Here is a 117,786-nt window from a genome sequence, read left to right as displayed (position 1 = left end):
GGGGCCGCCGATGAGCAAACCCAGCTAGCACGAAGGAACAAATGACACTTGATGACATTGGGCATTTGCAAACAACAAAGAACCCTCTAGGGAAAACGCATATTGGTTTTCTCAACCAAAATAATAGAAAAAAATATTACATTATGTATTACATATTAAATTTTGATACATTAAAAATACATTAAATGTACGTTAAGTTTTTACTTTAGGTGGGAACTAAAGTCGAGAGCTTTGACAAAATGTCCCAAATAGAAGATTTAATGACTGGAATTTTTGAGTTCTTCGACGCCAAGAGACATCCAATTTCTTGGCCATTTGAGTCTTGTGTTCTCGTCATAGTGCGCAGGCTCTGATCGCATGATTTATAGATCCTTTTATGCCAAGTCGAAGAAACGGCCTTGATGTACAGAAAATACACCGTGTTCAGTGGGTACTTGGTTAAGATAAAAATCGCCCTCAATTCGGCCAACAGAAACGTTTTTAAAATGTTGATTGGTTGTTCACCCCTTGATGGAATTATTCCATCTCTCCCGCCAGTCCTTATCCAATCCTGTAAACATGTGAATAAAGCCTCAGTGGGAAATGAAGGGAAAATTTTCATTTGATTATTGTTTGATAAATTTGAATCAGCTTTTTTAATATGCAAAAATACTGGATTCTAAATTTATAATACAGAAATTCGTAATTTTCTGTGCTTAGTAACGGTTGGTATGTGATAAAAATTCATTTATGCGAAAGAAGTAATGCATTTTTTTTTTTTTTTTTTTTTTTAATTTTTAGGATCATTCTGGATTATTTATCTTTCCCAAAAATGAACAATTTTTGAAACTAAATTGTTAGGTAAATTTTTTTGAAAAATGTTCTGTATCCTACGTTTGAAAGATCTATTAAATTTTGTATTATGATTTTAAAAAAAGTTTCACCAGCATTGTGCGATGTAAATGCAGCTCATCTGCTTTTGTTTATCAGCGTTTTTGATGCCAAACGCTTTAGTTAAACTTCTGTTACATTGATACCAAACATATTTCATAACATAATATCCATTGCGTTTATTCTCAAAAAGTTAAACGCCTCTACCAACCAAATTATTATCTTGCCTGAAAACCCAACGGATAATTCTAATCACGTTGAAATTTTTCTAATGGTTTTTAAATTTCAAAATAAAAATCTACCTTTGATTGAAATTAATAACTACTTTAATGAATTTTTTTTTCATTCGGAATTTTTTCCCTGATTATTTTATTATTGCTATTGATGCATCCAAAACTCTCCAGCACACTTCAATTGCTGGTTTTTCTTCTATCCAAAAATTCACGTTTCGAGTCCATCCTGTCAATTCCATTTTTACTGCAGAAAGTTAGCCATTGCTCAAGCACTAGATCAGGGGTGTTTGTGCTCCGGGGAAACCCCGGAATTCCGGGGATTTTGAACTTCGATACCCGGAAATTCCGGGGATCGTCGTTCAAAAGGAAGTAGGAATAATAATGAATTATTTATTTTGATCTGGGTAATTTTGTTTGCTTTGAAAGCAGAAAACGCAAGGTCAGTGTGTGTGGCGAAAACTTTTCCTTTCTTTCTCCAAAGGCAGTGATAATGCGTGAAAAGGGGGAAAAAACTTCTTTTTTGTTCTTTCCTTATTGCGAGTTATGACTCATTCCCCCGGTTCTCGGACATTCTCTTCTGGATTCTTTCCGGCAAGTAGGCGCGGTAGAAAAAAAAGGGAGAGACTTCGTTCGACCAGATGTGCGATCACGTGACCTTGTTTCAAAGGTCTTAATTTTGCAAAATTAATGGTTATTAATTTTGCAAAAAAAGTAATTAATTGAACTTTTATAATTAGGTCATTCAATACTTCATAATCGTAATTTTTCATTTCTACCCCCCCCCCCTTCTCGAAACTCCAAAATGTCGGTAGTAAGTCCGTAAAAGTTTCAGGGGATTTTTTGGGGTCCCACAAACACCCCTGCTAGATGCTCTCGTCGTTCCTGGAAAAGATTGTTTGATTCTTACAGATAGCTACTCTGCACTGACATCGTTGAAGAATATCTCCATCCAGTCGCCCAAAATTATTCAACGTATAACCAAGTTGAAACTTTAACCAAACTAAATCAAAAAAATATCCTTCCCGTACCTGGTCATTCGAATATAATCTGGAACGAGCTTGCAGATCGCTTAGCCAAAGAAGTTACAGAAAATACACCTTGGATTGAATGGATCTCTCCTGAAGATATTATTTCAAGTCTCAAGAAAGAGACACATCAGATCACAACCAATAATTATAGAAACAGTAAATATTTCATTTCCTTAGGCGGTATCCCTAGCATTGAAGCGCTGTCTTCCTTCATAATGATCTTCTTTGTCACGAATATAATAGCATTAATGATATTGAACAAATAATTCTCTCGTGCAAAAAAGTATACATATTATAGAGACAAATTGTGGACTTTTCTACAGTTAGATAAACAAGATATATCCTTCAGAAATGATCTGGATAAAATAACTGCAAACAAGACCAATCTGCAAGTTTATCTTCAAGCGATGAAGCATTTCAGTATCTACTAACTTTATTGTCCACATTCTGTTGATACTTTTTTTTTAGACTCTTTTATCACCATTCTGTGTTGCGAGAACTGTCCGTCTTATTGTACCTCTTCTTTTGACTGGAACTTTAGAATCTCAAATATGGACTAAATCACATTATCGGAACTGCTTTGTTACTGTTAACTGACTGAAACTTCATTTGGAAACAGGGGATAACAGCCATTGATGCTATAAATCCCAACCTCCTACTTCTTTCAAGTACGAAACATATTTGAAGCTATATGTCTAAATTAAGTGAATTATCTAAATAGATAGACAAGTTATATGTATCTAATCAAGTTAGATAATAGGGTTTTGATAGTGATATGAGCAGTGGATATGTAAAAAATTAATGCTCATAATACACAATTTTTTTTCATTTCTTCCCCTCGTTTTATATTAAACTTTGAAAAGTGATAAATGCACCATTATTTCTTATCTTAGTCTAATGCTTCTTCAGATACAGGCGCCCAACTGGACATCCAGCTGACACACCCAGTCTTAGAAGTCAAGAGTTTCCATGTAGGATCACAAAGAGTTTCTTAGATAATCAGATTGGCTACAAATTTACTGTTTTTCGAACCAAATGCCTATTCTTCGAAAATGCTAAGCTGAAAAGAAAAGTTCCAGAAGCTCCTTTCATGTTTTATCTGTATCTATATAATTGAATGACTGTCTGTTTGGGCCTTCCAGAAAATATCAGAGCTTTTGCTGAAATCGAACAAAATTTGACATACATATTCTTTAGCAACAAGAAGTAAAAAGACCAGAATATGTGTATGAGATTGTAATCATCCAAAAAACCGAAGTGCTTTTGACGAATCTCCACGTTTCAAACCACCCTGAATTCAAAAAACACATTTTTCGCAATATCTCTGTATGTATGTACAACTGTCTGTGAAGGTAATTCAAAAATGCTTTGAGTTAGTTGGATAAAATTTGGTATATGTCTTTAACCTAAAATTAACAGATTTCTGCCAAATTTTGAGCAAAATCCATTCAGAGGAAGTCCGCCTATCCGGGTTTACGAATATAAGTTAACGCAATAAACACAAAACGAAGGAAGTTAGATGGATAAGTTTCACAGATCTATAGTGTAAATGCCTATCAAATTTTGAGCCAAATCCGACAAGGGGTTGACGCTTTTCAGGCATGCAAATGCGATAACTCGAAAAAACCAATGACTTAAATATATCAAATTTAGTATAAGATTTTGTGACTGCAAGTATAGCTCTGTGTCAACTTTTTTGTTTCAATCAGTTGGTAAAAACGCGTCTAAAACACAAATTCGATTTTCGGATGCTATTAACTAAATTCTAGGAATCAATCGCCAAAAAATTCGCCAAGAATCACACTTTAGAGTCATTGAAAATGTTAAAAACACACCAAAGTTTAATATTTCGTAGCTATTATATGCCAGTGGTATGCAAGACGTTCTCAAGTATGGCAAGTTTATTATAGAGTACGCGAGAAAGTTTTTAGGAGGCCACTTCCACTCGGTGGTTTGTTTGTTTTTTCCCCGAACTTTATTATTTTTTTTTCAGGTATATATATCGAACACGAAAAAGTAGAAAGAATATAAAGTGAGCTAAAATTGCGCAATAGAAAATAGAAAAATCGAAACCAGTGGAAATGTCCACCTTGAAACCTTTTCATATATCTAATAAATGTACTGTATATAATAAGTAGGCTAATTGTATGCCATTGGCGAATAATCGTTATGAAAGAGCCTTTTAGAGTTAATTAATCGTTGGGATGCTGATAATTGATTAATCATTGGAATGTTGTTAATACAGAAGCACCATAATATCGTATGTGTATTTTGGGCACCTTTTGTCCGATTGATTGAAACCAAAATTAATGGATTGTGACATTTAATTTGTTTCAATATTTAAATATAATCTTGAGCAAGTCTCAGCATCTCCAGGAGAAAATCGCAGTTTATATTAAAGAGAATGTCTTTAAAAAGTGCGATGATAAATCTCTGTCGGCTGAATACGTAACATTAGCATGATTCGAAATATGGGATGTCAAAAATAGGTGTAGTGACAGCGCGGCAGAGAAACATCTGATGAGAAATTCCTAAGAAAGAGGCAAGAAACATAATAATGACAAATTAATTTTCTTTCTGAAAAGCCAAATGTACTGGAAACGGCATAAAAACAATATTTTGCCTTTGATATCTCTTTAATTGCTATTTCACCGAAACTCAGATGTGGTGTTACCCTTATGACAACACTGAAAAAGCCTGATAGCAAAGGTTTGATTTACAAACTCGCATCTGCCAGAAAGTATATAGGAAAGAAAAGGGACAACGGGGGAAAAAATCATCTTATCAGCTATCGATAAAATAAATTGTCGAAGGGAATTGCAAAAGTGCACTCAAATAATAATAATAATGAAAGAACAGAAATTTTCAAAACCGAACCCTTTGCTATCAAAAATTTCTTTCTTCTGTGTTAAAATTCTATCCAAAATCAACTCTTAACCTAACAATCATTTTTAGGAATCTTCCAACAAAATAATTAAAAATTCTTAATGGGTGACAAAAGTGATATGTCAGAAACACACAGCTTTGATTTTTCATCATTAAAAATTTTAATTCGTTTTTAATTGAAAAACTAATTAAATTTTGAAAAAAAAACCCTAACTCTTTCTTAATAAGCATTTACACCTCAAGAAGAAATTACGTGCCATATTTGGTACATAGCTCAAGTCAGGACAGTCTTCACTACAATGCTGCTAATACGTAAATACCGAGCAATATTTACGATTTCTTCTTGGCGCAATACAACCGAACTGGCCCTATTCCGTGACGCCCTGCTCTTGGCAAAGGTTTTCCAATTTGCCACCTTAATAGTGTTCAAGTCTTTTTCCAGGCAGTCAATTCACTTATACTTTGGTTTTTCTAACTTACCAGCACCAGATAGTTGACCAAACAAATATTTTATTGGGTCGATTGTCATCCAGTCTTATTCATTGCTTTGTCCACTTCATTTTCTGCATTGCTATAAATTTAATAATATCTGGCAATTTAGATGGTTTGTAAATTTCTGAGTTGGTTCTTCTTCATATTTTATAAATATATTCAGAAAATATCACGCAATATTGTTTTTAAAAACAATAGTGCGTAGTGCGTTAAATAGTATTGCTTATTTTTTAAAATAATATTGCGTATTGCTTATGTAAATATAAAAAGAAACGAGCAGGGGGAATCTCCCCAAACCTTTCTCGCTTACTTTCTAATAAACGTGTTATCCCAGTGAACGCCTTGCATGTCATTGGCGTGCAATAGTTAACGACATATTTACCTTGGATGCGTATTCAGTAATTTTCCTAAATCTATCGCGTGATCCTTGGCGAATTATTTGGCGATTCATCCCTGGCATGCTGTTAAATAGTATCCGAAAATCGAATTGTGTTTCAGACGCGGATTTCCCAACCGATTGAAACAAAAGCTTCACATAAAGCTACTCTTGTAGTGACAAAATTCCATACCAAATTTGAGATACATGTGATTTTGTTTATGAGTTATTACTTTTACATGTTTCTGAAAAGTAAAGACCAACAGACGGTCCACCCCTTGTTGGCTTCAAATTTGATAGGCAGGTAGGTATGGTGAGGTTTATTGGCACAAGGTCCAATTTAGGACAAGCTGCGCCATCCACAAGGATATTTAAACAGTTCCATTATAAAAGTGTAAAAGGTGTAAATAAAACAAGGATACATTGTAAAACGTCAAAAGTTGTGAAAGTCTGGCAAAGTTTTGGCACAAGAATAAAAATAAATCTCAAATTTTAAATGCTATGAAAGAAATCGATGGCTTTTAAAAAGTCAAACAGTTTTGAGTGAGGTTTCTCACCCACCAGGTCCTGTAAATTTAAAATAGGCGAGTGAAAGTGAGTTAAACGATCTGAAGTGAAATTAGGACATTGAGTAAGAATATGTGCAATGGAATTGATCACTCCACAATTTGTACAATGAGGAGCTCCTTCACCAAACAGCAAATGTCTATGCGTATATCTTGTGTGTCCGATTCGTAGACGAATTAATTTTACATCTGCGCATCGGTTTGGTAAAACTGACCACATATTTATTTTTGGTTGAATAGCATGTAGTTTGTTATCAGCTTGCCTGTCCCAAACTTCTTGCCACTTTTCATAGATATACCGTTTGATATAACTCGATAACATCAGAAAAGGGAACACGGAAATTGAAAGGTTCTGAAGCTAATTTTGCAGCTTGATCTGCAAGCTCATTGCCATGGATTCCAACATGACTCGGTACCCAACAGAAAATTACGTCGAAATCTCGGTTGACCAGCATTGATAGTTGTTCCATGATTTGTGCAACAATCGGATGACAAGGGTAATCAAAATTTTGTAATTGTTGTAAAACACTCATGTTGTCGGTGTATATACAAAATTTACGAGTGTCAAATGAAGAAATACTTTGTAGAGCATATAAAATAGCAGTTGCTTCTGCTGTGTATACTGAACAATATTTGGGGGAGAGTATAATTGTAAGAAGTGTTATCTAAAATAACGCCAAAACCAACATGATTTATCATTTTTGAACCATCCGTAAAGATTGTTTTATAATTGTTGAAGTGAGCGCGATGCTCAAGGAATAGTCACTGAAGCGACTGTGCATCAATACAAGATTTTTTGAAGCCAATGAATGGGTTTATGTGAGAAATCGATGGTGTATTCCAGGGAGGAAAGTAGAAATGGTCAGCAGACAAAATTCTCACGTCAGAGAGTTGTGTGTTAGAAATGAAAGATTTCATACGTTCATAAAATGGACGGGTTGGACGAGCATTATAAATTCGCTCAAAGAATTGATTCAGAGTGGTGTAATTTAAAGGATGTTTCGGTATAGATAAAACCTTAAAATAATATTGCAATGGTAATTTCTGCCGACGCAGAGAAAGTGGAAGTTGATGGCACGTCACATATAAACTTTGCACTGTGGATGTGCGGAAAGCTCCAGAGCAAATCCTCAGAGCAGAATGATGGATTGTATCAAGTTTTTTCAAAGCAGAAATGTTCGTAGAACCATATGCTATACAATCGTAGTCTATCCGAGATAAAATTAAAGCTTCATAAACTCGGATTAATGATGTCCTATCAGCCCCCCAAGATGTGTTGGAGAGAACCTTTAGGATTTTTTCGCATTTTTTTCGTAGAAATGAGATGGGAGGGTGAAAAGAGAGTTTTCGGTCGAAAATTACTCCTAGAAAACGAAATTCTGGGACCACGGGAAGAACTCTGTTGTGTATATAAATTTCAGGTTCATGGTGAATACTGCGTTTTCTACAAAAATGGACGCAACAACTTTTACTTGATGAAACTATGTATCCGTTCTGATCGCACCATTTGACAAGACTATTCACAGCAGTTTGCAACTGCCTTTCAATTAGTCTCATGTTTGATCCCTGGCAAGAAATTTGTAAATCATCAACATATAATGTGCTTGAAACTGATGAAGGAAGTATTAAAAGAATTTTAGAAATATGAATGATAAAAAGGGTAACGCTTAATACGCTACCTTGAGGAACACCTTCCATTTGAATAAAAGAGTCAGAGAAAATTGTTCCAATACGGATTTTAAAAATCCGACGAGACAAAATTTTTTTAATAAAAAGTGGTAATTGACCACGAAACCCAAACTCATAGAGGGTTCGAAGTATCCCATAATGCCAAGTCTGATCATATGAATTTTCAATATCTATGAATATCGAGACCAAATGATTTCTGCGCACAAATGCATTACGGATTTCCGTCTCCAGCTGTAGAATATTGTCTAGAGTAGATCTACCTTAGCGAAATCCACTTTGATGTAATGGTATGAGTTTTTCCAATTCTAGTTGATTTATAAGCCGAAAATTAACCATTCTTTCAAATGTTTTACTTAAAAAACTGGTAAGTGCAATAGGGCGATAGTTTGAAGGATCCGTCGGATCTTTCCCTGGTTTCAAAACTAGAATGACAGTAGCTTCCTGCCATTGAGAAGGAAAAACTCCTTCCTTCCAAATTCTATTATAAAGGTGAAGTATATTGTAAAGTGAGGGAACACTCAAGTGGCGAAGCATATGGTATGAAATTTTATCAGGTCCTGGGCTAGTGTTATGAGATTTGGAAAGTGCCTTTTCCAGCTCATGCATGGTGAATTCAGAGTTATACGGGAGGGCATGTCTTACTTTAAAGTTAATTGGTTGTCGCTCAGCACAGCTCTTAATACTTAGAAACGTAGGGTAATAGCTGTCCGAGCTAGACACTTTGGAAAATGTTTCAGCAATAATATTAGCTATATCTCTGGTTGATGAGTAAATAGAGGAATTATTCTTTAAAACAGGAAATGTAAATTCTTGATAAATACCGTTAGCAGCTTTTACTTTTTTCCATAAATGCTTGCTAGAAATATTAGATTTAATACGAGACACGTATCCAATCCAATATTCCCTCTGACTGCGTCTTCGAACTTTTCGGGCAAAAGCCTTTGTACATTTGAATGCAACGAGATTTTCTGTTGTTGGACGCCTTCTAAAAATATTACATCGTTTACTTTGTGCCTTCTCTGCTTCACTGCAGGCATTATTCCACCAAGGTTTGGAAAGCTTACGAGGTCTTGTAGAACTTTTTGGAATTGCAATAGCGGCATATAATATAATTTCAGTTATTTGTGTAACAGCCTCGGAGATATCCAAACAATTAACCATTGCTTCAGTGATTGTGGCCAACTGCTGAAAGCTGTCCCAATCTGCCCGTTGGAATAAGTAGACAGATGGTCGTTGTGCCATCCTAACACCATCAGCAAGGGTAATGAAAATTGGAAAGTGGTCACTATTGAGAAGATTTCTTCCAACTGAAAAATTTAAAAGTGGAAGTAAAATTGGCGAACATATAGCAAGGTCTAATGAATGAAATGAGCGAGTGGGTTCGTGAAAATATGTCTTTTCATCACTATTTAAGAGGCTGAGATTATGATCAGAAATCAACTGTTCAATTTGCTGACCACGAGAGTTAGTGTCCTCATTTCCCCATGGGATGCTATGTCCGTTAAAATCACCGAACAGTATAAAAGGAAAAGGAAGTTGATCCACTAAAGAGTTTAAATCTTCTTGCGAAATCACCTCACGTGGAGGGAGGTATACACAGCAAACTGTTATAAGTGTCTTTATGTGGACTTGGATAGCAACAGCCTGCAAATTGGTATGAAGGATAAGAGGTGCGCTGGGAAAGGAGTTGGAAGTGAAAATGCAGACACCTCCTGAAACACTAGCGTTTAAATTTGTATTTGAATCTTTGCGTATGCAGTTGTATCCTTTAATTTTAGAAATTATTGAAGGTTTTAAATAGGTCTCTTGTAATGCAAAACAGACAGGCCTGTGTTCATTTAAAATTGATTTGATTTCGACTGTTTTGGAACGATACCCACGACAATTCCACGAAATAAAACCAAACATGGAAAGAAAAAAAAAAAGAAAAGAAAAGGAATGTTTGAACAAACTACAAATGACCACCTGGGGGCGATTTATTAGGAAGATGTTGGTCCATTTCTACATCAGATATATCAGATGTAGATGGACAAATTGATAAAATAGAATCTGAAGTATTTGGTATATCAGAAGGATCTGGAGGTTTAGGAGGGACTTCAGTGTCAGATGTTTTGGCACTTGGAGGAGATTTTGTTTTCTTTCGTTTCTTTTTGGGGAAACGAGTTACAGAAAATTTTGAATCTTTTGATTGAGAAATTTTTTTAGAAGTAAATGCTGAGTTTCGATTGTTTTCAGTTTTTTGTGAGTTATTGCTCTTTACTGATTCAAGAGCAGAATGTTTACAGGAGCAAGTTTTCAACGTATTAATATCTGTAAAGTCGGTCTGAGAACTAGTACATTTTAATGTTGAAGTTATGGCGGCACTATAAGTAAGGCCAGGTTTGGGTGTTCTATCTAAAATAATTTTTTTCGCTTCCGCGTATGAAATATTTCTTCTAACTTTCAAGCTTTGAATTTCTTTTTCCGTTTTTTATTTAGGACAGTCACGGGAATAAGCAGGATGGGGCCCAGAGCAGTTTAAACATTTGAAGGTCTGTGAGCTACAAACTGAAGTTTCATGATCATCAGCTGAGCATTTGGCGCATCGAAGGCTGCCGCGGCAAGTTCCCTGGGAATGTCCGAATCTCTGACATTTAAAGCAACGCAGAGGATTCAGTACATATGGTTTAACTTTAGATTGTATATAGCCAGCACGTATAAATTTCGGAAGTTCCGGACTACTGAAAGTTAGAATGACATGTTTTGTTGGAATGAATGAACCATTGCGTTTAATTTTTATGCGATGAGCTGCACAAACTTTTTGGGAATACAATTCCTGAATGAGTTCATTCTCCGAACAGTCTAAAAGATCTAAATCGGAGATGACTCCTCGAGAAAAATTCAGTGTCCTGTGAGGAGTTACCTCTACAGGGAAGTCACCAAGTTTTGTTAATTTCTGTATCGTAGCAATCTGTGTTTTTGATGAGGTCTCAATAAGGAGATCCCCAGATGGAAGTTTTTTAGTAGATTTGACATCACCAATAAATGAAGAAATCACTCTTTGAACGACGAAAGGTGAAACTTCATGAAAGGTCTTTGGTGTGTGTAAGTTTAGAAATCTAGTATCTTCAGTGATAGGTAAACGTGGCAAAGTGTCTGAAAAACCCATGCAAAAAGGGGAAAAAATTCGGGCCCCGACGGCACCGCCCACCACGGAGCCCAACAAAGGAAGGCAGCCACCTGCTCCAGATATTCCCAGCCTCGGCACTTACCATGGTGCTAGCCGGAACCTATACGATGAGAGTCATCCTCGGGGACAGTGACCACCCTTAACGCCAAGCCCAAGAAGTGACCCCTTCGCTTAATCCCCTTGAGCAGCCAGTCAAATGTCTGGGATACCAACCGATTGATACATTAGGGACCGAAATGTACCACCCGTCTAAAGGGTCGCCACGCACGGCAAACACGTGGGGTTTTTGACTGTCCATGAGAAGCAAGAAGCAAACAGAGCGGCTACAGCTTCTCATGGTGAGCTCCCTCGCTTACCGTCGAGGGATGGAAAAATGAAGAAAACGGAAGGGGAAGGGGGAATTTAAAGAGAGAAGGGGGGAAGAAGAGAAAGGGAGAGGGGAGAGTTGGAAGAGAGAAGAAAGAGTAAAGATCCCTGGGTACCTCGGGATTGGGACATCCGTACCCACCTAAAGAAGGTGGGCCCCTGAGGGGCCAAATTTGATAGGTGTCAACACTATAGATGTTAAAACTGTATACCGAATTTTATCCATCTAAGTCTCTTTGTTTTGTAGTGATGATAACTTATATTCGAACAGCAGGACAGACAGACTTTGAACGATTTTACTCAAAATTTGGCAGAAATCTGCGAATTTGGTGTAAAGAATGTATACCAAATTTCTTTCGTCTAGCTCAAAGTATTTTTTTAATTATCTTTATTTCAGACAGACAGACGAATGGACAGACATTTTCCAAAAATGCGTTTTTCGAATTCATAGAGTTTTGAAAAATGCAGATTTGTCAAGTGTTTTTTGACGATTAAAACACTTTCTCTGTACTACATATATGAGAAAGTGAAAAGCTAGCTGACTGTATTCTAATGGCTTTCATGACTAAGTAATTGCTGAATACATGTTTTTTTTTTTATTTCAAGAATATAAATTGCTCACTTCCTTTGTTATTATGATTAAAATGTTTTTTGAAGAGATTTAAATATTTAGGAATGCAATGTCGTACTTCGTACCCATCCCCTGATTATTACGAAATTCGCCTTAAGTGCCATTTCGAAACTGATGCCGATCTGTATTTAAATCGTCTACTTCCTCTTAGAACATTACCATAAGGTTCGTTCCCCCGAAATAATTTGCCTCGAGATACGCGTTATCAGAACTGCACTATATACGCGATAAAAAACAAATTATGGAAATATTGGAATATTTTTTACCGCTCTGTCATTTCATTAGATTTTTGCAGCCAATTCGGCAACGACCTTCCCGCCGAAAAGAAGACATCCATAAATAATCCGCGTTTGTTTCTGTTTTGGAGGAAGAAGGGGCATGGTCAGCCTTGACCTTGGGCCGCTGGAATTCAGCCACCTTAATGGGGTTGCCTGGCGACGCTCTGGCTAGCGCGCAGGAAAAGCTGTTCCTCCTGCCCATGCGCGGAGCCATCGACTGATTCCACAGCTCATTAACAAATATGATTTCATAAAGATAGCTCCCCAGACGAGCGGAAGTGAATTAAAAAAAAGGACACCCCTTTTGTTCCTCGAGATTTAATGATATGATCGACCGAAATTGTTGAAGGACGGAGAATTTGGAACTGTCTTAAGGCCAGTGTGTAACCGATTAAACAGGCACAGGTGAGCCAGAAGGTGTTATAAGTTTCATAGATTTTTGACCCCCTCCCCATCAAAAAGAAAGTAAAGAAAAGAAAAAGGAAATTATATAAACAACTGGGCTTAAGGCACGGCGCCAAATTCACAAATAGGCAAAATAGGCAATTAGCCTAGTGGCCCTGCTACTCTGGGAAATTTCAAGAAATTTTAAACACTTTGTTTCAGGGCTACCTAATTTTGTCCTTTCATTTCATTCAGAACAAAAATTTAAATGCATTTAAAGTACTAAATTGTAGTTTCGTGTCAAATTTTGGTTTCAATTAGTCGACAAAAAGGCGAACAAAATACATATTCGTAAAATGTATTCAGTGAAAATTTTAAATTCTCGTCAAAGATCTATGTTTCGTAACTGTTGTTCGCTAATGCTATACAAGGCATTCGCGAACTTACATAAGGCCCACAGATTTATGCAGGTGGGGGGGGGAGCCAAATGGAGTCTCAATCACAAACTGAATACTCCTACTCGTCGATAGGTACACGGAAAACTTGAATAAGAGGACTGCCACGATAACAGCACTGGTTGGAACTGTGATTGAGTCCTAAGAGCTATCACCGGCCACGGTACAACCCTTCCCTAAGGAAATACGTCCCGTCATCGACAGGAGAACCAGATCCCTACCTTTTCGTGTAACCACAGGAGAAGCGAGAACCAACCACCATGCCGAAAGCTTTTCGTCCTCAATTACGAGGGGCCCTCCGTGGGAATGGGGGCAAGGAAACGTCGAATGAGACTAGAAAGTTTCGGGGAGACCACTTCCGCTCCCCCCCGCCCCCTTGACACACAAGTTAACAGCTTTTGCTAACTTTGTATTAGTGCATTTCGATTGTGTTAAAAAAGCTTAATAATTATTTTAATGTTCCATTTCAAATTATAAATTTAAATTCTTTTCATGCATGAAGCTTTGGAAGGTGACTGAAATCGATGCTTTGGAAGGTGACACTTGCAATTAAAAGTTGTGTTGAAACAATTAAAATTGTAATTAAAAGTTGTTAAGTTGTTGATATTTAAAAACTGTTCACATAAGGACTGGTTTAAACTCAATACAATGTAGGTAAATTATAGGGTCTGCTGGACAAATTTATTTTAATGTTGCATGTTAAAATATTTTCTTGGAAGTTTTTGCTTTCAAGTATTGAAAATTCTGACAGCGGTGTGTATTGCTAGTAGTGCCCCTTTCTTGTCAAATGTCGTTTTATAAAGTGAAACAAACATATTAATATCATGGTTACGCGACGCCTTCCAAAAATGGCACCAGGAGTAGCTACATGTCTCCGCCGTATACGCTTGTATCTTTGTATTTTCTAGCCAGAAATTCATGCACAGATTCCAAACAGATTAAGATAACAGTTTAACACTTTGACTGCTATCTGTGGGCTGGTCTGTGGGCTCACATGTGCCTTTAGCGCAACCCACTAGTTCAGTCACTAGCAATTACTCGTGCTGGTTATACGGTACTCATACGAAGCATTTCCACTTCAACTAGAGCAGTTATGATTCAAAGTGTTAATACCTCTTGTTTAAAAAAAAATATTGAAAAAGGATTTTTCACACATACAATGACCTAGAAGCTTGGATTCTCTGTGGTGATTGAATTTCTTTCTATCCATTTAGAGATGGAGTAGTTTGATTTTGTTTAGTTATATTAAATTCCATTAGAAAGCAACAGTAGGGTTATTTTGGGACTGGCCTGCCACGCAATTATGAGCCGCGGTCAGACGACGAAGACGCAGCCTGAACTGGAACCCATTTTTCAGCTTCCGCAGCACACCAGTAGTAGGGCGTTTGACTCACGAAATCAGATTAAAGTCCCGTTCCCATGGCCCATTGTCTCCACCTCTACCACCTCCATGATCTCTAAAAAGTCAAAAACAATAGCGGATCCCTTAAAATCTCAAAAATCGTAAAATTTAAACACTTAAGAAAAAATCTGCCATTTGACCCATTGCAGGACCACTCTCGCTTGTAGACGTCGATCGGGAGTTTCCCGTAAACTGTCGGTAAGATGAACAGACATAAAAACGCGCTGGATATCCACAAATGAAGTTAAAGCGGGCAAAATGCGCCGAACTCATGATGCGCGGGCCATAGAAATGGGGCTTTAGGGTGCAAAAGGCCCGCATACACAGCAGATCTTTGGTGGAATCGTGTTTTGAACCTGGAGTAGAAACCTGGACTTGAAAATAGTTGTTTTAAAACATGACATTAATATAACTAAACTGAATTTTAGTTGACAAGTTCTGTAAAAAAATAATTCCAATAATATTTTTGTTTTAAATTCATAGTTTAGTAGAAATATTTCATAGTCAGTAAATGCTTATATTTTTGTGAGTGAGGGAATTATAAATTAATGAACTAAGGTTAATTTTTCATTAATTCTGTTACTTAAGAAATTTTTTTCCGTTATATGCATATTAATAAATGAATAAAGATACATATATTTTCACAAAATTACTAATACAAAAAAATCATTTGTATAAATGATTGTTAAAAGAGTGACTGAATATTCATTTAATTTAATTTTTGATTATTATTTAATTTAATTATTTAAAATGTCATTTAATTGTAGATTAAGTTTAAAGTGTAAAACTATATTGATCAATCGTTAAAAAAAATGTCCCATTATGTACTTTACCCTAAACCGCAAAATGCCAAAATCCACCACTACCAAAGAGCCTTGTTTGGATGAAATGCACCCACAAGAATGAGATGCAAGGGGAGGGGAATAAGAGAAAGAGAATATCGCCACGTACATTTATTTTTGAGTGTTGTGCGATTCTATTTCAATCAACCCCTTCCTCTTCTTCACCTTTCATGAATCTCAAACACGGTGAAAAGGTTGTATTACCATTTGAATGTACTGGCATTTCAAATCAAATGGTTTGTACTTGAAAATGTTTTGCAATTTTTAGGTCTGTTTTTAGCTAAATGTACTTGATAGAATTTAGGTATTATTGAACGCAGTTATCTTTTCATGGTAATGAAAAGAAAAGAAAAAAGAAAAAAAAGGTAAACATATAAAAGAAACCTTTGCCAAATTTCAAAAATGCTACATCCTATAATGAAAATAATTTTTTTATATGTAATTTAAAATTTAACCTGATTTTATCACTGTAATTTTATTACTGTAAATAAATCACTGTAAGACAGTAATACTTACATTTACTGATAAAGCATGAAACGTAAGCAGTTTTTATACTATTTTATTCGTATGTTTGTCATTTGTAATAAAAAAAATGAATTTTGGTATCGATTTTATGTTCTATTTCTGATGTGCTTGAGTTTTGAAATTTTGTGCATTTTTGTATTTTCGACAATTTACACTATTTTAACCTTTTTGGAAGTTAAATATCAGTTAATCACTAAATTCAATTAAGTTTTGATTCAATATGAACGGTAACACCTGGTAAGGACAAAAACAACTGATTTCACGATTTTGAAACATCTGCCGTCGGTGATTCCTCGGAATTATAGTTAACAAGTTTAACGGATTAATATTTAATTAAGATGTTATTAAATATTTTATGTAACGTCTTAATAGAAAACATTCTAAGATTCGTATTTTGATAGAAATACAACTGATATTATCTTAGAATCTTTACACATTCATTATGTTATTTATCTTAACGTATTGTAATGTGAAGGTATTTGGATGTAGACATTTCGGTCTATACATTCAAGTACAACATTCGATAAACTATAAAAAATGTCGCCATTCCTTGATTCTGAAGTTAAATCCTAATTGCAAGTGCAACAAAATGTTTAAAAAAATCACCTGGAATATATTTCCCAAAACTTCTCGCGCACACTTTAATAAAAGTGTTATCCCAGAGATCTCCTTGCATAACATTTGGAGAGGTTCGATAATGATGGCGGACCTTTTTTGTATTTTAAAGATTTTATTGTTTCTCCGCTTTCGGGAGTTGGATTGAGCCTTGCCTTTCGGCGTTGCTGCTACGTCGATAATGTTACAAAGACTGGTGGTTTTTTACATATACCGCTAGAGGGCGTTACAAGTGAGAGGCGGGGCAACATGCTTACGTAACAACATTGGTGTACAATAGTTACGAAATGTTAAACTTTGGTGAGAATATAGCGTTTTTACTGAATCTATTGTGTCATCCTTGGTGAGTTATTTAGCGATTAATCCCTGGCATATGCGGTTAATAATATCTGAAAGTCGAATTTGAGTTTTAGACGCGTTTTTCCCAACCGACTGAAATAAAAATTTGACACAAGACTACACTTATAGTCACAAAATGACATACCAAATTTGATATATTCAAATCATTACGTCTTTGAGCTATCGCGTTTACGTGTTTCTAAAAGCACAGACCAATAGACGGTCAATCCCTTGTTGGATTTGTCACAAAATTTGATTGGTGTCTGGACTATAGACGTTCATTTTGTGTATTGAATTTTATGCCTCTCGCTTTCCTCGTTTTTTAATTATAGTTTTAAATTATATTCGAATAGCCGGACAGACAGACCTTCCTTTGAACGGATTTTGTACAAAATTTGGGAGAAATCTGCAAAAATGGTATAAAGACAGTATACCAAAATTCATACGCCTAGCTCAAAGCATTTTTGAGTTATGTTTGTCATCGACAGACAGACAGACGGACCTTTTCCAAAAATATGTTTTTTGAACTCAGAGCGGCCTAAAATGTGGGACTTCGTCAAAATCTCGAGTTTGAATCTTTGACGATTACTATTTTTTCTCTGTACTACGTTTACGACAAATTAAAAATTATTAAAAGCGTATCTCATACTAAATTCACTCAACATGGAAAAATAAGTCAAGTCTTTTTATGTTGATCAATAAAAATCGGAAAAAAAATATCAGGATAAAATATTATTATCAGCAATGAAAATGATTTGAGTTTCATTTCAATGCTGATATATATTTTTGTAAAATAGATTTAAAATAATTTAAAAATATTTATTAAAAGTAGAAAAACCATATCGTAAAAGAATTTCTTATCATTAAAATGACATTTTTAAAAATTTTTTAAAATAATATAAAAATTGTTTTATATCGTTATCGTTATATATCGTATATCGTTTATATCGTTATCGTATATATATCGTTTTTGTGCTGCAATATTTTTGTTAGTTATCCCAGAAAAACACCAATATTTCGCTTAATTTTTATTAATCAAAATTCTAGAAATTAAAAAAATTGCTCCGAGGTACACATTCCCATCTTCCAAAGTATGTATATGCCAAAATTGGTAGCTCTAATTCAAATAGTCCGGCTTGTAGAGCTCCAACACACAGATTCAATAGACTAAAAAGTAGAAAATATTCAAAATAAATATCTATTTTTAGTATATCATTAAAAGAGTGTTTGTAAAAGTTATTTTTTATTAAATTTATGATTAGCAGGTTGTGTTAAAAACTTGAAAGCCAAAAAAGAAAGCATCTTCCATTTTTTCTGTGATTTATTAAATGCCAACATTTCTGTGATTATTTGCATTATGTTGAGCATTGGCTTAATTTGTATAAAATATACTAAGTCATTTTATCTGCACACCTGCTTAAAACATGCAAATATAATGTTATCTTTTTCACTTAGAACAAAGAAAAAGCATCGAAATGGATTAAAATATGCTTCCCTACAGAGCATCTGATCCTCTCTTGCAAGTGATAAAAATAATGTACAGCTTTTTTTTAATTTAAGATGATGTAAAAATAATTTTTTCATTCAAATCATACCATGGAAACCAAACAGTAAACGATAACACAAACGACATATAATGTAAACAGAAATTAATAACATTTACCAAAAAAACAAAAACAAAAACAAAACAAAAAAAAACACATTAAAAATACACATACAAAAGTTAAAACCATGACATGAACTGAATTCAGCGCAGTAGACAGCATCATTATCTATATTGTCTCAATTTCCACGATTTTTGGAAGAGGTTTTGGAAGCAGTTGCCAATTTAAAATAAACATAACAAATCTAAAATCGTTTGCGTCAAATTATACAGATTGTATTCTACAGTTCGACTCTAAAATCATTTGTCGCTTATTTTTGTTTTATGATTTTTGAAGAGCTTTTTCGCTGTTTTGCTTGAACAGGCATTCTTTTCTTTCTTTTTTCTCTGTCTTTTTTTTACAAGTGATATACTTAGGCAACTAACAAATGATATCCAGAAATACATGCGGCTGTCTCCAGCTTCCATCTGCAGATCCTTGAGATCATGTGACGTAATTTATTTAACTGCGGTTGATTTGCAAGCCAAATTCTCTTTTCGTCATTCCATCTCTCTCCTCGTTTAAAGAGTAAAGACTCTTTTTCGCTCTAGTTTGCAAAATAATAATCTGTTTACATCATCAATCATACTACAACTTCTTGAGGTTGCTGACGTATGTATGACAAAAATAAGAAAATGTCAGAATAACCGCATTCATTAAGCACTAATATTTTTTCTGTGACGATTTTCGAAAATTAAAAAGAAAAGTTGTCGATTCTATTAGAACCTGTTTAGTTATTTACCTTTTTGGGATTTTATCGTGGTCTCAAACTATGGTTAAATGAAATTGTGTTCTGTGTTTTTAAAACTTATTAAAGCAGCCCACATTGAGAACATTATATTATCCATACAAATACAAATTTTTTCAAATGCAAATACATGATAATATTCTATTTGTATTCTTAAATGTTTAATATTTTTGTTAGTGAATTCTTTACATTTGCAATATTAAAGCATTTCATTAATTTTTTTTTCTCCTCGGAGCGCAAATGTACTTAATTCTCATTGGCTTTATAAGATTCCTTGACTGTTAAAGGTAGAAAAATATTCAGTAAGGAGTTTGAACTAAATGTAACCAATTACAAAGTAGTAAGTTGATGAGTGCAAGAACAGATATCTTGCTTACTTTAAACGCACCCACGATCAGCTGGAAAGTCAGAACTCCTGAAGAGAAAAGTGATATATTCAACCACATTCTTTTTAATCCACCCCCTTATTGTCCATTCACTTAATATGATGGAATTCCTCAGCAATGTATAGCACTTCCTTTAAGAGTTTTCGAGAAGAAATTCGATTATATTACAAAATTATGCCTGAGAGAGCAAATTCTTTATTGAAGCATTGCTTCACTTGCTTCAATTCAGTACATACCACTGGTTAGAAGGCGAAACTAACACCTTATCAACAGCCTATATTTTGTATGAAGGCAGTTGACCTATGACAACATTTAAAAGTGCTATGACAACTATTATATCTGATTTTCAGTGCAATCGGACCTCCAGTTCGTGTTTTTACTCTTCAGGTACTCTCTACCTTTAAAAATGGTCGCCAACATATTTTGAAATGGTTGCTTTAAATGAGGTTTACTACTTTTCACTAGAAGAGCTTTTTAGAAAAAAAAAAAAAAAAAAGGAGAAACAATAAATATTTTAATAAATCGGCACTATTATTTTGCACAAGTTCACTTTCAAGATGAAACATTTTTTAGACAGATCAATTGATTTAGTCTTTTGTATGACAATTTAATACAAAACGTGGCTTTGAACAAAGCAATTATATGATAGATTCTGATGTTATTGTTATAATTTATATATTTGTATATTGTTCACATGACGTTCATAATTGTGCAGGTTATCTGGACATCGAAATGCTCTTATGTGATCTGACGTCCTTTCTTCAATTTAAAGACCCATAATGGATTCTATTATTAAATTCGAACAGTGTCATCATTTGCGTCGCAGGATCATCTGACCCCATTCGAAAACAGAATTATGGAACTTATAATAAAGAACCGGTATCTGAACCGATGATTTTCAGAATCGAAGCCCAATTTTACCAATGAAAAGCATCACATAGTTAAATGGCCTCAGGCACGTGTGGCTTGAAAGTTTGGAGAGAAGATGTCGGTTGAGGTGTTGTTTTCTTCAACGGACCATGGTTTAAAGTGATGGATTCCGTTTCAAAATAGTCATTATATATTTTCAAAATAGGATGAAATATAACTAAAAAATTAAGCAAAAAAAAAGTGTAATGCTGAAAACAAATAGATAAAAAAAATTATAGTTGATTTTATTACTGGAATCTGAAATTAATTTCATTACTTCCGGATTAGCATTCTCATTTGGTTACAGAAAAGTATCTTGAATTAATTTAAACTCATTTAAAGTATTTCAGTCATGCAATGAAATAAATTAAATTATTGACTATCAATGTTTGTATTTAATTTTTTGAACAAATTTCTTCTTTATCATAATTCGTATTAGAAAACGGTAAAATCCACCTGCCTTTTTTATTTCCTTTCTTACAAATAAGAGTGAATAATGATTTTAATTAATAATTTAATTAGGATAATTTTTAGAATAATATTCAAAAATATCTACAAATAAAAGAGGAACTTGTAACTAGTTTTGCGCTATAGAGATCCAAACCGAACGATAAGGGAACCAACTTTGGTTCCCTATCAAAATCCAAACAAGTGAACAAGTTTTCTTCAAAGTTTCATCGCAAAAATTATAAAGGTTTTTGTGAAGATTTAGTTATAATTAATTAATTAACTTTTATTAATTAAAACTATTCTAGATGAATAAAAGTTTATTTTAGCTTCAGTTGCGATTTCTATTGAATGAGTATGTCATAGATATTTTAATCCATTTTATTTATCTGCTTCCGTGTTACCACTATCAATTTTTAATTAAATTTTATATAATTTCTAACATTCTATTGATAAATTAAAACAGCTTTGGTGATTTTTAAAAATCGTTTGTATTCTGACTGTGAGCTATGAAATTTTAAAATCGTTTGATACGAATAATACTCTCATTTTAATTAAAAAATAAAATTATAAATGATAAGGGGATTGATTCTGAGTGATGTAAATGTTTTGTTTATATAAAATTATTATTATTAATATAAAATTATTTTTACTTAAAAATATTACATACATATTTAAGAAATGTGCTTGTTAAAGTAGACTTTGACATTCCGATGAATGTTATTATTGAATATATTTTTATTTTTGCATTAATAACTTTTACACTAAGTAGCAGAAGACAATTGCTTTAATGTGACAGTCATAAACCTCATTACGTTTTAGGTATTTCGTGTATATTTTTCATAAATACTGATACATAAGAGGTTTTCTTTAGTGATAATTTTTAACTTTAATTAAATATTTAATTTTGTTATTAATAATAGAACATGAAAATATTTTTTATTGTGTAATATTAGTTCATTAAATTACTAGTACATCAGCTAGTAATTTAATAAAAATGGATTTTTAGTGCAGTAAACTATGTTCTGAAACACAAAGTGTTTTTTACAGACATTTTATTCAGATAGTTTAAGCAGTTAAAAACTAATCGAAACATCGTGTTATTTTAATAGTTTCGTGCCGCTAGTACAACAAGCGCATGCGCTGTGATCAAGTCCTTACTGCTTCTGCAACCCCTTCGCAGACGCCTGGTCTCCGGGCAGAGTGCCCACAGCTCTAGGACAGGACTTTTCTCTTTTTCTTCGAACTCTAGTTCGGTAATGAATCTATTTATTGCACCGGCGGAATTTTGCTATAACGTTTCTGGACACGAATCAATTCTGCATTCTTTCATGGACATCTCTTTTCGGCATTGGCAGAATTTCGGCGTTTACAAATGCTCCGAAATATTTTATGATGTTTTCAACTTGCTACTCGGAAATAACACAATGGCCTTGAATAAAGAACCATTATAATTTATAATTAACTTTACACAATTGCAATTATCATTAAGGATAAATTAATTTTAATTTCCTTCTGTAATTTCTGTCTCGTGATTATATTTATGTATGGTTGCCATGCAAACAAAAGTAATTAAAAAGTAGAAAGAGAAGTTAAAGCAGGACTAGAAAACGGTGTGATATTCTTTATCATCATTATTATAATATCCTCTTCATCTGAAAATATCTAGTCCTTTTTTCAATTCCTACTATTAGCTCACTCTCTCTCTCTCTATATATATATAACTTGTTCAAATTTTCAATCGTTAATAAAATACTTTTTATTCTTCCACTCAAGTTCAAATACATTTTTTTAAACTTGTAATGGATGATACTTGATGTTGATACAGTTTTTTTTTTCAAATATTAATTAATAAATTAAATTTGTCCAGTAATTTCTTCCGACTTTCTATTTTTTGGCGACCAATTCCAATAATCGGTTCCAAAATCGCCAAATCCGTCACCATTTCGCCAAATGGTCGCCAAGTTTGTCAGCAATCTTGTAATTATTTAATAAAAAGCAACTAAAATAAAAAAAAAAATTGTTGACCAAAGAGGAATCGACTTAAAAAATTTTGTTTTATATAATACTTGTTCAGTCTAAGCTTATTATTTTTTTATTTAAAAGTTTGATAAAAATGTTAATATAAATAAAAATAAATAAAGTTTACAATTTAAAAAAAATCAGGAAATGACTGATTTTAGCATTGATAATGAATGTTGTCGTTTAATAAATATTTTTAAAAAATCAGAATTTAAATAAATTATTCTTAATATGCTTTAAGGATTAAGGACCGAAGGTTTCCTTATTAAATATCAGGTTCCATCAAAAATCCACAACATTTATGTCTGTTGTTCAACCTGAATTAGATGTTTAAGGCCAAATATCCTTTTGTTGGCATGTCAAGAAAATGTGAAAAAGGAAATGCTGACTCATGTATCATCGTCCTCATCTGCCCAGGACTTAAAAGGGCGAAACCGTCTCAAATGGTTCTCTGTTATTTAAAGCGGAACATTTAATATAACTAATCTTTTAATATGAAGTTGACAAACATTGTTTTTGTATCAAATAAAAAAAACAACTATATGGATAATAAAGATTTTTCAAAGTACATTTGCATTGTATTTTACGGGGATACTCTTTCCTATGAAATATAAATATTTTTTCTAAGGAACTTATGCTTTACTTTCTCGTATATGTAATATAGAGATAGTATTGTAATTGTCAAAAAATTCGAAATCGAGATATTGTCAAATTTCTACGTTCTAGACCTGCCTGAATTCGAAAAACACATTTTTAGAAAAGTCCGTCCGTCTATCTGTCTGTGACAAAGATTACTCAAAAACGCTTTGAATTAGACGGTTGAAAATTGGTGTCCGATATTTACACCAAATGTGCAGACTTTTTATCAAATTTTGAATAAAATCTGTTCGGAGGAAGTTCATCTGTCCGAATATAATTTAACGAGATGATTACAAAACGAAGGGAGCTAGATAGATAAAATTTGGTACACAGATTTAACATCTACAGTGTAGACAGATGTCAAATGTTGAACCAAATCCAACAAGAGGATTGGCAGTCGATCTGTACTGTCAGAAGTAAGTAAACGCGATCATTCAAAAGAGTAATGACTCAAATATATGAAATTTCGTATGGAATTTTGTGACTACAAGTGCAGTTTTAATCAAATTTTTGTTTTAATTGTTTGAGGAAAACGTATCTGAAACACAAATTCGATTTTTGGATGCTATTACCACATGGCTGAGAATAATCGCCAAATAACTCGTCAAGGATGACACGATAGATTCAATAAACATGGTAAATTCACGCCAAAAGTAAATATTTCGTACCCGTTGTACGCCAATGCCATGTAAGGCGTTCTCTGTCTTGACAAATTTATTAGAAAGTATGCGAGAAAGGGAGACCACTCCTGCTGATTTTACTTAGCTATCAAACAATAGGTTTTGATTCTTCGTTTTTGTAACGAATGCATTCCCAAAATATATTTTTAAATATTTAATTTCATTTAACAAAATATTATCACAGGAAAAAAAATTTCGAAATTCCTTTTGCACGTATGGTTTCCAGAATACATTATTTATTTATGACATGCAACGTACTATTTACTTCAACTGCAATATAGTAAACGTAATATATGCGTACAGGTTGAAGTTCGCCGTGCTTAAAAAAAAGAACTTATTATTACGCATGTAATACAAAATAACATTTTAAATAACTAAGTAAGAGAGTCCTATTTAAAACTTTCATAGTTAGATACTATAGAAAAATAAACGTATGATATTTTAACAAAAAATGCACAAATAGTAATTAGTTTAAAACAATTGATCATTCACAGAATGTTTAAAAAGCCAAAAACTTTAAGGAATATTAAAATATGCACGTTGAAAAATGGGCGAAGAACAGGGATCAAAATGGGTATTTAAATGAAAGATATACGCAATAAATCATCGATTTAGCGGATTTACAAGATGTTTAGAAATGGATATCCCACCTTTAAAGATATGTTAAAAGCTTTTTTCTTTTAATAGGTCGGAAGAGTTGGGATATTCCTTTATAAACACCTAGCATATCTAATGAGATTCGGATTTATAGGATAGAATTTGAACAAATGTTCTTCAGTTTTCTTTTTTATACTATTAATATTGAAGAACTTTCACGGTTTTCCGTTACACGTTTGTAAAGAATTTGTTTTTCCAAATACGAAAAATACACTGAATATTTGTATCATAGAACGCAAAATTTCAAATGTAGTAAACTAACAATTTAAGTCTTCGATTTTGTGTACAGTCTTTTTTCCCATTTAATACATTAAATCGAAGGTTTGCTTAAATTCCTTTAGCAATGAGCTGATAAGGCCAGCTTTAACAAGGAATCAGACTCGTAAGCGGACTGAACCAAAATTCTACGAATCTCATTAACCACTTAACTGTTTTGCCCGAGTGCCATACGTGCATCGATTTATCGAATTTTGATAGTTGCAAGCAAAAAAATAAGCCATTCATGATGATTATAATTCAATATTAAAATTACTTCAAATACATAGATAAGTCAAGTATGCAATGGATTTCTATTTGAATCAAAATAAGAAAATATTCCCAAAATAGAAGGTGTCATCTTATTAGATAGTAAAGAAAATGAAACAGTTAAGGGGTTAAAAACGCTTACCTTGAATTAGAGTGCTTTTTTTTACGAAGCTGTCTATTATTGACTAATGAAAGATTTTTCACATGGAATTTTATCAATGAGTTCGTAATTGATTTAACAGGTGGTGCATAATATCAATAGAAATAGGGATGAATTTATCCATTAGCTTTTTCTAATGTTGCGTGGATGGTAGTGGTAAAGATCTGGCAGAATTAGGTAAGGAATATCATGTTTTGACGATGAAGAATATCTCCATTTATCGAAATGCATTAAGGACTTGTAAACCCTGGGAATTATGGAACTATGGACTTGTAAACCCAGAACAGACTGCTGAAACAATGATGCAATACTCAGCCCCCCCCCCAGGTGGAGATATTTTATTTTACTCCGCTCAGCGTTACAAACGATGGTAGACAATTATATAAGAGAAATATGGAATATCTAAATTGAGTAAAAGGAGTTTTAAATATTTACTTTATCCACTAGTGCAGCAGAAAGTTGAAAACCAAAGGTACACAGAGGTAACCGGGGACATTCTTAGCAATGCTCAAATTTCTTTCTTAATGATGACTAAATTGTTAGCCACATTTTAAGAAACGAAACATTTTCTATACACGTATAATACTTTAGAAAACAGAATTACGTTGCGAAATGGATCACTTCTGAAAATTTATGTCCATTTACTAATTCTTATCGCCAATGAAAAATGTGCTTAAATGAACATAAAATGATAACTATGTTCCATAAATATCAGTCCCCCAGTGATTTATGCAATTTTGAGAAATAACGAACGGAACTGATAACCTCGAAATTTTCTCATGTACTCTCTAATGAAGAGGTCACTTCTCTCTCCGCACACAATTGTAGTTCTTAAGTAAGGTCGTGAACACTATGAATGCTCAGATTTTTATTTTCAGTTTACAATATATTTTTTGGAGATTAATCACTAACATGTGGCTAATACACAAATACCAGAGAGTCGAATGTTATTTTGGATTCCTTTTTTCCTTTTTTCAAATAATTAAAAAATTGACATAGTGGTACCACATACCTAATTTTATTTACTTAAGTCATCCTTATCATGTTTACATGCATACAAAAGTAAAGACAGACAGACGATCATTTCCTTGATGGATTTGGTTCCAAATTTGTACTGGATCTACATTTTAGATGCTAAACCTGTATATCAAATTTTATGCTTCTAACTCTCTTCATTTTGTAGTTTCAGCCGTACAGATAGACTTCCTGTGAATAGATTTCGTTCATAAGTTGATAAAAACATTCCACAAATTTGGTTATTAAAATAATATAGAAAATTTCATCTACCTAGCTTTAAATATTTTTGAATGATCGCGTTCACAAATAGACAAACATCAAAAAACATCAAAACATCAATAGAACATCAAAAATGTGTTCTTCAGACTCAGAGATTCGTTTCGGATTAAAACATGGAGATTCGTCAACATTTCGAATTCGAATGTTTTTGATTCGATTACAGTATTTTGTATACTTCTCATATGAGGAAGTAAAAAGGTAGGGTAAGAAAAGAAAGCAGAAGGAGAGAGAGAGAGAAAACAAAAACGATATTGACATTTTTAAGGCTTCATGAGGTTTCAACGGAGATGTGCTGACAATAGTAAATGTTTGTTAGCGAATGATAGGAAAGGGATTTTTGTAGGGGAAAATGGAAGATATAAGGAATGTATGGGTTTTTTTCTCCTAAAACTAGGTGCTTTTCATGATTGTCAAGATCATTTCGATAAGAGAAAAAGTTGAGTTTTCAGTATTGGCTCAGGATTAATATGCCAGTATGTTGAAAATAAAAATGTATAGAAATCGAAATGTGAAATAAGTTAAACATTTAAAAATAAATTAAAGAAGCAGTCGGATTGGGATCGTTAGCATTTAGATTCACTCCCATTCCATCAAATACTTGGCTCTTAAAGTAGGCAGCCTGTGTTCAAACGAAGTAAATATATGATGTTTGGAATGAGTTTTTGGATAAAGCGTTACATGACTACAGATAGAGAAGAAATATTTCTGTTTTGGTATCATCCATTGAACATTTTAAATAACCTTATCTCATTTTAAGTAAATAGCAAAATATTGTTATATCTTCAGAGAATACATTTGCTTAGTTAAGATTAGGAGATCTTTACTTTCTGGTAAACGAAAAAAAAAAACCGTATTATATTTGTAAAAAAGTGAAACTGGAACGAACTAAAGACAAATCTTCACATTCTCTGCTCCCTGATTCCGAAAAAGGCATTATTGGAATTATTTAAACTGATTTATTTATTATTTATTTTATAAAAAGTTGTTAAATTTAAATTTATTTATTTATTTGTTATTTATTTTATAAAAAGTTATTGAATTTAAATTTATTTATTATTTATTTTATAAAAGTTATTTAAATTGAACTGTTTCAAACAATAGGAATAATACCCTCGAACTAGAAGAATATTCAGATAAGGAATTTTTTCTCCAGATAACTGTTATAATCACTATTAGCCTTCATAAATTGGAACGAATAAACAGTAATGACATATTAAGGACATCAAATGTTGGTTTAAAAAAATGACAAAAAAATATCCCTATGTGATGTTGTATTATGTTTACAGAAACAAAGGAAATAAAAAAATAGCTCCATTGCTTAATATTCGATACTTGGGTTCTTACATTGTATTTAATTGGATTTTCATAATAAAAAAAAATCCCTTTTTTATTATAAAAACTTGAGTCGTATTTCAAAATTTCTAGAAAAATTTCCCGATTAAATTATGGAAAAACTACACACAGCCATCCCAAGCTGTCCTGATTTTTGAATCAAATTACCCAATATCTGTAACTCTCCGATTAAAATTCGAAAAATCGAGATATTGCCATCCAGATCTGTCCTATGTTTTGAATCCTTGTACGAATTTGACTCATATTTCCAAATATCCAGAAAAATGCAACTAAAGTTCATAAAAGCGAGATACAGGCATCCTGAGTTATCCTGATTTTTGAATCTTTGTCCGGATATCTGTACTTCCCAATATCTAGTATAGTGTTTGCTTTTGAAGTTCAGAAAATCAAGATGATGTTGGAATTTTTACTGTGCCTTGATTCCTCTAGTATCTATTATAGAGCCCCAATCAAATTGCCACCCTGAGCAGTCTTGAGGTTTGTTTTTTTTGTCCCAACTCTTTTCTTTTTCCAAATATCTAGTAGATCATCCCAGATCGAACATCCGGAACTCTATAGCTTCTCTTCTAGTGATGAGATAAAATATTGATATGTCCTGAATCAGCCAGAATAATATTAGTTTTTGAATAAATTTTCTGGAATTATTGATTTTTAAAACATGTCAATTTTTGAATCATCTAGCATATAGAATACCTCACTTCTAAGTTTCAAAATAAAATTCAAAAATTAAAATTCATGAGTGCAGAGAAGTTGGTGTGATTACTCTAAAATCAACGCGCACTTTAATTTAAAATATCTCCCTGTTTAAAATATTGTAACTGAAGATTAAAACTTTCAGCTGTTTGAAGTAAAGATTCATTACACTATTCGCTGAAGTCTGCTGAAAACTTCTTGCCAAATTTTATGACATCTATCATCATTTTTTGGACGCGCTTTGGCGGCACTTCTGGATTAATGAAACGTGTTTACGAACGATATCTTTTGGCGCGAATTCTTGTGTAATTTTAGTGGCCTAAAACTGCGCAGAGCGCTAGTTCGCTTAAATTTATAGGAACTAATTTTAACAGAGTCACGATAACCTTATTAAAAAAAAGAAAAAAAAAAAAAAAAAAGGTAAGAAACTGAAACTTACTGAGACAATGAGACACTGGTTATTTTTTGTTTTTTCATACATATAAAGAAAAAAAGTACTGCAATTGTGTCGAAAATCCGACCTCCAAATTTTGACGAATCCCACAGTTTTAGAAATCTTTGGATCCAAAGAAGACATTTTAAAAATTATATTTGTTTGTGAAAAATATGAGACGAAAATGAAACAAGATAGCAGATAAAATTTGGTATGCTGTCCTAAAACCAAAATCATCTTAGGTTTTAGTCAGACTTTGTCCAAAGGAATCCTGCATATTTGACCTTCTCAAAAATCTAAATAAATGAAATTTGGCACATACAGTCATAAATATATCAATGATTTTAGATTAAACTGGTCATCTGGCTGATACCACGTTGATCTATCTATTGGTATGTATGAGAAAACAATAATTTAAAAACGTAAAAAATTATATTCCTGATCAATTGATCTGTATCGAATGTTGGACCCAACAGGTTAAAAATAAGATGCCCACAATTCATATTCGATTTTTTAGAGGTTAACTACAAGATATGCCATATTGTGGAGATATATAAAAAACTAGAGAGCGGAATTTTTTATGCTTGATTTTACAAGTAATGTAATTATATGTTTAAAGATTTAATAATGCTATTTCGAAAAAAAGAAAGAAATTCGAACTTCCATTCCGAAACATTGTGGCCTGATTACATTTAAAGCTTAATTCGTTTATCTTATTCTTATCTGGCTTCACTGTTGCATTCTATTGCTTAACGATTTTTCTATCTGTCAATTTACAGAAAGTATTGCCAACATAAAAATAATATCGTGTTATAATGTAAATTTTTTTTTCTGCTCTTTTAGAATGATATTTCGACGCCATTTTTTAAAAAAAGTGACAAATACACAAAATTCAGGATAACACCTTTGTCACTATATCCCTCCCTGTTTATATTCGTCTATACAAAATTCTATCAAAATAATAAAATATGAGTGAAATTTCCATAATATTAAAAGAAGCAATACGTAATGCTTAGAAATTTAAATATTTTTGAAATGAGAATTTATTCATTTTTCTAATTCAAAAATTGTATTATGAAATCAAATCACGCAATTAAGCTAGGCGCTTAGTATTTCAATAGCAAATGTATTATAAAAATCTATAGCATCTGCTAATGCACAGCAAATTTGGAAAAATTCTATTAAAATCAGAAAAAAATTGCACGGAAATAAAATTCGTATCGCTGAAAAGATGTATTTTAAATTTTATTTTGGTACAGCAGTCATTTTTTGAGCAATAATATCCTCTGAAATTATTGAAGAAAAGCATAAGTATTTTAATTCATTTTTGAGTATTAAAAATCTAATTAAAATTTTGAAAAACCTTTTTTAATAAATTTCCTATTACTCAAAAAGTAACTTGTGCCAAACTTGGTAGCTATAGATCTAATGGCATCCCTGTAGAGCGTTTTGAAAAAATTTTGAATCTTGCCTCACGAGACTAAAGTACATCATTGAATCGTTTTAACCTCCAAAATGACCCCCTTTGTCACGAGTGTAATAGCATTAATAATATTGAACACATAATTCGTTCGTGCAAAATATATACTTATTATAGGGACAAGCTGTGACTTTTCTACTATTATATAAACAAGATATCTCCTTCAAAAATGTTCTGAGAAAAATAACTGCAAACAAAACAGATTTTCAAGTTTCTCTTCAAGCAATGAAGCACTTCACTATTCACTAATTCCACTGATCACATTCTGCTGTGGCCTCTGTGGGTCTTTTACCTTATCATCATTCCGTGTTGCGTGAACTCTTCGTTTTGTTTCACCTTCTTCAATTGAACTTTAGAAGCCTGAATATGGATTGAATCGCTCAGCGAAACTGCTCTGTAACTGCTAACTGACTTAAACTCCAATTTGTCTTTGAGCGCGCTCTTGTGTTTGCAAAAATTTCTTGCTTTTTAAATCTAGAATAATAGGAAATAGCAGCTTTTGTTTCTATAAATCCCTACCTCTTACTTCTTTCAAGTACATCATTATATTAAAATGCATAAAATTCTTTTTTACTTTCTTGTATAGGAAGTATACAAAGAGAAAGTATTGCAAATTCGAAATGTTGACTAATCTCCACCTTCGAGAGTCCAGAAAAGGAATAAAGTCTGTCTATGAATACTATAACTCAAAATTGCTTTGGATTATTTGGTTGAAATTAGTCTTACATATATATATATATATATATATATATATATATATATATATATATATATATATATATATATATATATATATATATATATATATATATATATATATATATATATATATATATGTGTGTGTGTGTGTGTGTGTGTGTGTGTTTCAAAATTCTATCAAATTTTGAAAAAAATTTGAACTATAAATTAAAACGGTAACTACAAATCTAAGAGATTTAGACTGATAAAATTTGGTATACAGATTTAGTATTTAAAGCATAGATATTTATAAAATTTAGATCCAAATTTGTCAAGGGATGGATTGTCTGTCGATCTGTATTTTCACAAGCATATTAATACGATGGTTCAAAAACGCAGTGACTAAAATATATGAAATTTGGTATGTGATCTTTTGACTGCAACTGTAATTCTATGTCCAATTTTTGTTTAAATTGGCACGGGAAATAAACAGTATCCAATATGAAAATTCGATGCTTTGGAGTTTATGTATTAACTATACCCCATCGATTCATCGCCAAAGATCGCAGAGTAGATACATTCGGCTTCAAAGACGAGCGGTTAATAATACACAAATACATTTATTCGAGAGTGTAGGAGAAAATGACATAGTTCTTCACTTGTTTGTATTCTATTAACATGAATTCAACGGAGAATATATATTTAGATATCACGATGTGTCTGCACTTTGGAAATTAATTTCTTATACTTTGCCTAAAATGCAATTATTATATCAGTTATAGCATCCCCAATATTAAAAAAATCATACTAAATTACAATGAAGTATTTCTTAATATTTTCTCAATGGATTTAGTTCATTTCCAATCAGTACCAAATGCTGAATTCAAATTTACACTAAAATGAAAATGGCCAAATATTTTGATATTGGAAACATTTATTTAGAATTCAACTAGTGTGAGAGAAGACAAAATAAAGAGACCAAACTTTAAAAAGAAATTTTACCCTTTATTTTCAAAATAAGGTCAAACATATACAAGATTGAAAGACACTTTCATTGCATAGTTTTATGTGCTGCCATTTTATGGAATTAATATATGTTTGTAACCCTAAACAAGGTTATTTGTTGAGATTTGATAAGCTTCTCTCTTTGATTAAAAAAATCGTTTGGCAAATTAGAAAAGAAGTTTCAACATCCAAAATGAAATTAAGTTTGTACAGTCTTAAATTAAATTAAATTAAAACTTTAATTAAATTAAGTTGAAGCTTTTAATTTGCCTTCTGTTATATTCCATTCCTCTTGCTTTTTAAAATAAACCTGAGTGATCCAAATAAAAATAAACTCATAAAGCACCTTTTGGAATGTTTGTTATATTCACCTGACTATAAATGTTTACATAATTAGTGAAAATGCTAAAATGAATGATGATTATTACTAGAAAACTGCAAGCTCATAATTAATTTTACATTATTTAGTTGAAAAGCAACTTCTATCTCGTATTTTTTATACCACTGACTACATTCATAATAATGTATGTGCAAGAAATTTTTTACAATAATTTAAATTATCTAAGAAACGCCTGAGAAACAGGTATTAATATTTATCTTAATAAAGTAATTTTAAAATTCTTTTAAACGAAACATTTTTCTATAAAAAATAATTGCGATGAATTTAAATTTTTTTTTTAAAGCGAGCATTTAATGATTAAGAAAGAATTCTAAAAAGTGAAAAGAACTTGGTTCATAATGTAATTGATCCCTGTTCATTGATTATTTTTCATTCATCGTTTAAAGAAAAAACCAGAAAGAAATTAAGAAAAAATTATTCAAAAACTTTGAGTATCGTAGTGATTGGTTTTATTATATTTGGAATTTATTTGTATGAATAAAAATTTTATTTTGAAAAACTCTCTTTCGTTTCAAAAAATATATATAGATAAAAATGATTACATCATTCATGGAAAATTGAAAATAATTGTACGGAAAGATTATATAAAAATACCAAATACTTTTATGAATCATTCTCTGAGCAGTTTTTATTCCAAAATCGTTACAGGAAAAATGACGACAAAGGTGCGCATGCGCGTAGATGACGCGTTGAATGATGAGACAAATGATTCGTTTTATGATCTAGGCTATAAAAAAACGAGGGGGAAAAAGAAATAGAACCTGCACATAAAATGTGACATCGAAAATATTGATTATAGCATTGATCTAGAAACGTCGGATTCGATTTGATTTGTTGTATTAACTAGAGTGATTTGTTGTATTTCTGATTTGGAAACTAATCTCGATTTACACTAAATAAAGCCTTTGATATTCAAGTACAATTAATTTTTTTGTTCAAGAATATTTGAAATATTACTTATGGTCATTGTATTCTTTATTTTTTTAATAATAGATGTAGTGGATGGAGAAGGAAATGGGGTAATGTTGGAAGGAAAAAAAAAATTATTTTTTCTTTTTATTCATGCTATTTTAGGGCAAATGAATCTAAAAAGCAAAGTCTGTTGCAGCTTTGACTATACCACTATTTTAAAATAATCTACTAAATTATTTCTTTTACCCGGCAAAATGTATGAGAAGCAATTAATTGAAAAAGAAAGCTCAGATAAATATGCATTTTATGAATATTATTTTCTACAGTTGTAATCATGATTTTTTTTTTCATTTGTTTAATAAATATTCATTTTGTCAAAAGAGAAAGGATATTTACATATTTTAAAATAAAACGTGATTATTTACGAATGTTCATGGGAAAACAATATATTTTAATAATTAAAATTATTATTAATCTGTAAATTTATTTTATTGAAATAGGATAATTTTATAGTCATTTTTCCTTTGATTACAGTTCTTAATTATTTACAATAAAACATTTTGTAAGTAATCAAATCTAGAGATTTCTTTTTAACTTTTGCAGTGATTTAATAATGAATAAAAGCTTGAAAAAAACCATGAATAACAGATGCCGATTTTTTGTAACTTCCTTTAATTTTTTATAGGGAAAATCATACTGAAAATGGAATTCATAAGTCAGAGAAAGTAATTTCTAAATGATTATTTTCCGTGATTAAAAATGCTTTTTAAATTATAAATTGAAATAATTTTTAATAATTTCAATTTATTATTTAAAAATAATTTTTAATAATTACATTGTTTGAAATATAAATTTATATAATAATTTTTACATTTTTTTTTTTTTTTTACAATTTTGCATATTATATAAGTAATATATTCAATTACCACTACAATTTTGTACAATAATGAACATAAAGAAAAAAATTGAATTTTGAAAAAGGTGCTAGATAACATTTTGAAAATTAAAAAAAATAATTAAATTTTAGTAATGGTTTACTGCGCTGTTTGAAAATGATAACTTTAGTAAAATCTGTTATGCAATTCTACATGTGAATTATTGAAGCAGAATTAAAGAATTATAATGTATTTTAGAATTTTAAACAACATTGGAGTACCTAATGCATTATGTGTATTTTTCTATTTTAAAAACTGACACGCTTTTTTTGTATTAATGGAATAAATATTTTTTTATTTCAATTTTTAAAAAAATAAAATACTTTTTAATATATTTACATTTCTTTTATTGTTATTTCCAACCATCTGAGTAAAAAGATGACACAGAAGGAAAATAGTTGCCGTACTGTTATTGGTGAACATTTCCAATTCTTTCAACTCATAACTACTGAGTAACCTGTAAAGTATTTATTACTTATATAGTCGGACTTTATCTGTCTTTCAAATGTCATTTATTCACTCTTTCGATTTAACTTACCAAATTGATTGCTGAACTGTTTGATTGATAGGTCGCATGTGTTTCCCTTCACTGTCAATAACATGGTGGAATCATAAAGGGTCGTTGCAATTATGAGGTAGTCAGTGGTATAAATAGCAAAAAGCAAATGATAAAAAACGTGATTTTTAATGATAGATCTAAGTATGAGATTGCTAGTCATCTAAACGATTAAAGTTTGATTTCCTAACTGGTGTACTGAGGAAGGTATGGTTTTCTTAAGTTAGAAGATGAACTCCTTTCATAGCTTGTTTCCTTGCTGCCACAAAAACGAAAAAATAACAAAGAATTAAGAATTCTATTGGATAATACAGGTACATACAATTGCATATCTTGGGTTTGTCTCTCATTTAAAAAATAATGTACTTTGTGTTTTCTCTCGAGAGGTGGAGTGTTGTGTCTTCGCAACCGTAACAGGCTCGAAGAATTTTCCCTGTCATTAGCCGCTGACAGGAAAAATTGCCAGATTGTCATTGCTATGTATGCTTCTTAAAAGGTGACGTTCTCCTGGAGTGGTTCTGATTTCATAGCCATCTTGTATTCCGGTAGTGTAGGAACAGAAAACAAGTGTTGCCAACATTTGCTGACAATATCTACTTTTGTAAAGCCGTGGATCCCACAGGAATGCTAAAACTTAAATAGTTTCTAGATCTGGAATCTGGTCGATTTCAAAGTTAAGTCTGGTAGTACAATTCAAATTACTACTGCATCAAATTGAGATTTGGCAGCAGTTTTGGAGGGGGAAAAAAGATCGAGAGGTGTAATCTGCTAGATAGACTAGAAATTATTGCCGAATAAACACGTCAATATAGTCTTAATTCTGAAACCAGATCTAGAATATTTTGGTCATTAAGAAATCTACACTAATCAAAGCTTCAGAGCTTGGAAACAGTTCACGCTGGATTTCCAACTCATGATTCCTAAAACATAGGAATCATCAGAATTATTTCACTCGTTATCATGATGTTATGCATCCACAAAGGTGTGGAAACAAACTATCATTGATCTCATTTCAATCTCTCTCATAATGCATGCGTTCGTAAAAGATGATGGAATAGAACCATGATTATGGAAATACTCTCTGGTAGTTGAAAATCTTGATCTAAATTTGAAGGATTACATTTAGCGCTATGCTGCAAATTTTAGATCTGATGTTGGCTCGTTGAATGCGTCAGAGAAATACTTCGATCAAATAGCATCTGTTCTGTGACACCTACCAGGAGAGGTTGTGCTCTGGAACAGCACACGCGCGCTCTTCTGCACAGTCCAGACACACACTGGAATGAATAGGGTGGGTGTGTGCGAAATCTCTGTGGTCACACACACTGTATATCTTTCACAATTAAAAATCTTATCACAACAGCTTCTAAGTTCGAAAAGTTTTTTTATCACAAGACAAATATCCGCTCATACGAGGGACTGTCACAGGGAAGTGGTTGTTCCCCCGAAATCCCAGTCTGGTTCGATGTGGTTGTTATTGTTGGACTTTTTCTTCTTCAAGGGCTTTGGAACCTCTCCGAAGACGCAGTTCTCTATCCCATTCATTGTGTGGTATTCGGGGCCACACGTTGAATTCAGCGTGAGCACTGAAGAGGACGCCGAAACGGGCTGGAGGATGTTCATTTGGGATTGGTTGGGAATAAGGCCCAGTACTGGGGCGTCCCTCCTCTCACTCTGCAGGCAGCAACAGACGTGTCCGATTATTCTGTCCAGAGGGTCTAATGAGTGCATCCACTCAGGTAGGAAGGACCAGTCCCGTAGTTTCAAGGGAAGCAGCGATGGTCGCTTCCGCTGCAGAACGTTTATCATCACTATAATAATGATCAGCAGTAGCAGTGGTCCTCCCACGCCAGCGAAGACTAGCGGTCCAGCCGCTGAGAGTCCAAACACAAACACGGGGAGTAAGAGGAACATGACCAAGAGGTAAAGAAGGCTGAACCATCGGTAACGGCTAGTCATCTCGCCCAACCCTTTGGCGAGAGGAATGGGCAGGCGAGTGGCTGGAATGGGATAGAAGAGGATGATCCCGGAGATGTTGAAGAACAAGTGGCAAAAGGCAATCTGCAGTGTGTCTTTTAGAGCGGCCGGTGGTGCAGCAAAAGCAGCCAGTAGTCCCGTGGCCGTGGTGCCTATGTTTGAACCCAGAGTGAGTGGATAGATGCGCTCCAAGGAGACCAGCCCCATGCCCGCGAGTGGTGTCAAGGCAGATGTGAAGACGGAACTTGACTGGACAAGGACGGTGAGGGCGCACCCGAGAGCCATTGCCACCCAGCCCGTAAACAGGTGATAAGGCCAGGGTGGTTCGACATTTATAATGCGCCGCAGCAATGCGGCAATAGGACCACCCAGAACGGAATGCAGCAGCTTGACTAGAGCCACGAGGCAGCCGCACAACAGTAGAAGAGATACGGCCAACAGGCACAGGCCCAATGTGGAATCCGACCAAGGTATACGCTCCAGGAGGTAACCACCTTTTTAAAGAAAAAGAGTTAAGAAAATAATGAATATATAAAAAGAAAACGTTTTTACATGCAATATTAGAAAGACTTTTAGGCATACTAATATTTTAAAACATGCCGAATACATCTGCGATGGAGATTTTCTCTGGTATTTCTGCGTCGATAAAATAAATGACAACCAAATTCCTTCAGAATAAAAGAGAGAGACAAGGAACATAAAATGTAGTTTTTTTTTTTTTAAGATACTTTATCTAATATAACTTTTTCTACTGAGTTTTAGAGAGAAGCTTATAAATTTGTTAATACAATATTTCTAATTATTACAGTTAATTAACTGTTTCTTTTGCGGTTAACAATTTTTTGCCAAATTGTATTTTTGGCGAAAAATTATTTATAAAAACAATATAGCTCGATAGTAATAACAATTAGTATTAATTATTAATGAGTATTAACCTAGATTGGAAACAATATAAACTATAAATTATATAGTTTCCAATCTAGAAAAATTGAAACAATATAAACAATAAATTATATAGTTTCCAATCTAGAAAATTTGAGCTATTAACTAGCAGTACTAAATAGAAATACTATAATTCTAGAGGAAATATAACTTTTTTTGGAAATATACTAAAATTTTGAATTTAGAATACTTCCAAATAATTTCTAATAATTTCCATAAATCATAAAGTTGAGAAATGATAATGTTTCTTTTTGAGCTTCTAGTAGGATTAAAAATTATTTATTTAGTTAGCTATGACATAGAATCCACCTAAAGTTTATCATAAGTATTAATTTTTTTACTAGTTAAAAGCCATTTAAGGATATCGAGAACGGAAATAGTTTATTCTCTTGCCACAAAATGTGTTTTATTCGGTAGATTTTTCCTCGTTTAATAATAAAGAATGAAATGCTCTTCCGGAATTTTCACTTGAATAATTATTACTTCTATATGACATGTTTAAATTTATAATATAGGGTGTTCATTAATTATTGTCGGGGTTTCCGTACCTCATAACTTTCGAATAAAAAATATTATGCAAAAACCGATTACGTATTCGTAAATTACAACTCAAAGAATTTTATTAATGATATTAAAGTGTAAATCTTGCACGATTTGTACTTTGTAGGCATGCAGCTCAAGGCGATTATGTATTCGTAAATTCGCTGAACAAATTTTGACTTTTGATAATCGTGCGGGTTCTCCGAGCCACATATTCTACAGTGATGTTTATTCACTTTTTCTGACACATGAAAAGTGGATTCGTCACTGAAGAACCATTTCCGAAGGTAATTTTCATCATCCTCAATTCGAGTCAAAATTTGTTCAGCGAATTTACGAATATTTAATAGCCTTCAGCTGAATGCCTACCAAGTGCAAATTGTGCAAGCTTTACACTTTAATATCATTAATAAAATTCTTTGAGTTGTAATTTACGAATACGTAATCGGTTTTTGCGTAATATTTTTTATTCGAAAGTTATGAGGTACGGAAACCCCGGCAATAATTAATGAACACCCTGTATGATTCATTTACAAAATTCAGCATCTTATGAGTAATAAAATAAGAGAAATGTGTTATTTGTTACATCACATGCAAAATCAAATGGCTTTTCTAATGGCATGCGAAAATCGAGGAAAATTTCTTGAGACTAAAGAAAAAACATTCAGCTAACTACAAAACCAAATGGTTCCAAATATTGTCAGGAAATTTAGAAAATGTTAATACTTGTTCGAATTTATATATAATTATTTTCATTTTAAATTGCAAGTAGTCTGTTAAATGCATTTTGTTTTATTTCTGTCACAAGCCACAAACTATGCATAACTATATTCACATCACATAATTGCGATATGAATATAACAAGGTAACCAATATTCACGATTTCAGTCGTAAATATAAAGATGAGAAAATTATTGCTGCAGTTTTTGGACGAATTAGGCGACATTTTGTCGTTTCTAATCAAAATTGACTCCATAAGCGATTAACTAAAACATACTGTTAAAATCCCGTTATTTCAAGGAATGTACTGAAATTCGGAAAAAAAAATGCTGGAAGTATCTCAGATTCCTATATAAACAGTGATTATTTACGATTAAAATTGCTTTCTATTCGTTCAAAGAAAGTTTTAGGCAGTGCACTATAATTATAACTCAGATGCGACAATGCAGCTCTTTTTTGATGTTTGCAAAAATATGGCGGCTGTGTACACGTTAATGTGGAAATTGTCGACAAATGTCGTTTTTTGAAGCTAGGATTGACTCTAAAGCGATAATCTAGAAGATTTAATTATCTTCTGGTTATCTCAAGCCATTATAAAATCAAAAAACTCAGAAAATACTGCAAATTTGCTGGATTGCGTTATTTTTTAAATGATATTTGATTACATAATGCTTTGTTGTGAAACAGTGCTCAGCAGAAAGAATCAGTATTTAATTCGAAACTATAGCTAATTTTTATAGTGATTTTATAATGTCCCAAAACCAACAATGATAGACTTATCGAAGATGAATTATGAAATTTTGAACCTTGAGACAAAAAGAATGACACTAAACCAGTGGCGTAGCTAATATTGACAAGGATCTGTGTCCTTTCTTAGTGAACACAGATTCTTGGATCCAAGAGTATCAGTGTTACTTCCCCTTCTTGGTAAGACTTTCAATATTTTTCTTCATAGATATCACAAAGACAAAAATATTTTTCAACATATTTCAAACCAAAATGATGAAAATTACGCGAAAAAATTTAATATCCGAGGACCATTTGTTCTCACTACGACACTGGTTGTGTTGTCATTCAACAGAGTTTGGCTGTTACTCGCCAAACTACTGCAAAAAATCATTTTCTGGTCTTTCTGAACCACGATGTCAGATTTGCCAAGCATCAGAGCTATACACATGTCGAGTCTCCAGTGGAATCGGGTCTGGAGGTCAAGATTCTCCAATCCCGAGCCACCAAGCACAGCCACCAAGCCACCCGACTCTTTTGCTGTAGGGACAATTTAAATTATCTATTCTTTCAGGAATGGGTTAAAATTGAAATTGCTTCTTGAAGTGACGTCAACACTATAAATAAAAATGTGAATTGGTTAGTGGGTCAGTATTTTAAAAATTAATTTTTGTATTAGAAGTAGTGAAATAAGATTTTTAAAAATAATCGAAATATTGTTACTCACAAGGTATTCTGGTTCCATTCTTAGAGCAAGCTTTAAGGAGAGAAACTTCCTCAGTTTCATTCAATTGTCCTGAAGCCAGCTTCTCTAAAACTTTTTTGTCCAGCTATAATAAAAGAAGATAAAGTATAAAAGGTTAATATTTTTTAGGAAAATTTTATAAATACAGTGGCTAATTCGAAGTTAAAAGTTGATTTAACCAAAAATTCAGATTTAAAAAAATGTTTGTTCTTAAAATTAATACGGCAAGAAAAAAAATAATAATTTTAAAGCTAAAAGGTAAAGATGTATTTTTAATATTCAACTTTTTGAATAAATAATTTCGATAAATAAACAATAATAAATTTAATTAAAAAGTGATAAAAATTATAATTTAACAAATTAATAATCTTTAAAAATGATAATTTGAATAAATAAGTCATTATAATTAATAAATAGCGTACAGCAAATTTGCAAAATAAAATATACAAATTACATTTATTGCATTAAAATCTTTTCGTAAAAAGCGAAAATTTTTTTTATTTTTTTCAAGCTTTTTCTTAATAAGTTAAAACTTTTTATAGCATTCTTTTATTCTCTTGTACAGAGAATGTCTTGTAATCGTCAAAATATTCGAACTCGAGATATTGATACATCTCCATACGGTAGCGTAGCATAGCAGTGGTGGCGTCAGTACATGTTGCTTAAGTTGAAGCGATTCCAATGACTTTTGTCAGTGCATTAGAATGTTATTTTTTTCTCTATGTTTCCCACTGGAAAATTCTGATAGCAGTTAAAAAGGTTCAAGAAATGTGATGGGTATAAGAAGTGATGGCATAAATATGACACGACATTATTACAAAGACATTTTGGCCACTCCGTTAAAATTGACAAAGACGAAAGCTTAAACATAAAAAAGGCGCCCAAATATATATTCGAATGATAGATTCAGAAAAAGTGCTAAAATCATGCCACGGATCTGTATTATGTAACTAATCACAAATGTCACACAAGGTTTCAACCACTAGGAGAAAACGCGTCTAAAACACATATGTGATTTTCGGGAATTATTAACACTTGGTAGGGATTATACGCCAAGAATAATCGCCAAGCATCTCATGATAGATTCAGTGAAAATGCTAAATATACTCCAAAGATCAATATTTTTTAACTATTCGCGGCTTTATCGAAGGCCCACAATTTTATGTGGGGGGGGGGAGAGAATAACACTTCTGTTATTCTCTCCCCCCCCAAGAGAGAGTTACCAAGATAATTTCGGAGAGATTTAGTTTCATTGAATGCATCAGCATGTTAAATGAAATAAACGCGGTGAATACATGGATTGACTACATTTAATAAAAAAAAAAAAACAACGAAAACAAAAAAACAGCAAATTGCAAAAATTAAAAGAATCTTTTTACACCTTTAGACTTCGAATTAATCAAAATAAATTCAAATTATTGCCAGTGTTTTAATATTATGCTAAAAGGATGTGAGAAAATTTCGAATTGCCGCTTACAGTATACTCCTGAGTATACGGTCTGATGTGGCGGAAGGGCAGGCCGGATAACAAAAAAGCCGGATTTCTATGAATTCGTTTCTTTGCCCACCCATACCAGAAGACAAAGTTTTTATACCAAAACTCACTGTTATAATGCGTATTTCCCCCCTTCTTATTTAGTACTAAGCCCTCCATTCATCTCAAGCAATGTAGAATGTGAACGCGCCCGGTGAATCACAGAAGTAGTTGCCAGTAAGGCGTCGAATTAAAATAGAAGGCTCTGTGCTGGTCGTTTATATACTGCAAGTTTCAAGAATTTACAAGAGAAAAAGTAAGTTAAAGGATATAAACTGTTCACATTTTAACTTAAATGCTGTAATGCCTAACAATTACGGTAAAAGAAAACCAGGCCGGATAATACGGAAGCCGGATAGTCATGAACCGGATACTCCGGAGTGTTCTGTAATTTGAATTAAAACTTTCGAATAAGCTGTTCTATTGTAAATACAAATACCACTTATTTCCTTTAGCGTAATTCATAAAATTAAACATTTTCTTAAGTATAATCCATTTGTTTGAAAATTTTCTTAAATATTCTTTTTAATTTTTTAAGTTATTCTCTGTTTTTAATTTTAGATTAATAACTGTATTTGAAAAAAAATCGCATTTTATTTTTAAGGATCGAATCAAGTGAACACAGATGTTTCAATTTATTGACAACTCTATAAATTATACTTTGTGAAATAAAAAATATTTCGTTACTTATAGAAACTTCTAGAATATGAAGTACAGTTGAAATTTTGCTTCATCTTCCACATCGTATCTTTCTTCATCCAGTGTTCATAATCCCTACGTCAAATCTCAGGAAATTGGGAAAGATTTAGAACATAAAACGTCTTTGCAGAATAACAGTTGTTTTGATCTTCCATAATCGTTCCAGTTACTTCACACCGTGATTTAACTGTGACTTGTGAGTAACTTTTCCTCCTCTTTTGTGTAATTACAGTAGCAGAAGAGCATTTTTTAATCACTCGTCGTGATTTACTGACTATCTGTTATAATCACGCAATCCTAAAAGACAGGTGTTCAAACTGTTGGGAAACGCGATGATCAGCCCGTTGCAAGATCTCTTTCCAAAAGAATGTTGTTGATCGAAAGGGAAAAAAACGAGAGATCAAGGTCAGAATTTATCGACCCAGGAAATATTCGGTTAAATTCGGTTGCATAATTTTTCCATTCATCGAATTTTCTGACATTCCGTTCGTTGTGGAATGTTCAAACTGTAACAATCTGAAAGTTCGGAAAAATAGAAAGTTTACAAACAAGGGGATTAAAATGAATTCTAAGTAAGCTTGCATGTGTCCGGGTTTGGCAGCAATTGTTCCGATTTTAAAGCTTGTCCGGATGTCCAGAGGGTGGGTGGGTGATGTTTTGTATCGGTTCATTGAGTAAGTGTAAATCATTTGAGACTCTTGGCGATCTAGATTTTAAACGACTTATTAGAACTCGAAATCGAGCTGCTAAATGGATTGGTGTTATATCCCAATTGACCGTTTAGGAATAAATCGTTTTAGAAACCCGATAATTCAATTTTTGAAGCATTTAACTTGTTAACTGAATTTGACGAAATATTTCAAAGCAAAACGAACTGAAAATAAGTTAATTACCGGTTAACAGGTTAAAGAATCATAACATTTTTGACAGAAATTTGAATTGAAAGTACCAAGAAAGTTAGAAGATAGATTATTCAGACTATGCACTTTTTAATTGTATTAAGATGTCATAGGGCTTTATTATATAGGATGGTTCATATGCAAAATGAGTAGAACAAGTGTAAGTTTATTAAGCTAACTTGGATTTGATGTGCATTGCATTTTACTGCTAAATTCCTGAAATCCCGATTATTATCTCTATGTAATTTAATACAAAAGATGAATGTGTGTATGTATTGGTACTCTACATCCAATGCCTGCAAGTACTCCTGAAACCAATTATGCAAATAAGTAAATAAAATCGAAGAAAATCAATGAAAAAAAAGCAATATATCCTTGCTTATTTTCTTATTTTGTCTTGTACTGTTGCCATTCTTGTCACGTCAAATTATCCGTATAAAAGATGATTTTTAATGCTGCTAGGATATATTTATTTTCTAGTGTATGAAGTATATACAAAGTATTGTAATCGTCAAAATGTTCGAACTCGGGATTTTGACGAATCTCCATGTTTTTGATCAAAAGTCCATGAGTTAAAAAAAAAGACATTTTTGAAAAATGTACGCCTGTTCTATCCTGTCTGTGACAAAGATAATCAAAAACGCTTGGAGCTAGATGGATGAAATTTTGTATAAGGTATTTACAACAAATTTGTAAATTTCTTCCAAATTTTTGAATAAAATACGTTCAAAGGAAGTCGATTTGTCCAGCTGTTCGAATATACGTTAAAACAGCAACTACAAAACGAAGAGAGCTATATAGATAAAATTCGGTACACAGATTTAACATCTATAGTATAGACACCAAACAAATTTTGAGCCCAATTCAACAAGGGGCTGACCGTTTGTCGGTCTGTACTTTCAGAAACATGTAAACGCGATAACACAAAAATCGCAATGTTAGAATATATCAAACTTGATATGGGATTTTGTGACAACAAGTGTAGTTTTGTGTCAAATTTTCGTTTCAATCGGTTGGGTAAAACGCGCCTAAAACACTAATTCGAGTTTCGTATACTATTAACAGCATGCCAGAGATTAATGCCAAAACACTTGTCAAGAATCACACTGTAGAGTCATTGAAAATGCTAAATTCCGGCTAAACATTTATATTTCGTAATTATTGTGGGCCAATGCCATGCAAGATATTCTCTAGGATAACACTTATATTACAGAGTATGCGAGAAAGTTTTGAGGAGACTACTCGCTCTGATTTAGCAATGGCAAATGGGAGCATTTGGTTGCTTAGCACTTTTAGCAGAGCTCTTCGCTGCTTATTATGAAACTTAAATATTACTTATTAATAAATTTAACTCTTATTTATTATTAAAGAGGAGTTGATTCCGTAATTTTTCAAAGCAAAATACCTTAGCTTCCTTAAAAAGGATAATTTTATCATGCACCTAATTATTACCTAGAAATAAAAAAAAATCTTGCGTTTAATATTTTAATTACAATAACATTTAAGTTTCTTTAAATTGCATTTACGTTTTTAATTTGAACGATATCTAATAAAGTTTTTATCGTAAAAAGTTAACTTTGCTGTGCGCGATTTTGTTGTGTACGCAATGTATTAATGACGTCACCTACTCATTCGGAGAGGGTTTACTGTACTCTCAAAATAGGGAGGGGAGAAACTCACTTGTACTATCCACAAGGTGATGGGCTTTGTAATGGTCTGCAAGAAGGCTTGTTTCTGGACTCCTCCATCCGCATGGTGCCACTCGCCAGAGGCCATGATGGCGCCGGTCAGTTTCTCCAAGTAACCTAAAATAATCAAATAAAAAAATAATAAAGAGAAAATCCTGAAATCATAAATCGTTTAGTAACAATTTTTTCTCCTTGATAACCGGACGCCATAGGTCCCTTCAGTGACTAATAAAAAAAATTGAGTTTAATCATTTGCCAAGAGTTAGCGCCATCAGATTACCATTTATTTATGTTTTCACCTAAATCTTTAAAAGATGAAAGTCTCAATGATAACCATGCAATGAGATTGCACTTGATTCAGCTTTTTTTGTCCGTAAGGTCTAAAAATTCAATGAATGTGCAATAACAAAATTGAAGATTTTTTAAATCCGAGATTATGCTTTAATTCATCGAAAAATACAGTAATTATTTTTGAAACAAAATAACAAAATTATTAGCCCAGAGTTAGCGCCATCAGATTACCACTTATTTATGTTTTCACCTAACTCTTTGAAAGATGAAAGTCTCAATGATAATGATGCAATGGCATTACACTTGGTTTAGCCTTTTTTTTTTTTTTTTTTTTGTTGGTTAGGTCTGGAAATTCAATGAATGTAGGTAACAAAGTTGAAGATTCTTTAATCTAAGATTATGCTTTAATTCATTGAAAAAAATCAATACAGTAATTATTTTTGCACAAAATAATAAAACTTTTACCGGAAAATTTGTTTTACAATTTTCTTCCGCAAAATGCGCTGCAATTTTTAAGGGAATGTTTTTTACAATCAACAGCAAATTTTTCTTTTTACATACTTAAATAGTAGGTTTAATATTTTAAGGATGTTAACACCAAAGACCATTAATTGAATGCACTGGTATAGAAAATCGCCCTTTTTTTAAAACTTATATGTCTTTTATGTATTAGGAACATATATATGTTATTTTTGTACAGAAAAAAAGTCTACTAATGAATTTGAAATATGCAAACATTTCACTACATTTTCTAAAAATTTGTTTTTCGAACTCAAGCAGGTATAAAACGTGGACATTCGTCAAAATCTCGATTTCGAAATTTTCCACGATTATTATATTTTTTCTACACAGTCTACAAGAAATTAAAAAAATAGATGCTTTTAAGATAAAAATCAGTTGAATTTGATCCCTTTCTAACGTTATATTTCAACAGAATTTAGAATTGGATAAATTTTTTTCACGTGTTTTTAAATAAATCTGGTGCTTGAAAATATAGAAGATGTGTTAATATAATTAAGAAATCCATATATTTTAAACAAAACAGATAAACTTAATGATTTAATCAACTCCAAACTGAATTCTATAGTTGTTATTAAATTTAAATGTAGTTTTAGTCTAAAACATTAATGGCCCAGTTTTCACTTTGTAATTTATTTTTATTTAAAATATATGGCTATTTAAGTTAAATAAATTCTGAATATAAGTAAAGAAATTCCAGCATGTCGCATTGTTAAAAGAATTACCTGTGGCGACCTCTAGCGGCAAGAGAACGATGACAGCCAGCCAGTTGAACATGTCGTGGATGGTGGCGGCGGCGAAGGCCCTGCGGAACTCCCGCCTGTCCGAGGCCTGACCCAGGGACACCACCGTGTTGGTGACGGAGGTGCCGATGTTGGCACCCATGATGATAGGCACAGCGTGACGCACTGTCAACACTAGAAAAGAACGAAAATGCGAATTTCTAACATCTGCATTTATTTCCGAATGGAAAGAAAGCAATATTTTCATATCCAAATGTTAAAAAAAAATTAATAAAAATCTAAAGCAAATTGAATTCTATGTGAAAAGTTTGCTGATTTTAAAAGTGTAAGTTATTTATGATTCATATACGAAAGACAGACACTCATACACAAACGCAAGACAAATTGATAATTTCAATTTATATTTCAACGGGAGGGCATAGTTTATATATGGAATGACGGTAGGAACGCGCCCGTTCATCCCGAGATATAAGCGAAAATTCTTAGAAATGTTTCCTTCGATGCTTCTTATTTAGAGGCTATTTTAAAATTTTCTTTGAGATCAATCGATTTAAAAAAAGGAATCACAGGTATCTTCAGAATGAATGGCGTAAGAATCAGAGATTTTTATCCCTACCCTTGAATCTTGTGATTTGTATTAGGTCGTCCATTTTTGAGAGTGCATATTAAAAATAATTAAATAAAAATTGGGATTTCGATAAGGAAACAAGAGAAACATTTTCTATTTAAGTGATACGGGCTCATTTAAGATAAAAAGTACGAAATTCATTTGGATTTCAATTAGATTATGAGATTTCATTACATACGTTCACAAATCATTCATATATTACTACAATGTAATATTACATTATACTGGCATTATGATATTATTACAATGCTTGTTATAAATGATTGAGAGCCCTGCAGGATGGTCTCCCTAAATACTCCCAAATAAACTTTTCATGCCAGAGAGAGAGGATTCATCCCTGGCGTGCGGTTAGTAGTATCAAAAATCGAAATTATGATTTAGACACGTTTTTTCAATCGATTGAAACAAATATTTGACACAAAACTGCACTTGTATTCTCTAAATCCCATACCTAATATGATATATTTAAATCAAGTTGTTTTTAAGTTACCGTGTTTACATGTTTCTGAAAGTACAGACTGAAAGACAGTCAACGCGTTGTTGATTTTGGTTCAAGATCTATGACAGGTGTCTACACTGCAGATGTCAAATCTGTGTGCCAAATCTTATTCATCTAGCTCTCTTCGTTTTGTACCAAATTTCAACAGTCTAGTTCAAAGTTTTTTGAGGTTATTTTCATCACGGACAAACGGACATTTTCAAAAAAAAAAAAAAAAAATGTGTTTTTTGAACTTAGGGAGGTATAGAACGTGGAGATTCGCCAAAATCTCGAGTTCGAGTTTTTTTGACGATTGCCATACTTCTCTGTACTACGTATACGAGGAAGTAAAAACCAGTAATGCGTCTGAGATATGCCACCAGGTCTATTTATCATTAAAGATATGTTTGCTAAAATATGCCAGTAGGATATGTTCACAATAAAGTACTATCTACATGTGCCGTATCTCAATATTAAAATGGACACAATCAAGATAATAACTGTAATCAACATTTATCTCATCTCAGTATTGCCATGGACTCAACGTTTGTCTTATCTCAGTATTATTGTGGACATAATCAAGATAAGAATTATTGTCAGTATTTACCTGGTTTCAGTATTACTGTGCACATAATCAAGATAAGAATTGTTGTCAACATTTGTCGCATTTCAGTATAAAAATGGGCATAATCAAGATAAAAATTGTAATCAATATTTGTCGTATCTCAGTATTACCGTGGACATAATCAAGATAGATAATTAGCATTTGAATTGTTTCAATGTTACTTTGGTCATAATCAAGATGAGAATTGTACGCAACGGTGATCTTATCTCAGTATTTATGTGGATTTTGAGATATTAGCCTTAATTAGAATAATCAACATTCAATCTTTATGAGATTTTCATTACAAAGCAAAACAATCTGTGCCACAATTATAGGATAGAAAGATACAATGATCTGTACTTACGGTGTGTTCCGACCATGGTGACGACTACCGACGTGGAGGTGGAGGAGGACTGGACCAATACAGTGGCCAGCACCCCTATCATGAGCCCCACGACGGGATTGCGCAGAAGCTCACTTTCTCGGAAGACGCGTCCCGCCTGGCGTCCTCCCACTAGCCTGAAGGAGGTGCTCAGGAAATCGAGGGAACAGATGAAGGCCCACAGCAGGAAAACCAGGGCCACCGCCTTCGAGATGCCGATGGCCACACGCCTCATCTTCTGGGAGCCGGACAGCTCTGGGGAAAAAAAGGGATCATTAACCACAGTCAGTACATGGACATAAGAATACTGTATTATAATAAAATGGAGGAGGAGAGAATAACCTTAAATCGGCCACTCCAACCTGCCCAAAGGCACACGGAAAAATCTGAATGACCGGGCCGTCGCTACAGCAATACAGACGTGAACTGTGATTGAGTCTTAAAGACCATCACTGGCCACGGTACAACCCTTCCCTTGGAAAGTACGCCCCTCGTTGATGGGAGGAGTCGAACCCCATCTTTTTCTGTATCCCCCAGGGTGGCAAAAACCAACCACCATGCCGGAAGCTTCTCATCCTCAATTACGAAGTGCGCCCCCTGCTCTAGTCGGAGGGGAAAAAGGGGGAAAGTAGATTTGAACTTCTGGTTCGAGATATCAGAGCATGATGATGTTTTAAGTTGATGCGTTTGACTTGAATACTCCAACCGCTGTATTCTGAGTGTAACGATTTTTATATGACGCAATTTAAAGAAGGAGTACTTGTTTCCTTTTACAGGCAGTTCAGAATTACAAGAAAGAACTAGCCTGGCATGCTAAAAATTATAAAATTCTTTTATTTTAATCATATGTATCTGATTTTCAAGACACTGTTTTATCGTCAAATTTTTACAATATATTCATTTTTCATGTTGCTTTTTACTGAGCTGAAATGGAGTGCCCACACAACAAAACGGAATGTTAATTGTTTAGAAAGTATTGATATTTTGGAATATATTGCCAAAAATGTATGGTTTGATATTATGATTGATCTGCAAAAATGCAAACAAAAGAATGTTTATTTGCCTCAAAAGTTATTAATAATTTTAAAATTATTGTACAATATTTAGTTAAATATTACATTAAATAAAAGAACCTGTGTAGACGTGTTGTTATCTTGTTAACAATTTTCAGATATGATTAAATGTCATTTGGCTTTGTCTCGCTCTCTATTAAGTAACATCGAACAAGTTTTGGTTTTTGATCCACGAATAGAAAAAGATGCATTGCCATATACAAAATTAAAAAAAAAATGCCCAAAGAAAATACTAGCAATTTCTAACTGGCCTCGAAGTGAGAATATAATTAAATATTATAAATATAAAATGCAAATATTGCAAACCTCGTCTCATTGACCTTTACTAAAATCCAGGATAAATAGAAGATTCACGATTCCATAACTAATTTCTATTCATTCTTAGCCTTTATTTGCACATACATAAATCAGTAAAATTATGCATTAAAATATCCTAGCCATTTCTCTTAATACTGGAACAGAAGTTGGAGTCATTGATAATGACGTAGACAAAATGATCAGGGAATATTTTTTCCACTCAGCGTTACAGACATCTGTGAACGATTATATCATATATTGAGGCAAATGTGTTAACATGTGAAGGTACATCTTTCTACGTGAATGAAGTTAGCCATCTTCAACAATTAATTGCAATGTCACCTGAAAAAGAGACTTCAAAACAGTTTTCAAGCGAAAATTTTTTTTTTATCTACTATCAATAAGATAAAATAAATCTTATTTAAATACATCTTTCTTTGCCATGTTTTAGGTAACAGAAATTTCTGCATTTAAGTTATGAAATATCATGCATTCATTTCTAAATTCATATTGTTTCTTGTATTTTTTACAATATTCAAAGTATTTTTCCCTCAAGGTTTTGAATCAATGCTTTTTTATCTAGTCACTTGATATCTATTTTCACAGTTATTTAATCAGAATCGTTTGACTTTGTTTATACTATAATAGCTATTGATATGTAGATCTATTAAATGCTAGCACAATTTATAGATAGGATTGTCTTGACTATGTGCCAATATAATAGAAGCTGTGGACAATGCTGCGTACGTAAATTTGATCTAAAATGTGTTCGTCTTAATAATTGTTATTTTAAATTGTCCTTTCGTTTTCCATAATGCGACTATACACGCATTGGTAAGAGAGCTTTTGCCTGTAATCCAGTCCAGCATAGCAAAACATGGCTTTTTCGCCAATAAACAGCAACAACAATCATCTAATCCAGCTTGCTTCTCGTTCTTATCAACAACAAATGTTGATGGTAATAAACAGCAACAACAATCATCTCGTCCAGCTTGCTTCTCATTCTTATCAACAACAAATATTGATGGTAATAAACAGCAACAACAATCATCTCGTCCAGCTTGCTTCTCGTTCTTATCAACAACAAATGTTAATGGGACAGTCTCCAATCGCCCAGTCATAAGAAAGCTGTTGTTTATCATCTAGTCCAGTGTAGCCAAACATGGCTCTTGCGCGAATAAACAACAATAACAATAATATAGTCCAGCTTGCTTCTCATTGCTACCAACAACCAATGTTGATGGGTCCAGTCTCTGATTGCCAAGTCATAAGAAAGCTTTTGCTTATCATCTAGTCTAGGATAGCCAAACATGGCTCTTTCGTCAATAAACTACAATAATTATCTTGTGCAGCTTGCTTCTCTTTCCTATCAACAACAAATGTTGATGAGTCCAGTCTCTAATCGTCCTGTCATAAGAAAGCTTTTGCCTATAATCTAATCCAGTATAACCAAACATGGCTTTTTTTGTCAATAAACAACAACAACAACAACCTAGTCCAGCTTGTTTCTCCTTCCTATCAACAAAAAATATTGATGGATCCAGTCTCTAATCGCTTAGTCACAAGAAAGGTTTTTTGTCTATCGTCTAATCCAACATAGCCAAGCATAGTTCTTCCGCCAATAAACAACAACAACTATTACCTAATACAGCTTGCTTCTCCTTCCTATCAACAATAAATCTTGATGGGTCCAGTCTCCAATCGCCAGTCATAAGAAAGTTTTTGCCTGTGATCTAGTCCAGCATAGCCAAGCATAACTCTTCCGCCAATAAGCAGCAGCAACAATAATCTATTTCAGCTTGCTTATTCTTCCTATCAACAACAAATGTTGATGGATTCAGTCTCCAATCGTCCAGTATTAGGAAAATTCTTGCCTATAATCTAATCCAGGATATCCAAACATGGCTCTTTCGCCAATAAACAACAACAACAATCATATATTCTAGCTTGCTTCTCATTTCTATTAACAACAAATGTGGATGGATTGAATCTCCAGTCGCCCATCTTTGTTCAAAACATTAGCTATTTTAAATTACGTTTATAAACAAATTTGGGGTTCTGCCGCCTTGTATGTTGGCACAAAACTATATATGCGCAAAAGAAATATAGCTTTCAATAAATTAAAAATTTATTTAATAATTACTACGAAACCACCACTAAGACCTTTCTTTTACTGCTCAGAATTTGTAATAAAAATTTGAAACAAATCTATATGTCAGTTTGGATTCCTACAGAGAACAAAAAAGAATTTGCGTTTCATTTTTATACACATCGATAAACAAACACATTATTTTCTAGTATCTTTCCCGTGCATATAATTTAAACGAATGAAATTCTTTCGTTCCTTTCATTATATTCATTATTCTGTTTGAATAAGAAATTGAAATAAGGAAATTTTGCAAAAAACATTCTGCTATTTTTCAACAGACCACTTTATATCAAAACAAATACTCTTACATTTCAATGCAAAAACAAAAGAAAATTTCCATTTCAAAATTCGTATGTATTATATCCGCATACATCAGCAAATCTTTCTACGAGAGTCCATTACAAATTGTAACATTGAAAGAAAAGCGAAATGATGCATCACATAATAAGTTTCGGATAAGAGCAATCCAAACAAGCCGCTCGGGGACTAGCAAAGCGTGAAATCATCTTTCAACAAAATGCGGAGAAGATATGAAATCCTCCTGACAACGAACCTACGATGCTTTTTCTAGGATGGAAAGAAAGCACGAAAGCTGAAGCGCTTTTGTTATATTTTTATTTATTTATTTGTATTTTTTTCCAGCTTTTCCTAGAAAAAGACAGATGTTTCTCATGTGTGTTCTAAATTTGAAACTTTCTTCGTTTTAGCATTGTTTGTATATGTAGTGCTTTGGACTTGTTTTAAGTCAGGTGTTCCAGTATTTTTGATCCTTGGCCCTGATTTGGAAAATAAAAGATATTTAATATTATTCCAGTTTTATAAAGGTAAAAATAAATAGTATTAAAATTTAAAAGCCAAAGTTTACCTCATTTTAATTAAAAAAAACTTTTGAAGATTTTTCACTCTCTTTATCAATTATATTTCTTCACATCTGGCAAGCTACTTTTGTGATTAAGTGCAAGTCTGCATCGTGAGTCTTGTCAATTGTCAATTTAGTGGCTGAAAATGCATTGTTACATAAAGAAATTCAAATATAGCATTCTATCATCTAATATATAAAAATGAATTTTTATTTGTCGGTGTTTTATGCGCTGTCATATTGTTCATCCGATGGCGATAAAACTTTGCCAACTTATTGCTATGAACTTTCCATTTTTTTCACATGGCCAAATTGTATGTTGGATGCTCATGAGTCGGACAGCCAAGAAACTTATTTGTTTTTGCTGAAGACGGAAAGACAAAAAAATATTGTATACCATAAAGTATATTTGAATAATAAAATAAAAAAATAGAATAAATATTATTTGTACTTCTCCTTTATATATTATTAAATTTCAATGAATTTCTTCATTGTCGATAAGAAAATAAATACCATTCTTTCTATCATCCCTAATTAAACAAGATAGCCATTTCAAACGATATTTCCAAAATTACTTCTTCTGCGGGAGCAACGCGGTGGGTTCCAGCTTGTTTGTAATAAAATTATTTCAAAAGTCTCTCTCACATCCATTAGAATTAAGTATTTAATTTTTCTGCATGGAAACTTAAACGAATTTTTAGTTAACTTTTCAGAAATATGAATTCAAGATCTCTTGACAATTCTTTTGAATCTATCAAAGTAGAATTTAACCAATTAAAATTAAATTATGAACTATTTCATTTATCAAGTTTGGTATTGTCTAATATCGTTTGCTAAAGTTCGTGAAAATTGTAAATTTTAGAATGTGTATAACAACATTAAATTACTGCGAAGAAAATTGTATCAGAAAAATTAAAAATTCTATATTTTTGATAATAACACAGATAATTTAATCTTTAATTTTTCTACCAAGGTTCTTTTAGAACCACTCTCTCGGAATGTTTATAGAAAGTGAATTGCAAAACAGTTCTAGAAGAACTGACTGCTGGTAAAAATTTGCTTGCACAGCGTCTACTTAAGTGAAGTACCTTCTGAGATATAATTAAAACTCTTTTCTTCAAACTCCATTTTCGTTTTTCCAAAATTATTTATTTAAAATAATTATTTTTTATTAAAACTCGCCCTCATTCATTTTCTTTTAAAGTAAGTTTTTATAAAGTAAAGATAATATGCAATTGCTATAAAATTATTATGTATGGTAGAATCGTGCCGATTAAGGATTTTTTCCTTTGAAATTAAAAGCTTATGGATTTTTTCGATTTTTTTTTCTCGTATACAAAATACACTGAAGAAAAATATTATAATTGTCAAAAAATTTGAACTCCAGATTGTAATGATCTCCCTGGCATTCGAAAATATCTTTGGAGACATGTTTATCTGTCTGTTTGAAAACAGGGTGAATCAAATATTGAAGATGCTAAGTTAATAAATTTGGTATGAGGTATTTGCATCAAAATTGTATTTTTATATCAAATTTGGTCAATAACTATAGACAAAAAGTCTATTTATTCAAATATATTCGGAAAAGCTTTTATATTCAATCATTTTCATGGAAAAAAAATAATTTATCGCCAAATTTTGCCGAATGTGACTCGAACGACAGCAATAGTGTAACGGTAGCAAAAGCACCACCAAAAAATTGCCAACCTCGCAAGGCGCCAAATGACTGTATATCAAAGCTCAGAAAGAAAACTATAATTAAAATAAGTAATAAAGCTATTTATCACAGTAAAGAAATTATTTACGACAGAAACCTCAAGAACACTAATCCTCTGTACATTCTCCATTCGGTAAGACTATGACAGAGTTCCCCAACCACAACCACTGCATTGATTTCTCCACTTTTTATTTTATACTATGACCCCTTGACATTGTGAATGGTCCCTTCACTTATCTTCCTTTATTTTCGAGAAATATTGCAAAATAAAACTTTAGAAGAACCGCCAACCTCAATAACTGCATCGTTTTCACCAAATTTTTTTAACTTGTTTGTTTTCCAACTTTGTAAACAAAACCAATTGTTTATCAATGTTTAGTGTGAAAAATAATTTAAAATAATACTTCCTTTGATTGTAATAAAACGCAGTTGATGAAAGTTGATTGGCATGAGTAAATTAATACTCTTAAATTTTACGGCTAAACGAGTTACCTCAAACCAACTCAAAAATTTTAAGTTACTAATAGTCCTACAGATTAATATTTTATTTAATTTCTTTAATTCTTATGGCAATGATATGAACTAACGAAAAATGCGTAAATAAATGAAAGAAATTGTACTAATTAAAAAGCATCAGCAAGTCATGCGTGCTGCTGTGTCTATGGTTGACGTATTGAGTGATGCATTGAAATTGTGTCGTTCATAACAGCATGTGTTGTTTTATTATGAGTGAATAAATTATTTTATAATAAGAAAACATGTTATTTTATGTTTCATATTCATTTTGAAGTGGTGGGATTATATATGTCCTACCCTTTAAAAAGGATATATTAAAATGTTATTACTTTTTCTTATTTTGAACAATATTTTATATTAAGTAATTGTAATGAGTGTTGTTTCTCGTTTTTTATAATAAAGAAAATTCTGCACAACTAAGGTTTTTATTTTCTTTAAAATCATGTACTTCTAAGAGTTAATACGGTTGGCGAACAGTTGCTCGTTAAAGATGCCTAGATTTCAATTAATGTAACATAAGCAGTTTCAGTTTTGAATTTAAAGCAAAATTACGTCAATTACCAATCTTTACTGTAACCCTACTCGTGAATAAAATAATAAATAAAAAACATATAATTGTCACAATAATTTATGAGCGAAAAAAAATAATTTTAGAAAATCGGTGTTTATGGTTAATAAGTAATTGCAGTTCTGGAGAATGTCCTCTAAAGAATTATCACATGAAAGTGATAAGCAATCACATCAAAATTTATCTTTATTGATCATAGTAGGAAAACAGAAAAATGAGAATCCAAAAATCACAGCTGAATACTAAATGCTGCAAACATTGTACCTGTTAAAATTGGCAATATTAATATCTCAAAAAAATAATAATAATAAACTGCTGCTTTTAGCGACTTCTTCACACGCTGTTTTAAACTATTCAACTCAGAAAACTGCATGGCACTTTTTTTACACTTGTATTGTTTCTTACTTTTAAGCTTTAATTACCTAAATATATTCCGATGCAAAAAACAAACTGCCAATTCATAATGTAAGATTTAAAAATAATGATTTTAATGCACTACAGTTTTGCTATCATCTCTGAATTAAAATTATTCAAATGATAGTGTTAGGTTTAACGAAGATGGAATTCATAAGAAAGTGATAATGTTAAGAATATTGCATCATTACAGTATTTAACCGCTTTTAACTAACTGTTTAATGAGAAAATGGCGTGATTTGAAAACAATGATTGTAAAAAATTGCAGAAAAGTTACAAGTTAATGGTATACGAATTAAACTGTCCTTCAAGTTTTGCGTGATTCGCTAGTAGTTCAAATCGATAATTGCATGCTTTCTATTTTGTATATTTTGCCTTCCGTTTAATATTTTAGATACTGTTTTGAACTGTTTGTTTTTCAAGGCCAAAAAAAAAATCGTTAAAGAAGTGAGACATTTCCGTAGATTATTTCAGACATTGGATAAATAATTATTTTATTATTCCCTTTACTATTTATATTCGTATATGTATACGTGGTTCACAAAACATAACGCAGGGTTATTCACAACACTTTCATAGATTACAAATGGCAATTATTTCCTAATAAACAAGAATAGGAAGAGATACTTTGAGCAAAAAAGTTTAATATTTCGTTTATGTACATAATAATTGGCTTATGTGCATATCCTTTGGTAACACGGTTAACATCCGTGCGATACTTCACTTCTTTATCATATGAAGTGGACTACAACATGGATGTGCGGTATATGTACCATCATTTCGCATACCACACATCTTATGTGTACTATCAGTTTATAATGTTTATCATTAATTATTGCACGCATAGCGGGTGTTAAGACAGAAACTACAATGCATCCGAATGAAACGAAGATTCTGAGAATTATTCCAGAAGATTTAAACATCCACAAGCCGCACATGCTTGCCACTACCGAACGTCCATTAACAGCTGTGAGCATGCATCCCTTCGGGAAACATCTATGCATTAATCCACTTCATCACCATAAGAAGTAGACAACTACATGGATGTGCAGTATAATGTACCATCCGTTCCTATACCGTACATTCTGTGTGCACCATCAGTCTACTATGTGTTTCAGGAATTCGTTTATTGTTGCTAACACAGCCGATGTTAAGCCAGAATCTACGATACATCCGAATGAAATGAAAATACTAGGAATCATTCCGGAAAATTTAGATATCCATACGCTGAAAATACATACGATTATCGAACAATAGCTGCGAACATGCTTTACTTAGTGTAACATCTTTTCGATAGTTCATTTCATCATCATATGAAGTGGACAACCACAAGGTTGTACGGTAACCATATCATTCGTTCGCATACCGCACAGCCTATGTATACTCAACATGAGTTCGTTTACTGTTGCTTACACAGCAGATGGTGAGTCAGAATCTATGATACATCACAATGAAACCAAAATACTGGGAGTAATTCCACAAGATTTAGATATCCAAATTCCGAACATGCGTGCGAATATCGAACGAGCAACAACAGCTGCAAACAATATCTAGCGTAAAATAGATTACAGGACTATGTTACTATTGTGACCAGAAAAATCAAATTGGAAAATTATTATACACGCAAACAAAGTTTTAAGATCACTTCTGTACACGTTTTTATTATCATTGTTTACAAATTAATTATACTATCAGCTTGAAATTGGAGTAGTTATAGATTATCTTGAATTATGAACAAAATTGGTTGCTTTCCTTTGTCCTTTGACTAGAGTTTCAGTGGAATATATAATTTTTCTTCCTCGAAAAATCACTTTTTGTTTTCAAATAAATTTTAATTGTATCCTTTTCATAAATACTATCAAAGATGAATATAATAAAAATCCAACGAGAATATTATCCCATCAACTTTTTTGTATACTTTCATAATTTAATGCGTTTTATGCTTGGTTTCAAATAGTAGAAAAGTGAATAGATTGCGTCATGCGCAACGATGGCTCTTATGTTTCTTGGATTCAACCAAACTATTGTTGTTGAGCTACAGTTTTGATGTAAATACACATACACATGTATACAGTTTTGATGATGATACACATTCTAAGATTCACGCTTCTAGCGAGTTGCATTTTTGAGCCCCAGTGTTCACATACAGGGATAAACAATCTAATGGGAAGTCATGATGGACGTATACAAAAACTTAAGCATAATCCAAATTTTTCATCTAAAATCACATTCCAAATTTCATCTATGGAACTCACAGCATCTGTAAGCTAATATATTTACAAGCGAAATGAATGGGCGCACCATCTAATTTCCAGAAGACATATTTCGTCCGAAATTAAATGAAAATTTACAATATTAGTACAAATATCACTTTCCAAATTTCGTCTATCTGACTGGCTGCATTTTTGACTTATTACATTTACATACAGATATATAGATATAATATCCAAAGCATATCTGAAATATCTGTGCTGTATCTGTTCGAAATGTGGTAATTCATCTATAACTGGTGACTATAAGGATTTTTTTATACTCTCGTATACATAGTACAAATAAAGTACAGTAATCGTCTCAAAAAAAAAATCGAATTCGATATTTTAATGAATTTTCACGATTTTGACCTTTTCGAGTTCGAAATACACATTTTTGGAAAATGTCCGTCTGTCTGTCAGTGACAAAGATAACTCAACAACGCTTTGAGCTAGACGTTCGAAATTCAACATACGGTCTTTACACCAAATTTACAGATTTCTATCAGTTTTGTGTAAAATCTGTTCAGAGGAAGTCCGTCTGTCCGGTTGTTCGAATATAAGCTAACACGATAATTACAAGGTGGAGAAAGTTAAATAGATAACATTCGGTATACAGATTTAACATATATAGTATACACACCATTCAAATTTTGAAACAAATCTAATTACGGGTTGGCTGTCAATCGGTTTATACTTTCAGAAACATGTAAACGAAATAATTCAAAAACGCCATGACTTAAATATATCAAATTTGATATGGAATTTTGTGGTTACAAGTGTAGTTTTGTGTCAATCTTTTGTTTCAATCCGTTGAGAAAAAGTGTCTAAATCAGAAATTCGATTTTCGGATGCTATTAACGCGCGCCATTGATTAATCGCCAAATAACTCGCCAAAAATGACATGATATATATAGAAAAAAAATGTTGAATTCATTTCAAAAGTTAATATTTCATAACTATAGCACACCAATACCATTCAAGGCATTCTCTGGCATGACAAATTTATTGGAAAGTATGCGAGAAAGTTTTAGGGAGACCACCCCCGCTGGTTTTAACGATAGTTATCCTTTGTTTTTACTTTGTGCAAAAAAAAGTTTTAAAAAAATCCTAAAAGAACAAATGGTTTTGTTTAAAGCTCCGATATCTCCAAGGCAACAATATTTTCAAAGACAATCTATTCAATTTCCAACGCGGTTTAAAAATATCACGAGCTTTCTAATTAGGTACCACCATTAAAAAAAAATCTGAATCGAAAAGAGAAACAATAAACATTCCTCAAAATATAAACATTTATACCTTCTCTGCATGGATGTCATAAACGAATGACATTTCCAGTTTGCGTCGCAATCTCTTGAAGAGGAATTCCGCATCTCCGTGGAACAATGGGACAATCATCATTCCGTGATTATCCCACCAAATGGATTCGCGTGTGGCCTTCGCTTGAAATAGGAAAAAATTCATCCATTTCTGGCTATTCCTAGGCGACACGAATTCTACTGCACTGCTAAAAACACCCATCCTACAAATTCAAGGAATCGATTCAAAAGAGTAAGCCACTACGACGGAGAAAACCACTTAACTCTTCTTCTTTATCGTAACCATGGTCAGTAGTACAATTACGCCAATGTTATTGTTCCTCATACCGGCAGAGATTCGTTTTCCATATTTTTCTTTTTCATATCAATTAAATTTTTGAGGTAATGCCAATTTTACATGTAGGGAACTTTTAATTTTTATTGGCTGTGGGATATTTTAATAGACCAAGGTAAGTGCTCTCGGAGCAGTTCCCCCCTTCAAAATATGAACTTTTTTAATGGAGTATTTGAAAAAGCAAAGGGGAAAAGGTGGTTATGTGATCTTTGTTTACGTTTCAAGATTACCACGTAATTTAGCTGACTCTCACGAGTTGGCGGTAGAGACGTAGGATATCAGATGAGTCTATTTTGATATACGGGCATTAATCAAAGTTTGTCAGATTTGGCTGCGTTTCCCTCGTTTATAATACGCGAATGAAGATGTATCAATAATGGAAAGTGGGGGTGGAGGTGGAAACGTGCGAAGTTTAGTATTATCGTTTTATTATATTATTATTTTCTTCATATTGCTCCTCTCCTTGCACAATCATATTTATTACATTATTATTTCTCCTTCATAACTGCTCTCCCTGATTTTGTAATCGTATTTATTACATTATTATTTCTCCTTCATAACTGCTCTCTCTGATTTTGCAATCGTATTTATTACATTATTATTTCTCCTTCATAACTGCTCTCTCTGATTTTGCAATCGTATTTATTACATTATTATTTCTTCATTGTAATAGCTCGTCCTCCTTTTACAATCGTATTTATTACATTATTAGTTCTAGTAATTCTTCAGATAAGTGAGAGATCTAGACAAAAACAAGAACAGACAATGCAGAATTATTTCAAATATCCATAAAAATATCCCAACGTACTATATTTTCTTTTGCAGATGGAATACTATCACATGATGAAACTTGGGAATTAGAGTTGAGATGATTATTTTGACTCATGTGTTTGTCGTTCAGATGCTTTATCTTATTAACATCTTTTATTTGATTGATTTAAATGTTCTAAGCACTTTCCATACGTCAACAATAATAAAAAGCAGAAATAATACAAAGCATTAAACATTAACAAAAGACTGAAAGATATTTTAATTTTCAACAAAACATTTTATGTATCGGATAAGAGCATCATAATCATTGCTATACAATTCCAAACAATTTAATCAAAAAAATTGAAATCTGCTATTTCAAATGTCATGTTATCATGTAAAAACATTATTATCTTTTAAGTCATTGTTTATCTTAATTTAAGTCATTAACGGTTTGAAACAATCACGTGACTATCAGATTATGCACGCGTCTATATTTAGAAAAGCATATTTTTTAATTGAAAATCGTTCAAACTTCAAAACTGTAACTCATTTTTTTTTTTTTTTTTTGCGAAAATTTGGTTTAAACTGGTTTGGAACGACTACGTGACTATTATATTGCGCAATCATCACCTTTTAGAAAAGCGATGGGCTTTTTTTCACTTCAAAATCGTTCGAGTTTCAAAACTTTCTTTGCCAGCTAGACACACACACACACATATATATATATATATATATATATATATATATATATATATATATTCCATACATAATTTATGTGCAAATAGCAGCGACGAGGCACATCAACACAGAACAACACAAGAGCAAAACGAGGTAAAGATTAAAAAGGTCGGAAAATATTTTTCCCTGTGTTTATATACTGTGAGAGTCCAATAGAGATTTCTTTACACGTATCTATTTAGGTAAGGGAACTACAGGGATCTTTTAAAAGAATGTTCTTGGCTGGACAGTTTTTTATCCCTTCACTCGGAGCGTGTGAACTGCTGATATAAGCATTTTTACAAAGCTTCTGTTGAATTAATTAAATAAAAAAGGTAGAATTGGATCAGGAAATACGAGAGCATTTTAGAAAAAAAAATTAATATGGACTGAATCAAGATAAAACTTTGGAAATTAATTAGGATTTAATTTAGATTTTAAAATATCATTACACACACACAAAACTATATATATTATACAGCTATATATATACCTCCTCTCGCTTTTTAGCGTTCATTCCCATTTTCTTCTCTGTGCTTCTTCGGGCAATAATTTCTTACGATCTTGCCCTTAATTGGGCAGACAGGATAATCGGGTACACAGTGGACATTCGAGCCAAGTTATAACTTTTTGTTGGCGATAAGTTGCCGAATATGACAACCTCATTTATCATTTTCTAATAACCCCAATAGCGAAAAACTGATACCTGAAAACTGATAAATCGCCAATTTTCTGCCCGTACATTTTTTTTTTTTTTTCCTTCAAGAACTTCAAACGAAAACAACATCATGTTCTCACATGATAACAGACAATGCAGAATTATTTGAAACATCCATAAAAATATCACAAAAGTTTACAAAATTTTCTTATACAGATGCAAGAATATGATGAAATTTGGGAATTAAAATTGAGATCGTTATTTTGAGTTATGTGCTTGTCGTTCAAATGTTTTATCTAATTAGCACCTTTCTCACAACAACAATAATAGACAACATAAATAACGCATAGCATTAAGTAGTAACAAAGACAATTTAATAATTTTTCCACAAAACATTTTATATATCAGGCACGAACATCATAATAATTGCGATACGATTAAAAACAATTTTACCAAAAAAACAACCAATTAGACATTATTTAACAAAACTTTGAACTTAATGTATTATCAGTGCAGTAAACGCTGCAATTATTTGAAATTATTTTCATATCTTCTATTTTAATAAAGAAATTAGTTGAATTCTAAAATGCTTTGAAATTGGAGCGGGGTGAAACGAAAGTGAATTCATCATGGTATTCTCAGTTATGGATTCAAAAGTCATGTTTTCCGCATAAAATAGCGATATAAAGAGTTGTACTATTATCTTATTTGCAATTTTCATTTTTTCCGTCTGAGGGGGGGGGGATTTGTGACTATACAAATTATTCATTAATTCTGCTAATTGCCTCTCACAATTCCACCTTTTTCACAAGTCATCACATCGCTTCGGTTCACAGCTTTCAATGACATTTAACAAACGTGCTCTTCTGTTTAATGTCTGCAGAAGTTTCCAGGAAAATCAATTTATACCTTATTGATCCTTATTATCAGATTTCTATTTGGTTAAATAAGCACGAAGAAGGTCTCCTTAAAGAGCCGTTTAGAAGGGCGATTAACTGGATGGCTTATTCAATTCGCCCTCTCTTGAAATCGCGAGTGGAGGTAGGAGTATTAAAGGTTATGTCTGCGGTTTTGAAAAGCGATTTTGTAATTGCACCCAATTCAAGGTGATGCGTTTATTTCCGCCAGGGATTCTCCTCCAAGCCTTCGGGGTTTTCCGCTGATCTATTTCAACGAAAAGAGAAGAAAGTTGGAAAGGCATTCGCTCGTCTAATGCGCAGACTCATCTTTTCCCCAAATTAAGCCATCTCCACCTCTACCGTACTTTAACGCACTGCATCTGGAATCTTGACTATTCTCTCAGCAGTGGAGAGAGAGGAAATGGGGGAGGAAAAAGTGAATCATGTTTCTTTAAGAAAGTACTGAATGAAATATCTATAAATGTCATGCTTTTCTGCGAAACTAGAAAGTATTAGATCTGCATTTGAAGACAATTATTAATAGAAAGACATGGGCGCACTGGGATGTAGCAAAGAGGAAAAAAATGTACAGGGACAACGAACAAAACTTGGTTATAATAAGGGCTTAAATGTAAAATTGGAAATAAAATAATTAAAAAAATAAATTTACAAAGCAAGGGTTAAAAAAAAATGGCTAAACAAATAACAAAAGCACACCTAAAAACAATATGGCAATCAGAAGCAAAGTGAAGAGAATGTCAAAAAATATTTCCCCCATTTTGATTCAGAATAAAGGTTATATCTAAATACAATATGTACGGAACAAGCCATAAAAAGCAATTTAAATATGAAAATAATAAATCTAAATACATTAACCAGCAAGATCCCCCCTCCCAACCACCCAAAAATTTCTCGCATATTCTCTAATAAAGGTATAACCCCCCCCCCCCTCAATCACCGTAAAATTGTGGCCATCAGGTAAAGCTGCGAATCCCTTGGGTGGAATGGGTGACAATAGTTACGAAATATTGATATTTGGCGTGAATTTAGCACAATTAATGAATCGATCATGTGATTCTTGGCGTATTTTGGCGATTAAATCCTGGCGTTCAGAATTAGGTATCCGAATATTGAATTTGTGTTTTAGATTCATTGTTTCCAGCCGATTGAAACCAAAATTTGGCATAGAATTACAATTTTAGACACACAATCACATACCAAATTTAATTTATTTAAATCAAAGCATTTTTCAGTTATCGAGCTTACATACGTCTGAAAGTATTAACTCAAATGTACAAACCGATAGCCTTTCAATTCCTTGTTGGATTTAGATTAAAATTTAACAGGTGTTTACAATGTTAAATCGCTGTACGAATTTTAGCCAATTAACTTTCATCAATTTTGTAGTCATTGCATTAACTTATTTTCAAATAATCGGACAGACAGGTTTCTCTGAATGGAGTTTGCACAAAATCTAATGGGAATGTACAAATTTGATGTAAAAACCATATACTAAATTTGCTCAGTCTAACTCAAAGCGTTCTTAAGTCATCTATATCGTACACAGATGGACAGACATGATGCCAACAATATTTTCTTAGAACTTGGGGAGATTTAAACCATTAAAATTCATCAAAATCACAAGCTAGAATTAATTTCTTTTGACGATTATAATATTTTCTATAAAAATTCTACACAAGGAAGTGAAAAACAGCTATCACCTTTATCGCACTTAAAATGAGGAAAAATTATTTATTATTTATTGATCATCCAACAAGGAAAAAAACAAAAACAAAGAGTCGCTTTTGCATTATTCCTTCAACGTATCGATCATGTTTATCGATAATCCATCAAGAATAATTATTCTCTGGACATTCTTAGACAACGTGATTAGTTCACTATTCAATTCTGCAGTAGACAAAAAAGTCGGTATGACACTTTAAACACTTGCTTTTGATTGTCTGTTCACCAAATTTGTCTATTTCTATCAAATTTTAAACAGAATCTGTTCAGAGGAAGTCTATCCGGCCTTCGAATATACTTTGATAAGATAACTACAAAGCGAAGAGAGCTAGATAGATAAAATCTGGTACATAGATTTAACATCTATAGTGTAGACACTTATCAAATTTTGAACCAAATCCAACAAGACTTTTAACGTCTACTTTCTATACTTTCAGAAACATGTAAACGCGATAATTCAAAAAAGCAATGACAAATGTATCAAATTTGGGGTGTGATTTTGTGACTACAAGTGCAGTTTAGTGTCAAATTTTTGTTTCGATAGGTTCGGAAGAACGCATCTAAAACCAAATTCGATTTTCGGATACTATTAATCACATGCCCTAGATAAATCGCCAAAAAACATGCCAAGGATGGCACGTAGATTCAGTAAAAATGCTAAATTCACGCTAAAGTATTAATATTTTGTAACTAATGTTGACAATGCCAAGCAAGGCGTTCTGTGAGGTAACGCATTTATTAAAGAGCATGCAAAAAAGTTTTGGGTAGATCACCCCCATTAGCTTATTTCAGTGGAACATCTTTTTAAATGAACCTTTTATTTAAAAATGACATTAAAAATGGTTATATTGTGAAATCTAAACACAAATTTTGATTACTTAATGTTTATTTATACTTTCCACAGATTTATTATTATGAATATATTTTATTTACTTAATAGGTTTCTACAGTGTATTAACTAAATCCTCATAAAAGGTAAAGCAAAATAGCATGCATCATCTTTTATTGAATAGACTCATTAAGTTGCCTACAATACTTTCTAAGTATTTGGTAAGCTGATTTTAATGACTGATGCAGCAATACTATACAACCTGCGATTGATTACGACAAAATGGCTACAATCTTAATTAGGTTGTTATGACGTCACGCTAAGTCATAACGCCCCTACACACCGTACTCGCGTGAATCCACGCGAAACGGTCATTCATCAGTTATTTCAGTCATTCAGTGACCCCCTGCATTGACTGGAGCTCACGAACACGTAGAAATCCGAAGTGTTTCATTCGCATTTGGTTGTTGCTGAGCTACTGCTTTTAATCAAAACATGGTAAGAATTTAAATGTCAAGTTTTTGAGAAAATTATCTTTTTGCTGCATAAAAGAAAAAGCATGCTTTTATAAATGTACCAAAGAAAGGAAAATACATTTTTTTAAACTGAAAACTAGCCCTTTTTGGAGTTTAGTTGATTTGCCGAGAGTATTGGTTGCATTTCACTTTCATCTCTCACACTTATGTAAATAATTTTCTCAACTGTGTTTGCAATTTTGTAACAACTGGAGTTTTCTTAGCAAATTTTTTTCAGACAGGAAACAAAGTTTGAATTTTTCAGACTTTATTTTCATGACTTCAGAGTTTAAATTAAAATATTCCATTTATGCCTATCTAAGTTTTACGTTTTAAAATGTGTCCAGTTTTAAATGCGGGAAAAACCCATCTTGTCTTTCTTAGTACATAAATTTTTGCAGTATTAGAAAAACATAGATTCAATTAGGGACAGATAACTATGACTCTATATAGCATATTCAATGAAATGGAATCAATTCAGGTGGGGTGGCAGTAACATGGCAATGTAATAGCGCATTCCATTTAACAATGCTTGTTATTTTACTTTATTTTGTAACATAATGTAATTTGATTAGATTGAATATTAGATTTTTCAAAATTTCCATCGATTCTACATACAGATAGACAAGAAAGGTAATTAATAAAAATGTATTAATGTAAAAGGTTCCAGTTTGCAAAGACATATACTGAAAGACCTTTGCAATTTTGAAAAACTGTAAGACACAGTGATGGGTGGAAATTTACTTGGATATGATAGCAAAAAGCAGGTTTGGAAGAAAATTAAAAAAAAAAAATCTCTGAATTCTTCAAAATGTGGTTCCGTTATTACACACAAAAGAGGATATATTATAATTTAAGGATGCATGTTTTAGAATGGACTCGGTAAATTATTTTTCATTGTTGGCATTCTGAATGCACGTAAATATGTCGACACTTAGTGAAAAAGTACATCATAACAGCTATTTTGTGACGGAATAGTAACTTTGAACGATGATAGAAAGCGAGAAAAGAACTTAAGTCAACCGTTTCTCACACCATATTATCTAGCGGATTTAAAATATACTAGGCACTAGTATAAAGTGGATTTGGAACCAGATATCGAATCCGCAAGCCTTCAGATTTGAAATCGAGTCCTCAACACTACTTTCCACATTTGAACTTGATCGACTTAATATATACTACATACAAAAACACAGATACTTGGTAAAATCATGATTTGAATCTGTAACCATCTCATTAACAAAGCACAAACTATTGTTGTTGTTGTTTTACTTTCTTGTATATGTAGTATAGAAAAAATATTGTAATCGTCAAAAAAAAAAAAAAAACCCCACGAGATTTTGATAAATTGCCACATTTTTTTACCTCTCTGAGTTCGAAAAACACATTTTTGGAAAATGTCCGTCTTTCTGTCCGTGACAAAGATAACTCAAAAACGCTTTGATCTAGAGGGTTAAATTTTGGTATGCAGTCTTTACATCAAATCTGCAGATTTCTATCAAATTATGAGTAAAATCTGTTCTAAGGAAGTCCGCTTTTCTGTTCTACAGTAACTACAAAACGATGAGAGCTAGATAGATAAAACTCGATGCACAGAATTAACATTTATAATGTAGACATCTGTCAAATTTTGTGCCAAATCCAACAAAGGATTTACCGTCTCTTAATCTGTACTTTTAAAAGCAAATAAACGCGATAATTCAAAAACGGAATTATTTAAATATATCAAAATTTGGTTTGGGATTTTGCGACTATAAGTGCAGATTTGTGTGAAATTCTTGTTTCAAGCGATTGGTTAAAAATTCATCTGAAAGATTCAGTAAAAATGCTGAATTCATGCCAAAAGTTAATATTTCGTTATTATTGCATGCCAATGCCATGCAAGGAGTTCTCGAGATAACACCTTTATTGAGAGAAAGTTTTGGGAAAACCATTCCATCTTATTTCCTTTAATTGATTAATATAAGAAATCAAATAAAGAATTGCTTATGACGACCAGCACTTTTTTTGCAATAATTTTTTTCTATCCTTTAAGAAATTTACTGAAATACTTCCGGTTCCACGACTTGCTCCTTGTAAAATATCACTTCCGGCATCTATCGAAAGATATTTCATTCGAAAATATTGTATTTGACCTGCCCAAATGATGCAACTCATCGGCTACTGAAAACAAAACAGAAAAGGTGCGCGACCACCTGACAGGCTGTTGACGCCGAGAGAGCGTCGTATGAATAATGCATGCGCATGCGGAAGTGGTCTTTGATACGAGATCGTGCGGCATATATTCAAAAGCAATGTATCCTTTTTTTAATTTTTTGAGCTTCGTAAACCCATTCGTTCCTCTCACGGTGGTACAAGGAAGGAATTTTACGACCGTTTCTTCCTGTACGGAAGCACTTGCACTGGAATGAAGTAACGTGGAAACTAGGTGCTTTCTCGTAGAAGTTACTTCCACTCAAAGTTTTTTTTAATATTAGAATTTTGCTAGTTTATTGTGATTAAGTCATACGAAAACTATGACGGAACAGTGCATTACATTTTTATTTCTTTTTTGAAGAGATTTCTTCCTTAAAATATTGTAAAGGATATTTCCATTTTGTTAGTAAACAAATATGGTATGGTTTCCTAGAAAAATTTTATTGGATGGTAAAACTTTTTTTTCTAGTATAGTGCTTTTGGAAACAACATAAAAGGATATAATATCAGGTGCTAGCGTGTATTTTAATCAGCGACATCTACTGGCAAATATGCGAAATATCTATATAAACGGCAATGGTTTTGGGTGTTACCAATTTACTATTACTTTATTATTATCATTTTGAAGGTTTCCCAATTATTATTATTGAGTTATTCAGTGTATAAGGCAATCATGGAACGCTCCAAATTACATTTTTGACATTCATTGTCTTTTTTTTTTTTTTTTTTTTTTTTTGATTTGAAGAAATCTGTTGCCAAAGTCCATCGAACACTTTTAGAAACTTAGGGTGATGCTGTTCCGTCATATCCCAATTGTCGGATTTGGTTTCAATAATTTCAGAGGGGTGATTTCAATATTAATGACAAAAAACGGCTAGTAAGACCAAAAAAAAATCGAAGACAATTAGTCGGAAGACTTATTGGACGAAAATGGGGAAAGGTTGTAGAAAAGGATGGAGAATATTTTGATTGATATATATTGCCACATTGAAGAAAGACATTAGAATCTCCATGGCCGAATGGTCATGGCACTAGTCTCATAATCACTAGGCCTTGAGTTCGAATCCCGCTAGAGACAATCGGATTAATAGTATATGTAAATATTTAATTCCTCGATTTTATGTTTTTCTTTATTTCATGTTCCAGAAGATACTGGACATTTCTTTAGTTTACCAGGCAAGTGTTCTGGACTATTCTTGCTGTCTCCAGAAGAGTATTCTGGAACTTTCTCTGCTTGTATAAAAACAGAAGATTTGTCAGTCACTGAGTTCTCAGTTCAGAGTTCAGTTAATAAATTGGTTTAGCTCTACCTCTTGTGTGTGCGTCATTCAGTTCTATACTATAGTATCTACGTGACAATATTATACCAATTTTACTCAGTAAATGCCTTTTTAAAGTGAAAAAAAGATCAAAATACATCATGAAAGCACCTAATAAATCGCGGAATTCTTATCTGTTATTGAGTTCTGATATCAGGGAAAAAATTAAAAAACACATAATAAACCCACTAAATAAGTATAAATAAATATCTATGGGTCTTAGTATACATATGATTGGAATATTAGATAGTTTCAAAATTCCAAATATTCAAATAATTTTTAGATTAGTGAATTATTTCTTCAATTTGTTTTCAAAAATTAATAATACCATATATCGCCAATTTGGTTCTAAACGTACCAGTGTAAGAAATATGATTAAATTTTTTATCTACGGGAAACTCTTCCTACAGTAACTAGTTTCTTTAGCGACCGTCGTAAACGAAGATATTTATTTCAGTGGAAGTGTTCACGTTGTGGACACAAAGAAAAGTCTACTTCACAATTTTTTTGCAACTCCAGCGGAATTTTAAATAGTGCCTGTGTATAAACACGCTTTCAAGTCAGTGTTCTAATAGACTGAAATGTAAATGAAGCAAAATTTCACATTTTTTTTTATATATAAAAGAGCATTACTGAGTGTCTGCCTAATGACACAACATTATTGATTAGACTGCACACAATCTGATGTTAAATTTTCACCAAAAATCTTTATTATTATCTAACTAATCAGAGAGTAAAAGATGTTTTTAGTAGTATCTCATTTTAGCTTCATTGTTGCGCTAATCATCATGAGCTTTCAGCAAAATTAAGTCTGCTTACTTTTGGCCTAATTACACTTCCTTGTAGCATAAGTACTGATGTCGGCTCGTTTTTCGTTCATATCCAATCTTAATTGAAAAGAGATTTGAAAAGAAACATCGTGGTTATTTTTATTTATTTATTTTTTTAGTTAGACATGAAATTTTAGGAAAATTTGAGAATTTTGAAACTCTGATTTTTTTTCAGTTTTATTTGAAACCTCTTATTCGAGTTAATAATAATACAAATATTTTTTTAATAATAAAACTCATTTATATGAAAAAAATTGATTTAAAAAAAAGACTACTAATTTATCATTTTTATAACAAATAGCTTTTGATATCCAGCTGGTGTAGAATACAGTCAAACTTCACATAATGAGCAAAGCAAATGTAAAAAAGTGACTACTTAATGAGCGATGTTTCGCAGAACGAGAAGCAAGGAGACACTATGACATCCCGTGCTGGATTGGCTTGTATGAGTAGGTTTTGAGTGCTTATTTGAAGAAAACCCTTCTATTTATATAGAAGAAGTTTTCGTTGGATAACGCTGGTAAACGCGACTCCGAAGGGTTTGAGTCAGTGTAGAACCTTAATCGAGGAGATTTTGTCTCTAGTCAAGATTATGGGGCTAGGTATATTGCAATAACATCGATGAGTTGTGGATGAACATAGCCAAAATTACGAGCATATGGAGCTGCATTCTGTATTATAAAAAATAGCTGACAGAAAAACAGAACAGCAATAGCATGGGGAATCGTTCTGTGTCGAGAATCATTGTAGAGAAGCATCGTCCTGATAATTCAGTAACTATGCATGCTACAAATTTATTTAACAGTAATACTGTGTCTCATTTTCGCCAAATTTTGAAGTATGGCCAAAAATAAATGCATTTAGATAATTTTCATGCAAAAAAAAAAGCATACATTATAATAAATCACATTATTTTAAAAAATTTTAAATGTTTTTTGTTTTTTTTCGGATTGGAACACATTGTGCTATTTTACATGGATTATTGCGGAAAAAATTTCTAAGTATGATAAACGAGTAAGATTTGGAAACAACATACTCTAATGAGCATAATTCGTTTCCAGCGAGATCTCACTGTATAATATCTGTCATTCACATGAAAGGAATTGAATTTAAAAAAAACGCCTCGATATAACTTAAGCAGAACAGCTAGGATTTGTTTAGGAGTTTAGATTCCAATGTTTGCAGTAGACAAACTTCTAGACTGATTGAAATGAAATGATCACGCTTCCTAAGCTTAAACCTTCGATGCACTAAATATTGTTGGAGGGTGAAATCGGCAGTGTCTGCCTAATCTGGAACATTTTCATTCTATCGTTGATGCCAGCTAACGAATTAGATACGAATATTAGAAATATCGGGAAAATAAAGATATGGTAGTGGGATTATTTGCTAAATGGAGAATATTCATGCCCCAAATACGGTTAAAGTTCTAAAAATAAGTTCTTGCAACAGTAATTCTTGAAAAAAATAATTCAAATATATCAATTAATAGGATATTAATTAATTTGTGTACTGCGTTTAGGATTTTTTTTATTATGAACTATCAACGTTAGAATGTTCAGGATGAAATAAAAAAATATATAGCAATCTGCAATAATTTATTGAAACTTTGTACATCTTCCGACCATTATTTTCTCAAATCGAGACAAAAAATTTCGGATTTTAAGCCCCTTTAAACGAAATTATTTATTCTGAAATCATTTTAAAAGCAACAAAAAAAACCAAAAAAAAAAAAAAAAGATGTTTAAAGTCAGATGGTTACCAGACGACAAAATTTCGATAGTTTTAAAATAGGCAAAAGAACATTCGTAAATTGAAACATTTTTTAACACAAATTTTAAGATGCTCGTATGAAAATCAAAATACGAATCGACTTCATTCCATGTTCGAGTACAAAGAAAAGCTTTTAAACCAACTGGGTCTGATGTTAGGATAAAAAATGTCATTTCTCAAGTGAAAAATAAGCGTACTTTCAAGTAAAGAAACCTTCTCATTACATTTTTGACGACATCGGCTTTTTTTAACAAAAATTCATGCGCAAAAATATGCAAGTTTTTTTATTTGCTTATGTCTTTAGATTAAATGAACAACTTTTCAGGAGTACGGTTCTCTGAATCGGTTCACACGAAGGGAACGGGTTCGGAGGTCAAGAACCGAAGGATTGCCTTGACAGGAAAGAGCAAGTAACTCGTATGATCTTCACGGAGAATTCATTTACCTTCATTTCGTTTACCCTGGATCATCCGCCTTCAGGTTCAAGGACTCGCGGGAGAAGACGGATGGCATCAAAGCGTTTCAAAAAAACAAAAACAAAAAAAGCTTAACCTACTAATTTATTAATCAATGCTCGTGTTTTTTCCCTTTTGATGCTGGCTTTTCATATCTAACAAAACAATACATAGTTAATATGAAGAATACACAAAATAAACTTTCATAGACGAGAAGATGAATCTAAAAAGTTCTAAAAATAGATCTCGACAGTCATTTTTTTTTTTTTTTTGATGAAGGATTTGTCAAGATAACACATGCTAGAAAAAGATACGAAGACATTCTGGATTTCAGAATTGCACCTGACGTCAATACAAATTTTATGCAGAATTCACAGCTCCATATTTGATCCGAGAATAAAATAAGTAATATTATTGATCAAATCGCAAACTTCACGTGCAGACATGCAAATCAAACCCTGTACTCAGAAATGTTGGTTACTATTAAATGCTAGACAATACCCAATAAAGTCAAATTTGTCTGACGTTTCATCGGTATGCCTCTGATCATTGTAAATCAAAAACGTAAAAGCTACATGGATGAAATTCTGCATACACCTTTATCAGTAGAATTATAGATCTCCCTTAAATTTTAGGCCAAATCCGTAAATTAATAAAATAGGTTTTGGTATTTCAATTCGTGTATATTTTTTTAAAAAATGGCAAAAAAATGCAATAAACCAGATGGATGTATATGTGCTAAAATGTATGTGTACTTAAAATATATCAAAAACATATCATCATCATCAAGCATTTTATAGTTAATAATTAATGCCATCATAAAAGCATTTTATAATTAAAAATCTATACACCTTAAACGGAATATCTGAATCAAATCAGCAGAAGTGGCCATTTAAAAATTTTGCTGTACACACTTATAAGAGTGGATTTTTGTTTAGATGCGTTTTTTCCAACCGATTGCAATCAAAATTTGACACAAAACTACATTTGTAGTCAGAAAATCACATACCAAATTAGACATATTTAAGTTATCGTGTTTACATACTTCTGGAAGTTCAGACCGATATGAGGTCAAACAATCGTTGGATTTCATTCAAACTCTGATTATATCTTATATATTATATCTATTATTATTATTATCTTATATATTATATATATAATCATTATAAATGTTAAATCTATGTACCGAATTTTATCTATCTATCTCTTTTCATTTTGTACTTATATTCTGTTAACTTATATTCGAACAGTTGGACAGACGGACTTTCACCAAGCATAATTTTGCTCTAATTTGATAAAAATCTACGAATTTAAAGGCTATATACTAAATTTCATCCGTCTGACCCAAAGTTATGTTTTTAAATTATGTTTCTCACAGATAAACAAAGGAACATAACGCTAAAAATGTACTTTTCGAACTCAGTAAAGTCTAAAACGTAAAGATTTTTCAAAATATCGATTTCGAATTTTTTTTTAATAAAAATTACAATAGTTTTTCTATACTTCTTATACGAGAAAGTAAAAAAAAGATATTTTGAATTTATATGGTTAAACTATATTTATGAGAAGAACTTCTCACATCATAATAAAATACAGATATCCAATTTAGATACTGCAGTAATCAGTGGATAATAATATAAAAAAGGAAATATTCAAATTTATTATTGATTAATGAGACAAATGACTCCATTCCATTGTAATTTGTTTTGATAATAGAGTTCATTTCAAGTTGAAACCAGTTTAAAGTTGCAACCGTACTTATATTTATTTTTAATTAATCGCATGAGTGAAAATCCAGTTTTGCAATGATGTGATAGATTGAAAGTCATAATAAATTTCATCCCTTTATCTGAAACATACTTACGAGGACTGCATAAAAAGTATTTGACCTTGAATTTTTTCTGCGGAAGTAAGTGGTAGTTGAAAAATTATTGCTTTTCATGATTACACAATAATTTATTTGATAGTGAAGATTGTGGTTTGGATGAAATGATTTAAAGTATAGGGTTTATTGGTAACATCAACAACAAAAGGCACATGAGTAAGCCATAGTGTAGTAGGCCTAGAGAAAAACACATAAAATTTCTTGGGAGAGAGAAAGTTGAGATCACTCCTCCTAGTACAGGGGTCCAGTTCGCTTCTGCTGGGAAAAAATATACTAAACAACAGGGAGACCACGTGATACATGATTGACAGCTAGCTACGCCCAGGAAGATCACGTGTTTAATTGAATTATTAACAGTAGTACTTTCTAGTAGTGGTGCTAAGGTAATGCCACTGGGCACAGTGGTACGAGACACTTCAATGCACATTTGTTTCTCTGTGTTCGCAAGCCCCAATTGCTATCTGGCGACTGCCGTTGAGTTACTATTATACTTGTTCATTGGATTTTTTTCCTTTCTTTTCTTTTTTTGCCACAGTTTTACAATAATTGAAGGAATGGTTTAAAGTTGTTGCATCCAATTCTGCCCAAAGTTTGATGATTTTCAAAGCGAAACAATTTGTAAGATTCAGTAGGTATTTGCAGACGACACTATAGAACAAAAACAAATAAAGGAGAGACTTAACCAATTCAAAGAAGGCCACAGATCAGTGGAGGGTGGTCTGATTTTTGGGAGTCGTAAACCACTGCTTGTAACTGTTGTTGTGAAAGTGAAAATCTAATAAATCTAATAAATGAAATATTCAAGAGATTGCAGAAGACGTTAGGATCTGTAAAGATTCCGCACTTCAAATTTTACGAAGTGACTTAAACAAATACAGAGTGGTTGCGAAATTGTTGACCAACTTACTGTCGACTGAATAGAAAGAACACCGTCGTGAGGTTGTATAGGATCTGCTGGACACTACCAGCATAGATCCTGAGTTTCTGAACACCGTTTTAACTGTATATGAGTCATGGATGTACAGATGCCACATGGTGTACAGTCGTGGCAATGGAAACATCTCGGGTCTCCATGGCCGAAACAAGTGTGACAAATGCGAATCAAAATCAAGGAGATGGTAACTGTATTCGTTTGAGTTTCGTGAATTTATGCATCACGAGAATGCAACAGATGGATAAAATAGTGACAAAAGAGCACTATCAATAAGTTCTTCACCATTTCTGCGATGCATTTTGGCGCAAATGATTACACCTATAGATGACGAAATACTGGCATTTGCACCATGATAATATTCGAGAATATTTATCACATCCGATAAAGAGTTTCTTGTCGAAATATGCAATTCCAGTGGTTCGTTCATCTCCCTCTTGTGAGACGTGGCTTCTTGTGTTTTCTGGTTGTTTCTGAAGTTGATAATGGCATTGAAAGGGTCCCGCTTTTGGTGAAGAGAAGTGATAATGCATAATGTAATGGCGGAAATGAACAGTATACCAAGAGAAGCCTGCCAAAATTTCTTTTGGCAATAGAAGAATAAGTGAACTAAATATGTCAAGGCGTAAGAAAGCTACTTTGAAGCATATTAGTGTCTCGTTTCTGTCATGTAAAAAAAATTCTCCAAAGGTCGTACACAGTTCCCGGACAGTCCCTTTTCATACAGCCCTCGTATATTCATCACTTCTTTTTAATTAAAAAGCTATCATTTTTTAAAACTCAATCAGAGGATTTCTATCATTTAGAATATTTAAAGGCTTATTTCTTTTTTTATTTTTTTTTATTTGAAACATTATCACAGTGTCCAAAATTTAAAATGGCCTCTTATCCAACTTTCATTTTCTAAGTTTTCTATGAAGTAAGTATGAAATTTTTTCATAACTTTCGTTAGTATAACGTAGCGTTTATCTGTATCTTTAATGGGTTTCTCGTTATTTGGTACATTATTTTACTTATGTTTAATTTCTTCCTCTTTTTAAACTGGATAATGAAGCGACTTTTGTGGTTTTCATGCAATAATAACTTTTAATAATAAGCTTAGAGTTGTTCAACTCTTTTATAGCCACTTTAAGGGGAAGGGAGACGAAAACCAGTAATTTATACATTGAATAATAAAGTTTAAAATAAAAAGTTAAGAGGATTACCATTTTTCATTAGTTCTAAAACTTAAATTTCTAAAATTTCAAATTTTTGTACAAAAAGCCTTTATTACTATTGGTATAAGTATTGGTACTTTTTATGGAAGTAGAAAATATATTTTATTAGTTTCATTGTGTTAATATTTTATCTATTAGTACGTCATGTATGACATTTTTAACAGCATATTCTTTTATAGATTTTTTTTTTCATTTTTATTCATTTTGGTAATCGATAAATCTCTTCCACTTCATGTTAATATCATAATTTAAAAATTCCAATGTTCTAGGAAGAGGAACATGAAGTCCTGTTACCTTCTATGTTTATATATATATATATATATATAACCAATCTAAAGTAAGAAAAAGTTTGAAAACGAAACTAAAATGAAAACGAAACAAAACAGTTTCGAAATCGCAACTAAAATTAATTACCTATTTAAACTAAAACCAAAAAGGAACTTCATAGTATTTAGAGAGCGCAATTGCAGCTACTTCTAAAACACAGATGAATTGATACAAAAGTATATATATATATATATATATATATATATATATATATATATATATATATATCTTAGGTACATAGATTTCATTTTTCTATAAAAAAAACACTTCTTAAATTTCAAAAACAACGCCACATATATCCACAAACCAAAATTTATCAATGCTTTCAAATCCACCTCATTCACTTTGCAAGGCCAGATGAAGTATTCCAGGGGCTCATAAACAAAGGAAATCTCGAAATCTCCAGCCTCTCCAAATTTTCAAAACTACACATTAACGATTTTAAATTAATCTTTATATAAATAGTTTTAAATAAAAAATTATAACAAACTGAAGTATCAAAACGGCTATATGCCGATCATTTTCTAAAATCTTGATGTAATTTTAAATAAAATAACAAAAAAAAAAAAAAAAAAATGACAAAACTTTTTTTAACGCTATCTAAATAATATCTAATAAAAAGATCAGATATTTTTTAAAGTTATAAAGTCCCCACATTTTTTTAGAATTGTAAAATATTACAATACAAAATTTGCAAATGATAATTAATTGAAAATGTTTCTAGAATAATGTTCCTAATGGATTGATTTTAATTTGTATAAATTCGATTGCATGGCTTTTATAATTCGAAAAAAAAGCACAAAATTAAATTTAAATAACTCTCATATTTCTGTAAAAAAGAAAAAGAAAAAAAAGACTATCTCCCTTAAAGTTGTAATTCTAAATAATTGCCTGCTCTGCCTTTTTAATCACCAGGCCCTATCATTTTGACACGATAAGAAATCATCCCACTTCACTCTTCGAAGGAATGCTGAAAAACACTACAGCGGACGACGACTTGGGGTTACTTGCTGAATGCAAACTGTTCAAAACTGTTTCAGCTCGCGTGAAAGGAGCGTCCGGCTGTCGATCCCGGAGAAGTGGAATGTCACGTTTTCGAAAATGCCCGAGGGCCGCGAGTGCGGATGAATGAATGAGAGGGGCGTCGGCGCGAATATCCGAACCTGATCCTCAAGAACGGCATCAATGCTCATCCAACCAGAGGGGTGTTTTCGCGCATATTGAAGAGTCATGGTTGTCATCGCCCCTAATTTTTGCGCAAATGAGCCTTGTCGGCGAGGTAAAATGGTTTGTTTTTTCCGAATTTTCAAAACAAATTTAGCTTTCTTATTCCCTAAAACCACTTTTAAACATTTTATGAAGGAAAACAGAGAAAAAACAACGAAGAATATGTAAATCATACAATATGTAGTTTTGCGATATTAGAAGAATGGGGTTCTTCAAAAAAGACATCGCAATCACATGGCGAACGTAACTGCGCGTTCTTCAACATCACTTTGTATAATGTGCTGTACGTCATGCGTTGTCCCCCAATTCTACAATATATCCAATTTATTAGACAATCAAAAAAGATGTAAATTATTTGGCACGAGAACGCTTGAAAATCGCATTAAAAGCTTAATTGAGATGCAATGAGCCGTAGAAATATGTCTGAGTCGTAGCGCAATAAATAACAAAAGATTAAGTTACTTTATAAGATACATTACAAGATAATATATGACCAAATAATAAATGTCCAAGTTATCTTTATGCTTCCTAGGTTTGCAATAAAAAAAAACTCAATCGAATAATAATTGTTAAAGTAAAAAATTATGACTTTTATATTTACAATGAATAGATGTGCCAATGGTACAATTAAAGACATAATGACGTATTGATTGTTTTTTTCGTTGGTCTTATACCTATGTAGCTTCACGTCAACAAACTAACATTTAACAAACTTATTAAATACCTGGCTGAGAAATTTTGAGGTGAAGTTCATCATGTTATTTCCGTTAATACCTGGAAACTCATTACTTTAACTAATAAGCTCCGATGTACAAACCCCATTTTAGATCCCATCAAACATAAACGCATTAGTTCTGAGGATTTGATTGACAAGATCCACCTAAAAAAGTGAAAAATCTTTTTAAAAATGATATGAATAAGGAAAAGGATTCCTTGCTAATCACAGCACACAAGAGCTATTCTCGTCCTACACAGGGATCAAAGGTTATCTGAATGATATTTTTCAAGCCATAAAGAATTGAAAATGGAGGCAATGATTCAAGTCTTTTGCAGAAAATATGCCTGGTCATCGGAGTGAAGGTAACTGAACCACACACCATAACAAAACATTCAGGAGATGAGAGAATCTGTACTTATCCAGTGACTTCTCAACTAGGTGCGAATACGAGGTGATGAGAATTACACCTCTTGGCACGATACGAATGATACAATTTACAATGACTTCAGGACAAGAGGAAACTGAAGAATTTATTTAAATAATTTAAGAGTAATCAAATAATTTTTATTTAATGTTTTGCATTGTTTTTGATAATCTTACGCATTTAATTAAATATATTATCGTTTCTGATTTCCGTAAGAAAAAAAAAGTAGAGGCATCATCGAATAGAACTCTAATTGTCGTTCGTTTTGGATGTCTAACGCAGTTTACAATATTTTGTGAAATCTTTTAAATACGCTCAGTCTCTCCAAAAAGTTTTCATGATTAAAGCTAAAACTCTATTTGACATTCTATTTTCTTTTTCAATTTTTTTTTAGGAAATAACTTTGAACATTTCTCCTTCATTTAAAAAAAAACGATCAAAATGCCTTTTTTCTCCGATTTTGAATTTATTTTTTCCTTGATAAATCCCAATACTTCACAGATTAGAGGGGAGGGAGAATTTTTACATTTTAATAAGGAGCCAAATTAGAATGAAAATTCCAAGAATGATGATATTATCTTTATACAATTTCAATTATTATATGCAGGAAAGTTTCTAATTATTTTTAATCATTATTTTATAAATGAATAGTTCCATCATTAAAAAGAAATTTAATATAATTTAAAGTTTTTTTAAAACATTTAGTAAACATTTTTAAAATTAAGACCATGTATTCAAAATGGAAACTGTTTACTTTCATTATTTTCTTCTACACGAAATATTAATTATTGAATAAATATTATTTTTTTCAGGTATTCAAATTTCTTTTAATATTTATTATTTAATTATTAAAAATAACATAAAAACTAATCAAATTACTGGTTATTTTAGCGAGGTGTTTTTTTTTGTCTTTTATATTTTCTAACCTAATTAGCTCTGCAGATGACTTGTCAAGGCTATCAAGGTATCTTTCGCTTGGTAAAGAAGCCAAGTATAGTTAATTAAAGAAATATATAACTTTTAAACATTATTGTTGATATTATCACGAGTAGATAGATAAAAAGTTAATTAATGCTTTGGAAAGATTATGCAGATTACAGGAAAAGCCAGTTTTAGCAGCTAATCCAGTTTTCAAGATATTCAGCATGAAGTATTTGATTTTTAAAAAAAATACAAGAATGAGGTTATTTGAACGAAGAAAAAATTGAGGAAAACTGCGAAATGTATCTATCTATATGTAAATAAAATGCTAACAGAAATCGGTGGCACAGAAATCGCCCTTATTACTTATTATCAAATGGCAACAGATAGACGAGAACAAACTATCGTCCAAATTTCAGAACGTTCAGTGAATAATTCTGAAGCTGCATCAAATTCTACTCTTAATTAGCAGGTAATGAATGGAGGCGCAAAATATTATTTGAAATGTCTTGGAGTATTATCAAACAGTCAGTGAGAGGAAAGAAGATATGAAAGGCTTCAAACAAAAAAGTTTATCCGAGCGCAAAAATAGGTTTAACCGTCCGTCATTAGAGAAGTAATCACTTAACTGTGGAAATTGATTCTCATATCTTTCAAAACAACAGCTTACAAAAAAAGTCTTTATATTATCTGAAGACTCAAAGAGTTATCTTTTCAATGATATCCATTTCATTTTCGTATAATATTCTCTTCATTTTAATAATGTTACATAATAAAATTTGATACATAACTGATTTGATACAATGCTTTTAAGTATTTTGTGGAAACTAAAATTTGCCCATCAAAACACCCAATTGCATATTTTTGTCAGTTATTAACTCCATAGTAGAATTTTGATTTCCACCTTAAATTCGCAATATATGCACTTTGTCATTTGCAGTAAACTAATTCAATGGAATTAATATTATCGAGTCCTATCAAGTAACAAGGTGGATTGTTTTTTAAAAATATATATATATGTGTGTTCTATATGAATCATTTAACGCCTAAAACGTCAATAATCTGGGTAGACAAGCTGGTTGCCAAAGGCGTCTTGTTTAAATTATTTGATATAAATGCGGTCATATACGAAAAAATGAAATAAAGATACATGAAATTTAAAATTTTGAATGAAAACGAGTATATATAAATAAAAATAAAAATCTTTACTATTAACAAAAGTATAAAAATAGATTTTTGGTTTATACACAGTTCTGTTCATTTTTCATCGAAAGCAATGAAAATTCACGTAAAATCGAGTTCACGCGATAAACGTGTTTCTTCAAACATTTAGTAGCATCTTGCCTTATATTGTGTCTGCCTGTCTGAATACAATTTAAAAAGATAACTACAAAACAAAGATAACTAAGATGCGCAGATTTAGAGTCTATAGTGTGGACACACATCAAATTTTGAGCCTCAAATTCAAAAATTGAACGACTTTTGATCTGTACTTTTAAAAACATCTAAACGTGTTAACTTAAATATATCAAATTTGATATATGATTTTGTGATTTTAAACGTTGTTTTGTGTCAAATTTTTGTTTCAGTCGGTTGGGAAAAATGCGCCTAAAACACGAATTTGATTTTTGGATACTATTAACCGCCTGCCAAGGATTAATCACCAAAAATCTCGCCAAATGTCCCAAGATAGATTTAATAAAAAGGCTAAGCTACTTCGATGATTCTAAATATCTTCTATATTGATGCTATATTTCGTAACTATAGTACACCAATGCCATGTAAGGCATTCTCTGAGATAACACTTTTATTAGAATGTATGCGAGAAAGTTTTCTGGAGGCTATGCCTATCTATGAACACTTTTATTCAAAAACGCTCTGCATTTGATGAATGAAATTGGGTATATTTTTGCCTTAATTTTAAGATATCTATTCGAATTTTGAACAAACTTCGTTATAGAAAGTATGTCTGGGTTTTCTAGTACAAGTAAACACGATACTTACAAAACGAAGAAAACTAGATGGATAAAATTTGGTATACAGATTTTATATCGAAAGTGTTGAAATTTTAAGTCACATCTGTCATAAAGTTGGGTTTCTGTTCGTTCTTTTTTTTTTCTTGCATACAAACGTGAGGATTAAAAAACTTAACAATTTAGATGAATGAAATTTGATTTACATTTTTCTCATCTATGAGTATTTTTTTTTTTATCAAATATGGAGCCAGTCGCTCAAGAGGGTTGAGTGTCCATCAGTTTATACTTTCACAAATAAGAAAAGGCTATAGCTCAAAAATGCAATGACTAAAATATATGAAATTTAGGATGTGATTTTGTAACTACAATTGTAATTCTGTATCAAATTTATTTCAAATCAACCGAAAAAAAGGCGTCCAAAATATACATTCCTTCTTTCGGTACTTGTATCCTAGTGATTAATCGCCAAATGAGCTCACTCTTTAGTAGACTCTTTAGTATTATTGGTCACCAGTGGTATGTAGTAATACAAATATATTTATTAGAAATATATGTATGTATGTATATATGAGAAAGTATAAATATGGGAAGATCAAACTCGTTGGTTTAATTTTATTTCTAATCTCATAAAACTATCTTAGGGTTTGGCGGCTTATTTATAGGGTTATGTAATGCAGATTATTTTTTTATATTTTTCCTTTCAGTCTTTTAACTAAATTTAAAAACAAAACAAATATTTTAACTTTTCCTTCCTCTCATATGCCCCGATATCTGCGTGTATGATATAGTGGCCCATTTTAGATGAATATCCAACAATTTAAAATAATAAAAATGCTATAATACATTTTCCTCATGCATTTGATAACATTTCGATTGAACCACATGTTAAAACTCTGAAATGGAAATGATGCAAATACAAATTACTAAGCAGTAAAGGATTGAGTAAAAAAGAATGCCGTGCCAATTCATAGTATAAGAATGCCCGAGTTCTCCATTTTATCAACCGTCACTTCCGTTTTAAAGAGTGGGACATTACGCAGGAAATTCATCTAAAAACAACCCCAGTTTGCACTTTTTTTTTTTTTTTTTTGTATAGTGACATTTCAACTTACATTTTTTTGGGGGCCCCCCTTTTTTTTCTAACAACCCTTTTACCGCTCCAAAAAGAGAGCCTTGACAGGAGGCGAGAGACAATGCCCCTGACTTGGCTTACTTTTCCTACCCTCAAAAGAAGCGCCGGCCTTGGGGTCCATAGAAAAGAGAAGGGATGGCCTGGAATCGTCTGCGGGATGGTAGAAGGGGGGAGGGAAGCGAGTGTCTGGCAAACTACAGACAGCAGGGCAAGCTTTCTACACTCATCTCTTCATCCTCGGATGAAACGGATTTTCTCATCTGGCGGGAGAAATTCAAGTCGAACGAACACCCTTTCCGAATCTCTCCAAATCGTCTGCGCCGACAGCTTTACGTCACGATTCGAGACCGCATTACGGAAGAAGAGACAGGAGATTGCTTCTGTTCTGTTGAGGGAGTTTAAGGAACTTCTGGGCTTCCAGTCTGTATCGATTCCCAAGAGAGAACTGTCTGCTTTTTTTTTTGTCTGTGAAATGTCTGGTTTGTGGTTTGTTCACTTCCCCTGATTTTAAATTTAAAAAAAAGGAAGAAAAAAAATTCTACATCAGCAGTTTGTTAAGTTATTAAAACTAAATGCAGATGATAAGTCGAAAACGCAACAGGCAGGATAGATGATACTTGAGCTATGATTTTATTACTAGAATTATGGCAAATGTGTGCCATTTTGAACTGCATAAGTTAACGAGTTCGCCATCTGTCCATCTGCCCATTCGTCCTTGAGAGTAAGAGATAATTTAGAAAAGGGAAGAAGCGGGAGAATTTTAGGCCACATTTATATATCTGCCTTTCCGACAAATGAAAGACATTATATTCGTATGTCCATGCAGGATATTAAAGTATTTTGTGACTTATGCAGTGCATAATTATAAGGATTCCCTTTTCATAAACTGGTCAATATAGCATTTTCAACTTTATTTACATGTCAAAAATTTATTTCAGGTTATATTTAAAAAAAATTATAGCTTTCAGAAAATACAGGATAATCGGCAAAGTCCTTTTAAGTTAAATTCAAAATGGCGTCTTGTATAGTCAGGGAAACAACGCTTACCTATACTAAAGTAATTACGTTAAATTAATTGAGACAAATTACAGTAAAATAAAGAATTTACAAAAAGAATTCAAAAATAAAGGAAATTGGACAAAAGAAATCCATTTACAAAAAATGTATGCTATACCATAATAAAAATGCATGAGAAAGTTTAATGGACTTATCTGTAAAATTGGCAGAGACATTTACGATTAATTTACCAAACTTTCCGAAACTTGAAAAGTGGTTCATCTTAAAACTGAAAAATGTATCCTCAAATTCCCCACCTTCTATATGCGTTTTCCTTATTTTTGTTTACTTTATTCAAAGCTTACATTTCATTTCGTCGTTGCTTAACCTGGAAAAACTATATAATAATACAAGAAGAATGCATTTTTCAATTTTAGACGAACTCTTTTTCAAATATCGGGAAATCTAGAATTTTAATCGCAAATATGTCCGTTAATTTGCAGATAACTCCATGAAACTCTATTCTTGTGTTTTTATTATGATATAGTGTGCATTTTTCTTACAGAATTTTTTGGCGGATCTCCTTAATTTCTTGAGTTACTTTTGTAACTTCCTTATTTTATCGAAAGGGGCGCTGTAACCCGTCTCTATAAATTCTGTATAGACATTTTGCTATAAGTACGTGTTACTTCCCTTACTATACGAAACGCCATTTTGAATTTAAAGGGCTTAAAAGACTTTATAGATCACCCTGTATATATATTTTTACTTTATTTATAATGGCTCATAGCGTTATCCATCTTTATTAACAATAAAAGTTCAGTTGACGCTTGATATTTATCACCTGGTATTGATTATACGCTTCATATTATAATAAATGAGCGATCTTAATGAAACAACTAAACACCTCGTCAAAATTTGACAAACTAAAAACTAATAAAAATAATTAAAATCTTTATACAAGAGATGAAAATAGATTAAGGGAAAAACATATGTATTAATAATAAATATGAATGTTTTTGGGCTTGTGTAATTGCGTAGAACTCCCAAATTTCGAACTTGTATACCTTGGAGGGTAAAAATGTGTATATAGGATTATTTTTTTAAATTTTAATTTAAATTCTAATTAATTGAATTGAAAAATTAAGCCGAATTCTTGTGTTTTTCTTCGAGATAACATACGAAAAATATTATAAATAGCAGCAAAATAATTTTACACGTTTCAAAATTTAAAAAAAAAAAAAAAATTAAAAATTAAAAAAAAAATTTGTTTAATCTAATTCCGAACAATATATTACACTGTTTCCTGAAGTTCAAACTGTTTTCATTGCTTCATCAACTCTCTGACTGTGTGATTTTTTTTTGTTCATTTTTAAAAATTAAAGAAGCAGGATTTTATTTTATCTGTAGCTCAGGAGATGGATAAAAAAGTTAATTTACAATACTGTGAATTTTACAAGACAGATAAATCACGTATTTTAGTTTTTAATAACACCATAATGTCATGAAATTGATATTCAATAGAAAAATTAATGCACACAGTTAATAGAACTTAAGTAAGACAATTAAAATGAGGTAGCGTTAATGTCAAACAATTTGGAGGAATCAAGGGCGTGAAATTATATCTAAACGATTTATATGAAATTATTACCAATATATTGATGAACCAACTGATCGCCTGAGGTGACTGGTAAAAAATAAATAGGCAAGTATTTCACTGAAAAAATAATTGTTCTTACTGTTACAAGTAGCAATTGATCGATATACAATGGATTGAAATATAAATTGATATGGGGCACTTCATGCTTATTAAATGGTCCTAATGGATTCCAGAATGTGATATAAAACGATAAATCAGGCATACCGATATCTTTTCATTCAATGTAGACCAAATTTGTTCAGCTAATCAGGAAGATAGCCGTGAAGCTGAATGAAACAAAATAATATCTTTTATTCTCTGAAAGGAATTCATAGAACGTCTGCAAATGTCTTCTTGCTAACTTCCAATTCACTCAATATCCAGGTTTTTAGCTTTTGCTTGGAGATGTAGGATGCCGATGCTTATTAACCCTCATTTCTGTCGTTTCTTTTGTAATCTCATTTGCTAAGTGCATCTTGTTCCAGCATATGCACGTGAAAATGGCAAGTATTCCTTGGAATTTTCTAGGTGATATTAGGTAAGAAATTCTTGGATATTCTCCTTTTTGTTACATAATTCCACAAAAAGATTTCACTTGTCAATATTACAATGTGGTCAAAAACGATTTTGCCTATTTTTTGACATAGACAAATATTTTTGAAGTACATGAAAGAGAATATTCTAAAACTATCTTTTTCATTTTGATTCAAAAAATTTAATGCATTCCTGCGAAAATTTAAATTTTTTTTATCCGATTATTCAACTAAAAAGATGGCGTCTTTTTAATTTTAAGACGGCGTATAACTTCTTTATATGATACTGATCGCCATCTTAAAATTAAAGGAAATAATAATAATAAATATTTTTAAACGTGTAGTTTCATTCGATAGATATTTCTTGTTTCAGTTCGCAAATTATTTCAATTTTTTTTTATTTATTTTGTTTTTAAAATGCTAACAAATAAAATCATAAATTTTCAATATAACAGTGTTTATTGGTAGACATATTTTCTATTGACTGAAAAAAAATAATTTACATTCTCTACAAGTTAGAGAATGTAATCTACAAGTTAGAGATCATAAGAGATACAAAAATTGCCATGCAGATACTCTTTAAGTAGTAAATTCTTAGTAAAAAAGATATTTTCGAAATTTCAAATACAATTTAAAAAAATAGAAATATTAATGAATAATTAATTTTGAATTTTACACCACATTAAAATCGAAAAACTGATTTCCCAAAGACATCAGTTTAATTTTCGTTCTATTTTTTCAATTACTTTTAGTAAATTTAAAAATATTTTACGATTATTTTACATTAATACTTTCCAGTGTTCTAATTATAGCATTTAAAGACATGCGCATAGGGAGAATATTAAAGAAATGTATTATGCACTCATCGTTATTGCTATAATTAAGAGTGAATTTTTGAAAATAATAAAATAAACCCAGAAAAATCAAGCTTAAAATATTACAATGCTATGATTTTCGGACTAGAGGTTCCGATCTTCTTAAACCTTCTTTTTCTTTTACGTGAGTGGCAACGTGCAGAAAAATATAAATATTGTTTTCATTTCTCGTGTATGGCAACATGCTTACTAAAAAACGATAAATATGGCTCCATATTGTTTATTTTTACAAAATAGTAAATAAAAGAGAATATGGAAATTTTTTACAGAAAAATGACACCATATGTGTTTAAAATTAAATTTCATTATGCTTAAAATTAATTGCACTTAAGTGTATAACATATGAAAAATTTTCCGCTATGCTATGTCACTACATAGATAGTATTCCTAAAAAGAATATGCGTTAAAATTGATTTTCAGTCCTAATAATAAATATTGAAAAATGTTAAATCATGAGTTTCTAAATATCGAATTAAACAGATAAGAAATAAAACCGATGAGGGAAGATTTACAGTTAAAGTATAAGAAAGAAACAAATGACAATATTAATTTTTTTGTTTGGTTGTTTGTTTCGATGTCTTACAATGAATTAGGTTATTTTTTAGATCTTTAGAGATCAGATAAATTTAACATAATTCAAATGATGATAATGAAAAAATTTTGTAACATGTTTATAAAATTACCGATGTTTTGCTATTTAATTCAAAGCTTCTTTTCATGTCCATAACTTAAAACAATACTAGGATCTCAAAAAATTTTACATTGCTTCCATTTAAAAAAAAAAGTTTATATATTTCCCTATATTTTCTCCAAAAACATGTAATATAAAGGTACCTTAAATTTAAATATTCTGTTAAAACCTGGTGATAGCTACAACAGAGTGTCTATTCAAAAAATGTTCTATTTAATGAAATTTTCTATGAACGACATTTGTATGTTGTTTACCTTCCATACTATGAAAGACAGTTCCTATGTTCGAAGCTTTTCAACTGCTCAATTCTTTTTATTTTTTGCAAATTTTTGTTTTCTTCATATATCAAATTTCACTCCTCCCTCTCGAAAGAACAATCAGTTTGGTGCTTGAAAAAGTGACATCAACTGAAAAACATGTTAGCTGTTGATAAAAGTAAAAGCCGTCTGATTTTTTCTGTTATAATTATGACAGATGAGTTATGATTTCTGAAATAATTGCGATTACAGAATATCCTACAAAGAATGGCATATTTCTAAGTATTACGAAATGTAGTAAAGACATTACGTGAGTGATGAAGACAATGTTGATGAGGTTATTAAAAAAAACTTTCTCAATAGGAAATGTTAATAGCATTTGCTGAAATACGAAAGCATTACAGATTAAAGAAAATGTTACAGATAATGCCTTTCAATATTTTAAGAGGCATCACCTTTGAAAACACTTTTTAATAAGCATGTACAAAACAGGTTTATAAGTTATTTACAGTTTAGATTATGTGTTAAAGTCAATAAATAGGATAGATAAATTTCAGTCCTTATTTTTTTTCAAATTTCTATGACTTAACAAATAGCACTCTCACCGGATGAATGTCGATGAAATAAAAAGGAATGCACTGATATAAATTAAAATAAAATTATATAAGAAAACAAAATAAAATCAAAAATAATATTCATTTTGCAAGATTATATTTTATTCGTGACAATGGTATTGCGAGCTGAATTGCAGACGATAAAAATCGAAACAACAAAAAGAAAAAGAAAACAAGTTTTAAAAAAAAGAGACAAAAATTGGAAAGTTTACAGCAAACGATCTCATTAAAATTTAAACGAAATAAAAATAATTTTCATGAGTCTTGGAGTCTTTACTACTCATCTGGCAACTTGTCAAGTCAGCGAAAATGTAAACATTCTGCTCATAGATTCGGGAATAAAATATTTGGACTCACCTTGAAAACAATATCAATGGAAAGAGGGGTTTTGATCATTCTTATTTTAAACTAGGAAAAAAGTTTGTGCCATTATCTCACAAAAACCCTTGAAAAAAAATATAAGAATATTGAAGGCGGGCATTTTAAATTTAGTTCTTAAAATATTTGGAGAAATATATTAAAAAATTCTCAAAGTATAGAAGAGGTTTAAAGAACAAACTTCATTAGAACAATAATTGTTTGTCCTATTCGATTATGCAGCTGTTTTTCTTTCTTTTGTTTTCATTTCTAAGATGATCAGAAACGATACTATAGACAATTACGTGCGAAAAAATCTCCCCAAACAAAGCAAAATATTAAATAAAAAATTCCATATTAAGTGTTTGAATCTTGGTTTATAGTAGCTTTGAATTCCCATTATTATTGAGATTTCAGACAGTCAATTTTTATAGATTAGTCTGAATATATCAGACACAAATTCTTTCATTTATTTCTATAAGTTTTGAAATTAGTGTTCGGCGAATTTTCGTTAAAACAAAATTTTAAAGTAAAGCAACAGGATTTCGTTAGATAGAAAAGACTTATTTTAAATCAAATTTCTTATTATTTATAATTAGTTGCCTTCGGCAACCAGCTGATTCGCCATAGACATTGGTTATATTTAATTTCACTTAAACTGGTTAGATAAAACTTCAGGATACCAGAAAACTATCAGATGTTAAAGCTGTGTTATTTTTATAGTCTTTATTATGTTCTGCTCATTGTACATACGAAATTTTCTAATGGTGGCAGTTCGATGACGTCACAGCACTATTATGTCCAGTTTATCTCTTTCTTTAGCGAAATCGTAACTTCACTTTTTTTTTTATTCGTCCCGTAAACTACAAGGACATTAAACGGGGTCCTTCTTTAATTTTCATCAACGGAAGAAAATCATGCCATCAAATATTTGATGGAACAATGAAAACGATTTCACTTCATGTAAATATTGTTGCTACATATACTTAAAATTATGTTTAAAAGTTAATTAAATATAAACTATTGAATTTTACTGCAACTAAATTGACATCATTGTAAAGAATGGGGTGGGGGTGGGGGCTAGAAAATATTTTTTGGACTCTAGAAGTTGTAATCAAGCGCCAAAATCAACAAATGTGAGAGAACATGGATTAGCAGTTCAGAGAATGCCAGTGCTGCGGAACATTAGCGCCGAAATTCGATTGCCACTCCAAGCGAGGGGTCGGCGGAGCATGGAGAGGGATGCATCGTCTGCGAAAACGGATCGATGGGGGATACCCCAAGAGGAACGTTCGCCGCAGCAGACTGCAATAAAGAGAAAGGATTGCGTCATCAACGCTCAAAAAAATGTTTTTTATAACGAATTCGTTCTTTAAAAATCAATAAAAATTATGAAATAACCTTTCTTTAATATTTGGGATTAGTTTTTTTTTTCTTTTTTTTTTTTTTGACATCGAGTAATTAGAATAAAGAATCATTGTTCAGAGCTCTGTAGAGCAAACATTCATGACTATCAGAGCGTCACATCCCAGCGGTACGCATTTCAGTGCATTGGGAAACAAATGACGCAATACAGATCTAAAAATGAACGATTCCTAGTATAAAATGATGTCATCATTGTCATACAATTCTAGAAAAGTACAGGGTGTTTCAAAAGGTCATTTACAAATTTAACGCGCTCCCATGCCAAGTCATGACGTATACTTGTGTATGTCGTTTTGTGTCCAAAATTAAAATCACGTGGTGCTACAGCAGCAAGACTAGTAAGAAAAAAAAGGAAACGAATAACGGTAAAAGCGACTTTATTAACGAAATCTAAATTATGTATACGAAGGAAATTTTCAGAAGACGTTCAGATTTCCTTCTGTGAGCTGCCATGTGGTCTTCACAATTTTGGACTCACTCAAACTGGAAAGTTGTTATACGGATATCTAATACCACTTCTACGATATTCAATATTACCATAAGGATCTACGATATGCATCATAAGAATAAGATCTGTTGATCTTCAATAACTCCTTAAAAACGCCTTAAAACAGACACAAGTTGCATTTCTGGACACAACTTCCTGTGTATAACTTAACTGTCAGAGCCTGACAGCATGTAAAGTTTGTAAAGGGACACCCTGAATATTTACAATGGATTGTGAGTAATATACGATTTCTATATCTGTCAAGGATAATCGTTAACATCCAAAAGTTAGCTTGTAAATATATTTAAGTTAAAATGCACTTGAAGATTGAAAGATGGTTATTTACATCGAATATTTTCGTTTTCCTCGGCATTTTGTTCTTTCCATTTTTCGAATCTGTTTCTTATGAATGACTTATCACCGAAATCTGACGTTCGTATGTGTGCAACCACTAATTGCTTTTTATAGTCTCCAAGAGTTGGGTTACCATTCAGATTCAAAGCAATACCTAGCCTATTTCAGAAATCAGGTTTTCTTTCTGATTTAGAACATTATGGGTGACTATGACAATATCTAAACCTGGACTCTAACTTCTGAACCATACCAGTGAAAGAGAACTTGACCAGAACCAAATTTAATGAACATATTTGAAAATGGAATCCCCCCCCCTCCCTCCCGTTCCAAATAGACCTCACAACTAGATCACCGCAACCTGTGCTCAAGAGGGGAATTTTAATTTTTAATCGACCATTGCATAGCTTTTGCATAAACCGGATTGATCTTATTTCAAATTATAAAATCATATTAAATCAAATAACACTATTAAAACTTTTTAATTTAACTAACAAAATATTTCTTAAACTACTCTATAGAGTTACCCAAGAATAAATCAATAAAGAGTTAATGTTTTATTCATTTATTTACTTACAGCAGTGGTTCTTAACCTTTTTAAGCCGCTACCCAAATTTGAGAAATATGTTCATGTCGCGACCCAAAAAAAGTCAACATTTTTTCATTGCTTTATTTTAGATCGTATTTTTAAAAAATCTTCAATCCTACGATGATGATTTTTTTTAACTTACAAATTTTTTATTTATTTTTTTAATAATAAAGATAAACAAAAGTACTTTTCGATCCAAGGAAAATTTAATTAATAATCAAGTGCTTTTAATAATTTTTACTGACCAAATTAAAATATATTTATAACTTTTTGAAAATAATTGACATTTTAACTTATTCCTAAAACAAAGAAATATCAATGCATATGTTAAGTCTTTTAAATTTTAAATGCAAGTCATACAGTTTTAATGAGAACCTTGTACTTGAATACATTTTCAAAGATCTTCAAACCTCGGTTGAATGCTTGTCAAGGAGCACCTTATATCTATTTCAGGATTTAACTTGTTCCAGTAATTGTTTTTGATTACACACAGAGCCGAAAAACCAGCCTCACACATATATGTTGTTGCAAAGGGCAATAATACTTTTAGGGCTTCTTTAACAATTATTGGCTTTTCGGTTTTTAATTTTAACCAGAAAGCACTTTGTATTTCTATTAATTGTTCTTGAAATTGATTAATATTAACAAATTCCTCATGCAAATCACTTACATCAAAATGAAATGGCATTCAAATATTTGGAACGCTTCTCTTGTACGCCCTCGCCAGCTTTGTTCCATTTAGTTCTCACCGTTATTATCATCACACGTACTTTTTTTGCTCTCGCTTTTTTAATCAGCTGATATTTTTTGATCTTGTTAATCACATTCATTTTCGATTGTTGATATTTATTCAAGTCGTCATTTCTAAAATGTCTGAAATTTGGTGTATTACTAACTTTTTTGGTTTGACTCAGCGCGACCCAAGAAATATGCTTCGCGACCCAATTTTGGGTCGCGACCCATAGGTTAAGAACCGCTGACTTACAGGTTTACACAAACGTGAATGAAGTTATTGCGCATGCGCTGTTCAAATATTATTCAAACAATCGTAATATCGAGCTGTTAGATTCATTCTTGCCTTTCATATAAAGCATCTGGTAGAAACCCTAAGTAATCCTAAGCGTTGAAAGAATATATTTGGTAAATAAATATCATAGATTTTACTTTTATCGAAAAATGATACCTTTTTATGAGATTCGAATTCATCAAATAGCAATACGATTTTATTTACTTTTTTCTAAAGAATTTCAATAAACTGTTAAATTATAGAATGTTTTTATTTCTTTTTCTCTTCATACAGCTTATAAATAAAAATAGCTTAAAACATTATTATGTTAAAAAAGATTCCATTGTTTTTAAATGCTTTGCAGTCTATTAATTATTAATAGACTGCAAAATCTAATATTTATTTTTGTTTAGCAGAACGAGAGTTGTTAAAATATTCAAACTGATTATATTCACAACCTGATTATTTTGTGACACGCTGCAGCATAAAGAAAATGCATTGTTATGAAATTATGTTTAAAAGTTAAGTTTAGAAAAATCTCTTGATATTAAAGAAAAATCGCATGGAAATAAAATTTGTCATATTGAAAAGATAATTTCTTTAAGGTTTATAATGAAACAATTTTTTTCTTGCCTTGCTATAATATGTTATGAAGTTTTTGTGAAAACTGATAACATTTCAATTAATTATAAATAAATTTAAAACATAGTTCAAATTTTTAAAAATATTTTCTTAGTAAGCAGCTATTACCTAACTAGTAACTAAGTGTCATATTTGGTAGCAATAGATACAATGGTAGAACATCTTGAAATATTTTTGCATTTTATAATTTGCAGTTATTCTATCGATATATCAAAAAAATGCCGAAGATTTTATAGCAAGAATGAAAAAGAAATTTCATTGTAATTTGCCATTTGATTAGCTTATAAAGCATTGCATACTTCCTAATAAATTTATATTATTGAAAACAAATAAAACAGTTTCTAATAACATGTAAAAATCTCATTGTTTTCTTTTTGATCACTACACGTTAGAGAATATAAAAAGGCAATGACTTCATATCATAATTTATTACCTTATGCAGTTAGATGATATGTGCTGTTTATCATGTGACTAAAACATCAAGTGAATTAATTTTTATTCCATAGAAATAGATCAATTTCTATAGAAGGAAAAAAGAAGTGTCAGTGGACAATGTATAAAAATTTATGATTTATAGATTTGTTAAATTAGTTCAAATAAATTTTGAAAATAAAACTTTAATCTCAGTTACATAATTTTTAATTTATTCAACATTTTCATGGAACTAATCTATTTTATATGTTGAATAAGCTTAGTTTGCTATAATTGCTTATCGAAAAGATTATGCAGTTACATTCCAGAGCAAAATCCTGGGCATTATGCCTTGTAAAGGTCCTGGTCAGGACTGCATTATGTCTTGTATAGACCCTAGATAATTAAAATCTCACTCCCACCTTTCCCTTATCAAAATTCAAAATCAAATCTTTTTTATTGATTTTAATCTTATTCTTATGTAAACGATTTTAAGAAACAAAGTATCAAACTAAAGTAAAATATCATATAATTGTGAGTAGCGTCTAAGGAATTGGTTTGAATATCTTGCATACCAAAAATTTTTTTAATTTAAATTTAATTAAAATTAATTTTAATTTAATTTTACATAAAATTTTATAAAATTTTTTAGCGCAATCTAAATGTTTAAATATAATTTTTTGTAACGTTTATGGAATTATACGCTACTTAGTTAATTATAAGAAGACAAAGGCGTTCGGCATAAAAATTTAAAAACATAAAAAATGATCAAAACATTATGTTCTGAAATTTATACGATACTTAATTTTAATTTTAATAAATTCTAGCCCATGGTTCTTGAAAATCAAATAAGAAACAAAAAATTACAATTAAAACACAAAATTAAATTAGACATTTGCCTCTTTGATTCACATCTCATAGATCTTTAATAAAATATTCTCCATTACAAATTATTATCAAATATCGTAATCCACTAAATTTATTCGGTTTTAAATAATTAGAAAAAAATCGTTTGCAGAGTTTTTTTTAAATAGAAAAATCGGTAAATACTTATTAAGACAAGTAAATCGGTTGAATCTGGCATTCTGATTTCATTATTCTGGAGTTTTGACGACAATACAGGATTATCAATGTCGAGTTTATGTCTGCTATCCATCCTATATTTAAATGAAGAATTACCTTCTAGTTGATAAAACGTATTTTAAGAATATTTTATTTCATAACTTTATCCATTATATCTTCTTGTTCCCAAAAATGAAAAGAATGCTCCATTTTTGGTGGAGATTTAACCATCCCTATTTTACTTGATATTTAGCTTGATGATTGTAAATTCACATTTAATTCAATATTTTAAAGCTTCACTCTTACATGGTAGGACTAAAACTTGCAGAATTTTCCTTAGTGAAATAAAATTCTATAACTATTTGCACTTAAATATTTTGTGCTTTCCTTCATTAAAAACGTTACTTTCGTATACCCTTTCTGATATGATGCGTACTAACAGGAGTATACGCACCACAAATTATGAACTTATAATTAGAGGGATAACGGATACAGTTAAATTAAATTAAATATAGTATTGGTTCAAACTGCTGCAATATTTTCATACATATCAGAATTTTGCCTGGCAACGCACTAAAACCAACTACGGAGTGAAAGGCCCATCTCTTCTTATTTCCTGGAATTTACTTGTCGCTTTCACAGTCGAGCTGTTTTAGGGCGAAAAATCGTTACATAAAAAAAAATACGGAATCCTCCGCTTCGGGGAAAAGATCTTCCGCAGATTAAGACAGACATATATTTTTTTTAATACATTGAGTTGCTAAAACAAACTTGTGGTCGATCACTCGTGCAGGAATATTGGATATCGGCTAGAATAACTTGATTAAACATTCCAGTAAAAAAACCGCAACGGATCTCGAAAGGAGTTCAGTGAACAAATATATGATATCGTTTAACAGCAGTTAGATTAGTATTCTATTTGGCAGTATTGCTATTGGAAATGGCAGTTTCTTATATATAAAACACAGAGAGGAAAATAATAGTAATTGTCAAACATTCCATCACAATAATTTGTCAAATCTACACGTTTTAAACATCCTTGTGCGAAAAAATGCATTTCTGAAATTATAAATACTTGTTAGTGAACATAAAAATTGAGAGAGCAAACGGACTGAAATTTGATACTCTATCTTGAGAAAGTAACAACAAATTTCTGTTCAATTTTGAACGAAATTTGCCTCTTCATTAGCATGAATACGATAAGTAAACAAATAGTAATCTAGACAAACAAAGTATGGTATATAATGTTATCACTAGAATTCTAGATTCATATCAAATTTTGAACCCAATTTGCCAAAACATAGCCTGTCTGTATGTCTGCCCCTGCTCAAGTGAGCACGCTAATTCAAAAACGTTACAAAATAATTGGATGAAATGCATCACTTGGTATAGATTCACAACGGAATTATAGGTCAGTGTCAAATTTTGGACAAAATTTATCGGGGGGAAATCTGACAGTCTGTCCGACCGTGTACAAGGTAGCTAGTAATAAACTCAACAATGCAACACTACGCTTAGATGTCATTTGACAAAAGAATTTAGTGCTAGAGCTGTAGATGTTAAGCAAATTTTGTACAAAATTTAACGAATTACTAGAAGCTGAAACTAGGCCTAAAACGTTCCATATTGTGGAAGCATACGTGGAAGCCAAAGGGAGACCCTTCCAGATAATTCTTAAAAAATTTGCTTTAACTTGTTCTATTTTAAAATAATTAGATTTATTTTTAAATAATTAATTTACTGATTATGAATAATTAAATTCATCATAGGAATTTAAAAAATTTTTCTTCACGATTATTTTAAAAATTCAAATGTAATGTCAATCAAGTCAATTGTATTTAGTAGTCAACCTTCAGGGAAACAAATAAAGGCTTACGGAGAACTACACAATTATGAAAACTCTTGTTTGTTTGTTTCTTATGGCACTTGCCACTGACAAGCCCACTGTTACGAAGACAGCGATTTAAGCCTGAGGGGGAACGTCTCTTATTTTTTATAGCAGCGCCAACTAGGGCCAAGAGTACGACTTTGCCACTCACGCATCACTCATTCGCTTGCACAACCCCTTTTTACAGGAGGGCACATTCACACATAGAACAACAGAAGAACAACCATGCCCAAACCGGGACTCGAACCCGGGACACCCAGATGACGGGGAAGACGCGCTACCCCTATGCCAGGACGCCGGCATGAAAACTCTTACATCTGGTTATCAGAAAAATGCTGTGGTTAAGTAGAATTTTTAAATCACAGCATGATTAATAAAAAAACGAATTTAAATTTATATATTGCTGAAAATAAGCATTTGCTAAAAGAATTTTGTAAAACAAAGTTACATAAAAAAAGTAATAATCCTGAAGAAATTAAAGAAAACAGTAAACGATAAAACTTGATTGCTCTAGATCTAAATAATTTGTCTCAAACTGATGCGGGTATATATTCTTCGGCGTAATCCCGATAGAAATTTGTGTGTTAAAAATGTGAAAGACAGTGAGAGTTAGCTAATTATAGTACCTTTAAAATGATGATCGAATTATGTACAACGCAGCACTTTTCTAAGTTGAAACTCTGAAAAGTTTAGATGAAATTAAGTTGTTCAGATTTGTAACGGAAGTTCCAAGTGTATGCGTCTCCTAATAAATGGCGAGAAATTTTATGAGAAATGATCTAAAATGGAATGCAGCCATTAAAAAAAGAGTAGTTGAATCCTCAACAGAAAATTATGACAAATATTCATTGCGTATCATAACTAATTTTAGAAAAAATTGGTCGAAACATTTTCCATGGTTTTTAAATTGGTTTAATGTTTAAGTCGCTATGAAAGGTCCAGTATTTGAAACGTTATAAAACATTCACAATTCTAATGAGTGCTTGATTTTTAAATATTTGAAATTTTCTTTATCCTTTAACAATTGTTAATTCTAAGATAGAGGAATATTAGAGTAAAGACGATATTGAAGTAGAGAGATCTGTAAGATAAAAAAGTTGTGGCTGATTGCTAACAACTCTTATTAACAATAAGTTGTCCCACTAAATATTATTGTTTGGGTTTCATTACTAAACTTCTTAATAAGGTTAGGCTTGATAATTAACTTCTTTCTATATTTTTTAGTTTATTATTCAATCTCAAATGCATTAAAATTTCATTTGATATTTTAAAAACATTGTCACGAACGCAAAATTAAATGTATGTACGTGAAAACCTGACAGACAACATTAACAGCACATCGATCATTTTCAATCATATTATTTTGATGCCGATGCTTTGCAGATTAAAAAAAAAACGTGCCTATTGTGTTGTATATGTCATATTCAATGGATTTGATTTTCATTTAAATTATAATATTGCCGAAAATGCTTTTAAAGATCATTTCTACATGATAAATATTAAGAGATTTCTAGTGTGCATAGATATCAATTTACTGCGTCATCTCAGAATTCTGTCAAGCTATCTCAATGAATCATAATTATCAAAATGCAGTAACAGTTTCGTGACTTTCTCTGTTGAAACTTCGATTTATTGCTCATCAATTTTGTTCTGCTCTTCTCATCAAGAATATCAATACTTAGATTTGGCATTTTTGGCGAGTTTCATACCTCACAGTAAATGAAAATTCGCCAGTTTGGCGAACACAGCATGGAAACAAAAATATCGTTTGCAGATGAAATATCCACCATTCTATTTCTTTTTTTCGGTACAATCAGTAAAAATCTACATCTTTTACTTCGAAATAAAAGAAAAAAATTTGGTTAAAAGCGTCTGTAATATCTGATTTATTAGAAAGCTGTTATTTTTCGATCAATGTGCATTGATACCTTACACGAATCAATAAAAGTGCGCCAAAGCAAGCAGGACTAGAGTTGTCTCTACAGTTTTTCAGCAATTTAGAACATTCCACCAAAGTTCAAAGTTGCATTTCATGCCAGTTAAACAAATAAAAGAGGGAAAATGTTCTATAAATTGTTCCAACACTTCATGAGAAGAGAAAGGTTTCCCATTCCGGCATATTGGGGTGGAGCGGCTGGGGAGGGGGAGGCAGGGAGTTCGTGGATCGATGGAACAACGCTCACTTCCGGAAATTTCGCGACTCCTCCACGTTCTAAAAACACCGGCGCATCGTACACGCCACTGGAAAGGTCACAGATCTTTGCTCTCTCAATCAAAACAAAACTACAAATGTTACACAGATTCATTCTATCATCATCGTCCCGATTGCATCACTAACGGCAAGCCGCCAGCCATACACAGGTAGCATCAAGGGTTCATAATTCTAGGATACCGCTGGGAATACTAACAGAACTGATGCATATCAAAAACATGGCTAACAAGTTATCAAACTAACGGTTCGAATAATCATATTAATTAGTAATTGTTTTGTTTAAAACATGTAGGAGATATCAGAGGGGTCAAGAAATCTCACAAACGCCCTCTTTCGGAAAACTACAGGGGATCGCCATGGCTTTCGAGAAAGGTCAAACAACCAAAATCTTTCATATACATAGCTCTACACGAATAAATACATAATCTCTTTTGACAAAACTATATAAAAGTAGTTAAATTACCATCCACCATAAGTATGATCATAATTCAGATTAAATGGTAACAAGATATTAGATAAACGTGCAAGCATGTCGGTGATGTTTATATAAATTGAAGGAATTTATATCAATAGAAATCAATTTATATCAAATTCTTTGATTCTTCTGAAAATGTTTCGGAGTGCTTTAATATTGAACATAAGCAATTCGGAGCTGCATATGCTAAGTATACGATTAAAATGTTCTACACCGTAAATTAGAAGCTATTAACTCCCTCTATGTATCAGTCACTAACTCAGTCGATTGAGAAACAGTCAGCAACTCATCTATTGATATATATATTTATATTTATAGAAGAATTTAAATGAAATATCAGTTAAAAATCAAATCAAAGGTGAATATTAACGCTAATAATTGGGATTAAGTGAAATATTAACATACCGGCAACAAATCAACATAACTATAGTTTATATTCATCGATTCATCCAAATAGTTTTTATCAATAATTTTCTCTTTTAACCTATGTAATTTTTATAAGCACCTTGCATCCTCTTTTAACATTCTATATTCACAATATTACTCCATCTTTTACCGAAAATAAGAAACAAATTCGATCGCCATTGATTCTATCCTAACATGTACAGGCAGATCGATTGCTATCCAAATTTGCATTCAAATAATAAAACAAAGATATCGGAGCAGAATCATTGAAAGTGCTTTGTATTTATCTAACAGGTGTCAAGAAAACATTGAATACCGATATATTATCAACAGTAATATAATAAGCCGGATGACATGTCTCTCTGACAGAGCGGTGATATATCTCAACTTCGTTACATAATAGACATAGAAATGACCTACCTCCCCATCTCGGCCCTTGTTCGTTGAATTCCAGGGGTGGTGCCCAGGGGTCGTCGTCTTCGGGGAGCACCTTGGTGTCACCCTTTTGGTCGACGATAGCAGGCACGGAATCTTTCATGGCGCACTCGCTCGCATACGGTCTCGATAGCGAGTGAGGGAAAGCGAGACTCGGTCGGAGAGTTTCACCCGCCACCGCACATGCGCCGATCGGCACGCCGCTTTCCCGCCAATGCGTCTGCCTCTTCCTCTTCTTCATCCTCCGTGGAGAGGTTTTTACGCCTTCCAAAAAAACTCTAGTGAAATATCGTTTGCTCTTTCTCTCAAACAGCGTGATTTAACGAGGTTTCGCTAAACAGTCGCAACCGCGGAAGATGATTGCAGCAAAGGATTGTTGCTGGCAAAAAGAGTTAAAACTATAAAAAGTTTTTTTTTTTTTTTGAAACACAGCTGTTGGAAAGTTGTGAGTTGAAATTATAAACAGCAATGTTTGTATATCTGATCCAAGCAGAAATAGGTACAGAATGTAATTATATATATGGTTTGGCCTTCATCATTATAAACAATAAACTTTTTTTTTTCTGTTCACTTTAATTTAGGTAGTAGCGAAAAAAAGTTTTTAAAAAAGAATTCAAGATATAAAAATTGTTTTAAAGCACGTCATTGGAAAATCAAATACATCTATATATCTAATCTACAAAGTGATTAACAAAGAACAAGTTATATACATTATATTATACGTCATAATAAAAGCTGAAAGTTTTTGTTTTCATAGAAATGCAAACATTTTCACATAAATAACGATTGGTTTTGAAATACAACTGTTGATAATTTGTTCCTTTAAATAATTAATGGAATTTTAATACCTCACAAATAAAGATATAGACGCGGAAAAGGTTGTATTTAGTGAATTGGCTTAAATATATAATAAATATTTTCTTTTTCCTTTATGTTAAGACTGAAAAAATATAATCCAAAAAAAGTAGACATTTTACTTTAATGGAAATTATAAAAGTTTTTTTGAGGAAGATTAGGGAACATAAAAGCTATTTTGAAATGCTATTTTTGGAATATTGCTAGCTAAAACTACAAAAAAAGAAAAAAAATATTTGCACATCTAGCTTATAAAGTAATAGGCACATAATAAGTTTTATGTCTTATACTAAGGTTTACCATTATGAACACTAAAATATTTTCTTTTTGTCTTCACTTTCATCTTTATAGAAATTCGAAATCGTTAAAATTCTTATTAGACTGAACTGTTATAGTAAGTAATTTGCCAATATTACAAAAGACTTTAACTGTACATTTGATTCATAAATACAAGACAAAGGATGAATTATATGCATTAGATTAACATTCGATATTATGAACATTGAAAATTTTCTTTTTCTCCATTGTAAAAATTATAAAAGTACTTTTAGGAAATTCTCAAAGCTATTGAAAAATTTTAGAAACACTATTTTCGAAAAGTTTCTCGTTGAAATTTTAAACAGTGATATCTATATTTTTGTTGAGTAAAATTATAAAGAAAGAATAAATCGGATTAGCTTTCATTATTATGTATGTTGAGCTTTATTTTTTAAAAAATTTTATATATAAAATGTAAAAATTATTTTTTAAAACTCCGAAATTACAAAAGTAGTTTTAAAACTCTGCTATAAGGAGATTATTATTTTTAATTATGAATTAAATGCGACTGTATCCACACCTACAGAAGTTGCTTTGAAACACTACCGTTGGAAAGTTTCTCGCTGAAATTATACTTAGTGATATTTACATTTCTTATGAACAAAGTAATAAGGACAGAATAAATTGTATATATCGGATTATTTTTTCATAATTATGAGGGTTGGACTTTTTTTTCTTTACTTTTTATACATAAATTGTAAAAGCTATTTTTGAAAATTCATAGTTATAAAAGAAGTCTAAAAATTATGTTATAACAAAATTATTTTTAAAAATTATGAATTATATGTTACTTTACAATCTATCTATCTGATAAATAAAATTATAGGTACTGAATAAATTGTATTTATTAAATAAGAATTCACCATTGTGATTATGAAACATTTTTTCTCTTTTCTGTAAAAAATTGTAATACGAGACTTTAAAGAACTAATATTTCTGATGCATGAAGTTATAGGTACAGAATAAGTTATATGCATTAAATTAATGTTTGTTATTATTATCGGTAAATATTTGTTTTTTTATCTTACGTGGAAGCTACAAGAAAGAATACAATAAACTTTATGAAAGCAATAATTTCCTTAAAGTTCACTGCTATAAATTTTATTTTGGAAGGAAACTGTTGAAATATAATCCTTAAAATTATATACGACGATATCTTCAAATATAAAGCAGTAAATATAAAAAAAAGTTCAACGTATAGATTAACTTTCCTAATTCTATTTAATATATTTTATTTTGGAGAAACACTGTTGAAAATTATCATTGAAAATTTATAAACGACGGTATCTGCATATATAAAGCGGGAAGTACAGAAAAATTGAATGTATAGGATTAACTTTCCTAATTTTGAAGGCTGGATATGTTTGTTTACAAAGAAGTTAAAAAAAACAATGTTTAAAAATTGAAATTATATAGTTTGTTACTGACCGAAAATTACAGATTAAAATTCTGAATAATAATGCTTAAATATCTTAAATATGAATAACATACACAGCTACAGCAATAAAGGAAGACTGCAGAGATATAAAGCAGACAGTTAAAGTTACTTTTGAACTAACAAGGGTGTTTGTAAAGCTTATTCATAAAGTAAAGGAAACACAATAAGTAATTTCACTTATGTCATGATGAATATCAGACTGTTTTTTTGTTTTGTTTTTATTTTCATAATATTTTAAAAGTTAAAAAAATAAATGTCGAATCTAAAAAGAAATGTGTTCTAAAAAATATTTTAATTATGAAAGCCAGTTATTGTTTGAAAATTGTTCATTAAAATTAAGAATAACAACATCTCTACGTTTGATGTATAAAGCCACAAGCACAAAATTAGTTGCCCGTATTTGATCAACTTCAGTCATTAGGAACTTAGACACTGTTTTATTATCTATGTTTTCGTTTGTATATAAGTGTTTCTCATGGCTCATTTTTTTCAAGTTATATAAAAAGTATAAAAGTTTTTTTTTTTTAAGCACACCGCAAAAATAATGCATTTGGAATATTAGAGTCGGAAATGTACGATTTAAAATTACAACTAACAGCATTTTTGCACAATATCTGCGACTAAAGTAACAGGCAAAGAATAAATTGTATAATTCGATTGGTAATTTTGTAATTATAAACATTTCGCAATTATGAACATTTTTTAGTGATTTTTTTATGTCTAACCATAAAAGTTTGTCTATTTTTTCAATCAATAGATTAAAAATAGTTTTGAAATTCAAAGCAGAAAAATTCCTTGCTGAATTGATGAACAATAAGTATATCTAATTCATAAAATAATTGATTAGGTTATATGTACCCAATGAACTTTTGAACAACATTATGGAAACCGCATATTTTGGTTTCCCTTCAATTTTAATTTGTCGTATACGAAGTACAAATAAAGCACAGCAATCGTCAAAAAATTAGAATCGAGATTTCGAAAAATTTTCACATTCCTCCATGAGTTCGAAAAACACATTTTTGAAAAATGTCGGTATGTCTGTCTGTGACAAAGATAACTCAAAAACACTTTGAGCTAAACGTATGAAATTTGCTATGCGATCTTTACACCGAATTTGTGGATTTTTACCAAATTTTGCGCAAAATCTGTTCAAAGGAATTCTGGCTGTCTGGTTGTTTGAATACAAGTTAACACGATAGCAAAAAACGAAGAGAGCTAGATGAATGAAATTCGGTACAATTTCAGTACCTATCAAATTTTGAGCCAAATCCAGCGAGGAATCGCACGTTTGTCAATCGATACTTTCAAAAGTATATAAACGCGAATGCTCAGAAACGTAATGACTTAACCCTTTCGTTATCGATTTGATAAAATTCACATTGGTTTGTTTGTTTGTTTGTTTCTTATGGCACTTGCCACTGACAAGCCCGCTGTTACAAAGACAGCGATTTAAGCCTGAGGGGGACGTCTCTTATTTTTTTATAGCAGCGCCAACTAGGGCCAAGAGTACGACTTTGCCACTCACGCATCATTCATTCGCGTGCACAACCCCTTTTTACAGGAGGGCACATTCACACACCTCACAGATAGAACAACAGAAGAACAACCATGCCCAAACCGGGACTCGAACCCGGGACGCCCAGATCACGGGGAAGACGCGCTACCCCTATGCCAGGACGCCGGCTCACATTGGTTTAAATGCGCTTAAATGTCCCATTGGTCTTGATAGGATTAAATGCATGAAATTTGGTATGGTATTTTGTGACTGCAAGTGTCGTTCAATAACAAATTTTGGTTTTAACTGGTTAGGAAAACCGCGTCTAAGGCACAAATTCGATTTTCGTATACCATTAACAGCATTCCAGGGAATAATCCCGGAAAACCTCGCCAAGCATCATGTGATAGGCTTAGTAAAATTCCTAAATTCTTGCCAAATGATAATATTTCATAACTAATGTACGCCAATAGCATGCAAGGCATTCTCTGGGCTAACATGTTTATTAAACAGTAAGGGAGAAAGTTTTTTTTTGGGGGGGAAAGGCGGGACTCCTCCCTCTTTTTTTTTTTTTTTTTTTTTTTTTTTTTTTTTTTTTACACACCATATATTTTTAAAAAGAGTATTCCACAATATTTTTTGAATATAAATAATAAATGACGAAGAACCAATTCGGAAAACGTTTCTAAAACGCCCATTCACCTTCAGTAGGAAATATGCCAAAAAGTTTTGGAAGACTATTCCCGCTTGTTGTTTACATAATCACAATAAAAATTATTAATAATTTTGAAAGTACAAAATAGTTTTGAAATAGATATATTAGAAGAACATTTATAAAACAATTAATATTTATATCTGAATATCTGATGCATTATATATCAACCCCAGATAAAGCTGTATACATCAGATAACGTTTTACTATAAAAATATGAAATATTTTTAAATAATAAATATATTTTTCCTTTTCTTTCCCCTCTCGAGAGATGTAGAAGCTGAAAATATGTTTTAGAAAAATTCGGATTTATAAAACTTATTTTGAATTACAGCTATTAGAAAGAATATTAGTTATAGTTTAGTTTTAAATCGTATAAAGATAGCTTCATATTCTGGCATGACCATGGTAGCATGGTGATAAGCTCTCAGCTTCGGAATCAAAGGGTTTCAGATTCGAAAACCGAATTCGATTCCACCGAAGAACCGTCGTGTAAGTGGGTCGGGTGAGCGTTAAATCCGTCAGGGGCAAACGCCCTCCCGCTGAGATGGTGCGGAAGTATGGAGCGGAGAGTGCCAGTTCAGATGTTGTTCTCGTCATCTGAGCGTGTCTCATTCTGTTAATTCCTTTAAATCTGTAGAAAACGGAATTTACTTGAAAAGAAAAATATTTATGTAATCAAAAGTATTTATTCACTTTAAGATATACATATTTTTCAAATTCTTTTCAGGCAACTTGAGTGAACTGTTCTTGTCCCTATAAGGAATTTTCTCCAGCTCATTATTTATGATGAAGAATCTGTAAAAAAGTCATTTAGAAGAGTGGCCAAAAATTCATGAGACAAAAGATTATTTGGTTTCATTTCGTAAATTTTTTTCCCCTATGTATAACATTTTTATCCATGTTCGTAAAAATAACATGTCAATTCGAGAAGATTTAAAGCGTCTTTTTTTTTTATTTCACAATTTATGACTTGTGTTTTTTTATAACATCTAAAATGTTCAAGTAAATTACACGAAATTCGCGGAATTTGAGACAAAAAGCAAAATATTATATTAAAATTCAAAGTAAATGCTTTTACTATTCAAAGAAACATGATGATTTTAGAAAATATGTTTGACTTTTGGTTATGAAAAACATAGCATTATTTTTCTCTGCGTGATTTCAAAACCATATATACAGAGAAGTTAACACAATAATTCTAGGTGAATGCCACTGAGATGCAGAAAGAAATCGTCCTTGCAGTGATCTGAATTTTAATTTTCTAAGAGATATAAATAAAGAGAATTTTCCATGAATTGATATTCTTCCAAACTTGAATACTTCAGATACTTATATTGAATTGTATAAAAGTTTAAAAAATACCAAATACACTTGTATATTTAGATGATTAGTTGTAGCCTTTGGTGACCAGCTGGTTTTCCCGGAATATTAGTTATATTTAGTTATAGTTTAGTTTTAAATCGTATAGAGATAACTTCATATTCTGGCGTGGCCATGGTGGCCTGGTGATAAACTTTCAGCTCTGGAATCGAAAGGTTTCAGATTCGGGAACCGAATTCGATTGCACCGAAGAACCGTCTTGTAAAATCATTTGATGAGATAGTTGATGAAACAACTAATTTCGTGACAACAATGTAATCTAACGTTGGATTTCAAGCAAAATAATAATAATAATAAGTTGCCGAAATCCAGAGAAGATTCGCACATTTATTAAATTGGTATCATTAAAAAGACAATTTTTTAAAATATTGAAATTATGTAAAATTTTTGTGCAAATAATATTTTTGGAAGTTATAGCGGGAAAATGCCAAAATTCAGCTTAATTTTTAATTAGATAAAATTTTAATTAAGAATGTCAAAAATCTCTCTGAGGTATATATTCCTACCCAACAAGGTATATACATGCTAAATTTGGTAGCCATAGGCCAAACGATTTAACCTGCACAGCGCCAACACACACATTCATCTTTATTATTAAAAATTCATATTAGAAAAGTGTGCATGTGTATTAATTAAAAGCTATAAATAGAGGTAATAGTTAAGTACCATTAATCTATAATTTTTACATTAAAATAAATTGGGTAATACAAATGACAATAAGTATTTTTACCATACATAAACATTATGACTAAAACAATGTGTAACTTGATATGCACTCTATGGTTAAAATATTTGGATGTTTTTGTGCTTTAATTGATCCGACAGATGCGCCGATAATTGATGTGAAGTTATATGGCTGACTGTAAAATTCGGTGGAAGATGTAAAGTTGCTAATGGATGTTACACATTATTTGGATTCGGCTCCTCTGAAGGAAGAAATGCAAATGGTAATCTATAATTTAGACAATTCCGTGCATCCTGCACGGTGAGGATGTTCATTCATGTTTCAATAGGATCGAACTCCTGCTGTCAAAGCATTAGATTTGCAGAAATCTTTTGATAACTTGGATGCTGAGGAATTGAACTAGTCTGCTCAAAGTCCGAAGTTCATGCTCATTATGTGTCTCTCATGTATCTCATAATAAGAGATACATTACTGAGTTAGATCATAACGCTTTAACTATTATTTGAGTTAGATCGTAACCCTGTTATTACATCAAAAGGTGATATTATTTTTTTTATTAATTGACAGATTTGAAGATTTAATAAAACATTAAAAGGTCCGTATGCTTTTACAAGTATATAGTGATTAATATAATAAATTTTATATAATGATCCACATAATAAATTTTATGCAATGTTTAATGTAATAAATTTTGAACACTGCTTAATGTAATAAATTTTGTACAGTGATTAATGCAATAAATCTTGTATAGTGATTAATGTAAATAAATTTTGTGCAATGATTAATGTAATAACTTTTGTATAGTGATCCATGTAATAAATTTTACAATGATAATAAATTTTGCACCGCGACTAATGTAATAAATTTTGTACAGCAACTAATGTAATAAATTATGTATAGTGATGAATGTAATAAATTTTGTATGGTAATTATTGTAATAAATTTTTTACCATTATTAATGTAATAAATTTTGTACAGGGATTAATATTATAAATTTTACAATGATAATAAATTTTGTTAAGTGATTCATGAATAAATCTTTATAGTAAGTAATGCAATTAAATCTATTATTTATAATGCCTAATTTGCTGTAATTTAAATCTTGCACTTAATTTACAAGTATGCGCGTGCGTTTAGCATATCTCTAACCCTTATACTATTCATTATAATTATCTGAAGATTCAAATTTTTAAAAAATATATCTTTCTGAATCTTCATAGCATTAAATTGGAATTTTAGTATAATTCTGTCTTATATGTCTACCTTTATTTCTGACTTTACAGTAATAAAAATATGGCATACACACATGCGCAGTTAAAAATTATTTATTTCAAATTCTCACATTTTCTCAATAATCAAAGTATTTACCTTAAACTGCAATATAATATCTTGCTGACACATTGCCATCCATTTTAAAAGTTTTGTATCATTTGGTTGAAGACTCTGCATGCCGTAAGAAAAAAGTACTCAGAGAAAGTTAGGTTTTAAAAAATTATATATAATATAAAGACAATTTTCTACCTTCTCAAATATATGTATATTTCTTTATTTTTATTATTTTTTTACAAAATTACATAGCAGCTTAACACACAGCAAATGCAACCTTTATTTATTTTGAAACCATTATCAATTTTTCATGAAAAAGTGAGCTGAGATTATTTATCCCCTTCCTAAATTTCTGGTTGATCCCCTAAATGTCCACGTGATTGAATATTCACAGTAAATTATGCGTCAGAACATATTGTTTACATGGCCAAGTTCAAGGTCAGTCATCTAACTTTTCTGAAGAAACTAGAAAAAGCGCGTAAATCCGCTATGAAGTTGTATGAATATTAAATTACACGAATTATATAAAAATTATATGAATTTTATGAAAGTTGTATGAAGTGAGTGTTCACAATATTGTTTAAAATCCTTTTCAAATGATCTTTAGCATTCTTTCTTTAGATTGTGCGATGCTTGTTGTTCAAAACGTTCCTTGGAAAGATCGCAAGATTTAGAATTACAAAATTTGGCATACATAAATATTGTTCGCACAGTAGGCACTTATTAAAAAATGTATTTTCAAAATTTTAATTAGATTTTTAAATAATTAAAAATTAATCAAAGCATTATCATTTCCCCTCAAGGTCTTCATAGCATATTAACGCACAATATCATTTAAAAAAATTAGCTTCTAAGAGATTGTAATTTTTTATGAATTTTAGCAATTATGAAGTGGAAACAATAGTAAAGAAAAGAGTGTAAAAGAATTTCTCAAGAAATACAAGTTCAGTATTTATAACGTTAAAAATTAAAATTAAAAATATTAAAATGCTATCTAAATCTGCTATTAATATGAGGTTTGAATTATAAGGCAGTTGTATCAAAATTATAAGAATTTTTATTCCAAGAAAAAAAAATAATTAAATTAATAACTAATTAAATGCTAAATCAGAAAATTTAAAAAATTTTTAAAAATTAAATATTTTATAGCCTACTGATGTTTTAGAACATCGATCGTTTATTCAAAGACTGCCATTAAAAACGCGTGTAAACCGTAGGAAAAAATCATTCATTACTACTATTTCGTATATAAAAAGGAAATACAATAATCATCAAAATATTCATTCATCTGCTTTTGACAAATTTCCGAGTTTTAGAGACCGAAAAATACATTTCTTTTAGTTACGTCTGACTGTTTATTGTTCTGTAAAAGCCATAATTCAAAATCGCAACAAACTATACGCCTGAAACTAGCATATGACCTTTCCATTAAATTTGTAGATAAAAGTCAAATGTTGCACAAAATCCATCTTTTTATTTCGTCCATATACACGATAACTAAAAAAGTAAACATTTAGTTGGATGAAATTAAGCATGAAGATTTATCATTAGAATTGTATATGTGTATCAAAAATTTGATCCTAGATAGCAAAGAGCTTATCTGTAGTCCATCTATATATTTGTGAGTATGAATTTAGGTTAGTCTAATTATATTAACGTCCCACCTGAAAGCAGCACTGGAGCTGCTTGGGGACTGGCTTCGTAATTTTGAACCACAGTCATATGTCGAAAACGCCATCTGAGCTGGCAGCCCTCTCTTCAAACTTCCGCGCCACAGCGGGAGGACATTTGGTCCATGACATCAGATTTATCGTGTATCACCCTGCATAGACAAAGAGTTGTTTGTCACCAGCATTGAAAAACAATACCCGTTCAGGTATCGCTCTCATCATTTAGCCGCAGTTCAGAATTACGAGGTATATATAGTGTTTTTAAAAATTGGGGCTAACTAAAAATACCGATGGATAAAAAAGGAAGACGCTACAGATTTTTATGCATTTTTCATCACTGTATTATGAAGTACAGAACACTCTATAATGTTTTAGTATACTAGAAAGTTGAGGGGAGAAAACTCCCGATGGTTTTATTTTTGACAGCAGATAAATTAATATGGAGATAACATTTCTTTTCTTCAACTTTATACAAGCATACAACTTTTTTATTGTAACTTATTGTATTTTCTGATCGAAAAATAGTTTTACCAAATTTAAATCTCCATCCTTTTGGCAAAAATTTTACATACTAAAAAGCGTTTTATTATATTATTTTTCTAGCAACAGGAGTTATTGAACAATGATTTTAAAATAAACAAAGGAAGTTGCATTTAAAAAAACTTTTCTATAAGCAAAGCTAGGAAAGAGGGCCTAAAAATTCAACTTCTGGATTTTCATCAATATCTACGTTTCAAACTTCCCTGAATTCGAAAAGCATATTTTTAGAACTATTTATTCCTGCCTATGTGTCAGTCTGTGAGAATCTGTCAGCACAATCACTAAAAAAAGACAATAAGGTATTCGAATGAAATTTAGAATGAGATTTTAACTAGATTTCCATCAAATTTTAAAAGAAATAAGAAACATGCCAAATTCAATCTAGTTATCCTTTTGTGTCCAAGCGAATATAGTAACATAAAAATTCAGCGAACTATATAAAAGAAATTCGACATATGATTTTATTTCTAGAATTTTGTATCTCTGACAATTTTTTTACTAAGCCCGTGAATTGATTGATTGTCTGTCACAATGCTATTCGTATATGCATTACTCAAAATCATAACAAGCTAGAAAAAAAGAAATTTAAACAAAAAAAATTAAGGAGGTAATTGATTAGTGGAAAGAATCCCAAAATACATTTTCGGTTCTCTTCTAGATCTTGCGAAGGAAACCTAAAAGAATCAAAGGGAGTAGTTTCCACAAAACGTTCTCGCATACTTTCTAATAAAGTTGCTGTGGTCTATTCCTCCAACATAAAAATGAGGGGGGTGCCAGCTCAGGTGTCGTCCCCGTCATCTGACCACGATTCAAAATGACGAGGTCCGTCCTAAAACAGCCCTAATGTTGCTTTATAACGGGACGTTAATATAACTAAACTAAACCAACATAAAAATGTCGACCTTGAGTAAAACCATGAATACCATAAAAGCTCAAACTTTTATTTTCAGAGTCCCACCCATCAGCATTTTGTATTTCATCCTAATAGAGAGAAATCCGATGAGAGCTAATATTATATATGTCACCATTCGATATAACTATCTCCCTTTTATCGTGATATTGTAACTTCACTTTCTTATTTCTTACTAGCCACTTTTGGAATCCTGCTGATTCGCCAGGATTAATTTTTTTAATATTCTTCAGTTAAATATTTTATGTATTTTGCTCTCGCTTTCTTTCTCAGCAAAATTAAAAAAAAAATTGACATATAGCATGTATTAAATTAAAGATGATATATCTTTCTGTTCATTCTGCAATGCATCTCTAATTTTCTGTCATGTCGCCAAAAATTTGAATTTTAAATTGAAAAAATGGAGCTGTTTAAACTTTAAATAATACAAAGAATTTCTTCCAGAAACTAAATATTTTTACATAAAATACCGCATACATCTCGGCATTGTAATTTTATATGTATTACAGAATATTCATAATTCATATTTTTTTCATAATTCATGATTAATTCTGAGGATTATTCAATGAAATTTTTTTTGATTCAACAAAGCATTCAATTCACTACAATTACAAAACAATGTTACAGCGAATATGAAGGAAAATATATTTTTCAAAATCCAATTATATTACAGTTGTGAATAAGAATTTTTAAAAAATTGACGCATTTTTAATAAATTTCTTCATTGATTCCTTGTAAAGTTGAACTTTATTTGTAATGACACATTAACTACTCAGACCCACTTTGAAGCATACGGAAAAATCTGAGTGACCGGACTGCCGCGACAACATTGGCTAGAACTGAATGTGTCTTAAGGGTCTTTACTGGCCACAGTACAAGCCTTTTTGTGGGATGTACGTTCCATCATTAATAAGGGGTAACCGAGACCACATCATTTTTGTACCACTCGGGTGGCGAAAACCAGCCATCATACCGGGAGGATACCTCATATCTGAGATGCTCCTCAGTGTGAGAACCTAATTTATAAACTCAACATATTTCAAAAAGCAATAAACTTTAAATAGAAACGTATTCTTTACGAAAAGAATAAATCATAACTCAATGCCTTCAATATCATCAACGGAAGAATAATCTAAGACAAAATATTAGCAGCAGCAATCAAACGGATTTGAATGTACTTAAGACAAAAAAAAATCTGTTTAAAAATTAAGTAAAAATATATTGAAAAATACTACCTACATTAAATTAATATTATTGAAAAGATAATTTTCTGAATTTTAAAATGATACAATTTTTTGCTGTAGTAATTTCATAAATTTCACTTTTAATCCGTTCTAATTCTAATTAAGAAATCGCTCTGAAGTGCATATTCGCTCTCTCCAAAGTATACATGTGCAAAATTTTTTTAGTTGTAGATCAAACAGTTCTTTCTATTGAGAGTCAACACAACGTAGACTAATAAAAACATATTCATCTCTACAAATTAATTAAAAATTAAGCTGTATTTTGGCGTTTTTCTTCAATAATGTTCAAAAATATAATTGCATAAAAATGAATTTTATATAGTTTCAAATTTAAGAAAATTGTCTCTTTAATGATACTAATTTAATATGCTAATTTTTCCTGAATTTTGGTAATTTTTGTTAAAAAATTGCTCAGCCTAATTTCAAACAATAGATTACATTGTTTCCCTGAAGTGCAAACCGTTTTCAATACTTCCCCAAATATTCAGCAACGTGATTTTTTTATTTTTTTTTTACATTATTGAAAATTAAAGAAGGATTCTGTTTCATATCTACACAATTTAAAGACAAATATTAAAAAAAAAGCGAATTTACTTTACCGCTAAATTATAAAGATAGGTGAATGTGCTTTTCGATTTTAGTAGGCCTATGGTGTTATGGCACTGTTCTTCATTAGAAAAATTCACGGAAGAATAAATAGAACTTAAGTAAGACAATGAAAACAACATTTCTTTATTATTTGTCAATTTGGCAGAATCATGGACATAATGTTATATCTAAACGATTTATCTGGTATTACATATAATCAACATTCCGAGTGAGCCAATTGGTGGGCAGCGGTGACGAGGCTTTACTATTAGTAGAGATAGAAATGCAAACTAAAAAATATTATATGGTATCTTTCTTTTCTGTTCTTGTTTTCATTTCAATTAGCAGAAATAACTCGATTCTTTTAAATATTCTGATAAAGCAATGAAAACAGTTTGAATTTCGTTGACAATGAAGTATATTGTAGCTAAATTATATAAAAAATACTATTAAAACATTGTCGAAATTCAGAAAAAATTACTCGGGAGAGAAATTAGCAACATTAAAAAGATATATATATATATAATTTTAAGTCAATGTAAAAATATTTTGTCTACAATATTTTTAAAAGTTATAACAGAAAGACAACAAATATCTTGCTTAACTTTTAAGTTTTTAAAAAACTTTTAAATATCTCTTAAATGCTCATTCTCAGTCTCCAAAGTATGTTTGTGCCAAATTTGGTTGCGGAGGATCAAACAACCTGGCTTTTTAAACGCCAACACATACATTCTCCTTTATCATTAATAGAGATATATCATTAATAGAGATTTCCTTTATCATTAATAGAGATTTCCACTGTAATAGTGGAAAATATCCGTGCTTCATCTTAGACACTATACATGCAATTGAAAAAGGGCTCCAAAATATACTTGTGCCAAATTTGATAGCCCTATATCAAACAGTCTGGCTTGTAATGCCAACACACACATTATTCTTCATTTTTTATCCTTCCGCCGTCCTCTCCTTCCCGCGCAAATTTCTATTTTTTTCTCTGTATTTCGACTCATTAGAACAAACAAAGACAAAAACTCAAACAAGTAAGCATTTACAAAGCGTTTTAAATGTTTAAAAGTTTTAAAAGGTAAAAGAATACTTGAAGCGGCCGCCCTGTAGAAGTTTCATTTGAACGCGCTAGACGCATTACGGACGATGAAGAGATACATTATAATAATGGAAATTATCCATGCTTTATCTCAGATCATATGAATGTGATTGAATGAAGGGGTTCATTCAAAAATATAACGTAAAGGATTCTGGGAAATACCATACATTTGCATTACACAATCATGGAAAAAAAAAATGTTATCATTATTATTATTTTTAAGATGCAAGATTATAAGATGAGCTTGAACATTCATTTTCTGAATTTTTGTGTAGAATATTTCTTTATAAATTTAGGGATTGGAATGGAGATTTCTTCCAGAACGAAAAAGGATATGAAAATAGGTTTTCAATGAAGATGGAATGTTATTTTGATGGTTGACAGTCGTGCTTTAAAGCGGGATATAGATTATGATATATTGAGACGATGACATCATGATATACTTATACGATATCATTATGATATATGATGTATTGAAACAGCATAAAATAGAAGAAAAAATAATTCCTCAGCCAAAATCAGTGAATTCTAATCATCAATTTATCTTGTTATTTAAAATGCAATTTTGGAGTTTCAGTTTTTCTTACTCTTTATTAAAATAAAACTATTTTTTTGTATTCAGTGGTAAGTTATTTAATTATGTTATTTTACTGTTAGTATTATTGAGTTATTAATTTATCTTTAAATTCACCGTTTTTAGCACTCTGCATTTGGAATTCTTTTTAGTACTCTGTAATGAAATTTTTACTCACATTTCAGCATCTAAATTTTATTAGCAGGTTTTGTGTTTGTCGATAACAATATATTGTTTTAACATTTTCAAAATTTAATTATTTTTAATAGTTTAATTTTAATTTAATTGTGATTCTACTGAAGTGAAGTTACTTAGAATGAAACTGAAAAGAATGAATCCAAAATTTCATAATATTTATGTTAATGCATATAATTTTAGGTTTAACCAATAAAAAAAATAATAAAACAAAAAGTTTGTCGCTTCATTATACTAATTAAAATAGGTTTCCAAAAAAATGCTTTTTATAATTTTATCTGATCTGGCTCAGATGTATCTAAACTAAACCTAATCCTTTTTTTTCAATAATACATTTTTAAGAGCTTTTTTCTATGCTATTAATAATTATATTGATTATGTCTTTCAATATAATTCCATTACTCTTCCGTTCTTGAATGACAAAATACGTATATTTTTCTTCAAAAAATATCCTCCCTTGAAAATATAACTTTTATCCACTGCTTATCTATCAAGCAGAATTTTGAATAGATAATGTAAATTTCATAATTAATGCCAGACGATTATGATAAAAGTATGTAAGTGTGAGCTGATAATTACTGATAAAAAATATCGTTTATTAAATCTGACTTAACATATAACAATGAATGTAATATGT

The 117,786-nt window shown here is 31.4% G+C and overlaps 2 protein-coding genes across 2 annotated transcripts; both read right to left on the bottom strand.

The window, feature by feature from the left end:
• Window positions 1-10,091: 10,091 nt before the first annotated feature.
• Window positions 10,092-11,288, bottom strand: LOC129972064 (uncharacterized). The gene is made up of 2 exons (XM_056086045.1): window positions 10,628-11,288; window positions 10,092-10,534 (listed from the first exon to the last, which is right to left on the bottom strand). The coding sequence occupies exons 1-2, from the start codon at window positions 11,286-11,288 to the stop codon at window positions 10,092-10,094; spliced, it is 1,104 nt and encodes a 367-aa protein (XP_055942020.1).
• A 21,591-nt stretch (window positions 11,289-32,879) lies between these two features.
• LOC129971424 (sodium-dependent phosphate transport protein 2B-like) lies at window positions 32,880-102,279 on the bottom strand. Its single transcript, XM_056085179.1, has 6 exons — window positions 102,094-102,279; window positions 49,801-50,073; window positions 47,709-47,900; window positions 46,166-46,290; window positions 41,336-41,438; window positions 32,880-38,174 (listed from the first exon to the last, which is right to left on the bottom strand). The coding sequence occupies exons 1-6, from the start codon at window positions 102,209-102,211 to the stop codon at window positions 37,126-37,128; spliced, it is 1,860 nt and encodes a 619-aa protein (XP_055941154.1). The 5' UTR covers window positions 102,212-102,279; the 3' UTR covers window positions 32,880-37,125.
• Window positions 102,280-117,786: the final 15,507 nt, after the last annotated feature.

The sequence above is a fragment of the Argiope bruennichi genome, chromosome 6 (genome assembly GCF_947563725.1).
Source record: "Argiope bruennichi chromosome 6, qqArgBrue1.1, whole genome shotgun sequence".
Lineage (NCBI taxonomy): Eukaryota > Metazoa > Arthropoda > Arachnida > Araneae > Araneidae > Argiope > Argiope bruennichi.
This window is presented reverse-complemented; position numbering and strand designations above follow the sequence as displayed.

Excerpts from the sequence above, each read along its gene's own strand:
- LOC129972064 (XM_056086045.1), bottom strand. The coding sequence starts at position 11,288 with ATGGGTTTTTCAGACACTTTGCCACGTTTACCTATCACTGAAGATACT. Across the intron at positions 10,535-10,627 it reads GCCCCATCCTGCTTATTCCC|ATAGAACACCCAAACCTGGC; the intron begins GTGACTGTCCTA and ends AAATTATTTTAG.
- LOC129971424 (XM_056085179.1), bottom strand. The coding sequence starts at position 102,211 with ATGAAAGATTCCGTGCCTGCTATCGTCGACCAAAAGGGTGACACCAAG. Across the intron at positions 50,074-102,093 it reads ACAAGGGCCGAGATGGGGAG|AGCTGTCCGGCTCCCAGAAG; the intron begins GTAGGTCATTTC and ends TTTTTTCCCCAG. Across the intron at positions 41,439-46,165 it reads TCACCTTGTGGATAGTACAA|CTGGACAAAAAAGTTTTAGA; the intron begins GTGAGTTTCTCC and ends CTTTTATTATAG.